This window comes from Poecile atricapillus, chromosome 5 (assembly GCF_030490865.1).
Source record: "Poecile atricapillus isolate bPoeAtr1 chromosome 5, bPoeAtr1.hap1, whole genome shotgun sequence".
Classification (NCBI taxonomy): domain Eukaryota; kingdom Metazoa; phylum Chordata; class Aves; order Passeriformes; family Paridae; genus Poecile; species Poecile atricapillus.
In genome coordinates, this window is record NC_081253.1 from 14,553,967 (window position 1) to 14,696,346 (window position 142,380).

Here is a 142,380-nt window from a genome sequence, read left to right on the forward strand (position 1 = left end):
TTTGGCAAGACATCAGCTTCAGACTTGGCACTGGGAGGAAAAATCTGAATTAATTTACCTTATCTCTGCTTTAAAAACTTCAAGATCTATCAGTTTATTGCCATCTTGGAAAGGACTGTGACATTTCTCTTATTGCTGAATACAATGTTCATGTTAAAAAGTGCCACTCATGTTGTTTTTTGACGTAGATGGATATAATCTACATCAAATCAAATACATTCCTTTCATTGATGTAATTAATGAGCAGAAGCCATGGGGCAATTATTAAATTGTTGAATACTGCAAATTAAGACCTTCAAGAACAACAAGGAATCCATGCCTATAATGGAAAGAGCAAAGACATGTCAATCTGGTTTAGTTACCTGGTTATAGGATTCAAGATCCTTTGCTGACAGTTTCAGAAAGAATGTGACAGGCTAAGAATATAAGAATACCAGATCCAGTAGCTTCTATTGAACCAAACCCATATGAACTCTCTCATCAGACATGCTTCTTATTTTCTTACATAAATTGTTTTCCTATTATGAAAACCAGTCCTTTTTGTGAAACTAAGCATTTCAACAGGGTACATGTCTCTCTGAGGACTTTGCCCATAGATTTTTCATGGGAAACTGACCAAATAATCCAACTCTGAGGTTATTTTCTTTTAAACCAAATTTATGGGCCTTTGCTGAAAACCCTGTAGGTTCTATTTCTTCATCTTAAACCTGAGAAACATATTAAAAAGAGATCAAGGATAATGACAATTTTTAGCAGCAAAAAGCAATATTTTAACAACCTTTCTTCGTGAACAGCTTGGCTGATTGATCATTATAATACTGTTTAAAGCCTTGAAGAGGAACAAAACCTCCATGCATCATCTCCATCTGTCCTGGGAGATGGGCAGGGAAACCACGAGGTGGTTTCATGGAGCAGGGACTGTACTGGACAGGCAGCAGGTTCTTGGCTGCTCTGTGCATCTTCCCTCCCACAGAAGGCACTGAAGGTCATCGTCATGCCCACTCCTCAAGGCTTGGTTTTCATTAAGTGCATGGGTTTGCTGTCTCTGGCTCTACACACAGGGCTTTTCCTGACCCCTGGACCAAAAAATTTCTGCAAAGAATAGTCCAGAAAAATACTGTGAAAAGGACTTTCCCCTTTCAGACATTGAAGGCAAAGCTCCATTTGGGCTTGTGGCCATCTTTAAATAGAGTTATGTCAAAAGATGAGTCCATCCCTTTATTTATCAAACAAAACAGCCTGATCTCTCTGTCGTTCAGGTCTTGCAGTAAAGCTCTACAAGTATTGGATGTGGCTGGCTGAGCCAAGTGTTGTGCCTGGCCTCACTGCTACCATGATGTTTTGTGGTTATCCTTGAAGAAGTGAGAACGTTGGATGCAGATGGATGCGCTCATGCCCAGGTAATTCCCACTCCAGCAATCACCACAGGCCGAGGGCCCCTGCTTCCGCCACAATTCTTCCACTGGGCTCAGAGGGATGGAAAGGGTAAAAGGCTGCAGCAAGCCAGGCATGGAGGCCAGCTGTCCCATGCACAAGTCTCCAGGGCCTTAACCTCCAGACCACAGCGCTCAGCTTCTTCTGAAAAAGGGCAAGGCTGTACAGCAGAACTGTGGAACTGGAAGGCTTGTGGGCTGAAATGAGTCCAAAAGACATATTAACAGGCATGAGAGGCCTGTGATGAAATAGCTAAGGTATTAATGCAGCCAGAAGCTGGTAATGAATACAGAAAATGCCCACATTTACCCAACAGGTCCCAAAGGTCTTTTGTCCAGAACATTGTGATCCTTAGAGAAATCTCTTAAGAAAGTTAAACCACGGGGTTAGGGCTCCAGGACAAAATCTGGGCTAGCATGGTCTCTCAGCTGTTCTGACCTCTTGTCTGATGAGACTTTATTTGCAGTTTTGTGCCTTTTGAGGAGCATGGGTGTCATCCTCTGGGACTTTTGCCCTGTCAGGTGAGTGTGCCCTCCTGCCCCAATGGGTGGTGTGAGTCTCCCACTGTGCCCTGTGGCTCTGCTGCAGAAACCAAAGCTTAATTTGTCTGGTTACAGATGAGATTGTGTCCCCTGGTGACAGGGGAAATCCTGAATGCTCAGGTGCTACCCATGATATACAAAATGCTCTTCTGATACTTACCTCTCCATCTCTCAGGAAACCTCTGAGGTGCAGAGCACAGATTAGTGCTGGATAAAGTGCCATCATCACAATCTGACCTTCACTACTTCTCCTTGTTTCTTTGGGCCATTCCTTCTTTAGTGCACGAAGAACCTGGAAATGGTCTCTTGGTGCCAAGCACAGCTGGGTTGCAAGGAGAAAATGGGACCTGGAGGCTGATGAAAGCAGAGTTGGATGGCTGAACATCCCTGGTGCTGGATGAAGTGCAAACATCACAGAAATGAGGAAACAAAAGCAGGTTTGATGGATCTTCCTCTAAAGTCAATTACAAACCAGTACCCATCTGACCTGTTTTTTGGAGTGGCTGAATCCACATTGTAGGACTCATGCACTGCAATCAGGACACCCTTCCAAAGGTGTGGCAGGCCTTGACTGTTCCCAAGGTTGTACCCACACTGCTCACCCTATGTCTGTGTGTCCTTTAGCCTCTCCATCCTTCAGAATTTTTTTTCTTTTGTAGGTATGGTTTCCCATTCAGAGTGCCCCAACGAGGAAGGGCAGCTGAGTGGAGGCCTTGCTGTATGGCACTGGCATGTCCCTTGGCATGAAAACACCACCAATGCTATGATTATTTTGTGCACCTGATGTGAGAGTCCCTACAGCCATTCTTTGCTTTGACCATTAACAAGGCCTGATTTTAGTCCAAAACAAGCTTTCTTGAAACAAAATAGTCATTTTCCAGTCTTCCTGTAGAAGCCAAAAGTATTTTAAGTTGGACTGGACTGGCCTAAACACAGGGTGGGGAGGGAGTCAGTAGGTTTGAGACATTTTAATAATGAAGAGAAGAATGTGAAAGGAAGGATTAAACGTGGTGTTTTATGTGTATTTATTGAGTCAATTTATAAGGTGCCTTTTGCAAAATATCTTGAGCACTGCATGGAAAACCACAATGCAAAATATTTGAAAAATCTGAACACGAAGCCAGCGTGTCCCAGCGTACAGCCAGGAAACAGAGGAGAAGCTGGCACTGGGAGCAGTTCTCTAATCACCAGGCCGCAGCAAAAGGAGATCTGTGTCTGCAGGACAAGGTGAGCCATCACGGGAAGCATCTGTTCCCTGTGCTCCAGACAGCCCCGGGTGGGTCCCTGTGGGCAGCCTGGAGGACAAATGGCTCAGCCCATCAGATCTCCTCCAAAGAGAGACCTGGGCTGACAGACCAGGTGGGGATTGGGTGACCCTGGCTGATCTGGGAAGCCTGAAGGCGGCCCATTGCAAGCACAACTGGTGAGCACATAGGAGCAGGACTGCCTGGACGGGAGCACTTTGGGGAATGCAGCCACTGCTCCATCTGTACTGCACAATCCTCAGGACTGCTGCCCCTGGACCGTTTTCAGGGAGAGGACAATTAGAAACTCATTTCACCTGTTCAAGGCAAGAGCACAGATGTTTGTGGCATGGTTTCTGTTCTGAGATTTTCTCACTTGGAACTGAAGCATGAGTTTTTGGCATGCTGGTGTGCTGATGGCTTTTTCTTGTGAGATGGCCAGAGCTGCCCTTCCAGCTGTGGGGCTCTGCTAAACCCTGTGGAGAGGCTGCCAAGTGCTCCCCAAAATCTTTGTGAAGTCAATGTGACACCTCTGTGGTGAGAAACACTATAAAGAATGCACTTAACAAGAGTGCATTGAAGTCATGGATACTGGAAAAATATTCCAGTGGAGTATTTAACTGAATTAAAGAACAGGTAAAGACCTCAAGGCAAAATTGCTGCACCTCTATTATACTTCTTCAATCATTTTTAAGGGTGGCAAGGAACTGAAAATGGGAAGAGTAAAAAAATGACCATGCTGGTTGCTTTGAGCCATACAAGATGCATTTTTTTAGCACCTGTAACACAGTTAATTTTCATTATACAGTATTTTTCCTGAAAAGAATTGTTATAATAAAAATTAATATCATGCCCATGGGACAGATATTAATCTGCAGTACACAAGGACATATCTTCAGGGGAGGAAGGATACCTACAAGAGGAGGTTTTGTTGCAGGAAATACTGCTCACCAAATTGCTGAGTTGTTAGCATACTTGAAGAGGTAACTTTGTTTTGCAAGTCTAACCTGTGCAGTTTCTGCTGTGGTAGAGGCTGGGAGAGATGGGTGAGATCAACAAACATTGTGAGTGGGGTGGCCTTCATCACTTCCTTCCCTACAGTCAACCACTTGCCTCTTCCAATGAGAAGAGTGAAATACTTAAATAAACCCAAAACAAAACGAGAAAACCAGCTCATAAGACTTCACCTGTTGGCAGTGAGGCCAAAGACAGGGCTTCAGTCTGGTTTTAGTTCATCTGACTGAAGGTCAATCCACAAAGTAGCCCTTTGGTTGGTTGGGACATTTACTACATATGTTAAGGCTCTGGGCAATCTATGTTGGGAAAGGTGTTTTAGTCAGGTGTCCCTTGAGAGTGGTCCAGGGTCTTTCATTTATGAGCTGCTTGTCCACCTGTCTGTCCCAGTGTTGGAAGAGAGGTGAGAACAAAAACTATGAAGGCCAAGCCTTCCATTTATATCCTGAATGAGAAGCATGGTCTAATGTACCTGCATCTTGGTGTGAGAAGGGAACATCACCTGGCTTTCTGTCACATGGTTTTCAGGTATAATCTGGACATTGCCCTTACCTGGAGTACTTTATCAGCTAGGAGCAGAACTGATTCATAGCCTGACATTCTTCAGAAATAAGAGTGTGCCTACAGCAGAGAGGTGTTTGTATGGATGATGTTAGAATAGGGACTGATACTTGGAAAAGTACAAAGATACAGCAAAGCATTGCTGGAGGAGCTGGTTTGCATGCAGGAGGATTTGACCTTGAACTTTCTCCTGCAGTTCGTATCAACACCCTCTACCCCCTAGGCCTGAAAAATGTTCCTCCCCCTTTCTTTAAAAATATATTTGTTATGTCTAATTTTTCTGGCCAGAGCACTGGTACAGACTTGTACCCACAGAGCTATGTGGGTCAGGGGTGGGACGTGATGTGACATGTGAGTGGCTTTAGCTAAGCCTACTGGAGTCCCCAGTGCAGTTGCACCAGCACAATTGTTCTCTTCTGGGGACAGTTTCCTGTCATCCCCAGGCATGGTGGCTTTATTGTCCCAGTGTGAAGTACAGCTCTGTGAGTCTTCCTGGGCTCACACACGCCTGTGGTAGCCACAAGCTCGCTGTGACATCCATGCTGCCAGTTCCAGAGCGGGTTTGAAAGCAGACACCCAAAGCTCTGACCTGCTCATGTTCAAGGGACCTGCCAAAGGGCTCTGGGTGTCTTGGAGCACTGTCTCTGATAACACAGAGCACGTGAGCTTGGATCTTGACTGCCAAGCTCCAGACCTTATGTGGGACATGTGGGTGTGTGAGTAATGTGGCTAGCAGAAGAGTCCCATTCTGGGGACAAGCTCAGGTAGAAGAATCATGTCCCCTGTGATCCACGAGTTAGGCACAGAACAGGACACGGATGGAAGCAGTGATGGAACAGGTTTGTGTGCTCCAGCCTTGGAGCTGCAGCCAGACTGCCTGATGCCCAGCCAGAACACCGCAGCACCCAGGCCCAGCTCCAGAGTGGTTCTCCCTGGGATCACACACAACTTCCTCCACTCCAGCTGCTGGGCAGAGTGGAGGTCACTGCCATGCTGCCAGGTGTGTGGGTGAGTCACGGAGCACAACCCCTGCCACCCCCAAGTCAGTCTAGACATGGGGAAGTCCAGCTGCCTGCAAACGCCCCATCCCATCAGCTTCCCAGACAGTGCTCTCCTGGCTGGCATGGGTAATTTGGAAGGTCTCCAGCAGAGGATTTGGCAGGCTGATCTCTCACAGTTCTTCCCAGTTCAGACCAATGTGGTGAGCTGGTTTACCAAACACTTCATACTGTTCACTCTGCTTTTGCCCTTTTTTGAGTAATGACTGTGTTTATTGGCACAATGTCAACATTCATGAAGTGACACCCCTTGTCTTCATGTGAGAGGTTACTGTCATGCTGGAGTGGAAGCATCTACTTGCTTTTGTGGGAGAAAAGTGAGTATAAAGGTCAACGTGGGGATTTTACAAGCAGCAGTGTTGAGTATAGGAAGCCACACGGTTGAGTCCCATCTCTGCCACACCAGAGTGAGCTTTCCAGTGAATTCCCAGCAGTGGGGGGCCTTCAAGGTGTCTTATGTAAGACTCTACGTGCTTGGGAGGATGCAGGCAATATCTCAATGGCATGTGGATCATGCTGAGCTTGCTATCAAACCTCTCGAGGTGCATTGAGTTTTTTGATGTAAATAGTTTGTGTAGAGAGGCTGACATTTTCCCACAGACCATGACTCAAACCTTGTGGGAGCTCATGTTCAGTCTGCTGGTGGTGTGGGTATACAGGAATCCTGGCTGGCTTCCATGCAGCTACCTGCTCTGACCTGTCCCATGAAATTAAGAGGTGCAAAAGTTATTTCCTAGGAGATCTTTTTTCCTTATGCTCTGCTGGGTCAGGCTGACCCACAAAAGGCATTGGGCTGGGTTATTTCTATAGTGGCTCAGTGGATGGAGGAGTTTGAAAACTGGACATCTTTTTATAACACCATCTGTTACCCCATCTCCTCTCCATGGGGCAGGGTAGTCCTGCCTGGAGAGAAGGATGGCTGTATCCTCCTGACAACCTCTTCTAGGCATATTGATGCAGCACAAGAAAGCAGTGGTAATGTCCTTCAGAGAGACAGAGGCACATCTTGAGAACCTGAGCTAGAAAAATCTTGTTTCATTGAGACATTGGGCAATTCAAAGAAACACAAGTGACAAGAGTTATATCCCTCTGTGATGTTACAATTTTTTATTTTCTTTTTTTTTTTACTCTCCCTCTATCACTTTCTGTATCCACTGCAGTTACTAGCTCTGTGTTCAGCTTTTTCCTGCCCACTCCCCTTGCATTCCCAGTGTATGCAGCCCTGCAGAAGTGCAGCACTGGACTGTAAAGAGCTGACTCTACCCGGGAGCTCCTGGCATCCGGCAGAGGGCAAGCGAGCTAAGACAGCGATCCTGTCCCTGCAATCCCCCCTGCAATGCTCACTACTCGGGAGATCTTTTGGGATTGTTCTGGGCTCTCAGCAGACAAGAACACACTAGACAACCCCCTTTTTATCCTCTTCACCTGTCTGCATCTTTCCATTTCTCCTGACCAGTATATTTTATTTTTTTCTATATTCCACACCATATTTCATTTTTTTCTACATTCATGTCTTGATTGGTACTGGCATGATCTTCTATTCAAAACTTTTAGCTATTTTTCAGTCTGACTAGATGCAGGAAGTATTTTTTAAATGTGTCCTTTTTTTTGTTTGTTTGTTTGCTTGTTTCCTGCGTTTATTTCCTGCCGTTTTGGGAGACATCTTCCTCTTTTTTGGGTCCATTTTGGATCACAGGCCCTGGGGTCTTGAAAGCTGATTCCCCAGAGAAGCTGTTTCTCCAGCCTGCTAAAAGCAAGGAGCATTTCTCTGCAATGTGTGCACAAACATTACTCAAATGGCTTCTGGTGCTCCTTTAGGGCTATAGTATATCCAGACAGTCACATTGTTACCTGTTCCAGCTGGCAGCTTCACAGTCCCATGTGCTGCAGGACAGAATCTTTCTAATCAAGTCCCCTCCTTTCTGGGAATGTGTACTGTTCACCCTTACACCTGGCTAAGATTTAAGATTTAATCAGCAAATTAAAAAATAAACAAAGCAAGTTTGAAGAGAAGCAGATATTCCTGTCCTTTATTTTGGGATGCCCTCTCTTTGTTCTCAGCACAAGTTAGTGTGTGTGCATCATCAAAGGGAATTAAAATGTGGTTCAACTCTCAAAAGACACTGCAGGAAACCAGCACCAGTTGCTGTGCATTTGCTTCCTGTAAAAGGTCAGCACTGGGCTGTACTTGCTGGGAGAGTTAAAAATGCTGAAGGAAATCATATACTCATTTCTCTTTGAATGCTTGTAGTGCAGAGGTTCCTTGTTCTCTTAGGTTCTCCTGGAAAAGCCCAGTAACAAAGGTAAGTAGGCTTTACTCCAGCTCACAGCTGTTCTGGTAGGTAAAAGAGTGAGTAACTGGTTTATTGCCTTAGACAAGGGTATGTTTGCTCCTGACTGCCCCCTGTTCCTCCCTGCAGCCACACCAGCAGTGCCCACTGGGACAGAGTGACAGGAGGGAGAGCTGGATGCTGTAGAAGGATGAATCCAGCATGGATCCAGAAAATGAATAAGGTTCTGATTAGGCGGATATCCCAAAATCCAGAGTATTGCATAGGGTTCGGGGGGAGGTAGATTTGGACCCTCCATTTTAGAGCTTGTGGGTGACAGAGGAGAACCTGTGCTTGAAGAAGGCTCATTAGAAAACAGCTCTCTCTGGTGGGGCAGGTTTCATCTGGAATCTGTGAGAGACAATAAACAGGATGTCCCACAATGACATTTTTATAGAGCTGCTTTGCAGAGTGCGACCGTGCTTAAAATCCAAATCTAGTTTATTTGAGTGGGAGCGTCCTCAGCTTTAATGTCTGCTTGCTTTCAAAGCAACATGATAGAGCTTGGCTCATGCAGCTGCCATGTCCAGGCAAACCCGTGATCTGGATCCCTCCTGCTATCTTCCTAAAAGCCCCCTGCCCTTCCATTGAGCTATGCTGGTGCTCATGCATTGAGATTTTAGCTGTAATGATTTTGTGAAGGGTTAATTAGCAAGCTGTGCTCTGCAGCAGAGATGACTTCATTTTAAGGTTTAAGCATCTTTGTACATCAGGCCAGTAAAATATTCTTGGAAATAGAAACAGAGCTATAAACCTAAAATCATGCTCTACTGCTGAGTGAGATACTAGAACCTTTAATAAAAGGTCTGGTTAATTACTAGCATGTGATGGCAAGTGATGAAGAGAGGCTGTGGGCTATGTTTGTTCAATGTGAAGAAGAGAGGACAAGAGCCAATCGCTGTATTTGACTCTCCAAAGGGAGGGTTCAGAGAGGATGGAACAGGTCTCAGAGAGGCACCACAAACAGGCAAGAAACAACATGGGCAAGCTGCTGTGAGGGAAGTTCTGTCTCAATAAAAAGAAAATCATTTCAGAGGGAGAGTGGTTTAGCCCAGACTGGCTGTGGATCTCCATCCCTGGAGATACTTAAAACTGGATCAGAACAGACACTGAGCAATCTTTTCCAGCTCTGAAGGGGAACTCTATGTTTCTAGCTGAATGCTCTGCTCTGCACAGCATCTGTTTGCTTTAGGTGGGGGATTCCTGGGGTAATTGGTTTGTGGGGTTACGGGGGCACCTTTTCTTGGGATGGAAGGAATATATAGCCTTGGGCAGTGGTGGCCCAACCTTCTTACTTTAATCATGCCTTTTCTTTGGCAGGGTGTCCACATCAGCAAAAAAGTGAAGAGTTTGTTAGTCCAGCTCCTCCTCTGCCACAGTGAGTGTCCAGAGAAACAAGCCAGAAACCAGCAGTGATGCTTGGAGAGAATGCTGCAGAAGGGGTCTTGCTTGTGGGCTGCACGTCAGTGCTTGTGTTCATAGGCTGGTACATATAAACATACTGAAGAAATGGAAAGACTCAGTGCTGTAGGAGTGTCTCAGGCTGCCTGGCTGTCTCAGCAGGGCTGCACCAGTGCAGGAGAGCTCATTGAGCTATGCTGGGATGAGATCATCCAGATGATCCCCTCCCACACCTGTCTTGACAGGTAGTGTGCTTTAAAGTATATGATTATACATGGTGAGTTGAGGCCCCATGCTTTTCTGCTGGCCCCTGGACACTTTTATACAGAGCTGGTTCCTCAGTCTTTCTCCTATGCTGCTGCTGAAGAGGGTAAGGGAGACAGAAGGGCAGTTGCCCCAAGGTCCCCTACAAGTGGTCTCTGCAACTGAGCAAGGTCAAAGGTGGAATAGAGCTTATCTAGATCCTGGGGAGCTGTAGGATAAGGACCTGTTCCTGCAAGATGCTCTGTCCCCTCAGCTCTTGGCTCCATCTTCCTCTTCCTTGGCCACATATCCAGAAACGAGTCAGTCCAGGAGAGGAGCAGACACAGGGCCAGGGAAACGGGACTGGAGAAATTCTTGTTTAAGAAGTTGGTAGGGGGTTAAAGGCACTTCAGTCCTGTGTGCTCCCTAGTCCTGGAGCAGCTCCTGTTTTTCAAGAGCCAGGGGACTTCTAGTGATGGGGTTTCCTTTGTGTTAGACATAAATATCAGTGTACCTTCGAACACTTCTCTTGCCCTAGGAGAGCTCTGTACTCTGAGTCAAGATCTGAATGGCCTGTCTTGCCCCAGCCAAAACACGACTGTTCCCTGTGTTTCTTCCAGTACTTGTTTTATTTGTCCCATGAGATGAATAAAGTTACTTCCCCGAGGAGGCTTTGACATAGGCAGCTAGAGACCAGCAGCTGGAGTCCTTTCTTAATATGTAGTCACACTACACTTTCCTTTCCTTCATCGTGTTCCATCCAAGCACTTTCTGTGGACTCATGTAAGCAATCCCTGCTCTCCCTGGGGCTGCAGCGCCTTTCCACTCCATTCCTGCATGCAATGTTGTTACTCAAAGCAGTATCCCAGCATGGTGCCTAGAAAAGAGCTGTTTTCTCTCCTGAGTAGGTTCTCCAAAGCTGTTATTACTTTTCCAACAGCAAATACAAAGCAAGTGGAAATGTTGGCTGATGCTGCTAACAAAATTCTTAAGCATCTATGTGTGCTTTGAAATGCTTTCATCCTGCTGCCCTGCTCAAGGGGTATCAGGCACCGAGGGAAGCCTGTCAATGCAAATGTCAAAGCAATCTTTGGGTTCTTGTATCTGTCCATTTGCTATTCCAGGGACTGGGAGGCTGTCCCAGCCCTCTCCAAGAAGCTGGACCCTTTAGCATCTGGATTCAGTGAAACAAAAGGATTTTTAATATTTTATCTTGGGATCTAAATCCCCATGGAAACCATGGATCATATTGGAAGACTCGGTAGGTGTATGGATTGTGGTGGCTCTTATGCCCAGGCACATGAGATTTTGGGAGCATTCCTATTACTGAAGGGAAATCATGGTTGAGTGATCTGGAGAGGGAAGGTCTCTGAGGCCAAAAGAACAGGTCCTCAGGTAAGAAGCAAAGGCTGTTAGTCACCAAATATGAACAGTACTAGTCCCCATTCCCTCTAAGTTACGGCTGGAATTTTGTGATGTCTGTAAGGCCACTGAGAATTTAGTATCTTCGTAAACAAGTCACCTGCTGATATCCTGAGAACTGCCACTGGGAAACTGTAATAAAGGAGCTGTGTACAGTACTAGGTCCTTTAGCCACCCAAGGCCCACTTCAAACAGAGATTTGTTTAAAGTAGGAGTATCTGCAAAGGTGCACTGCTATCTTGGCTCTTCCTTCCCCTCCCTCAGCTACATCTCCTTACCTGGTCCTCTTCCAAGAGTAATTAGCCCTGGTACCTGCAGAAATCAAGGACATTCCCCACATAAATCCTCTCTGCTTTTGTTTTATCATCCCTACAAGCCACGTCACTGTGCCTGATCAGCCTAGATCAATATAGAACCTTTTTTCCTCACCTCCTTCTGATCAGCTGCTTGGTTTCAAGCTCTTTTAACACCTGCAACAAATGAATGCATCTTTGAAGGAAGCTTAGGGATGAGTGAGGAGTGACTACTGGGGTGTCCAAGCGCACAAGCCTCTGCTATCTATGGCAACTGCAGACCAGCCAAACTTGTGACACCCTGCCCCTCTGCCCTGCACCCCTGCTGGAAAGCACTGGTGGCTGGGAGATGGGTAAGTGCTGAGCACCTGGCCCCTTAGCATGAGAATCACCATTGCTTTATGCCTTCCAGCTAATGGGTGGTTTTAGCTCTGCTAATCTCTAATCAGTGCTGGAGAAACCTAAACAAACTAGCCTGCACCATTCCTAAGCATTCATAATTACTGGATCAGGCTCAAAGATAATGCATTTAGGGCTGCTCTAAAAACATTTCAGATAGAGTGAATGTAAATAAAGTGGCCTGTAATTGACCCTTCTGCTGACATCTGAACTCTGGCTGATGCACCTGGCGAAAACAATATGAGGATGGAGAGGGGTGCCTGGGGCATCAGGCAGGTCCAGACCTACCTCTGAGTGTGACCTGTGGAGCAGAAGAGCTAAGGCTGTGGATCAGAGCTGTAGGAGCTTGTGGGCTACCTGAGCCCCTTGCACAGGAGCCAACAAGGCTCCAGAGAACAAGTGCTGATGGAAATGTAAAACATGCTGATGAGTTTTGGGGGGTGGAAGTACAAGAGGCTGACGTGCAACCACAGGTGTAACTCTGGCAGTGCAAGTAAGGCATGCAGTGAACCTCTGGGCACCTAACCCTGACATGATGCTGGGAACTCAGTTCTGGGCCATTTGTTTATTTCCTGGAAAGCTTGCTGTTTCCAGTGTGATTGCCTTGGGGAGCAGCTGTGGGCAGGATGAAACAAGAGGGTCTTGCCAGTGCCTCCCTTCTCCCTGAAGGGCTCTGCTGAGTTCACTTCCCCCACCCCAATTCAATGAGCAAAGCTACTGAACTGGGGTGGCTGAAAGCAGGTTAAGTTTCATGCATCGAGGCAGCATGGAGCTGGAGCATTGGGACCTACAGTCCTGGGGAGAGTGGAGGGAGGGACAGAGAGCCAACTCCCTGGCTGGATCCAATAGCCTGGATTTTAAGGCTTAGTGCTCCTTTTGAGGGGGAGTAAAAGTTCCCCCTGCTGGGGCACAGGACAGGGCAGAGCTCCTTCTGCCCCTGCTACCGACTCACCCTGGCCTTGGTCATGTTCCCCTGGCACCCCCTGGGAAGGGATGGGGATGAAGGAGGGAAGACCCCCTGCCACCCCACTCTGATGCGCTTCATTGTGAGCCAGAGGCAATGCCTAATTGCCTAACTAACTCCCAGTACCTTTTACTTATGGCCAAACTAAGCTGAATCTCCGGGGAGAAAGCAAAATTCTTTTATGGCTCTGTCCTTTGTCAAGGATGAATTAGGAAAAATAAACTCACAAACAGAAAGTGGAGGCCCAAATACATCAATCCCAACCTTCCTCCTCACAGCCTCCCTTCATCATCACCTGCCCCTCACCAAGCCAGCTCTGGGACTCGGGAGACTTTCTCCAGCACCCACCGTAAAGCAATTTGTGTCAGTCTACTGAAAAGAAGTCATTTAAAAATAATTAAAACACTGTTTTAATCTTCTTGACTCTTTTTTTTTTTTTTTTCCCCCTCCCCCATGGTCTATTACCCATGAAGAAAAAATGAGGGAAAGAAAAAGGCAGAAGGGCACTTTGTTTTCTCCCCCCACACACTCAGAGCTGTAAAATACTTCTTAATGATTGGGAGCAAGAGGATCTCCGTGCTGGGCCTCCACTTTTTGTTTGTGAGTTTATTTTTCCTAATTCATCCTTGACAAAGGACAGAGCCATAAAAGAATCAACCAGCACGTCTGTGGGAAAAAACTGCCCTGAAAAGGGTCGAAGGAATACTGTAGCATTTCCAAACAATTCCAAGGGCTAAAGCCTGTGTGAGATGCAGCTTCAGCTATAACTTGCCTTTCTAGGAACAAGCGTACATCTGTTTGGCAATGCCATATTTTGTAGGGTAAAATAAACCCTTGAGAACAAACAGGCCAGCTTATCCAGAGGGGTAAATGCCTGGGAACAGAGCTCACTTGTTAATCCTAAAACTGTCAGCAAAAACCCACTGGAGAAATTATAGCTGGCCACGGGCACTCAAGCTGTTTCCCTCTGCCTCCCCGCCTCCCCCCATCCCCACAACAGCTGTAAAATCTTCTTTATTGTTCTGCTGGAGTTGGAGAGCAGCACAGAAAGGTCTCCCAGCCCAGGGCTGGAGCAGCAGGGGCAGGGGGACCATCTGATCCATTGTATCTGCACCGGTGTTATTCCTTCAGTGGCAGACAAAGAAGATGACGGCAATAAAAGAAGGAGAACAACCCAAGCACCTACTAAAGAGGCATATGAACAGGAAATCCTGGCTCGTTCCCACATCTGAGCTGTGTACAGTTTCTTTCCCTACAGGATCATTATGTTTAATGTCCTTCTGCAATTCAGGCAGCTGAGCCAGCCGAGCCCCTTCCCTCCCCCTCCTCTCTACCTTCCCTTCTCTCATCAGATTTCGAGCCCTCCCTGTGGAAAAATGATTTGTGCACAAGCAGCCTACACAACGGTGCTTAGAAGGAATTTGCCCCTGCCAGGAGTTATTAATGGCACCCCTGTAAATGCCCCCAGCAAAATGGGCCGCTGCAAGCATCAAGTGCGTGTTGAAAAATCGGGTTTAAATCGTCCCTTGGGCAATGACCTATTGGCCACCTGAAAAACGCGGGATTGGTTTGCTGTATAATTAAGTTCAGGCCATCTCTTGTGCTTACACATGCAGAAACCCAGATGTCAGCTTGGTGCGAATCAAAGTTCTGGGCTCTTTTAAAGCACCAGAAGACAGACTGTGAGGGCATAACATTTGCCACTAGAAGAAAACCTACTTTGAATACTTGGAATATTTAACTGACTGCAACAGATAATTAGCCAAACCCTCTTACGCCTCCAAATATAGATTCATTAGTCATATGAAAATATCTCATTGGAACCAAATGTGAGTCATTAGTGAAGTCAACAGCAGATCATAAAAAAGGTACCTAGAGCCTCCTTCCCGCTATCCCCAAGAAGTTGTAAGAGTGCAGTGAAAATAATTTGCTCCATTTTCTGTTGAACATCTGCAGGGAAATCTGTCTAAAAGGGAGGCTTTTGAAGGGCTGCTGGTATGCAGAGCTGTGCATCCCATTTTCCCACTTCGAGATTTGTGGGAGTAACAGTTGCAAATCCTGTGCTGGGCTTTTTCACTACATTTATTTTTCTTTTTCTCTTCTGGAAGAGACTTTCTCAAGTTGCCTAGGCTAAAATTTGGGTTCTGTAATGTAAAAAGACATTTTGTAACATGAAGTTGAATAAAAATCTCTCCATTATTTGCTTCTAATTTCAGGGGAACATGTTTGTTGGCTTGGAATTTCAGAGTCCCCTGCACTCAGAGTGCTGTTGCCACAGGGACCCCAAAAGCAGCTAGATACTTTCCAAAGTGAAATGGGGCTGGTTAAAATTGGTGTCCAGCTTAAGTAAGGTGCAAACAAGCAATGGTGTGTTTTAAAAATTAAAGCAAGCGGGTAACTCCTCTATGGCAAGGTATCTGCAGCATGATGGGCAGACAGAGAAAGGGACCATGGTTGAGTAAACTCTTGTAAAACCTGAGTTTGGGAAGACTCAGGGGCTGGGATGGGACTGCGTGCTCAGTCTCAGGACGTATCACAGATTTCACAGAGCATGCTGAACGCTGCAGTCCATCAACCAAGCCTGCAGTCATCAATCTCACAAACAAACATGTTGTTGTATAACTCCAGAGCTGTGAGTAATCCTGTGCCAAAAGTTGTGTCGCGCAAGTTGTCAACAACAGCATTCTGCATTTTTCTTAATTTGAAAAAAACTAAAACCAGAGCAACAAAAAATTACACCAGCAAATTTTAAATGCTCCAAAGTTGTCATTTTTCCTGTGGCTGAGGGAACTCAGGCTGCCTCAGTGCCTGACTTTAACCATACACCCTGCAAAGATATTAACTGAGTTTTCCAGCTTCATTAGCTCAGCTGCATTCCCTTGACTTTGTTGTTGCTATTTTTTTATTACGGAAAAAAAAGTCATCTCAATGTAATACCCCTTGTAGTAAAAATCCTCTGTGTAGCCTGTGGCAGTCGGGCAGCAGAAGAAGGAGTGTGACAGGGTTTGAAATGGGTGTTTCATACCAAAACCCAAAAGCTCAGAGACCTCTGTCTCTGTGCCTCTGGTTGTACCGCACTTTTGGTCACCTTCATGAGGCAGCGGCAGAAGGGAGGTGCTGAGTCAGCTTCAGACAGCTTTCATCAAGGGGCAAAATATCCTGTGGGCAGCCAAGCTGGAGGCATGGAGCATCCCTATAGGCATGGAGCCCTGGGTCTCCAAGAGGTCTCACCCAGCCCCAGGGTCTTGTTCCCATGGAGGCACGGTGGCTCCCAGGATCAACATTTGGTGAGCCAGCTAGGTGTTGGTCCTCATGTCCGTGGTGGCACTCGTACTGAAATGTGGCTGCTTGTGTCAGGCCTGGCACTTTTGTGGCAGTGGGGTTTTGTTGCTTACCCCCCCCAGCTCCCCTCATTTTTGGGGGTGTGGAGATCACCCAGCTCCCCTTCTCGCAGCACTGGGTGTTGCTGTGAGACACGACCCCAGCTCTCTGGTGGAGTGGGATCTCCATCCCTCCCTGTCCAAGGTGTCTCCGTGAGGCGGGTCTTGACTCCCTCCGTGTTTGGCCCGGCGTATTCAGCGGTGCAGACCCCCATCCCCAGAGGGACACCTTGTCTCCCACTGCAGTAGGCCCTCGCCCCGCGTCGCTCACACTCCCGGTCTTGTGTGCGCCTGGCCCCAGCCCACTCTGGGTCTGATCCCCGCTCCCCACCGGGAGGGACAGCCCCGACCCCCGCGGGGGAACGGGGGCGGGCGCGGGGGCGGCTCTAGGACCCAGCGGCGGCGCGGCGCGCCCGGCCCCGCTCAGCTCCGCTCGGCTCCGCTCAGCCCGACTCCGCGCCGAGCCGAGCCGTGCAGTGCCGTGCCTCTCCCGGCCGTGCCGTACCGTGCCGTGCCTCTCCGGGCCGGGCCGTGCCTCGCCGGGCCGTGCCGTGCCACGCCGCCTGGTTCCGCTCCTCTGCTCCCCGCCCCGCGCCGCCCCGCCGGGGGGCCGAGCGGCGCGTCCACCTGCCGGCCCCGCCGCCCGTCAGTCCCGCCATGGCGCTCGGCGGGGTCGGGCGCGGCGCGGCGCGGGCCGCCTGGCCGCGGCTGCTGGTGGCGGCGGCGGCGGCGGCGCTGGCGCTGGCGGGGCCGGCGCTGCCCGAGGTGCTGTTCCGCTGCCCGCCCTGCACGGCGGAGCGCCTGGCCGCCTGCCCCCCGGCCGCCCGCCCGCCCTGCCCCGAGCTGGTGCGGGAGCCGGGCTGCGGCTGCTGCCCGGTGTGCGCCCGCCTGGAGGCCGAGGCGTGCGGTGTCTACACGCCGCGCTGCGCCGCCGGCTTGCGCTGCTACCCCGACCCCGGCGCCGAGCTGCCCCTGCAAGCCCTGGTGCAGGGACAGGGCACCTGCGCCCGCCGCCGCGACACGGCCGAGTACGGCGCCAGCGCCGAGCGCCCCGCAGGTGAGCAGCGCCCGGCCCCGGCCTCCGCGGGTCCGGCACGGCGCGCCCAGAGCCGCGCACCGGCGACGGGACCGAGCGCTCTGCTCGGCTCGCCGGGGACCGGGCACTGCGCGCCGGGGACCTGGGACCGGGGACCGCCGTCCGGGCTTCGGGCGCTGGGGACGGTGCACCGTGCATCGCTCACCGGGTGCCGGGCACGGGGGACAGGTGGGCGCTGGAACTGGCATTCGGGAACGCGTGCCGGGGCAGCGCCGGGGTGCCGGAACGTCCAGGGGACAAAGGAATCCTGAAGGGTGACCTCCGGGGGGGTCTTCCCGGGGCAGAGCGACCTCAAGGGAGGGCAGACAAGGGGTTCCCTGCGGGAGAGGAGCGAGAGTAAGTCCAGGGAAGCACAAAGAAGGAAGGCATGAGAGGGGCGCTGGAGGGGGGACAATGCATGAGCGCATCCCTGAGGTGGGCAAAATGGGATATTTGGGGGTGCAATTACTTTGGGGGTTAGAGAGGTTTCCTTGCTATGGGACAGGAGCCCCAGGGGTGGAATGTAACGAGGTGAGGGAGGGAGGTGGGTGGGAATCCAGGGGCTACTCCGGGGGACAAGCTGGAGGTTGGGGTCTTTTACGGAAAAAAACTCACGATGGGAACAGATGAGTGTGAACTTTGGGGAGATGCAACTGAGGGGTGGTGAAGGTCCTTTGGGGAGCAGAGAGAAGTCAATGTTCAGATTTGTGTTTGGTGAAGGAGTAAAACCACCCTGAAGGGTGATGGATGCCCCAAAGATAGGGAGAGAGGTAGTGTGGGAGGACCATGTGCTGCCTGGTGGGAAGGGGGAAGCGGAGGGACTGCGGGGGCCCTGCTATGTGAGGAACCTGTTCCCGATGGCCGCCCTTCCACAGCAGGGTCCACCTTGGCGATGAGGTGGCTTCTGCCGGCTCCCGTGGGGGTCCTGGCCCCCTCAGGCCCCCCTGCTCCGGGAGCTGGGTGCAGGGACAAGAGGAGCGTCTCCCGAGGGCACAGCCCCGGGCACAGGCACGCCAACAGGCTCCTGACCTGTTGCTGTGATTGCCGTGGGAGGGAGCGCTCTTCGGGCTGCCGATACAGCAGTGCTGGGTTTCATTAATGCCTCCTCTCCCATGCGATCAACTGCAAGCTCTTTCCTTTTCTGTGGCATGTTGAGAATTGACAAATCAGCTCTGGGAATAGAAACCAGCGCTTTCTCCTTTGTAATCGCCCGTCCTTGACTTCTGCTGCCTTGCTGGTTTTGCTCCCCTGGCTATGACTTGGGCTCTTGACCCTGTTTGCATAACTAGTTCAGCAGCACGACTTTGAATTCCCTCCCTTCCCTCTTGAGGCTTTATTTAAAAGTGCTCTGAACCGGGCTGTACCTCTTTGGCTTCCCTCTCTGTGAGGATGGGAATGCAACCAGGTACCTGTGCATGCTGCTCTGCTCGAGGAGGAGAGATGGAGAGAGCAGAGTAAAGAAGAAACAGCAGCACAGAGAACTTCGCACGTTTCAAGCTGCTGCTTCGCACAGCCAGGCTGCAACTGCTGTTCTTCCCACTCCTGTCCCCTCTCCTGTCCCTGCTTCCTTGCCCAGCTGTGAAGGGCTGTGGAGAGCTGGGACTCTGGAGAACAATGTTGATGCAAAATCTTCCTTGATTACAGAATATGAGTGTCAAGGGAATGAATTTTAGACTGTCCAGAAAGAAGCCAAGGGCATTTAGATTTAAGGAATTTGGTGCTGACTTCCAGGCTTATGCTTTTACAAAAAGCTGGGGTGGGTGGAGGGCATTGCAGTGATGGGTTGAGAGGTGATTTTCTGAGTTAGTGCTTATTTTTTTTTTCTTTTACAGAGTTTAATTCAGAACTATGTTAACTTCACTCAGTATTTTGATTGATTTGATTATCTTTATTCCTTTACAATGGGAGTGATTTATTTGATTGCATATCCGTGGGTAATACACACAGACATAAACAGCACAGTTTAAGAACCCTATTATGTATGTGGTGCTCTGTAATATCCATAGGGGGCGAATAATAAAAATACTGGCACATCCTTATCCAGCGTGATGTGAAACATGCAGCTGGAATATTCACAGTTGAACATGTCTTGGCAGAGGAGCTTGGACATCCAGAAAAGGGTTTGTGCTCTTCAGATTACAAAATTTTTAGCAGGTTGTTGTAGCCATTAGGAAGAAAAATCCCAACCAAACCAAAACAACCAAACCCACAACAAAAACAAAATCCAAATCTGCCACCTTCACTTGATACTCTTCTCTTCAGACTCATCTTTGATCCCATCTGCACTGTGCTTGCTAAACATATATAAGGGAGCTTAACATATATGAGGGAGCTGAGTTTGCTTTTCATTTTAAGCAGTCCCAGGGAAAGCACTTTGGCACCCAAAAGAGCAGAGTCTGGAATTTGCTTTCAAATGCTGATGTTGAGCCAGTTTCAAGAGTGCCCCAAGAGCAAGTTTTTGCCTGCAAAAAGCAGGTGTTGAGGGTTTTTTGGTGTGGTTGGTTTTGTGGTGCCTTTTTTTTTTTTTTATTTCTTTTTAAATGTGCTTAAAGGTATTTACCCTTTTTCCCCTTTCTAGCTTGAAAAGGCTCCTTTGGCTGATTCAGGACTGGAATGCAGAGCTCGTGCTATTCCTAAATTAAGAGGTTGGCAAGTTTTTTTGTCCCTGATGAGAGGCAGAAGGATTGCCCAAATGAAACAAGGAATAAAACTCTGCAAATTCTCCTGCTATGGCTCCAGCATTGTTTAGTCTTCCACTAAGGTCTGTAAAGCCAATCTTGAAATGGTTGTAGGCGGAAAGTAACATAAACCACCATGTAGCTAAGAAGCAAGGGATGTTGCTCATTGCACAAGAGGCTTTGCGTATTTTGGAGATGTTGGGAATGTTGGAACAAAATAGCAGCAGTCTGTGGAAATCAGTCTGAGAACTTCTACCTCTCCGGGGACGTGAGTGCATCAACCCCTGTGAGTGGTGGGACTGAGGTGGAGACTCAGCATCTACAGGCACCAGGGCCTTTTAGGTAGTTTTGATGCCTCTGGACCACATTCCATTGCAGTTTGTTTCAGGTCATGGTGTAACAGATTCCTGTACTTCTGACTGTACGCCTGACCTGGGACAGGATTGTTACTGTGTGTGCAGAGCTCCTGCTGGTCTTGAATGTGTTTATTCTCTCAGTACCTCGGCTAGATTATCGTGGTTTTGCAAATGCAGTAAATGATGTGCCCAAGGTCCTCCAGGACACAGGGAGCAGAGTGAGGACTGTCTTTTCATTGTGTTAGTATGTGTCCTGGCAGAAAATGTCTTGGTGCCTTCAGCCACCTTCTATTCAAAACAGGCCTAAGGTGGCCATATGGGTCTTGTAGACACAGTGTGATTTGAGAGGCATTTTAGGTACCACTAGGGTCTTTCAACCCCTCCAATCTCAGCCAGAGGGTGGGGATCCTGCCTTCTGTTTTAGCCATGATGAACTGGAATCAGAGGCTTGTGCGATGTTGTCCAGCTCTCAAGTCCCATGTCCTTTGCCTGCCCGTCTGCTGGGTTCAGCTCTCCGTTTATTCAGGCTGGGTCAGGAGATAGTCCTGCTGCAAGCCAGCCCTAGAAAACAAGTATCAGATCAACGACCTGAATTGGCTCAAGGTGCAGCAGGGTGCCCAGCAGGATGCCAAGTGCTGCTCCAGGGTGGGAATTTATGCTAAGAGGTGGAGCAGGGCAGATCTCAATGCTGTCAGCAAATACCCTAGATTGTCTTTCACAAGCTATGAGAATAGCTGAAGAACATATTTTCTCCTAATGGAGACAAGATCCTAGGAATAAAACTTGTTCCACACTGATAAAACGGTTCTTGAGCCACTGTTCAAAGCTGACAAGTTAAGAGAATTTTTTTTCCCTTTGCCAGTTCAGTTCAATTGTGTTTGTAGTATTACTTTGTTGTTGAGGTACTTGTACTAATTTAGTGGGATATGTCACAGAACCCACTGCTAGCTAATGAGTCCTGCTTTGGAATCTCACTTACTTACTAAAACAAATGTGTTTTTTCAGTCTATGTGAATGGAAAGTAACCTTTCCAAAGGGAAAGAGAACTGTGCAAAAGCAAACTTGAACTTGAAGGGCTGGAGTTGCCTTACTCACCTGACCAGGGTCTCCTCTTTGAACTGCCATGACACAAAAACAGTGTCAAAATAGTTAACTGTTAGAAACAGAGCTTGTTTTAGCATCCAACCAAAATCCTTATTTGGGTAGCTCCAAATGCCACACATCCTTCCTTACAGGTCAGATGTCAAAACCTTCATTTCCCCTTGGCAGGCAGCTGCTAAAAGACAGTTTAATGTATTGCTTGAAAACACAGAAGACTCTGAGGTTGAAGGTAGCATAATGTAACTGGAATTTTAACAGCAACTTGAAAACCATGCCAGTAATGCTATGAATGCATTTTTCAACTCTACTAAATTGCCAGGAAGACTTCTGCTTTTCTCCTGCTTTTATAAGGAAATGAAGCATCTGTCATGATCTGCATGTGCTTGTGTGTATCTGTCCTTGTGCCTCCACAACTTCTGACCAGGTCAGTCAGGTTGGTGGATCCAACCTGATGGAGCGGTGGATGTCCTGAAAGTACTAAAACCTGGGTGAGGAATAGAAAGAGAGCCAGGCTGTGAGTATCCCCCTCATCCTGTGCTGGAAGCACATGAACAGGAGGGAGGTTAGTTATGGGTGAAAGCCAGATTTCAGCCTGGCTTATGCAAGCTTGGACATTACCACATGCCAGGAAAGCTGGCTACCAGAACCAAATCCACAGAGTGTGTTAATATGCCCACAGCTACTACAGCGGCTCTGCCCAGGTTAAGCCAAATGTCTGCACAGCTCCTCGCCTTGGAAGAAATCATTAAAAGTCAAATGCAATTAGTAACAGCTGTAGGGATGATAGGTAAAGGAGAAAACCACACAGCTCATCTGTCCTCATTGCCTATAGGGCTTTACCAGTACGTGGCCCAGGTCTTCACATTCGTCTGCAGCAGCTGTGTCTGGTCAAGAGCAAACCTGGTCATCTTTTAAGTATTTAGACAATAAATAACACCTTTGTGAAGCAGCTTCTTGAAACTGCTACCCCCTGCCACAGTCCCACTGGAGTTTGCTGTGGTGAGAGTGCTGCTGGTGTGAAAATGGTGGTTTGGAAAGGAGAGGGAAGCCTGGGAAGATTTCAAGGCTCTGACCCAAAGCAGAAATGTGTTTTCATGCTGTCCCTTGGCGAATGATCTGTTTCCTTCTTGCCCTTTGCAGTTGTTTCCTTTTCTCTGGATTTCAGGCTTATACTCACTGAGTATGGTATTTGTCAAGGGAACACCAAGAAGCCCTGTCTGTGAGAAAGTCCATGTCGTTTGTTTTATCCACATCCAGGAATTGAGCTGAGATAAACATTTCAGGAGGCAAAGCAGTGAAAACTGGAATGTGAGAGGTGTCTTTGTGTATGATTCTGTACTAGACCTGGCTGCAGTATCATCTGGGTCTAATTTATCTGCCCAATGGGCAGCTGTTGCTGTTATCCACAAACACAACTGGATTTGTGAAGGCAGGGTTTCATCCCAGCAGCATTCCTGTACCTGCTTTTCCTGGTCATGTGTTATGAGCTATGGATCTAGGAGAAGCAGTAGTTTCCTTGGTGGATTTTTTGCATTTCTGTTTATATTGGACAATTCTAAGCTTTCTGAGCATGGTAACGTGCCTTTTCTTGCTGGGACTCCTTCAGGGATGATCTTTTGCTCTAAGCAGACAGAGTAACAGGAAGGCCAAGGTAGAATGTAAAGATGCATTTACATATACAAGAATGTATAAAGCATTTCTGTTACAGAAGGAAGGCTGAGCTTGCGAAGTACTGAATTTTCAGGCGTAAGAATTCCTGTTTTCTTTCATTGAATTGGGGTGAGATATGTAACTGTGACCAAGTGTCTGCTTAGCAGACCCTTTCTGTATTAGAGAGATGCAAATCTGATGCAGTTGCTTGCACTTCCACTATCGCATCCACCCATCTTCACCCCGGCTCTCCCTTGGGGAGGTGCTGCCGGAATCAGCGCCCCTGTGATGGTGTCCTTTAGCAGCATGTACTGAACACATTGTGCTTGGCTTTCCAGCTTGTCCTCTCTGACTGCTGGATCTGCCAAAAGGGGCAGGTTTGTCCTGAGGCCTGCATTAGTGCCCTGTATCATCCCGGGAGGAGGGAGCTGTAGTACATGTGTGCTGTGGGGACTGGGAGGCTGACCATGGTGCATGGTCCTGCTGTGACTTGTGAGAGAAGGAAAAATTCCTGCTAGGAGTTCTGACATACTGTGCAGATTATTCTGCTGAGCTGATGTTGTGGCAGCCATGTGCCACTTTCTTCCCTGTGCACATTCTCATGCTCTGTCATACAGGAATTGGTCTTTGTTTGGACCTGCAGAGCCATGATAAGAAGTTTACTTAACTGAATCTTCACTTTTCTGGAAGGATGAGTTTTCTGCCAATTTATCTAGTCTTATTATTCTTTCCACAAAGACAAACTACTTTCAGTAGACCACGTCTGACTGAAACATCTTCGCCTACTTTCAGCAGTCACTGCCAGCAAGCTGGAAGGTGTTTCTCATTCACAAACTGGCCAAGCATGACCTCATTAAACGTTGAGTTGACACCTAATTACAAGAACACCTGATGTGATGGCTATCCTAGGCAAAGGCTGAGGAGAAAAGGGTTAGTGCTCAGTTACTGGAGATTTGCTGCAGCCCAGCATTTGACAGCTCTTTGTAATTGCATTATTGATTGATTTCTGCTCAGTGTTTTGCCAGACACGTCATTTAGTGAGATACCAGTGGGAAGATGGAGTCTCTTGTTATGTCAGCTTATGGTAGAAATAAATTGTTTAAGAAAGGAAAGGATCAGGAATTACATGCCTTTGTTATGGACTGAAATACTGGGAGACATCAGGTCACTTTTATAAGCCTTGAACTGTCCTCTGACATTGCAGCTTTTATTCTGAAGAAAGCTGCATTGTGCCTCTTGGCTGGTAAGGGAGCAAGTTCACTGCCTGGTGCTCTCTGTAGTCAAAGATCCCATTAATTCTGCCGGCTGCAAGGAACAATTTCTTGGTATTTCATTCTGGACTGTAATTGAGAGTGACACAAAGCACTGGTGGGAATTGAACTGTGTAGAAATCCCTGCTTTTTCTTACATTTTTTTGCAGATAAACCAGTTCAGGTGGGATGAGGGTATTTCTAATGCTCTGCTCTTGAAATTTATAATGTTTTCAACACCTTACTGGCTGGAGGCAATTTTAGAGAGATGTCTTTGTGTCTCCTTGCAGCTTGTCCTTGTGATGCAGGATGTCTACAACATTGACACACAGGGCACTGCATTCACTTGCATAACAAGATGTGTGGGATTACATGTCCTGTAATATCATGAGAATTCATAAAGCTTTGCCCAGTATTTTTGCCCCAGACTCCAGCAAGATTTCCTGGTATGATGTTGCTGGTCAGAATTCAGCCAGAAGTCTGGTCTCAGCTCTCTTGGCTAGTTGTAGAAGACTTAGTCCAAGCTGATGAATTTCTCTTGGTTTGGCGAGGAGATTGAAGCCCTCCTTCCCTTGTTTTCTCCTTGCTGTTTTCTAACTAGGAAAGGGTGAATATCTGACATCCATTTCTTCAAGAGTGCTTGCTGCTCGGTCTGAGGTGACTGGTGAGTTGTTGGAAGTGTTTTTGTGGTTTTGTGTGTCCTTTAAGACCTTTTTGGTACCTTCAAAGATAGGTATGTGTCCTTAGTGTGACTAGATTCTTGTAGGGAGTGCCCTGTTTTAAGAATTCCTACATTTTGCTCCAGTGAAACTGAACAGAATCTGACATTTTTTTTGCTGCAGACTGAGCCGGGGAACGCTCCTCTCCCATTGCTTCCAGAGGGTCACCTCCCTCCAGCTCTCCAAAAACAAGCAGAAATGGGGAGGAAACCTCAGATTTAGCGAAGAGGAGTGGCATGAAGAGGAGAAGCAGGATGAGTGGCTAGCATGAGGCTCGATCTTCCCACTGTTGGAGCCTAGAGCTGGTGCTGGGGCTCTTCCTCATAGCCTTGACTGTGACTGTAGCTGCCAAGGCTGTGAATAATCTAGATCAGCTGGCTCAGAGGCTCCCAAGGGTGCCTGGTTTCTGTCCTCTGGGACATGGCTGCTGGGAGGGTTTGGTGTGGAGGCTAGAGCCACTATGGTGTTGCTGTTTGCATGAAGCTGACCCAACAACCCAGGGACTTTCCATGGCTGTTTTTAGTTCCTCCTCTCCCTCCTTACTCACTGTGAAGTGCCTGTGCTAAAAACAAATTCCAGTTGTATTGCTGAATCACATCTTGCTACTTGGGGACACCGCTCAGGGGTGCTGCAATCCACCCTTCCCTCAGTAGCTGCTTTGCTATTCTATCTTTGCAGCTGAACCAGTGTGAGGAAAATGCTGAGTGATGGCACTATAACGAGTCTTAACACTGCTTTCTGAAGGTTGGAAGAACTGCTCTGGGATCTGTCCCAGGCTCTGAAAAGGCATCCCTTAGTCCAGATGATCAATGACAATATTCCTTTTCTGGAACCTTTTCTCTCTGCACTACTGGGCTCCAACAGCCATTTTTCTAACATAGTACCCACCACTAACTAAGGACCACGATTTTGATATGGTCTGTTATGTGTAGAGGGTCTTTTCTTTTTGTCTGAACATCATCCAAGCTTGATAAATAGAATGACAGTGAAACCACTGTTGGACCATCTTGATCTGACTGTGGTGTGAATGAACAAATAATCTGCCAAGATGGAAACTGGGATAAGGAGGCCTAGAGCAAAGGCTGGCCATGGTAGGGTGCCTCTTCTGGTGCCTCTTATGCCTGGCCATAATGAACAGGACTGCTTCCGTGGATTCTGCAGGGGTGGTTTTGGTAGGATTTTGTTTAGGCAGAAAGCCAGGTTGTTACAGAGCATTGCAGAGATCATTTGGACCAGAAGACCTGGTTTTGTAGTGGTGTTTAGGGAGTACTGCCATTCCTGGGACAGGATGCTAGGTCAGGAGTACAGGTACTAATTAGAGGCTAACCCACCAATCCATCACTGAATTTAAAGAGCAGTCTGGAACTGGGAGAGAAAAGTGAGACTATGGCAAAATAGTGCCTTCTTACAGGTCAGCTCACTGTGGGAATTCTGAGTCATTTTGTTGTTGATTTTAGTAACTCAAATCAGTGTATTCTTTCCTTTTTTTCCTTGCCAGACCCCACAGATCCTGTCACCTCGAGCTTTCAGATTCCATTAATTCTTGTGCATTATTGAGGGATTTTGGTTGATTAGAGTCTTGCCTGGAATTTCTCTGTGGAGGAGCCCAGATTTCCAACTGCCTGCAGATGGGACCTGTAAAGATCAACTTCCTGGCACACTCGGCTGGGTGGTGGGAATACAACTTCAGATGTCTTCAGGACAGACTTGGTACCCTATTCCTTTCAGGGCTCCTGTTGTTGACAGCATGGCCAAGACTGGGCAGGTGGAAAGCAAGTGGTCTACGGAACTTTGAGTAAAGCCAAAATGTCTGTTTTGGGCTGACTTTGGAGGTCTAGGAAGGTCTGGACCTCTCTGCTCATAACTGAGGCATGGTTGGTCTGTGGGCATGGGGAGGAATTTGGCATGGAGCCTTCTGAAGCAACTATCTTGTCTAGTAAAACTCAGGCTGTGGGAGTCGGTGTGAGGAAATAACAACATCCACTTTGGTTTCTGCAGGCTCTGTCCTGGGGGCTGGTTGGGTGTTGCAGGAGGCCACAGGAATCTGGCTTGTGACCACAGCCAGATTAATGGCCACTTGGGCAGCTTTTCAGAAGTGAGGAATTTGTCCACTTTCACAATAGTGGCTAGAAATTCCACATGAATTAATTAGTTTTATTACAGGACTTGTCCTTCCTGCTCCTCCAGGGCTCCCTAAAACACTGAACTCATTACATGAAGAAATGGAAATAGTACTAAAAATAAAAACTAGTGTTCCAAGCCTTTGTGAGGAAACACACAGAGTATACTGACATCCTCCACCAGATGTGCTTCCCAAGCTGTGGCTTTTGGCCAGATGAGATCTAAATCTGAGTTTTAGATCAATTGCAGCCACTTAAACATCCCAGCCTGCTCCATGACACAGTCTTCTCTCAGCCTCTTATTTCCTGCTCAGTTTAGGCTGTTCATCTAGGCTTCGTAATTACTCCCACAATTTCAGTTTGATGCAGTGTTCACATCTGACCCTTGGATGTTGCACAGTGAAGGCCACACACTTTCAGCCTCCTCTCCCCAGTAGAATGGGTTTCTTACCTTGCAAGGACACTGTTGGCTTTTATGGTAGTGAAGTGCTTGGAAATACCCCTGTGAAAGGGTGCTCTGCATATGACTTATGGTAGCATGGGACTTTGGAAATGTTTGAGTGTGGTCAAAATAATGTTAGACTGAGTAAATATTTTGGGATCCCAGAGCTGATAACTTTCCCTTGCTTATGTTTGGGGGGGGCCAGCCTGCAGAAATTTACCACTTCTCGCATGGCTTTTAAACAAATGTTGTCCATGGACTCAGTGTGCTTTTATTTTAATCCCTTTTTAGACATGTTGATGTTTTCTTGAGATTTGCCCTGCTGGTAAGGGCAGGTGTACTGCTTGCTGTGGCCATTCTACTGTTTGCTTTATGAACATTGCTTCAGATACTTGTCATTGGACAGGGGTTCTCATTTTGAGTCTGCCCCCTCCTTTCTGCTGAGCCCCACCTTTGTGACCCAGGCTTGACTTGTTTGTTTTGGATGAAGTGAGTTCAACATGAGAAAGCTGACCAGTGAGGTGGTAAAGTTCCTGCAGGTCCCAAGGCACAGAGTGGTTTGGTTGCTGCTCAGCCCTCTTGAGAATTGTGACCCTCATCCTGGACTATGGCCAAATGAGCTAACAAGGACTGAAACACAGAATTTCCAGCATTAACAAAATGTGCCCTGTACAAAGAGTAATAAATGCAAATGCAGACATAGATTCTTCAAATCTCATATGGTTGGAAAGCTGCTGGTGTTCTAATAATGTTTGTTGTGGATTTCAGTTGCTGCTTTCCTCCATTTTTTTGTTTATTCTTTTTATCACTCTGGTTTCAAGGATTTGTTACCTTACTCCTAGCCATTAGGCTGGTCCTACACCTGCTGAAACTGGCCTTTGCAAATTCAGACCACACTGAAAGTGCTTGGGCAGTGCAGATATGATGGGGCAGTAGGTGAACCTGTCATATTCATAATCCAGCCTTAGCTAAGTGACAGCCAGCAGTGCACAAATTTGGAACTTATGATAAGAGTATGGAGTGAGCCTTGCGAGGTGGGAACAGTGCTATGGAAACCCATCATGCTGCTGATACCGCTCAGCCCATGATTTCAGGGATTTCCAAAGCACAGCCTGGTCTGCTGGCTGCTCACAGAGGTATCTTCTTTGTTTGGTGAGCTGACCTGACTCGAAGCAGTGGGGCTTCAAGTGCTGGGAGAAACAAACCCACAGTGATGTCTGTGTACATCAGTGTATTGAGGCTTCAGCTGTGGCGACAAGGGAGGTCCCATCCCTCGGGCTGTGCCCAGTGGAAGCACAGCCCTGCCCAGATCTGTTTTTATCCTTAGTTATGGGGTGTGCTAGGAGGGGTGAGCCTCTGGCTTGTCATGGTCAGCAGTATCCTGTCCCCTGGAGCTGATCTGCCCTAGCAGAACTAAAATGTCTCAGCTGACCTAAAAAACTGCTTGTGATTGAAATGCAGTGGCCCCCATAAATATTCAACCGAGTCTGTGTTTTGCTATGCATTTTTTTCCAGTTCCTCTCTTTTGCTTTTCCCTGCCTATGTGTGGATAGTCAACTGAATGCACAGCACCTCCATGGCATCCTCTGATGAATGGCATTTTTGGCAGTTAAATTATGCATTTTGCTTGTCTTCCATCATCATGACGTTTAAGACTGATACCAAGCTCAGTGCTGAGTATGTAAATGCTCCTGTGGGAATGTTTACACCCCACTATGGGCTGCCCACTGCCATACAAACCACATCCTGACAACACCTGTGTGCAGCCCGCAGTAAGATTTTGCAGCTCTGCTGCTGAAGCAGTGGACTCCCATCTGATGAGGGAAGGTACCAAAGTTTTGCCCAAGAAATAGCTGTGGAAGGCTGGGACTTTAGGTTGTGTGGCAGAAGGAGCCTGCAATGCAAGGCTGCAATTAGTGCAGTCAGACAGCGACAAAGGTATCTCTGTGAGCAGCCGGCACACTGGGCTGAGCTTTGGAAATCCCTGAAATCGTGACCTGAGCTGAGCTGACTGCCTGACACCAGTACCTGGGGCTTGTGCAAGGTGTGCAGCCTGCCCTGTACTGGAGTAACCCCAGCTGGGCTGCTCTCCTTGGTCTCCAAGTGTGGAAGCATGCCTGGAGGACACGTAGCCACAGCCTGGCAGGGACTAGGACAGTGCAGATCAGACTGCTCCCATGGTGGAGTTAGGCTGGGGGTGCTGCAAAGCCATCAGATAGGGTCACCCATCATCGCAGATCAACCTGGAGCAAATGTGATTTCCCCGCTGTGACAGTGGTCAATGGCTGCATTTCAGAGCTGGGAGGTGGTGTTGGCTCCCCTCTGCTCTGAACCCAGCTCAGGAGCCAACGCAGGACAGTGCTGCCATCCTGTCCTGGCTGACCTCTGAAGAGAATGGAGCTCTGCTGTTCTCGGTTGGGGTCGGACCTTGAGCAGCCTTGGGCCGGAATTGCAGGATTGCCCTTTTCCCAGACATACACATGCGTCTGTGTACGGCAGCCAAGGCACAGGGTGAGACTGAATCTCCCCAAAACCGCCCCCGTTTCCCAAGGACCTGAAGTGGGGGCCACAGGAGTGGGATTAGACAACAGAATTTGAGCACACATATGTTGCAATGCTGCCTGGAGGGTGCTTCTGTCCAGGGGCTTTCCTGTGGAGAGACATAGCTAGGAAGTAGAAATAGCAAGTGACTAAATGTCACGGTTACATTCCTGCCATCTGAAAAGAATTCCCTATTTTCTTTTGGCTGCAAAAATTAACTTCTCTTTTCTCCTCCCTGAGCGGGGTGAGCTGGCTCCCGGTGGCTGTGCCCTCGTGGCGGATGCACAGGACGGTCCAGGTCAGACTGAAAGGAAAACTCTCCTACTGGGGGCTTTTCACTGTTGTGCTCCTTTCTAAAGAAAATGTGCAGGGCTTTTCTTGGCCCTTGTGAAGGCCAAGATACAGGTCTGTAGCTGGAATAGGATAAGACTGGCCTCATTTTGGGAGCTCTTCTGGGTTTTGAGCTGCTTGCTTCCTTCTGCATCCTGCTGAGCTGTGTGGGGTGGGGGCTGGTGGCTGGCATCCGGCTTTTTGTTATTCATGTAATTGATCTCATTCCTCCTCGACTGTGGTTCTGCAGCCCCCAGGCACAGACTGGCTGTTTGGAGTCCGCTGCACAGTAAAAGCTCCACCTGGGAGTCAAGGAAACTGAGGCAGGTACAGCTGAGTGTGTTGTTCTTGGGTGTGCTTATCCTTTGGTCCTAGAAGATTCAGTAATGGGACTGTACCTTAGGGGAGTAAGTTCCTTAGACTGAGCAGCTTGCTAGTTGCTCCAGTAATGAGCACAACAAAAACGATGGCAGTGCCACGTGTTGCCTAGTTTGAAGATGCCAGGGTGGAGAAAACACTGAAAAGGCTCCAGTGCAAAATTCCATGGGATTTTTTAAAATTTCTTTTAATACTCTTTGCAATAGCAGAAGTCTGGATTTTTGTGGAATGAGAGCCTGATAGGTAAGGAATGACTCAGCAGCTGCTCCACCTGGGAGTAGTCAAGAGCTTGGTTCTTTGACTTGGAAAACGCTTTTGTGGGCCCTCTGGGATCCCCTTTAGCGCCAAAAAGAAAATATGCATCACCGTACCCATGCTGACCATGTGCATTCAGAGCAGCATGCTCATCCCAGTCTCGCCCTCTTCCTTTGCTGTTTTTTTTTTCTCTAGAACCCTGTACTTTTTTCCCCATTGCATTTTTTTTTGGTCAACAAGTTTATTATTTTCCTGCTACAAGGTGCTGTGCTTTCTTTATTTTTTTCTTCCTCTTGTGTTCTTGCTGCATTTCTGCCAGCTTCATCTCTTCTCTCCCTATGCTTGGTCCCATATTTACTTTGCATATTTTCAGCAGGGTGCTAGCAGGATTATTGTGACCTGTCTGGCTCAGTGAAGACCTGCTGAAACCTGCCATTGATTGATCCAGCCAGAAGAGCTGTCAAGGAGCGCTCCTGCCAGCTTGGGAGAGTCAGGGCAGAGCTCTGCACAAGCATGTCTGGGAGCTGTGGAGGTGACACTCTCTGGCTTTAGAGTATGATGGAATCCACGTGTTGGTTCCTGCTTGGGACTGATCCTTTTGGTTTGGCTGCCAAAGTATTTGAAAAAAACCAAAAGGTAAAACTAAGGTTTTATTTTGGTAACTTGGAAATACTGACATTTCTCCTTGGGAGCACAAAGGAACCTCAAAACAAGCTTGCAAAGATTTTTAGGGAGACCAGCAGCTAAAGAAGTTCACCACGTGAACATCTTTAAAGAAAGAAAAGGGAATGAACATCCACCCTCTCAAAAGCAATGCCAAAGAACACATGCTACCAGTGACCCAGGATGTGTGAAAAGTCACCCCAAGCTCTTCCTGTGCCTGACAGGTGAACCCAGGCTGTCTGGACTCCCACACTGTAACACATGGGTTTTGCAAAACTCTGACATTTCAGTTGGCATAAGCAGCTGGTGGTGTTTAGGGGAGAGCCTGGAGGAGCACAGTGATCCCTCTGGGCTCAACAAACCTCCTGAGCAGCAACTGCCCGAGCCGACGGGATTTCTGGCTCAGTGGGTGTGGAAGTTTTTAGTCCCAAGTGGCCAGGCTCCTGGTGCCTTGTGTTGTCATTGCTCTTCCAGTTCTTGCTGAAATTGGGCCATAAATGTACCTCCTTGGTGGAGCTGCTGGCACACAGGCTCCCTCCACCCAACTGGGCCCAGAACTGACCACAATCTTCTATTTCTTCTCCTTCTAAAAGGACCAAAAAGAAGCCTTGGGTTTGACCATAAGCCAGCCTTTTTGACTTGATTTCTATTACTGCTGCGATTAAACCCAAACCAAAACCTGGAATGTTTTCTGTATGTCCAGTTTTAGTTGCTTTTTTTCCAGGTCATCAGCCAAACCAAACAGCCCCAAACAGACCCCAGGTGTTTGCACTGTCCTGCTTTTCATGAAAATGCACAGTTTCTTTATAGAAATGTGTGCAAGAATTTGGGGTTTTCCTGTTCGCTCTCTTTTTTAAGGGCATTCTGAGAGACATCCTCTTCTTTGTTACAGCTGTACTGAGATGTTTTCATCCTGGCACTCTCTCTCCAAGGAGGGACAAGGAGAAGCCATCAAGAAGCTGTGAAAAGAGCAGTGTGACTGAGAACCAAAGTGTATTTTAAAGCACAGCCCTCCAATGAAGCTTTCCTGGGGGTGGTGTCGACCCTCTGGATGGGTTAAATGTCAGCACCTATTGCCATCCCGTTTCTCCCCTCCTGCAAACTGAACAGGACTTTGCTGGAATCCCATCCCAAACCTGGGGCTGGTGGCTTGTAAAGTGGTGCCAGTGCCTGGACTTCACTTGGACCAGTGCCCATGCACTTTCCAGAGGGTGGGGGAGACAAGTCCACAACGAAGGTTTTCCCAGGTTTTGGTGAGGCAAGTGACCATTATGGCATGTGGGCTGAGACTTGGCTCTTTTTCTCCAATTACCTGAGGTACTGTCTGTCATCTCAGTACGTAAATTCCCCTCTGTTTTGCATCATAACTCCAGCTGGTGCAGATCGCTCTCCTCCTCTGCTGGTATCTGTTCTCTGACTTAGCATTTCTGCTGCTGCTGAGTTCTGGCCTTCCCCCTTTGGGGGCTGGCACCCACCGAACCAGCTGAGAATGTGGCCCTTTGTGCTGGAGCTGCTTGCAGGAGCTGGGGAGCTTTGCCTTCCCTGCTGTGAGCCTTTTTGGCTGGAGAACGTGTGCCCTTTCCTGGTGGGGAGGGATTTAGGGTTGAGGGGGAGGTGAGAGCGCTCCTTGTGCTGGAAGAAAAATGATGAATGACTCTCTTGTGCTTCTGAACAAAACCAGGAAATGGGGGGGGGGGGAAGCAAAAAAAAAGAGGAAATGAGAAACAGTAAAGAGGCCTCCCCTGCCTTCATATAAGCAATCACTCCACAGCATCTGGAGCCCAGTAAAAGGGCTGTTCCCAGGAGACCTCACACTGGCCAGCCACACAGATCTCCTTTATTGCAGACTCCTGGGGATTGCACCCCCATCCACCTCCCCTGTGCTGGCCCTGCACCCCAAACCAGCCTAAGAAGGGCAAACGGAAGCTCAGTTTCCATGGCCATGAGCACCAGAGATGGTCGTGTGTGGCTCAGCTGGCAGGGCATGGCCTGGATCCATCCCAAGGATGTGGTTGTGATGCTGTTGAAGCAGCTGGAGCACCTGCATGCTGTTTGTGCTGGCATGCTGCCTGGCAGCACCAGGGCACAGACAATTGTGATACTCTTATCTGGTGTGAGATCTGCTGGAGTGGAGTCACCTCTCCTGCTCTCTCCCCTAAAGCTGTTTTGGATGCATTAGATGCAGTAGGGATGAGCAGAGTGGGTCACTGGCCACCATGGTGTCTAATTTTAAGCACCCTCCTTTGTTATTTGTTAAAAAACATATCTGGTAGGATACCTGGTAGGAACCTAAATATGTTAAGCTCTTTCTAACTGTAACCTTGCTGGTGTTACTGGTTTAGCCATTGTGGAAGGGGCTTTTTGGCAGCAGGAAAACTGTTCCTGAGTGCAGCTTTAAAATCTTAATGCAGGTTTCAGAAACAGAGACCCTGGAAGGGGAGTGGTTCCCACCCATTTCCAAATGGAGGTGATCACAACTGATCACTGAGCATCATCCCAGCCAAAACACTGAGTACTAATTTAGTTGTAGTTCTTTCTCCTCTGTTGTCTTCATCAAGTCCCAGTTGAATTTATTTTAGGTGGGAGAGGATTTGGTTGTTAGTTTCTCCTTCCTGAACTGAGAGGAGCTCTTCTTCTCCTGGATGTAAGTCAGTTAGCTGTTATCCTCCAGTCTGGAGATGGGGAATGTTTCTGATGTGGCATTTGGGTTTTGTTTGGGAGTTTTTGGTGTTCAGGGCTCTGTAGCAGAATTGTTTGTCACATAGGTAATGCAAATATTGGGAAACCTCTGTGGTGATGGATGTTTTTGTTTCTTGTATCCAGAGATTATACTTTCACCCAGGCTTTAGCTTAGTTCACCTGCTCGTGTAACCCCATTTTCATTCATACAAATCTGGAGGATTGAGTGCATTATCTGAAAAATACATTCCCTGTTTCTGTGGGCATGGGAAGAGAAAGTTTTCTCTTGTGACAAGTTAAATCACCACTTTGGATATTTGCAGCTGTTCTTGAAATCCCCTCTTATCCCCTTGTCAGCAGGATCCTTATCCTGTTTCACAAATGCAGTGTCCTCAATGCGTATCTCTGCTTGGCATGCTCCCAAAGGAGCTTCTTGAGGGGCTGAGGAGAGAGATGGCTGGGATCACACAGGTGCTCACACGGAGGAAAGGCAGAAATTGCAGAGGAGTCGCAGACACCCCGCTGTTTTGTGGAGAGATAGGAAATCAGGTTACATCCTTGCAAAATGGTGTCTTCTGGTTTTCCCTCTTAGTTAATGGTGAGGTTGGTGGCAATGCTATGGATTTACAGGACAGCCTCCCTGTAAATGGACTGGACTCAAGAGGAAAAGCAGTATTACTCTTGAGTGTTTAAAGCAGCTCCTGGGGTTGCTCAGCATCTAGAGGAGTTTGCTGAGAGGGACGGTACTGCAAAAATCCTCAGCTCTTCTGCCTAAAATCCACAGGGCAGTACCTTCCTGAACTTGATCTACCTTCACCCTTGTGTTCTGGGTTTTGGGTGCTTGAAAAGGCATGTGAGAAGCCAGGCAAGCCTCCACTCTTTGCACTGCTTGAACCCTGGGGTTAGCTTTGGAGTGACCCCTGAATTGCACAAATTTGGGGGCAGTGGTGAGAAGAGGCACTGTAAGCCCTGCCTGCAAGGTCTGAGCTGTGCTGCTGTGGGCTTAGCTGGAGAGCAGTGGTGTGTGTGGTAGGTAGCAAGGATAGATTTTGTGTTTGTGTCACAGAATGGTCAGGGACTGGCCTGGGAGCTGGTTATTTTTATGTAGCAGTTATGGGACCAGCCCTTAAAGGAGGGCAGTTTATGATTCACCTCATGCTTCCTTTTGCCTTTAATGAGCAATGGTTTTAGAGCAGGGTTCTTTGATGGCTGGGGAGGGGAGTGTGCTGAGTCAGCTGCTGCTGAATCAGACCCTGGTCAGGGGTGTGAAGTTTTGGGAATACCTCATGCCATTTCAGCCTTCTCTGCTGGCTGGCCCTTTGTGAAGGGGGGACCTTGTACTCTCATTAGTGCAAACCAGCAGCATTTGAGCCTGGTAAATTTAATTTCTCTGGAAGTCACTTGATTGGAAACCTTGGGTCAGTTGACTGGGTCACTGCTGTGTTTTGGTCCTGAGCCTTTCAAAGTTACGTGGGCCCACTCAAAGGGAGAGAAATCTTTGGAATTGTCTTCCTTGTGAAAAGCTCCTGAGGGAAGTCTGACTCCTCTGTGGTTTCCATAACACCATGCCGAGGTGTCTGCATGTCCTAATGTCTTACTAATTTGCCAGTGATGATTTTTTTTGAGTTATTTTAAACAGGCGCATTGTGCAACTAATGGGCTTTTTATTGGTGGTAAACAAGCTGAGCTAGACAGGAATGCTGCCGAGGCTGGACTGGCAGGCTTGCCTCTCAGTGCTGTAGAAATAACTTGTTCGGTTTTTTCCTTAAGGAGGGAGAGGGAACCTGTGGCTCTCCTGCAGCCTGATGCTCCTACCAGCTTCCCCGTGGATGCAGTGGCAGAGCAGCTGAGGTGCATGCTCTGCACCTCATGGCCCGATTTTTGGGTCTAAAACTGCTTTCTGGAGTTTGGTTTAAGGGACTGTAACTGTAACCTTTGCTGGGAAGGCAAACACAGCATAGCTGGGTGGTGCAGGGCCCAATCCTCTCCTGGCACAGAGAGGAGCTTCCTGCCAGGCAGTGCCTGGGATGCTCGGGGCTGAATGCATGGAGCTGGCGTTCATAGGCATTCATTGGCTTCGTAGGGGCTGGGGAAAACACCGTCTCTTATCACACCTCTTGCTTGATGAGGTCAAAAGTGTGGGCGCGGAGCATCCTCCTGGAGGGGAGTGAGGTTAGGTTGGAAGGATCTGCGGTCAGGGGAATGCAGGTCCTGCCACACAGCTGTGGGCAGCAGCAGGGCTGTGACTCCCAGCGAGCTCGGAGCCCTGTCTGCCCTCAGCCTCTGTCCCTGCAGAGTGTGTGCCACCACCGTCCGGGATAACCTCAAGTGAAAAGTATCAGACTTCAGTGGCCAAGAAAAGAGTGCTGACCTATTTTGGACACTTATTTATATTCAAGTTGCTTCTCTCTGTGAAGAAGCTGTTGTGACTCCAATACTTTTAAAAAGTTTTTCCCCTCCCTTAGCTTTTGTTTGTAACAGGATATGATCTAGGACTAACATCTGTATTTTCCAGTAACCAGAATAAATGTCTTATTATCTTTTATTTTTCTTGCTGAAACAACACTTTTGCAGAGCAAAGCCACTTTTGTAATACAGCTAAGCATTTTTTTGCATTGTGTCTCAATTTTTACAGGTTCTCCTTTTTATTAAAAGTCTTTACTACAATTCATAATTGTCAGACCAAAATGGAAAGAAGTTGGGAGTATGTTACTGCTGTTTCTGACTGTGAGCAACAAAAAGTCATCTTTTTGGAAAAATTATGGAAAACTATTTGGGATTTTCTTTTTTTTAGTAGTTTCCTTCTGTCATTTACTGGCTGTATCAATGTGCTATAATCTTGATCTTCTGAAAGATTTTACTGGTGAAAATGTTTTGGGTGTGGTTTTTTTGGTTTTTTTTTTTTTTCCTTGTTTTGACAGCTATTCACTAACTTGGGTGCTGCAGTTCACAGTTAATTCCTTATGTTCTTTAAAATTGAAACTGTAGTTTCTCTGAAAAAATTCTACCATTAGAATAATCACTAAATCTGAGCAGCTTGCTCAGGGTAGCTGTGGGCACTAACCCTAGGTGTATACTTGTCATCCTGTAGATTTTAGGACTTGCAATTCTGTCAACAGTAGGAATCTAAGTTAAATATTTAATCAACAAGGAAAAGGCAAATGCTATGAATATTCATCATCCATCCATATAAATGATGGTGGTATTAGTCCATTATATTCCATAATTTTTTCTGCTTTAATGTAGGAGGGTTTTATTGTGGGTTTTTTTTTTGTTTTTTTGTTTGTTTTTTTTTTTTTTTTTTGTTGGTGTTGTGGTTGGATTTTTATTTGTTGACTTTTTTTCCTTTTTGTGTGTGTCTTTAAGATCTGAAAGAGCGAGGGTGAAAAAACTTGCTTTATGGAAATTGCAAACCCTTTGGCTTCACTAGCTGAGCTTGCAGACTCACTGAACAGCACCAACCTTGCACTGAACTAGTTGTGCCCTGTGCAAGTGCACCTACATGAAGATCATATGCAGCTCCCAGAAGGCCAGTGGGAGCCTTCCCATAATCCTTGCCTGCAGCTGGATTTGACCCAAAGTTTATCTGAGAAGGGTCATGTTCTTTGTTGAACATAGTTTAGGCGGTTTTTGTGCTGTCACATCTGTGTTCTGTCTTTAGTGGCTGACGTGAAATTATGAGTTTGCATGCCCAGACAGACACACAGCCACTTGTACCTCCTTGTGGGCACTGAAATGTCTCTGTGCATCAGTGTAGCTGGATGGGATGACCCCATTGCACCATGGCAGAAGGGCTGTGCTAGCTCCCTGAGCTCCCAAGGCTGATGGCTCTGTGGCATCAAGTAAAGCTGCTCCTTGAGCATAGTCAGGCTGCAGTTGTTGCTGATGGTGAGGTTGGTCCTGTGCAGGATTTTGGAGAGAAGGACTGGAGTTTTATTTTGCCCTACACACTGTTGTAAGAAGCTTTTCTCCAGAGTGCCTCACTGTGCGGCCAAATGCAGCGATGAGTCTGGGGGTGCTCTTCATTCAGAGTCACCAGGGAGTGGAGAGCTGGAGGCAGGGCACTCATGATACATGGAAGAAGAATGTTTCAGCTTCTGTCAGTGAGACACATCAGCTGAGGTCTGAAGCCTCTGTTCAGGGCCTTGAGCTGAGAAGCTCAGCATTGCCCTTAGCAGGAGTGGGATATGGCATGGTCAAGTGAGACACCCCCCTGCCATGCTCCATACTGAAGTGTCAAATGCTCCTCAGCTTTCAGTGGTTCATTCATGCGTGTCTGACGTTGCTTCTGATCCTTGTTTGTTAAAAACATTTGTAAAGCTTATCTAAAAGGAAGTAGTTTCTGAAGGTGAAATTAGTTCCTACTGCTGCTGGGATCAAAGGAATATAGCTGCAGTGTCCACAGTGGTGTGTGGGTTGGGTTTGGTTCTTCAGACCTGGCCATGGAGAGACCAGACCAGACTATGACCCCTTCAGTGTAAAAGAAATATTTTAAAATATTTTATGTGTGTTCAGAAGGACAGCATTTCTTTGCTTTCAGAAGAGCTGTTCTGGGTGACAAATCACCCTAACAATGAACATAACAGTGAAATGGTGGGCTCCAGAATAGATGCTTATTTTGTCTCCTGAATACCTTCTGTAAGCTGCTGCAGTGGAGCAATGCTGTTGGTATCTCCTGGTGAAATCTGCTGGTGTGCTTTCACATCAGCAAGATAACCAGGAGCTTACTGAACTCATCTGGGATTTGCTGGATCAGGCATGATGAGAGGCTGCTGAGTCTGGAAGCTGAGGGACTCTCAGGAATTAATGATGTGTATATACTCTGGATTAGTTTTATCTATAGATGTTTCAATGCAAGACATTTGCTGGGAGTTGAAGTGCTCCTTGTTCAAAATGAGCAGCATTCTCCCTGCAAATGAGAAGGCAGACTTAAAGGAGGGATGCTCTATGTCGAGTTGGCATTCTGTGGTTTAGCTACTCTACTGTGAAAGTGAATTCAGATCAAGCTTCCTCTGTGTAAACAAGCCAGATGAGCAATTTTTTTTGTCATGAATTGTTACAGTAAAGCAGAAGCTGTAAAGGAATCTGCTGTGAGCAGAGGGAATGTCCCTGGAGCTGGCATCATTGGCAGAACTGGGGATGGGGAACACTTTGGGGAATGCATGGGACCCTCCACTTCAGTGCTGAGCCCTCTTACATCCTATACATGGTATATCAGTTATGAAACGACAGTTTTCCTATTCTAGACACACATGGAGATGACTGTTACATTTTCCTTGAATCCATCAAGGATCAGTCCCTCTGCGCTTTGGCTTAGTTATCTTCATGATTGCTGGTGGTCTTGTGCATGTGTGGCTTCACACCTTACACAGCAGAATGTCAGCAGGACAAATTTTTTATAAAGTTACTGGGGAGAACTTATGGTTCCATATTGTCAGTTTCTTGGAGACATTTGGATCTAAAGCTGAGGCTTGAGTGTTCTTTCCCTGTGTTGCCACCATTATTCATCTCTCAGCAGGAACACCGATTAAATTACAGTGCACCTCTGATAATGTGCACATATGGCAACTCTCTGAAGTTTCATATTAATTTTTATTTTTCATGTGGTGAATAATCATGCTCACACATCCAGAGGGTTGAGGAACGAACAGGACACAGTAATTGCTGGATATGAATTTCAAAATTCCCTGTGGAAGACTGTCTAATTAGATTTAATGAGCTGGCTGGCGAGCATGCGTGTGCGTGTGTGCTTTCACCACCGCTCTTGAGCCAGCTGGCTCAGAAGGGCTTATGTGTGTCCGAGGTGAATTGGAGGAGTATCTGGAAGAGATATTTTTGCACTTGGAGAGTGCAGGTTTGAAGCAGACTTCTACCTGTTTTTCTCATGTGTGTGCTGTAATGAGGGACTTCCACCATGGAGGTGAAGCATTTGATAATGCAGGTGATAAACTGGAAGTTAATTTGTTGTGGTTTCAGCTGCTTAGGTGAGGAGGGATGGGAGCAGAGTATCTGTATCTGGAGTTGGTATCCCTTCCTCTGTATGCACTCCTCACAGCTGCTGGTGCAGTGGGTAGCAGAGCTACAGCAGGTCACAGGATGTCTGCCACCGAGCTGCCAGGAGAAGGTTTTGAATTAGCTGGAGGCAAATGGTCAGTGAGGCTGGGATTTCTGTGAGTGAGGTGGATTACAGCCCTCAGGTTTGAACATTGCTGTGTCTCTGATATACTCTGCTGGCTCGTTTCCCACCCTTCCATCACTGGAGTGTGGACAGCCCTGAGTTGGTTGTGTGCAGTTTGGCTTTTTTGCAGGGGTCATTGCCATGGGTCAGTGCTCTGTTTCCAAGAAGGAAGAGTGTGAGTAGAGAGCTGTGCTGAGAGGGTGGCCATTTTTTTTTTCTTTTTCTTTCTTTCTTTCTTTCTTTCTTTTTTTTTTTTTTTTTTATATTAATTAACCTTTGTTTTCTGTCAAGAAAGTTGTCTTGAAGCATGACTTAGCAAGGCAAACGTGCCTGGACAAAGGAAGCATTAAGCCTGCACAGAGGGAGGGGAGAGGGTTACACCTCTAATTACTTTGTGTGCATGTAATTTTTTTTCCCCTCTGGTGACTGATGGGTCTTGAAAGGACTTGCCGGGGTTGGTGTGTGATTCACCAGGGCAGAGCATGTTCTGGGCCCAGGCTGCCGGCTGTCTGGCCCTGGATGCCAAGGGCAGGCGATGCCCTTGTGCTGGTGTTGCTCACGCCTGAGTCAGCACTTGTGAGCACAGCTGCTCCCCAGCTGGGGGCCAGGCATGGGATTTACTGCTCACACCCCAGCCCAGCTGGACAGGAGGATGCAGAGGCTTGGCTCTGCCACATGAGCAGTGTCTGGAGTGGGCTGGTGTAGGAGCATGTGGAGCAACATCTCCTGGAAGGAACGAGTGTGCTCAGAGCCATTCTGAGTGGGTGTGAAGCACTGAGCTGCCAAAGTGCTTATGCCAGTGAAGGGCTGGAGAAGGAGGCAATCCGGAACCCCTTTCACACACCCCTATCCCCAAACAGGGGAAAAAGGATGGGCCCTCTCCCACCCTCCCGATAAGCAGCAGCCTACAAACTACTCAGCCTGCCCCCTTGTCCTTTTCTCTGGTGTTCCTGCCTGGTCCTGGAGCTCTGGTTAGATACACAGGCACTCCTGAAGAAAATGGGACCTGAGGTTGGCTAGGTGGGGAGTTAGAGCTCATGATGTTCATGTGGGAAGCAAGAAGAGGGGAACTGAGGTGAAGTAGAAAAATGGGTAATCAGCAGATGTGGGAGTGGTGTTCAGGGAAGAGGAGGAGAAGCTGGGGCTGCACAGAAGAAAGGAGGAACTTGTGGAGTGGGCTGCAGTCCTGGCCTCAAAGCTGATGGATTAGGAGGGCTTGGCAGAGAGTTGGGGATCTGGTTTTAGGCAAATAGTGTAAAATATGTGGAATTCAAGGAGGGAGCTCCAAAGCCAGTGGGCTTGGCTCCTAAAGATCCCACAGGACAGAATGAATTTTAGTTGGTTTTCTATAAAGGTTTTCTCTTTCCCACTAGTTTTTGGATCCATTGACCAACTCCTTGCTGGTGGGGTGGTGCAGAGGTTTGACCAATGATTTTAATTTTCAAAGGTTGGTAAAAATCACTGACCAGATAGAGGAGGAAAGGCCCTGTTAGTGTCTATTTGGAGAGGAAAGCTGCAGCATGTGTTCAACTAGAATATTAGATATCGGGGCATCTGTGTGTGTGCTTAAAGGCCAAGATGCAACTCTTTGCTTCTGAGATGCCTGGCTGTCTTTGGGAAATGGTGCACTTTCTGCCCCAAAATCATGGAATCATTTAGGTTGGAAAAGGCCCTTGAGATCATTGAGTTCAACTGTAAACCCAGCACTGCCAAGTTCACCACTAAACCATGTCTTTAAGCACCATATCTTTTAAATACCTTCAGTGGCAATGCTACCACTTCCCTGGGCAGTCTATTCCAATGTTTCATAACCCTTTCCATGAAGAAATTTTTCCTGATATCCAATCTAAATCTCCCTTGCTACCACTTAAGGGTATTTTCTCTTGTCCTATTGCTTGTTACAGGAAGGACCAGAAGAGATTATTTGCAGAATTCAATTTGGCATATAGAAAAAGCCTAACCCTTCCTTGGCAGTTGGGAGATGCAGGGGATGGGGCCCTTCCTGAGCTAAGTGGTTCCAGATTTGATAGCTAGTTTTATAAATATATATATTTGAGATATAGTTTTATAGTTTTATACATGGGGTTTCCCTGCTTCTGGGCATGACACTCAGTAGTTTAAGTATATCTTACTGTTCGGACTTTTTCCAGTCCCTTTCTTCTTTTCACCGATTCCTCTTTCCTGGTGCTTTCATAAGTCTCAGTGGCTTAGAGAAAATATTTTTTCATATCTTCCTTCCCCCCAATGAGCATCTCTTCTGTTGTTTTCATGAATGAAAAATTGTCTCTAGCAGAAGAGACATTTTGAGTAAATTCTTGTCCTACCAGGGTAGGGAAATCTATCAGTGTCACCTGTTTGGTTGGTTCCACTAGCTCTTCTCTGCTGATAGAAGATCAGCTGCATCTTGCAATTGAGGTGTTTGTTTGTTTGTTTGTTTGTTGTGGTTTTTTTTTAGTTAAAACAAACCAGAAAACTCCACCAAAAAAAAAAACCCCAAATACCCAAACCACGCGCCAGGGAGTTCTTTCATTAAACGGAGCTGAGGGACTGCAGCAAGCTACCTCTTTTGCAGTAATCTCTTATGGCTTGAAAGGAATTATTCATGCAGTTACGCAATCCACAATGAATTTTCAATTTGTCACAGTTTTTCTCTGCCTCCTCCCTTTTGTCCACCAGCCCAACTAGGCTCCTGCTGAGTGTCTTCATTGACTTGATATGCTTTAGCAAGAGTTCTAATGTGTAGGTACACTCCATGAAGTGAGGGGCTGCAGTGCACAGTGAGGTTCTCCCCAAATTCTTCCCAGTTTAAGGTCACACTTTTTGAGAGGAAAAGCCATCATTTTTCATCACGAATTCTTTTCTGAGAGCCTGCGGTTGCTTGGTGTCTTGGCTTTCCTCCCTTCATCTGTGTGGGAAAGCCAAGTGGTTCACATTCCTTGCAGGAAGAAATCTTGGAAGAATAGGACTGTGTGATACTCTGCAGTCACAACCTGAAGTGTGACTGACGTGCACAGGTATTGGGGAAAATCTCAGGAGCCTTCACTGCATGAGTATCTGCTCAGATGGGTGGTAGCTGAGCTAATGTTGCATTTTTCTCAGAGTATTTCAGATGTGGGATGGAGGTGTTCACTGCTCATCCTGATGTAGGGAGCTCTGCCACCTGCAACAGGAACCTGAGCTGCTGCTGGTACTGGTTAAATTTTAAAGAGGAGCCTACGTGTGCTGCATATCTGTGGTGGGTTGGTTCTGGCTGGATGCCAGGTGCCCACTAAAGCTGCTCTGTAGCTCCCCTCAGTTGGATAGGGGAGACAAAATAGAGATAAAGGCTTGTGGTTTGAGATAAAAGGAGCAACCTTGTACCACTGCTGCTCTCAGGTCAGGGAATTCATGCATGTGCACCAGGTGGGATGGCAGGGAAGGCTCCTCCTGTCCACTCTCCCTGCAGAGCCTGGTGTTTGCAGAGGATCTATAAAGGAGTATGGGGATGGGGTTGTCCTGCAAAAATGCAAAAATGGTGAGTGTGGCTCCTGAAGTGTCGCTCACTGTCACCTGTTGCCCCCTCCCCTCTCCCCAGGGGAGAATGGGTCAGTGGGGTGGTCTTGCTCTGAAGGAGCTGTGCAGGGGGTGATGCCTGGGCAGCACCAGCATGTTTAGTGAGGCAAATGTTCGTGGGGTGTGGATTTTTATTTTACTCCTCCTGTTCAGTAAATACTCTGTTTGGATCAGTGGTAGGAATGTCAGCTGATAAAGCTAGCTTTTGCCATTAACAAAAGCATTTTCTTTCAAATCCCTAAGAGCTCCAGCAAAGAAAATAATAAAAATTCACTTGCTGTTCATGTTTCCAGGGTGTTTCATGCCTTGGAGATGCACCAAGATGGTGGAATAAGATCTAAGGGAGGGTATAAACTCTTGGGACCATGATCAAGAGTATGAAGATACAGTCCTGAGAACTATAAAACAAAATAGAAGAAACCCAAGCAACGCTTCCCTAAAGATGACTTCTGCTGCTCTCCCTTGTTGCAGCCCTGCATTGAACCTGACACCCCCATCCTTCTCTGTGCTGATTTCTGTTACTAATTTCTCTTGCTGCAACAAGTGTTAAATCCCAGCTGCTAAGCAGCAGGCCTGGGCTGTGTTTCAACCCCCTCCTCTTTCCTAGGAGCTGTTGATGTGCCTGTGCTTGCACCCTTCATGCTGTGTCCTCCATCCTGACACAGCTTTTTCCTTCCCTCTCTCTCACTTTTTGAAGGGTTCAGGCTGGGGGCGTGATGTGTGTGGTTGGGATTTTTTGGGCTATATCTGCCTTGACAATGTTCCTTGAAAGCTGTCCCAGCCCGAACAGAGCAGAAAACTTGTGGAATATTTGAATTAGTTATTACTTCAGCGGTCTCCTGGGTAATGGGGCACGGGGCAGATGTTACTACTGGCAGACACTGGAGTTGGAAGGAGTTCTTTGCTGCAGAAGGCACCCCTGAATTTCGCTGTTGTGGTGAGGCCAGCCCAGCCAGCCAGAAGGGTCCCCTGGGCCTGCTGTATTTCATTTGGGTCCTAAAATTACTGTAAATGAATTCAAACTTCATTTCTCCTGCTTGATCCAGCCCTCTCCCTGGGTTTCCTCCATATGTGATGTGCTGGAGTCATGGAGATGCGGGAACACCTCCAAGGCTGGATGGTGTCTGGAGCAGAACATCCCATTCCCGTGTGTGGGGCTGCTGTGGGTGCTGCACTGCGGGCACAGGGGCCGTGTCCCCTGGCTCCCCTTGTGCAGCAGCTGGAGGCGGGTGCTGAGCAAGCCTTGCCTTCAGGCTTTGTGAGGTGAGCAACTGGCTTTGTGCTTCCCTGCGGGCTGCTCCCCAGCGTGTCTGTCCCTGCTTGTTTGTGCCACCGCCTGAGCCCCGGGGATGGGGAGGGCAGGATCCCCTGTGCTGCTCCAGGACCTGGCACCGGGGCTCTCCACGTCCCCACTTGGTGCAGGCGAGTGCATGCATGTGTTTTACGAGGCTGAGTTCACTGTGCCCGTTCTTTTTCTCTCCCCCACGCCTTAAAACTTCCAAATCTTACTTTTTTTTTTTTTTAATCCCCATCATATGAATGTACACTTCATGCATCCAGAGCATCTGATGACAGTCAAAGTGCAGATCTTTCCCCTTTAACACCTCTACAGTGTGCCATGCTGTATTAACTCTGTTGAGAGGGCATCTGGGCAATTAAGTGCAAACATGGTCCTTGTTTGGCTCTTGCACTCAGTAAAGACTTCTCTTTCTTGTTTTAAAGCAATGCACTGGCTGTCCCATTTTGAGCCTGGCTTTCTTCCAAGAGAGCCTGTGTGTGGGCACGTGTGGATTATCTTTGTCTCTATGGCTACCCTGAAAACTTTTGAACCGGAAAATTCAGCGGAGGGATTGAGCTCTAAGATACTGGTTTCCTATGGCTTTTATGGACATAGTTGCTGGGTGGTAGGACTGTACCTTGTTCATGTCTCCTAAGGGGTTGAAGCCGAAACAGCCAGTATTAGACATCAGAGAAACAGCAATGTACTCAAAAGCACACTCTCAGGAAAGATACATAAAGCTCCTTAAAAAAATCAAGCTTTGTTAGTTATATCACTCAAGTGTATTAATATTAATTAGGTCATTTAACTAATTACCTGTTCATCTGTATGTAAGGGGCAATTGATAGCTTGCTGATGGGTCCCAGCTGGAAACTGTAGAGCATGAGAAACAGACCTTGAGAGTCATGTGTGGGCAAGAGGGGGTTGATTATCACTTTCAAGAGCTCTTGTTTGGTAGGGCTTTAAATCATTTTGGCAATTCCTGAGGTTTCATGTGGAATGGAGAAGTGCTGTCTCTGATGAGGGTTAAATACATGCTTTTTAAGAGAGAATTAGTGCATGTAAGCTATTCATGTGCTTGCTAAGAGCTGCTGTCAACATTTTGAGATGATAACAAGTAACAGCAGTTACAAATATCATCATCATCCTTATGTTTTGTCTCTTTTCAGGCACCTCCCCAGCTGGGGATTTAAAGATGTTTCTAATTAGTCACTGTTTCAGGATCTGGGAGATGAGAGTTGCTGAGGCTCTGTTGCAGAGGTGCCTGTGTTCTGTCCCTCCCTGGATCTTGTTCTGAGATGAGCATTGTCTGCTCCCCTCATGAAGGTCACACACTCTACAGTGAGTGTGAGGAGACAAAGCAGGGGATGCTGGAGGGGGAACCTTGTCTTTGATGTTTCTTTTGGGCTTTAGGTCTCTTAGAAGGGAGACAATCACTGAGGACTTACTGGCTTGTCCTGCACCATCATTAGGATGTGCCAAATGCTTTTTCTTCCTCTGCCTTGTCCAGCTGCAGTGGCACACAGATACTCTCTGGCACCAGTAGGTTTCCAGCCCAACTCTGTCTCTAGGTATTTCCATGCTAGGCTGGACAAGATTTGGTGGTGAGCAAATGTGTAGCCACTTGCCAGCCTCTCTAGCCTGACTGTGGGAGTTAGGTCCTACGGGTGATTTTTTCAGTCTGTTTTTTTAAATGTAAGTGGTGAGATTTCCCATGTTTCAGTCATCTCATGCCTGGTATAATAATCTTTGGAGCCATTCAAACTATTTATTACTCATTTAATGAAAACTGGCAGAGATGCTATAATTTTTGTACTTAAAATACTACAAATTTGATGTTGGAAAACCAAATGGAAATAATTCATCCATGCCAGCCCCCTGAACAGACAACCTCCTTGTTCTGCTCCCTGGAGAACCCTCCAGTCCATTGTCATTTTGGGCAGAAGATATGTTAAAACTGGCCTCATCCTCCCCCAGTTCAAGAGTATTTTGGTCTAAATCTTGCCATTTTAATGCAATTATTCCTTTTCTGGCTTGTCACGCCTTTTCTGTCCTATTGTTTGCAACCTCCTGAAAGTTGTTGCTTACATCCCTGCTGATGGCAGGTTGACATCTATCAGACTTTCCTGATTCCTTCCTCAGCTCCTTGAACCCAGTTTCCTTTCTCCAGGTGTTGCTTGATAATGCAGCACAACACAATCCTCAGGTTCAGACTAAACTGCCACAGAAAGCGCAGTCCCCAGAGGTTCCACGAGGGAATTTTGATGGTGGAATGGGTTTAAACTACTGTTTTTTTTCCATCAGAATGTAAGGAAGAACAGGGTTGGTCACAAGTTAATGTTGCTCTCAGAAGATACAGTGAAGGCTTGGTCTGAGATGGGGAAACAAAGAGGGGAAGTGTGTCCTTACCTGAAACAAGAGCTGCTGTTGCTCAAAGCCAGGAGTGAAATAACATTAAATATACTTGATGATGTGGCATAAGTGGTGGAGACAAGGCAAGGAGCTGGCTGCCTCTGGACATCTGCACATGAACAAACAGCTGTCTCGGGAAGAAATTCATTTGCCCTGGAAAGAAACTACTCTGGATGGGAACTGGTTAGGGCAGGTTTACTTCAGCACAAGGTTGCATCATGCAGCTTTTTTTCCCTCCCCTTAGGCCATCTGGGGATTTCCTGGCTGATCCTGTTCATGCTGCTTTTTCTGGGTGCTTGAGAGATCTCTAATAGGTGCTTGTGAACAGCTGTGCAGGACAAGCATCAGGCTGGCCTAGCTCATTAAAGGAAAATGGGTTCAGAGCAGCTAAGGTGAACTGGAGGCAGTAATTGGTGGAAGAGGAGGACAGGGTTTTTCTTTTCATCGCAGCAGCCTTCTGAAGGCATGCTGGGATCTGGGGACATAGGTAAATGGCAGCTGTATTCATGCAAGCACTGAAATAAGATTCTCACTGCTCTTAGCAAGGGTCCTTTACCCTGCTGTGTTGCCTCAGCAAGGCACACTCATCTTCCAGTCATTAGTCATTTGCTTGTTACTTCATTTTGTGGAGGAGATTATAACCAGCTGAGCTGATATGGCAACGTGAGAGACCAGGCTTCTGTCTCAAACCACTGTATTTTCCCTTTGTCTTTGCTTTGTCCTCCTTCCAAAACCCATGGCAATCCAGACCATACAATGGAGAAGCAGGCAAGAGCATTCCTTGGGGTGGGAGGAGCAGACAGTTTGGATTTCTGCAAGTCAAGTTGCCCAACACTGGAGTTATGTTATTCACTGTGGAACAAGGGCTAAGCATTGTATGGTGCAGTGTTGATTTCAGAGAATTTATAAACCGTGATGATTTTATGGAGAGCAAAGGCTCAGGGCTGGGGGACTTCATCATGTGGCTGCTTATTGCAGCCTTTGAATCAGCCAGGCCTCAGGAGGTTCAGCAGGGGCAGGTGGATTTGAGGGAGCTCAGCTCTACTTTCTGAACCTGAAGATCCGTATTACCTAATCCAGTCATGAAGCAGTGAGATTAGGGGTGTTCACCCCTTTCGTTTGGAGCCTGAGTATTGTTCTTTGATGGAAAAGTCTTTAGGATACAAGATTATCTCTAAATTAGCCTGTTGAGCATATTGTATACTGGGAGTCTGTGGTCCTGGAGGGACCTCTGGTCAATAAACTGATTTAAAGTGGTAACAGTAGCATTTGATCAAGTGTCTGAGGTGAGGAGTTGGATTTATCACTTCTGGGGGTCTGACCTTTGCTCCCAGGGTCTTACAGTTCCTTCAGGATCAAATCTTGGCCCATCTGAAGCTGTTCGCTGACTGGGAGCAGCATTCTCCCTATGAATGAATACCTTATTACTGCCTGACGTTTCTCAAGGGCAAGTTGGAGACTACTGTTGCTTCTTACATGCCTAGGCTCACATGTGTTTTGGCACGTACACTTCTTTGATATGAAAAATTACTGGGTTGAGAAAATGCAAATCACTTCTGCAAAATTGCTGATTCCTGTTGTGTGAGGGAGGAAGGGGGAAAAGAAAAGATGCACCCAAATCTTTCCTGAAATTTCCAAGTTTAAGATGTGTCCAACCTCTGCCAGGCTTGGTAATCACAGTGCCTGATGCCAAGCAAGAACAGGAATTTTTCAGCAGGTAGGAAGGTAACAGGGAGGTGAATTGTGTTCAGTGCTGTGGGGAAACACCTGTGTTCCCCCAGCCCATGCTGCTGTGTGGTCCAGAGTGGGGGCTGTGTCAGGGTAAGTATTCAGAGGCAGTTGTCTGTATCTCCTGGGTTTCTGCATGGGGTCTGTTTTGCTTAATCTGCATAGCCTGAGGAAAAAAATCAAGTAAAATGTACAGCTCAGGATTATTGTCTGGGGTTGTCTTAGTTTCGGCAGCTGCAGTGCATGAGGTTTTTTTGTGAAGAGGCAATTTTTGGAGCAAGGCAGGTGAGGTAATTACCACAATCCTTTTTTGGATTTTGCTGAACGCCTACAGCCTTTGCAGGGCTAAAGAGAGAAAGAAATCGGAGTTTCCCCCAATCCCTTGCTCCTTTTTACTTTAACCTGTATGTTCAATGATAATGGCATGACAAAACAAAGGGAAATTATTTATGTGGCATTAAAAGCACAGTCAGTGTCAGAGCAAGGGACCTGCACCTGGATATCTGTTCACTTTATCTATGTGGCTGTCCTTGCCATAGTTATGAGGATTTTTTTCTGTCTGCTGGCTTGATGCTAACAGTCAATCTGTCAAGGATGGGATTTTTATGGTCCCTTTTTTATAGATGTGTACTGCTGGATAGGGTGATAAAATTATTTCCTCAAGGTCTCTTAAGGGTTGAGAAGCAGGGTAGGAGGGCTCAAATCCAATTCTCTTGAATCCTGGTTCACGAACTTGGCTCTTAGACTGTTTATGGGACCTTCCTGGTGTCATTATTGACTTCCCTAAGTCAGCTGTATTGTACCATCATAAATTACCTTAAGCAGATTATGGCCAGGGCCACATTGGTTGCTTTCAAGGACTTCACTGTGAAACAGAGCACACAAAAACTTAAGTGGGATCAGGAAGAAAGAAAGTACTGGGAACAAAACTCTTTGGTCCTGCAGTCAGTAACAGAATGGGCACTGAGACTTTCTTAGTCTACCAGAATCCATTTTTGTCTTAGTCTAATTCATCCTCTTTCATTTGCATTTCCCCTTTTTTTGGCTAACATTGGTTTTGATGAAGAAATGTGCCAGGCCCTGTGACATCCATGACAAGTCCATTCACAGTCCCTCATGTTGAGCCAGCACTACTGACTCCATCTCAAACAGACCAAAGATGAGGCCACAATTAGTGGACTTAAATGTTCTGCAGTGACAGGGTTTTGTGGAGGTGTTTTTCTGTGATGGTGTGTTTCCTTTGATAGCATCCTCAGAAAGGAGGAAGGTCTGGGTGGTTGTGATCAGAAGTCAAGGACCCGGAATTGGCGATACCAGAAGCACTGGTATGGAGCCTATATGGACTGGAAGTGAAAGCAGTGTAAAGATGAGAAAGGCAACCTTTGTGGGGAAGGTGGAATTAAAAATGAAAATGAAGGAAATTCTATGGGGTGGCAGGGGTCGTGTGGATAAATGTCTCTGTAATGTAATTGGAAAGATAAAAGTTTCCAAAATAATATTGCTGTGGGAACTTAGGAACGTATCTGAATATCTAGGAATACACATCGACAAACATGTTTTATTAATAAGGTAAAACACAGATATGCCTGGATGTGGTAGTCCAGATTTTTTTCATTAAATAGAGCACCAGCAAATGGAGGTGCTATTTTGGGTTTTGTTTTGGTAACTAATGTTGATGTTAAGGGGGCCTGATTCTACAGAGGAATCTTGGACCTAGTGTTCATAAAATGGATTCCTTTTAAATTAAATAAACCTAAACAAAAGTAGGTCTGGAGCTAGGATACTTGTCTTTGAAAGGGCAAACTTTGAAAAATGAAAAAACCTGGTGGGTGAAGTCATCTGGGCAGAGAATGGTGAATGCAGAGGATACAGAGCCTCTAATTCAGAGGTGGAGAAACTATCTGGACCAGGGGTCCTAAACAGACGAGGAAAACAGGACAGGAAAGTCTCCTTGCTGAAAGCTGGTGAATAGCCACCTTAAAAAGCATAGTTGGGATTAAATAGAGTCTGTAAGGAATGGAAAAAAAGACTAATTGGCAAAAAAGCAATGTCTTAGAGGTCAGGAAGGGTAGGGATAAAATGAGAATTGCCAAAAGTCATGCTGCGTTAGGTTTGGCAAAATAAATTTAAACAAATAGCAACAGGTTTCTCAGCTACATAAATAACATTATACTTGAAGCTGCTGTGCAGCAAGGAACAACTGGAAGATTAAAGATGATGTAGGTATGGATCCAGTATTAATCAAATTTTGATTCATTGTTAAATACAGTTGGAGGGGGTGAGGACATGGAGATACTGGAAAGTGAGAGTAAGAACTAAAAGTCAAAGAATCAAATTGATTGAAATCAGTCAGAGGACAGGAGCACCATCCCTGGTGGAAACTGTAGGTGTGAAGATGTTGAATACTTGTTGCACTGTTAGGCTCATTGCTATTAAGAGAGAAAGCCCAGAATAACTCTTGAGGATAAATGATGTGGATGGTTGAGAGGGTCAGGAGTGGGATAAAGGTGAATGGAACAGAGTGCTGGGATGGGCAGTGAAAGACCAGGCTGAAGATTTTGATGAATGGGGCTTTTGCTAGTGAAACCTGCCATTGGACAGCTGAGATGTGTGTGTGTGTTAATTGATCCCAGGGTGAGGGGGGACCTCTGTCCTGCTTTGAGGAACCACCGAGGCTCACTCTGTAGCCACAGAGAAGTGTCCCATGGGGAGGGAAGCGTTAACCCCCTGGAAAGCAGCTGGCAAGCCCTCAGCAGTCACGAGCCTGAAAAATGGATGTAGGCAGGCACAGGTGCAGGGAAGAGCTCCAGTACCACAGGGAGGACTTGGCTGCTCTGACGAGTTACAGGAGGAAAACAAAGACAGGGAGGGGAAAGAGCACTGTGAGTGAGAAAATAGTATTGGCGTGAGGATGTCATACCATAACTCAGCCCTAATAATATCCTGTCTAGAAAATATGCATCTTCTGCTGGCTGGAGCACTGTCTTTCTAGGATGACATCTCCAGGTGATACCTCAGGGGCAGGGCAGATACTTTTCTGCTCCCAGGGAGGCTGCTGTGATGTGGCTCATGGCAAGTCTCATGTCCAGTGGTTCAGGAGGCCCTTGCACTAATCCCAGGGAGGATTTTTTCCTTAAAAAAAGGATTTTCTAAAGTGTTTTAGTTCTCCTCATGAGCCCAGCTGGTTTTGTCAACACACAGGACGTAGTGCTGACCCTACCATGCTAATGCTCCTTCAGCTTGGCAGAAGGCAGGTTTTGTCATGGTAGAGTGATTGTTAAAGATCAGTGTGACCAAATGATGATCAAGACCAAATTCAAAATAAAATTGTGCTCAAAAGAGTTTGAGGTTTCATTCACAGTACAGTTGGGTTGAGGCTAAAGCAGTATTCCTGTTTCACAAAAAGTTTTACTTTGCTGAATTTTCAAAGGGAAAGGAGAGATGGTTTTGCCTGTTGTTGTTAATACTGTTTTTCAGGTGTGGGTCCCTGGTCTGCCTGTTTTTTAAACTGATTTTATTTAAAATTGTAGCGAACCAAGTGGCATGACATTCTCTGACCTAAAGTGAGTTTCCATCTATTTATTTATTTACTGAGATTTTATTGCTCAGCATTTCAGAGTAGCAGAAGTGTCCTATGTGTTTGTTTTCTTTAGGCTCTAGAGTTTACTCTGCACCCAAGCTAAATTACTCAAGTTTTGGGGGGAGCTGAAATGAGGCAATCTGTACTTTGTGACCTGAAACTTTAAATGAAAGGAGATTTGGGAAATGGAGCAAGTGATCAGAAAGTGAGTATTTGCAATGGGTAAGCAGGGGAAGGCTTTAAAACAAAACTTATACAATGGCAATGACTAGATAATGTGGTAAAGTTGGGAACAGAGATAGAGAATTGGTTGCTCAAGAGGAGGTATCAGGTATATTGTCTGAGGCCAACAGCTCGGACAGGAACAGGGAAAAGGATAGCTGGCAGCTCTGATACTTTAATTGCAAATGAAACAAAAGCTGGTAGGGGAGAAACTGAGAAGTGTCACATGCCTTTAAGGCCTCCAAAAGGCTCTTCCCCAGTTTACAGTGGGCCTTTCTAGACTGATTTATTCCTGTGACTCAGTGAGAGTTAGATTTTAAGCATTTGCTTCTTTCCACTTCCAAACTCCCCCAGCATGGCCATGCTGCCTTTGGGGCAAAGGAGCAAGATGCACTTCAGACTATTTATGGCTCGTTCTACAGTTTCATTCTGGGAACATCGCGGGGAGGCTGATGGCTGTTTTGATGCCAAATATTCATCAGCCTTCTGCCATTTTCCAAGTTAATTTGTCTGGATGACTTCTCAAATTTTCCACCAGCTGATGCTCTATTAAGAGTTTGTTCCTTTGTCTGTCTCTGGGGCTGTTTCGTGGGTTCATGGGCTGTATGGGGGCTTCTCCATTTTCTGTCCAGTTTAAGGATTCAGACTGATCTTGTCAATTGTGGCAACTGATGGAGGCCACTTTTTGTAAGGAATCATCATCTGGAGACCTCCATCCCAGCTCCTCTGCAGTAGGCGTAATTGGAGCACTGCCCTTTTCTTTGGTGGAGGTTCTTGGTTTAGGGATCATTCCACATGGTGTCAGGTCATCTCTTAGGGCATCTATCTCTGATGCTCCCAGGTTACTTTTTCACAGCTTTACAGCCAGAAGGACAGTGTCTTATTCTTCAGCCTGCTTCCTTGTCTAGTTCAGACCACAGATTTTTGATGTGTGAACGGCTGTTTTGACTAGATTACTACAAACATTTGGTCTTGACTTTAAAATCACTCATAACATGATACACTATCACAACCCTTTTGTAAACTATACCAGTGCATAGTTATTTTGATTGTCCATGTTTGCCTAACCCAGGAGTTTTCAGCTCAGTAAAAGCTGTGTATTTATAAGAGTTGTTAATTCCTTTTGGTCTTCCGAGACTTAGCTATAGGTGTAGTCAAATTTTCCCTGTTGCCCTTTTCCTGTCTAGTATCATATCTGACCAATCTGTCCTACTTTCTTCTGTGGTGCTCCATTATCTATTTTAGGAACAAGCTTGTGTGGAATTACCTCCACAGGTTTTATTCAGTTTTGCTTTTCATTATTGATAAGCAGTTTCCGCTCTCCTCTTACACCTCCTTAATAATATTTATGTTGCCCTGTCAATTTACATAGTATTCTACAGACCTCAAAAGAGGCAAAGTCCTGTCCCACTGATTTCTTGTCTTTCCATGCATCTTCAGTCTGCTGTGAGGGCACTGGGAGCTGAGATGATACAGCTTTGCAGGGAAGAACTCATGTACTGCAGAGGCGTGGGTGTATTTTGCTCCTTTTTTGCTCCTTTGGAGCTCACTGGGAATGGAAGACCTTCCTAATTCCCTTTCAAAGAGGGGATGGCATAGCAGCTGGTGATATTTACACCATGTGGAAGTGCCCTGAAACTGGACATGCCCTTTCTTCCTCCTCTGGTCCTGTACCAAATCCTGTCTTTGAATGCAAAATTTACATTACCCCTCCTGTGAGGTGTTCAATGTCACCAGTAACTTTTCTCTGCTGTCTAAAAACCCTTCCCTCCAGCAGTATCTGTTTGCTGCTCCTCCAGGCACACTTTCTAAGTGATACAGGAGGGAGTAGTAGTGAAACGAGTTGTTAACTCAGCTCTTGCAGTGCTAGGGATATCTCTAGTCTGGAGGAACTTGATGAAGAGATCTGTGGCTGTGTAGAGATCAGCCCAAGGCTTTTCTTACCCTGGTATTCTTCCTGCTGGTATTCAGTAGGAAGACTCAAATGTAAATATGATGATTGCAAGCACATGTGGCTGTGGCTGTCCATCTTAAGACCTGTTCAGTGAAAACTGGATTTATCTGTTTGCCAAGATCAACATGCTTTTCCCTTTAACCCTCAGGAAGCCTTTCAGCTTTAGTCTGGCTGACACCATCATGGTTTATTTAGCAAGGCAAAGCATGGTGAGGCTGAGGGAGTGGTGTGAGAGGCCACAGCTGGGCTTTGTGAGAGACAGGAATGGGGCAGGGGAGAAAACAATTAGGAAATAGCAAGTGTTCTGGTGCAGAACACTGTCAGAGCAGGGTCTTGTAATGTTCAGTGGTAAATAGCTGGTTAATCAATGCCAGATTGTCTCTTGGAAGTAGTCTTAATTACTTTAGCCTGTGCCAGACACTGATATCCTTGAAACCTGAAAAATCCCATTAGAAGGTGCTTTCATTGGTCCTCAGCCAACATGTTTCACTGTGTGACAAGAGCAAGTGCGGATGGGCTGGGGCCATCGGGGCAGCACTGGGGGTGGCACTGGAGGGCTCTCTGTGTCAGGGCACCCTGTGCAGCTCGTCAGGAGCTTGCAGTGAGTTTCTTCCTCTAGGGTGGTGTCCCAGCTCTCCACATATGCAGCAGTAAGAACTGCTGCTGCTGTTTTCCATGTGCTTTGGCTTTGTTCCTGTGCCCCTAGCTCATGCCAAAGCCTTCTGTAGTTGCGAAAAGGCTGGGCATTTTTATTTCTTTTTAAAGAAGAGGTGTCCTGGCTCCCAGCCCTTCACCAGGGCTGTGGTTGATTTTGGAGGCATGCATGGCACACAGCAGGTGCACTTAGCATTCTGAAGGTCACCCCTTGGCTAAGGGGTCTTCAAAACCTGTCTCAACGGGGTATAAAGGCCAGCACTGTGATGTTTAGGTCTTTCTGCTTACTTGTTCCTGTGGGCTGAGGGAAAGCTGTGAAGCAGGAACAAGAAGATCACTATTTTTCAGTTTCATTTGGCATTCCATGAAAAGATCAAGCAGGGCACAGAACTGAGCTATGTAAGTTCAGTAAGAACTGTAAGAAGCTGGAAATTGCCTTGATATATAAATGGCATCTAAAAGGAAGTATAGAAAATCACAGATGTGTGGCTGGCTAAGAAATGTGATGATCCATGTGCAGCCTCTGGCTTGGAAAGTCCCTATGTCATTGGTTTCTAGGAGCAGAGAAGATGATCAGTCTGATATCAGCTGCTGGTCCCAGAGGAGCAGCTCATTCCCTGCCTGCTCCCAGTTTCTCTGGGAAGCAATGCTGCAGAAGCCATCTGCTGTCCCTTCTCTGTCTTGGTCAAAGCAGGGGTGTCAGTGTGGGTTGCACAGCAGTACCTAAGTTCTCTGCCTTCCCTAACTTTGGAAGATGGGGTATCCTTTTGAAAATAACTCAAACTGGTGTTCCCACAGGTAGAGTCCAGCTGGATTCAACTTAAAGCCTCAAGAGGGATTTTTTTTCATAGGAAAGATGTCTCTGCTTTGTGCATATGAACTGTGCTGGAGGGAGAGGTTTAGAGACTGTAATTTGCTAACTGCTTTCCTTCCAAGGAATCCAGGAGTTTGTCTTCTTAAAGACAGGTCTGTTTTCCTCTCTAGTGAAACAAGATTCCCTGAGTAATTGTCACAAACACAGAACATCCATTACCAGTTTGGGATAGGAAGTGCAGAGTTTAATTACATTTTGACTCTTTCACTTCACTATTCAGATATTTCTTTTCTTTGGTTTGAAGTCTTGTTTGACTGGGACAGGAAGGACCAGGGGAGCTCATTCGGCTGCTGCTAGAATGCCTTGCTTTTTGCTTGCTTCAAGGGTGCCTTTTGTGTTTAGACATTGAAGAAAAGATACCAGGCAGCAGGGACAAAGGATGTTTGGACTCAGCCCTGCAGCATGAAATCAAACTGGAGCACAGCACTGGGAGAGCTGACAGTGCTGTGAATATCTTATTCTCATAGAAGAGGGTCAGGCAAGACTTTGATGCCTGCTTCCATTGGAAGAGTTGAAAGCCACAAACTTCCGAAGGTGTGACACTGGTTGAAGAGGATTCTCTTGTACTTGGCAGGAAGGAGAACAAGGAGCTGTGGTCAGGGCAGGACACTTGGGAGATGGCTGGTGGGGGGGGGGGAGCGTACCTGGTGAGCATGAAAAGCAAGTGGTGGTGTAACTGAGGAGCTTCCTTCTGGGTGCCTGAAACAGATTGTGGGGATTGCTGCATCACAGACATGGCAAGTGGTGGTGTGATGAAACATAACTTCAGCCAGTTACCCTGAAGCTGCAGTAGTCCTGATTTCAGCAAGTCATCCTGCTTTTAGCAGGTACAGAGCTCCTGGGCTGCTTGCGTGGATTGCAGTCTGTGTTAGTGTTAAGCAGTATAATGTATTTATGTGCATTTGGTGCTCAATGACAGTCACGTGGCCAGCTGAGTGGTCTCTGAGTGAAAGAAATACTGTCTGGGATAGTGCCCATCCCATATCATGGCCTGAAAGCTGTGGAAAGATGCTGGGACATGGGCCCCTGTGAGGATGCCACAGGCCAGCAATGGTGCCCAAACTCCTTGCCCCAGGAGGCACCAATCCTGTTCTCCCAGTGGCTGCAAAGTACTTGGGGTGGCTTAGTGGGAAAGCAGCCAACTTTACAGTCAGTGCTCCTCTACATTCCCAGCTACTGTGTGCCTGGCTTCTGGTTTCACAGGGAAACAGGCATATAGGAGCAGGCAAAGAGCATTTCAGGTAACCTCTCCTCAGTCTGGGGGTATGAAGAACCCTTGTACTTCCTGGAAGGGATTCAAGCACTGCGTGCATCAAGTGCAGGCTTCCTGAGCTGGGCTTTTTTGTTGTTCAGACCACCTGGAAGGATGTGCCAGAGGAGTCTCACAGTGTGATTGTTTGTGAGTGATAGCTGGCACCAGTACAGCCTGCACTGGGTGGTTGGAGGGGGACATGGGGGCTGTGTTTTGATTCTGCTTTTCCTGTTTGTTGTAACTTGGCAGAGGCAAAGTTTCAGAGACAGCAGGGGCAGCAAGATCCTTTTTCTTTTCTTTCTTCCTGACATGTACTACACCACCTTCTGCCACTAATTCTGTTTTTTTTTTTTGCTGGACAAACAGAGTGGGAAGGGAGGGTTGGTGGGGTTGAAGTCTGCAGCTCTGAAGCACATAAACCAGAATATTTAGCACGGGGTTTATTGTCTAGAGAGGAGACTTTGCTGAAAGCAGCCCCAGAGATTGTGAGCAGCTGTCACAGTGGCTTTTGTTCCTGCTTCAGGTGGAATTTCAGTGAAAGAAAAATTCAAAAAGGAAGAATAAAAAAAGAAGCAAACTTCAGCCACACAAAGCCCTCTCCCCAAGGCCTGTTTAGAAAATGGAGATAAAGCAGCAATAAAGTCAAGTGCTCAATTAAGCCAGATGTATGTGGTTTAAAACACTAACAGATGTGGCAACAGTGGCTCTAATGAAGTGGGGCTTTATGGACCAAGTGTGGTGGTGGTTGGTGCTGGTACCCATTGCTTCCTGATGGGGAATAGTGCAGCAGTGCTATTGTTCTGGGGTTTGATAAAAAGGGGTATGTAGCTGCTGAGGGCTGCTGTTCCCCGCTGTTGCTTTGGCTCCTGCTCCCTTGCCTCTGGGATGGCTGTGGTTACAGTGCTTTCCAGCTGTGGTGGTCTGTCTGAGAGCAGTGTGAGTTACAGCACTCCAGGGCAATCTACCTCTGACAGCCTCCCACCTAAGGGCTCCTGGGACGGTTTAGTGTCCCCCTTGATGAGCTCCTTCTCCAGACCCTGTGCTTGGGGACTTACATGCCCTTAAATGACTGCTGCATTTTGCTCTGAAAATTTGGTGCTTCCAAAATGCCATAGATAAAGACCAGGTAAAACCTGTTGCCTGCTGTACAACATGAGCAGAGTGCAGTGTGAGCTGTACTTGCTGCAGAGCAGCTGTCTGGGCTGTGGCTGGGGAGGCTGACCCACGCCACGTATACACTGTATTCTGGGTTGGTTTGGAGGAAGACATAAACATCCGTATGCCACAAGCCAGCTTATGGTGTTTGGCATTTTGGGGTGAATTCAGTGGGAGCATCAGTCCTTCTTGAAGCCAGGGGATTCCGTGCACTTCGTTGCAGAAGCTCAGTGTTTCACTATTTGAGTTGCTTACAAAGGCAGGGGTGGTTTTCTTTAGCTTGGGGGCCATCTCACACCATGTATCATCAGATCCCCTTTTTCAAATGCTCTTTCCCACATGCCTCTTCCAAGGCTTTAACTAGTATCCAGATCATCTGGCCAAGAAAGGGGTGCTGTGGAGATCAGATGTAAAGCAAACACACCAGGGTGCTTGGTGCTGAGCATGCTGCCTGGCTGTACACAAAATGCTTTCTGGAGCTGTTTGAATGGAAAGCTGACTGATGTGTGCCCCAGCTTCCGTTCCAGTGGTTCAGCTGGGTTATCATGTTTGTCTCCATCACTGTGTTCTGTGGTGGTCTGTTTCTAAAGCTTTGCAATGCCTCCATTCTCCTTGGGAATGCAGCTACTGATGTTCCTGTCTTTTCTTCTTTCCTCTACCACAGTTTTATGACTGTCTTCCTGCATTTGCTCAGCAGGAGTCTGCAAACTCCTGAGGTTTGAATTTGGGCAACTTCATGGGTGGCCCAAAATAGAGAGTAATTTTCAAACAGAATGAGATACAGCCCTTTTTTCTATAAAGGCAAGAGACCAAAGCAACAACATCAGAGTGAAGCAGCAGGCTGCCTGGCACTGCTTCCCTCACACCTGTGGGGAGGAAAATTCCCCTTCTGAAGGCCAAGTGGCATGGATGTGGCCATGCTGTAGGCTCTGGAGGTTGGAAGTCACTGAGGGACCATAAAAGGTACCTTGCATTACTTGGGTATGCGTGGCCCTTGTATGCCACAAGCAGTTATTACAGATCAAATTACTGCCTTCTAGTAGAGTGTCCATGAGTTTGAATGTTTCATTGTGTTCCTGCATGTGTCAGTCAGCAGTGGGATGAATCTGCAAAGTCTTAATTTTGTCAAAGCTCCCAGTTATTTCAGTAGCAGTGTTGTATCAGTGAAGACTTTATCCTTAGAGAGTGGCATTTGCCTTGTTTCAGTAAATGCACATACTAAGATAAATAGTAAATGTGAATAACAAATACATGTGCAAGACCTGGTTCAGTCCCTTCTCATGGAGTACTTCAACACAAGGGTTCATTCAGCTCTGCCTCTAGCTGTAAGAAGGATAAAACAAGGGTTAAAGAAATTGAGCAAAGTGACTGCAAAACTGAGTGAAATACTGCCCCAAGAACAGATCACCGAAGTGTTTTGACATAACCTGAAACAATTGTGATGTTGCTTAGCTTGGATGTCAAATGAGAAAAAAACACAATTCAGGAACAGCTCAATTTGTGGCTTAAATGTGGGCTGTAGTGACTAAGTAGCAGCCCTCATGAGGAGGGAAGATAATGACTGTGAGTGCTGGAGGCAGCTGGGAGATGCTCGAGGGCAGAAAAGGCTCAACTAAATTACAGTAGATACTCCCTCTTTGTACCTACGGTTCAGTGCTCTGGTTTTATTTGGAGGCACCTGTGCTTTGTGCCTGGGGAATGCAAGCTTCTGGGGGAAAAAGCATACAGTGTTGGCTTTAAGGGCTGGTGCATGGTTCAGGGGCTGCATGAGGACAGTGAGTCCAGCAGACCTTAAGGTGACACTGATGGTATTGGCTGTTGGGCTCTGGCAGAGTTTCTGACAAGGTAGGAAGAAATTACTGTAATAATAGTGTGTTTTGAAAAAGGCAGACTGAGGAAATGTGCAATGAGATTTGGATGGGTGGTGAGGGGAGTCCTGGCCTGAGCTGCCGTCTGGAAAATTGACTTTGGAAAAGTGAGATGTTATTTAAAAATTAGTAATATAAATGACTGAAGTTAATTCCATTTATATGCATAATAACTGGAGAAGCCAATGTGGCTGAGAGGGGAACAGAGCAATACCAGAGATAGTTGAGAGATGGCTCTTATAGGCAGGATGAAGCAACTTTTTGCATTTTAAGTGTATTTTATTTGTGGGCTGTTTTTGGTTTGACTGGTTTTTTTTTATTGCTAGTGTTGAGGCTTTTTCACCTTTCTTGAGGGTACAAGGTCAGACTTCTGGCTGTGCTGCATATAGCCTTCCTAGATGGTGCAGTACTCTGCTGCAGGCTCTTCTGGTCATGCCATGTCCAGAGCCACTTCCCCACCAGCCATTGATCCTGATAGGGGTTATGAACAGGCACCAAATGTTTACTCACAAATCAGTGAATTGCGGTTGGGCTTCCAGAGCCAGAGGACATCTTTTTGGTGAGCTTCTGTCTGTCCTTGAAGAGCTGGAACAGGCAGAGGGCAATGTCAGGGACTTTCTCCCTTAGCTTCTCCCCATATGATAGAACCCACAAAATTTCCCTCAGCCACCTCTCCTTGAAGCAAGGTGTCTTGTATTTGGCTAAAGCACCCTGTCCAGGAGACATGGACAGATGTGAATGCTTCCTCTAGTAGTCCATCTCTTGTTTGTGCAGGTTCAAACTGATCTTTGGCAGTCTGTCTCCAGCAAGCATGGTGTTTGCTTGTTGTGGCCTGCACTGATGAAGGTAATAATTTAAAAATAGGAGAATAGTCTGAAAAGGTCCTGTATACTACAGTTTTTCCCAAAATGCGTGAGGGAAGCAGAAACATTTAGTGTGATTTTGAAGAGTTTCTTTGTTTTGTATATTGTGCGTCCATCAGATCGTAAGTCCTTCATTAGTCCTTCCTGGCAGGCTGCAGAGTGTCATACCTGAGAATTGGCCTTGCTGAGATTCACAGCTTCTGTAATTCTGGCAGCATCTGGCTCTCCTGCAGGAAAGTGAGGTGCAGCAGTCTAATGCCAAAGATAATGTAGATAGTAATGAACATGCAGGCACCCTCGTGGAGGCTGCGATAAGGAAAACTCTCCTGTGCTTGTGCTCCAGTACTCTGGACTGTGGGATGCAAAAACCCTGACAGACTCGGGGTTAGAGGTGGGCCCATGTTTCCATTGTGGAAATACAGGTAATTCAAACACAGCAATTAAACCTATAGGAAATTAATAAGGTGGTTTTGTGGTTCACTTTTATTCTGGAAATTCATAGGAACCAAAGAAGGCACTGATCTTATACTAGAAGTTGGTTCAGGCTTTTTGGATGCCTGAAGACCACACAGATGCATGTGAGTGAGCAGGGAAGGAGAGCAGAGACTTGGCTTGGTAGGATTAATGGCTTGTTTCATTCAGGCAGAAGCCCCTAATGACTAAGCAGTAACTGCTCTGGAGATTTTACAGACAGGGTCAATGTCAAATCGGGAAGCTGCAGTGCAATTAATTTAAGCTGGGAAGTGTTTTCAAGTTAATTCATTTGGTTCTGCTGGGAAGGTTGGAGCTTTGCAGAGGGCTAATTGTCGAACTGTGTTGAAAAGGCTGAGATACGGTTCACTAACAAGGGGGAATGCTTTTATGGTGGCAGGAGCTCAGAGAGCCTCACTCAGCAAAACCTTCCAAATGCGTTGAAGGTCTTTCCCCTGAGCATGCTGCCTTCACACATGTGGAGGTTAAGTACATGCACAAAAACGCTGTCATCAGCCATGAGATGAGACCTTCTGGCTCCTCAGCCTCAGCTTTTAGGTAAGTCCAGAGTGTCTCTGCTGTAGGTGTGCACTGGGATGCACAGCAGCTCCACGCCTGGGAGAAGTGGTGAAAGAAAAGCAGCACTCTAAGTGGAAGCTTGGTAAATGAAGGGACTTCAAGTATTTTGCATTTTTGAGGGTCCTGAACAGCATTCTTACTTACCATTCTTGGCACACAGTGAACAGCTGGTGCGGGAGAGAGCAGGATGTTGCAAACAATACATGCAGGCTCACTGCTGGCAGCAGGAGAGCTGGAGCAGACCTTCCCCAGCGGTGCTTTGTGCTTTGCTGGGTCTGCACAGAGTGGACTGGTAATGTGCTACACGGCCCTTCAGTCAAATAATTTGGAAAGAAAGCTAACAAAACAAACCCTGCTATTTTGTCTCTCTTCAGCCTGGTTGCACATTTCCATGAAATGGTGGAAACTTACTATTTTTGCGAATTGTGTTCCTGTTTGAGATGCAGTTGGCATTTGCTGACGTGTTTGTAGATATATTGGGAGGTGGAGGGGGAGGAGAGCTAATAGAGAGACAGGCAGTCATACAAACATACGCACATGCAGAAACACATAGAGGCAGGCTGTGTAATTGCTCAAGTCCCGTATCCTTGGGAAACCAGTCTACAAACATGGTTAAATAAAAGTAAAAAAAAGACTGTTTGAAGTAAAGCCCGGGGGAAGGGATATCTCAGTCCCTTTTCTATCCTCACCTGACATCAGCTTCATGTCAGTATTGCTTCTCCCTCAGTGCTGGAGGGCTTTGTGTGCAGAGGTGCACAGGTGTGCTATAGGGCACTGTGCAGTGGTAAGAGGTGGATGGAGGAGGGAAGGTTGAGCTCTCCAACCACTAGGAATAGCCAGAGAAAAGAGAGCAAAGCAGGCTGCTTTGCTGTGCTGCCCAGAGTCAGTGTCCCTGGCACTTTGGAGGAGCATAAAGCATTTCCTGTAGGATGCCTGAGTCAAAGAAAAGCACTGGGTGCCCCTTGGATCACCCCTCGATGCCAGCTGCTCAGGGCAGGGAGAGGAGCTTGCTAAGCAACCCCTGACCAGAACATGCTGTTCCCTCCCCAGTCCTGCCTTCCCTGCTAGTAGAGATGGGCTGAAAAGATCTCATGGCAAAAAAAAAAAAAAAAAGGATGTTTGCAGAGTCCTAGGGCTTTTGGCCCCTGGAGATCTGAGAGTGCTTTGTGGACAGCTTATCACAGAGGTAAAGCAAGCTCTTGGAGACCAGTGCAGGAATTTTCTGGCTGTGGTGTGCAATTCCTTACTGATGCTGAGCAAGTTGGTGTGATGAAATAACCCTGGGAATGCCAGCAGGCAGAGTCCCGCAGAGCTTTCCAGCAGATGGAGAGATGCTCTGAAGTGATCGGTATCCCTTGGCAGCCAGTGTTTTTGAGAGACTGGGATGACTGGTCTTCAGGCCAGTCCTCCCAAAAGCTGGGTGGCACAGATACCTCTGGACTTGTAAGTCCTTTGCAACCAAATCAACAGCTTAAACATGGCATGTTCTCCATGCAGAACTGGATGAGGCTAAGAAGAACAGGCTGCTGGCTGAGGAGAGGGGATAGGAAGCAATATGGGGGTGTCCCTGTACTTGAATCCAGAGGGGTCATGCACAGCTTTTCCCTCTTTAGGTCTGTCAATGGCTGTTAAACCCAGTCTAGATGAAATAGCTTTGGTTTCTGACCTGCTGATGTCCAGGAGGAGAGCAGAGGAAGAATTGCTCTGTGACGGTCTTCTCTTCTGCCCCTCCCCTGAGCATCTATGGTTGCCCTCTGTGAGAGATGCTGTTGCATGGCAGGTGATGCTTCTCTAATGTGTGTCCTTCTCCCATTGCCCCCTCTCCTACACAGTCCATTGCTTATGCACTCTCTGTGGCATTTCCAGATGTGCTTTTATGCAAAGTGAAGAGTGAAACTTGAGTGGGTGCTTTGGTTTCATTTGTCTCTGGACAGCTGCATCCAGACTGGCTTGATGATGCTTGGGGCCAGACCATGTACCAGTGCTCCCACATTTTCTCACTGCTGCTAGCTGAGTGTGGATAGATGCTGTGCCACAGCTCGGTGCTTTACAGGTTGGCAGAGCTAATCAGCAAACCCTAGGTTCTTTTTGGGGTAGGGTGTGGGCCAAAGGTCCTGGGCTTAGGGGTGGGGTTTGTTCTTGGCAGCTCCTGCTGTGAGGCAATTGCAATGCCAGTATAATCCTTGTGGTCAAAGTTTTTCTGAGGTTTCTGAGTTCCAGGTCATAGCACACACAACAGAGCTGTTGCGCCTTTACCCAGGGCTCTTCTAGAAGTACTTTGCAGACTGATGAGGCAGAAGTCACTGGGGCTGTAGCTGGGGTTTGTCTGCTCCTTCCCTACCTTCCTACAAGTAATTCTTCCGCTGGAGCTGTTGTGCATATGAAAGGTCAGGCTTAAAGGCTCTCTGTCTGCTCTCAGGCTGCACAGGACAAGCACTGACTTCCTGGCAGCCTGGGACAGGCAGCTTTGCTCCTTAAAATAAAAAGTGGCAAGCAATAAAGCATTTAAATTATCCTTAAATGGTAGAACTTGCAGACACAAAAAGCTAAAAGAGTTGGAGGCATAAAAGCCCCCAAAACTAGATAAAATGGATGACGCTGCTTAAGGTAAAAAAAATCTTCATGGATGCTGCATTCCTGCAACTCCAAGTATGCTCACTCCTGTACATGGTGCAGTGCCAGGTCAGGTCTTAGGCTTCTGGATTTGCCTATATATTCCCGGCATGGCTTTGGGCAGCACTCTCAAATATTTCTGTGCCTTTTTTTTGTTTTTCTTTAATCACGTGTAATTCAGGATGAACGTCTTTCTGTCTTCAGGATAATTAATGAACTGCACAGTCCTTAGATGTCTTCAGAAGGAAAATACTGGCCAGTGGAGGCTATGATTGCTGTGGGAGGGAGATATAAGCCCTATCCAGCCCAGGACACAGCCAGAACCCCCAGTTAGTGTGGTTTCAGGCAGGGTGTCGAATGCCACTTGGGTGAAACTTTCTGTGGGTCTGGGACCTTAATCAGCATTTAAACACTGTACAAACACCCCGGGCAGATAAGCAAATGCATGTGAAACCCTCTGGGCAAGCTGTTGATGAAGGAAAGCAAGTGCAGAGAGAGCAGGAGCAGCACTGGTGAGGGCGGCTGCAGACCTTGGCATGGTGTGTGCTCTCCGTGATAGAGCCTGGCCCTCCTGTGCTAAGTGAGTGCTACTGGCTCCATCTCATTCTGTGGCTCAGATACGCTTCAGGGCTCTTCAAAGGGATAAAAATATATTTTTAACCTGAGGCAGCTGCCTTTTTTTGTGTGGTACATTTTTTCTCATAGCTCTGGAAGTGACAAGTTGTTTTTCAGCCCCTCTGTTTCTCCGCTGTCTCAGCAGAGGTGCCTAGAGGTCTCAAACCAGATTCCCGAAAACTTTAGCCCTGGAAATTGGTAGTCGCTTTTGAAAATGTTGGCAAGACGGTGCAGCTTCCTACAAATGTTAACTGATGGCCATTTGAACAGGCTTTTTCCTCAGCCAAGTCCTCGCCCCATTGAAGTGAATGTGAATTTTCTTTGAAAAAGGCCATAAAGAAATTGTTTTCTTGGCAAGTAGAGAGGTGTTTCATGGACTCTGCATCAGCATTCAGGAGAACTTCAGCTATCTGCTTAGTTGAATAGCCACACATGTCCCACCCTGCACAAAGCTCTCTACCTTTTGATCCAAAATAACACAGGAGATGTTTTCCACATGCCATAAGAAAGAGCTATAAAACAATTGTTTTGGAGTTTAGCACCACTCCCTTACAGATATATTTAGTGTGAATTGAAACTGGTCAGCAAAAAGGTGTTGGCCAGGATGACAGATTAGGGCTCTGTGTCTTGAGGCTATTACATACCTGCCCATCCCATGCTAGTAGGGGTGGTAGGTGGCTTCATAAGTTCATGGATTGTAATAAATAAACATGACTTGCTGCTTTTGGGGCAGCATTAAAAAGCATTATCTGGATGTAAGAGGGGTTTTGGCTTGTGGCACGCTCTGTGCTGTCCTGACCTTGAGTCTTTTATCTCTCTACTCTTCTTGTTGCTCCCCAGCCCTTTTGCTCTTTCAAATGTGGCCCATCACACCTGGTGCTCAGCCTTCTCCTGTGCATGCAGCTTGTCCTGAAAGAAATGCTGGTGCTCTGCACTTGGGGCCAACATCTTCTGTCTCATCTCTCTTCCCCTGTGATGAAGCCACCCCTGGAAGCTCCAAGTCAGGATAGCTGCTTCTAAGAGCAGCACCAGATTTGGGAGAGGGAAAAGCTGTGATGGGGCTCTGCCATCAGCCCCAGGTAGGCCAGTCCAGCTTGGCAGCAGGGTCAGAGGCATGGCTCACCATAGCTGACTTGGCCTTAGAGAGGAGAGCTTACAGTCAATAGCAGCTAGACCTTCCTGGCTGCTGATCCAGTCTTGCTCCTGTGATGGTGCCTGGGGAGCCAAGACCAATCTCTCCTGTCCCTGGGTGTGTTCATGCACATTGGCTTGCACACTCCACTCCCATCGGTGGTTTTCTTTGGGCTGGTATTTGTTAGCATTGGAAAGTGAGAAAAATGAGCAAAAATATTATCAGAAGCAGGTTTTGTGAATGAATCAGCCGACAAGAGGCTTACCAGCTCGCCTGCATTTACTAGCACAGTGCTTATTTGGGCAGATGTCTATATATTTTAGTTGGAGTCAGGAAGGAGTGAAAATGGATGGGGGAAGACATCACTTCCAGTTTGCTGCTTTTCTGTTAGTTTGTACCATCTTTTTCTGAATTAAGCAGGGGACTGTGGTGTGTCTGAGAAGCTGCCCTGCTGCTGCCCTTGTTCTGCTGTTGTTGACAACTTGGGGGGCACCAAGGAGAGGAGCACAAAGGAGGTCAGAAGGCTAAAACTCTCCTAAGCAGCTTGTTGGGGATCAGGGCCTGGCCAGCCTTGCCCATCTCTTCATGGTGCTTTTTTATTTGATCTTCTCTAAAGGCAGCCTCATGGCCTTCTCTCCTCTCACTATGTGTTTCTAATTAATGGGAAGACTGGCGTATAAACAGAATATTCCTGCTCAAAATATTGCTTGTCTGACTCCTAGGATGATGGCCAGATGGCAATCACCAGACAGCAGCCTAGACTCTGAGCTCGCCCATCTGGCTATCAAATCTGGTCTCAGTTCTCATCTGGAACCAGAACTGAGGAAAGTAATGGACTTTGCTGGATTGGTTTTGCCCCATGTTTACTTTTCATCTGCTACCTAAGCAGCTAAAAACCTGCAGACCAAATGCATTTAGTATTTTTGGAAATTGTGAAGAAGTTCAAAAAGACACTGGACAAATCCACTGAGAGATGGGTCTTTTGGTGGCTTTTGAATCCCGTGGGTCATATGCAGTGTTCAGGCATGAAAGTGCTTTTACTGCTGGTCTGCAGCACAGATTAGGAATGGTCCTGCTCTCAAGCAGCTGCTGATGGTCTCATGAATAGCTGGCTAGGTAGCGCCTTGATCCAGCCCACCTGGGCCATCTTGACATCAGGCAGCTGCATGTTTGCTGATTCAGTTCAGACAAAACTCTTCTCATAGTTTCTCCTTTGTGAGCTTGGGGCTGTAATACCTGAAAAGAGCTTAGAAAGCTGTTGCAGAAATAAGACACTTTCTATTATGATTTTTCACTCTGTTGTGACAGTAGGGCTATGCCCTGAAAAAACATTGTCATGCAGATTCTGAAAAAAGGAACTGTTAACATCTGTAAATGCTCTGTATGCTTGGTTCTCAGAAGCAGAAGCGATCCATAAATTAAGCACTGTTAGGTGAGCTAGAGCATTGCTTGTCCTGCGTCATGCACAGTTTGATATGATTTCTTTACCTCTAGATAAGTGCCTGAGTTCCATAATGTTGGAAAGCTGAAACTGGAGGTGCCAGAGAGAATTGTGATGCTGGGAAGTTGGGTGCTACAGTTCTTCCTTGGCAATACTGAAAGACGCTTCCTGTTTGTCACCACCACCAGAACAGCCTGGTCTGTCCCCTGGTGTGATACCTATGAAGTTGCTGAAGAGGTCTTATATAGAGAAATATATACAGAGACATATAAAGCCTGGCCTGGGTTATTGCACTGAGAGGTGATGTGCATATGTGGGTTCAATCCTAATTTGGGCTGGAAGGGACCTCTGGAGGTCTTGCTTCAAGTCCCAGCTTAATTCAGGGTCAGCTTCAATATTATATTCAGCTATAGTATTAGATGTGCTTGCTCAGCCAGATCAGAGCAGGCAACAAGGAGTGATCAGCTGTCACCTCCTGGGCATTTGAAGCAAACAGGAGGAATTGGGATCTGTCCTCTTTGCCACTGCAAAGTCCAAAGAGACTGGTGCCTCCAGCATTGTGAGCATCGTGTCCTGCTGTGGCAAGGTTTGCTCTCACAAATTCCTGGTGAATTGGAAAAATGCATGAAGCACAGAGCAGGAGATGGAAAAAGTCCAGAAATCCCCAGATTTCTGCTAACTGATTTTGAAATGGCTGAACTAGCTGGGATCTTGTGGCTTTCAGCAGTGGCAGAGTTGTGACTGTTCCTCTGTCAGCAGAAGTGGCCAAATGCAGAAGTAGGTAGAAGCTAAATGAGTAACAGTGTATGACAAACAATGGGAAAGATGGTATGGCAAGGATGATGATCACTGAAATGGCAGGAACTCCAAAGGATGTTAGGGTGGCCACATGGCCACAGAACAGAGGTGAGGTATTTTTGAAAGTAGGCCTGAGAATTTATTTTAGCACATGAATATTGAGTAAGTATTCCTGGAGATACTCTGAGGGATGATAGATGGACTCAAGGTATTGTTGCTAATCGCTGTGGTTTTAAGTGTTGGAACTGAGGTACACTTGGCATCTCTAATGCAACTGGACTTCTGATGGGAAAATTGCATTCTTGGGAAGTAATTTAGAAGGTCACAGAAAAGCCAGAAAGAACTTCTCCAGCAGCGATTTCCCCTGCTCTCTAAACTGTCTTTTAAGAGTGGTAATAACTCCAGAATGAAAGGATCTATTCTCACCTTCCAGATGAAAGGGCTAATGCAATTTAACATTTTTGTATGCAAAGATTTTATGGCTTGGTAACCAGCCACGTCTGAAAATGATCTAGGGCAGGATGAACACGTGAGGCAGCGCCTGACTGAGCTGGACGCTTTCCTTGTCTGCCCCGTCTCCTGCAGATAATGGTGATGACCGGTCTGAGAGCATTCTTGCTGAGAACCACGTGGATGGCACCGTGGGGATCCTGAGTGGAGCTGGAGGGAGGAAGCCCATGAAGACGGGCATGAAGGAGCTGGCAGTGATGAGGGAGAAGGTGAACGAGCAGCAGCGGCAGATGGGCAAAGTCAGCAAGGCCCATCACAACCACGAGGACTCCAAAAAGTCACGGCTGTCAACAGGCAGGGTGAGAGGGCAGGGCTGTGGGGAGCTAAGGGGGGAAGCTGTGTGCTCACTGGGAAATGCTGAATGCAAAGCCTAAGTGTCATCTGTAATAACTGTCTAAAAAACAAAAAAAATAAGCTGAAAGAAAAAAGTGGGGAGAAGCAAAAGAGGAAAAGCAAACATTTTTGGCCTGATGCTGAGGCTGGACACACCATTTGATGAACTTTTGGTATGCTGGTCAGGAGGCATTATTTTCATTGCAGCTTCACCTCCTGAAGAGGGGCTTCTGCTGATTCAGCACCCACCTCTGCAGGGGTGCAGGCATGCCCTTTGCCCATGGACTGGCTTTCTCACACCCTTTTTCACTAAGCAGGTGTGGCCCAAGGGGATTTAAGGGGCCAGAAGCAGGGCTGTCTGCCTGCTGCAGGCAGCCCCAGTCCAGGTTAAAGGAGGCCACAAGCCCCAAGGATGACCTGTGTGATTGTCCTGTAGCAGGGAGAATGATCTAACACCTCCCAGTCTCCTTGCCTGTCCCTGTCTGTTATCCAGTTCTTGGCCGTGGCTTCCCTCTAGTGGGAAGCTTGATCAAGGCAACTAGATGGGATAGGAATGGGGATGGAGATGGAAACCCACCCCAAAGGGTCCGCAATATACATCCCTGTAAACATACAGAGTTATTATTATCTGGGAAGCACAGGGACAGAAAGGAGCTCTAAAAGAGTCCTCATGCCTTCCAAGAACTAGGCAAAACAGAAGTTCGAGATAAAATGTAGGCACCATCAACTCTGAGAGCTCACACACTGCTGCTGCTCCTTTGCAAAAAAACCCCAAAACCTCATCCACTGCAAAAGCAGAGAGGTGTGGACTCAGTTTGGCTCACATCAGGCATATTGCAACCATACTGCCTTGGCTGGAAGCCCTGTCTGGGAGCTGCTATGGAGAAACAAGGATACCTCCAGAGGCTGGTTTTGGGTACTTTCATTCCCAGTTCTTCCTCTCCACTCCCATGGAATCTCACGTGCTTTTGAGTTGCGCTTCTGGGCCAAAACTGCATCTCAGGTGTGTGCTCTGGGCTATGGTTATGGAAACCCTCCTCGTCTGTCTGGACTAGCCCTGCTTCATGTCACTTGTCACCACCAGTGGGAGCCGTGGTGGCCTCTCTGAGGTTTCTCCTCTGTATCCAGGACCTGGGACCTGGTATTATGTTGGCTCTTGGCCACGTACATGGGAGACATCCATGTCTCTGCATGACTCTGATTTTGGGTACCTGGAGGTGAAGTCTGCAACAGGACCCAGTGGCGAGCCTGTGTCTTAAGGGATGCACATGTGTTCATCCCTACTGGTGTTCCCATTGTCCAGAGTGTTGATGCTGAATGGTACCATTGTCCTAATATATATATATTTATTTATTTATTTGTTTATTTATTTTTCTGCTTTCTGTGCCGTTTTTAGACCCCTTGTCAGCAGGAGCTGGATCAGGTCCTGGAACGCATATCTACCATGCGGTTGCCAGATGAGCGAGGGCCCCTGGAGCATCTCTACTCCCTTCACATCCCCAACTGTGACAAGCATGGCTTGTACAATCTCAAACAGGTAAGCGGGAAGAGTGGGAGCTCTGGGGCTTCCTTTACTCACTGTCTGTCCCCACCATGTACTGACACAGAACTTGCATAGTTCAAGGCTGGGCTGATATCATGTGAGGTAAAAAGCAAATGGTGCATGTGGCATGGACAGGTTTAGTTACACCCAGGTGCATCTGCAGCCACAGGTTTGCACAAGTGGAGATGAAATCCACATCCACACATGGTTGTGGGGCAGTCCAGAGACGGAGAATCAATTTAGTTCTTCTTCCCCACAAGAGCTGCTTATCTGTCCAGGTCTATTTTCTTGAACTTTGAGCCAGGCCTTGTCCTGTCTGGGCCCTGCTGCAGACAGAGAGAGAAAAGCAGAGAGGGACTGAACAGCCTTGTAGACAAAGGAGAAGGCACTTCTGGGAGTCAGGAAGGTTTCTGCTGCACTTCACTGGTTTTCCTCCACAAGTCAAGGCTGGTCCCACAGCTCCAGGAGGGATTCCTTCCAGGCAGGGTGGGGATTGGGGTGCAGCATACTTCTGAAGGTATTTATGGGACCCAGAAAAACTCAGAAAACTTGTGTGTCTGAATTCTGACTTCTGGCTTCATCCATGCAAATCCACCAGGTGACAGTGGGTGAGCAACGGGGAAAAAACTGCCAGGAAAAACAGCAGAACAGCAGCTGGTGCAGGGTTGACTAGAGTCACCTGTGAATAGTACCTGGATATGAGGATCCCTTATAACTGAGCCTTTGGAGGGGACCCATGCTGTTTACATGGCTAGGCCTTTTACTTAGAGCTACTTCTACCTCTTGATCAGAAGCATTAAAAAAAATAGGATGCTCTGAGAGAATCTCCCTCTGTCTGTTCTCCTGTCTCTGTCCCACTTGGACCCTCACCCGTCTACCTCTGAAGAGCCCCATGGGCTGGCTGGATCCCCCAGCATGAGCACACTTGGAAGGGCTGGATGGAGCAGAGCTGGCAAATTGCCTGTAAGATGAGCCATGTCTGGGGAATGAGGCTGGACACTGCAGTGATGCTTTGTGTGCTACAGAAGAAAAAAACCAGTCTCTGCTGCTCCTTGTACCTGGGGAACAAGTCAGCCTACACTGGCCTGCTTGGAGTAACCTCTGCATGTCCCACTACACCCTGTTCAGAAATGTATCTGCTGGGGCTGAAGGGATGAACATCGGGTTCAAAGTACCTGCAGCACTGAAGGGCAGGAGTAGGACAATAACTTTTAGACCAAGAAAATTTTCTCTAACAAGACTGGGAGGAGAGACTCCAGGTCCAGATGCACCATGGTTCCCACTTCTGTTCTGGGATGAGTGAATCTATGTTTGGTCTGGCTGTTGGGGCCTTGATCTGATGTTTGTTTACCGTAATCTGCAGATGAGAAGAATCTTACATAGCTCCTTTGTCAGTCCGTCTCGTCCCCCTTTGCCAAGGGATCTTTGTCTTGTTGGATGCTTTCATCAACAGTTGGCAAAGGGTGATGCATTTCAGGGACACTTAAAATTGGCTTCTTGGTCCCTGGCACAGCCCCTGGGGAAACAGGTTTAGCCCTCATCCTGTACTGCTGGAGTAACACTGCTGTGAAGCATTCGGCCCTGGGGGATTTGAGTACAGCATCCCATGGATTTTGCCTGAATCTAAACTAGTGCCAGATCACCAGAGAAACCCCAGCTCTGCCAGTGCTGGGGCTTTGGGCTGGGTGACCTGGAAGTGGATTGTTTTGTCCTTCTCTTGACTCTGACACCTGTCCTGTTCCTCTCCATGCAGTGCAAGATGTCGGTGAACGGGCAGCGTGGCGAGTGCTGGTGCGTGGACCCCATCCATGGGAAGGTGATCCAGGGTGCACCCACCATCCGTGGGGACCCCGAGTGCCACCTCTTCTACACAGCCCATGAGCAGGAGGACCGGGGAGCACACGCCCTGCGGAGCCAGTAGACAGATGTGATCTTGCTGGCTGGAGGTGGCTCACTGTGGCCACAGTGCTGGATTTTACATGAGTTTCAGCATGTCTCTTTAAGCTCTGGAAGAGACTGGGTGCTGCCCTCCTTCCTCAGCTGCCTGGTTCCTGGGGAGGGGAGGGATAATGGGAGGGGAAGGCAGTGGGGGTTTTGCAAGGAGAAGGGACTGCTTTCTTAGTCTTTCACCCAACATAAGCCAGAAAACTGGTCTTTGCTCCTCACCCTGCAGCCCTGCCCTCCCTGCTGCTTCGCGGCATCTTTCTGCACCCTCCAGCACAGAGTGCCATGTGCTCCCTGACCCTTCACAGGGGACAAAACCCCTTGCTATGAGTGGGAGAGGGTAAAAACCTGAAAGAGCCCAGCCTTTCCCCCTCTTTTTCTCTCTTCCCCAAGACCAAAGACTGTAAATACTGTCACCTGCCTCTTGTGTCCTGCCAGTCAGTCTCTTGTGCCTCAGCCCAGCCGTCAGTCCTGGCATGGGATGTGGTGTGGGAGGGGGGGAAGGAAGAAAGACCCCGGATTCCCAGCTGGAACATAACACCACAGTTGGGATGTGTTCCCCAAGGATGCAGCAGTGAGGGAAAGGGCTAAAGATGAGACAGCTGCCACTTTGCCCCCTAACAACACTCTTGGGTGCTTCCTTTGCTCATGCTGGGGCACACCACAGGAACCTGGCTTTAACCACTGGTCTGGGAGCATGGGGCCTTTGGGTGATAGCAAAGCTAAATGCTTGTTTTTCCAAGGGATTTGAAGGGCTTTTGCACAGTATTTCTTAGGATCAGCTTATGCCGAGGGAGCTAAAATGAACTTGCTGAGGCTGGGTGGAAGGATGCGTGTGTAGATTTAGGATAACAAGCCAGGGGATGTCTGTCTCTCATTCATTTTTTCTTTATTTCTAGATAGGAAAAAACAAAACATCTAAAACCTGCGTTCCCAAGCAGCTGCCCTTGTCCCTCCATTTTTGCTTGGGACTGAAGTGAGCATCTGTTATTCAGCACATAACTTTTTCTTTTTGTAAGTAAATTACAGTATATATCCTGCTTTGTAAAGGCCCTCACACACACACAACACACACACACTCACTCCTCTGCCCACATACACATTTGTATAGATGAAATCCAAGTGATTCCAGGTGCTCTGAAAGGTTTTGTGCTGGACATACTGAGGAGAGATGTGTCTCTGCTGTTAATTCACCTGTTGATTTCTTTCTGTACAGAACACACTGATGCTGAGAATAAATAACTTCCCCATTGCCTAAGCAAGGAGGTTTTATTATTTTCTTCTTTTTTTTTTTTTTTTTTTTTTTAATATGGATTGTCCTTATTAGAGCAATTGAAAAAACCCTCTCCTTGGAGTAAACATCTCGGCTTTTCTTAAATGGTTTGTTGTTTCTTGTTCCCCTTCTTGGACCCACATTTCAGATCTGAAGTGTGAAGGGCACAGGGGTGGGCTCTGGAAATTAGGGCCTTCATGCCTTTGCAGGGGTTTGGACGTGGCAGTGGAGGAGACGGGAAGGACCCCCTTTGGAAAGTTGGGGATGGGTATATGTAGATGTGTATGAATGGGAGCACATGAAAGAAGAAAACACACCATGCAAAACCAAGTAACTGTAAAAATGATGCGACCTGTTTTCTGTTAACATCTGAGGGTGTTCTGCTTTTTCACATAAAACTTGCACATGCTGGCTCTCATCTGCAGTTTGTACTTTGTTTTGTTTAGGAATAGGGAACTTTTCTTATGTGTTTGCCTTCTTCCCTTTTAAGAAAGCTGAGCTACGTAAAGATGGAATAAATTAAATAGGATGCCAGAAAACTGTTGTCCTTCCCCTCCACAGTGCTTGCAGCAAATATTTCTTTGCCTGATTCATCACATGCAGATTTGTCCCTGACCATCCTTTGTCCATGACTGACAAGCAGTAATGGGAGCTGAGCTTTTCATTGTTACTGGCCCCCGTTATGTGAGCAGGGAGAAACTGGTGTCACTCCTCCTTTGCTTGGCTATATTCCTACCATAAACGAGTCCTTGTGAATCTGTTGGGAAAGTGCAGGGAGGTACAGGCTCTGTGTGTGACCAGAGTTTGGCTGAGCTGCTCTACTCACAGGGCTGTGTAGAGATGTCCTGCACCTTCTCCCAAAGTGAGAAGTGCTACCAAAGGGAGTGTAACAGCAGAGCTTGGTGTTTGGGCATCACCGAGAGGCAAATAATGAAAAAAAGCAACCCCACACTACATTCAATTAAAATGGCAGCATTGAAGGAGAGGCTCTTTGTTGGCCCCAACATCCTGCATCCAGCTGCCTGTGGTTTCCCTTTGGACTCGCCAAGGGGAGGCAAAACTACTGGGCTTCTTCTGCTTCCTTCTACTCCCTGCCACGAGTTTCAGACTGACACGTTGAGTGGCTTGCCAGGGGTGAGGAGCACCAGGAAACTGTATGGGGACAGGAGGCAGTGAGTGCATGGGACTGCAGGGGAGGGGAAAGAGGACAGGTGTAATGGGGTGTGGGGTGTAAGCTGAAGAAGATGGGAAAAGTAGCAAAATTAATAGCCTGTTCTGTGCCTCTGGGGCAAGCTGGAGGTGGCTCAGGTGATACCATGGGGAGGAATGCTGAGTAGCAGGATGGGGCACAGGGGTGCTCCAAGCCAGGTGCTGCCCAGAGGGCTGGAGGTGACGGAGATGCCCAAGCCAAAGCCCAGCAGTGCCTGGGGGCCACCCTCCTGTTCAAGGGCTGGAGGGGAACAAACACAAGCTGTGACACCTGCCACTAGACCAGGCTGCTCCAAGCCCCATCCCACCTGGCCTTGCACGCTCCTATGGCTGGGGTATCCACAACTTCTCTGGGAAACCTGTTCCTATGCCTCATCGTCCTCACAGTGAAGAATTTATTCCTAATATTTTTTGTATAAAAACCTGCACAATAGTATGATATAAACGATGTTATTTAATACAAAGGACATCAGTATTGTGAAAATATATGACCGTATCTGTGTGCAGCTGTAGCTACTTATACAGGTGTATACAGCTCCAGCTATCCTTAGGGATGTGATTTATTAGCCCGTAGCTGAAGGCAGCACTGACTTTTTGGGTGGAAAGTCCAATTTCAGGACCTCTGCGGCCGGAAGCGGCAACACCGCGGCCCTGCCCGGCCGGCCCGGCCCTGAGGGTAAGGCGGGCGGGGCATGACGCCCCCTGGTGGCGGCTGCGGCGCCGCGCGGCTCCCGCCTCCCGTGCAGCCCGAGGGCTCGGCCGTGAGGGGTGTCCGGGGGGGCCGGCGTGTCCATCGGGGACAGGGTGTCCATCGGGGACAGAGTGGCTGTACCAGCTTCGTGTGCTGCAAGATGGCTGCGAAATGCATTGTTGGCACAGCCCTGGCAACCCCCGGTCCTCAGTGTAGGGACAGAGGTAATGATTTCGCCTCCCGCCCTGCTCTGGGCGCATGGGGTGATGCTGGCAGGTGAATTGAGGGGAAGAGGGGCACAGGAGGAGGGAGATCGGGGGGTTAGTGGGAGGATGAAGGGTGATGGCTGCCTGGACGGTGGGGCAGGCTCAGATCCAGCACTGGGGAGGGCAGTGGGATGAGCCACCGAGAGCTACCACAGAGTGTTTGAGGACAACAGCCTGGCTGGGCTGAGCAGCTCCAGGGACGTTACGGACATTGGGGCAAATCTTCCAGCGGCCCCGAAAGGTTTGAGACTCAAATAGCACGTCTGCTCCCAAGCTGTAGAGCTCAGTTTGAGCTAGATAGTATTTAGGGGCTTAACGTCACAGGCTGCTAGGTACTTTACCCTGGTAAGCTGGTTGAACGTGTGTGCTGTGCCCCACTGCCACATCCACACAAAGACAATTCTAAAAAAAAAACCAAACCAACAAATTGTAGCTCTGCTTTCAGGAAGCCGTAAAATTAAGCTTGCAACTTTTACCAGTCACCTAGTAGATTGCTCTAGTATCAAAAACCCCCCTAAAAAACATTGCCACCATTTTACCCCATGCCCTGTACCTCCCTGAGCACCCTTGTGGAGCTGGCTGAGCCCCCAAGGGACCCAACACAGGCGGCCGTGGGATGCTTGGGGCTGGAGCAGCTCACTGGCAGGCCCTGGCACACAGATGCTCCATGAGGGTCAGGCACGAGCTAACTGAATGCATAACTTTATTAAATAAATGCTTTGTCATGAGAAAAGACAAAGATCAAAGAGTAACATAAATTATAAGTTGAATAAATAGTATACAGCAATCTTCACTTTTTAATAAAATGTGAGATTTTTTTTTTTTTAAGTACAAAATGCTAAACAGAGCATTAAGCTCTTCTTCCATTGTCAGTTTTTCACAAACTGCTTTTTTTTTTTTTTCCCACCAGTAAGATTATGAGTATTTCTTGTTTACTGGAAAACAAAACAAAACAACAAAACCAAAACGAAACAACAGAGCTACCGTATGTATGTAAAGCTATAAAAAGCTACCGTAAAATGTGTAGTGAGTATTGCTTAAAGATAAAAACCAGGCAGGAAACTCGGAATCTGGTGTGTTTTAACAACTGTGTTACAACGGTGGGTAACGTGCTTGGTGACGTCTGTCCCGATGGCAGTGGCGGTGGCTGGTGGGGCTGGGGAGGGGGCCACAGCAGGCAGGGCTCCTAGCCAGGGCCAGGACAGCGGTCAGGAAGCGAGGTGAACTGACAGTTCTTTAAATATATAATGCTCCATTCAGGGGGAAAAAAATCAACAACAACAACAAAACAAAACAGAAAAAAAAAATCTAAACCAACAGCAACGAATTTTCATGGGGAAGGTGGAGAAAAGGGGAAGGGGGGAGAGAGCGGAGAAATAGTGCAAAATGCTCTTGTACTAGTGGTTTTCAAAGTCCACTGCAGTACAGACAAGGGGTAGCCCAGCCACTGAGTGCCGCTCCCCGGGCAGATACGGTGGAAGGGCTGTCCTGAGCCATCCTTGTCCTCTCCTTCCCAGCTCACATCCTAGATACCAACGTGGGCTCGGTGCAAATAACATAGCCAGAGACCCCTGAGCCTCACAACCCCTGATGCACAAATTGCCAGCATCTCCTGGTGTGCCTCAACCCTCCCCAGCTTCCAAATCTGCCTCTTCTGGTTCTCTCCTAAATGCGAAGGGGTGCTGCTGGGTGCTGAGAATGGGAGCACCTCATCACTGCCAACCCCGAGGGTGACCAAGCCCTCCTAAAGTTACTCTCATTCCCAGCACAACCCAGGCTCCAACCCCGGTCCTAAATATTAGTGCAGCCTGTAAACAGCCTCGTCCTGCCAGGTATCCTTAAGGGAGTGGGCAACTGGGGTGGGGAGGGAGAGGGTGTCACTTTGTGCCCCATCCTGGGAAGGTGATCTGGGAGGTGAGGGTGGTGCAACCCAAATGTCCATCATCCTCCCCCCCAAGGTTCATGGGGACAGGACAGGCAATGCCATCCCAGTATGGGGTAAGCAGGTGTGAGGGAGGCTGTGTGGGATGGATTTTGGTACTCCGAGCTCCCAGAGCTATGTAGACTTGCTTTGTAGGGAGAGGACGGAGCATTGCCCTGTGTCCCCTTCCTGGTGTCTGTGGTGGCTTCATTGACACACCACCATGGGGCCCTGTGAGCTAACCCTCATCCTGCAAAAGCATCTTCCCCAAAAGGCAAGGTCTCTAGGGATCTGCTGCCCTCTGCCTTCTCCCATCCCACCTCATAGGCATGTCTCCTTTCTCTGCAGCCAAAGGCTTTCAAGTTTTGGGAAATCAAACAACAAAACAAATAAACAAAACAAAACAAAACAAAAAAAAAGCAAGGAAGGGGAAGAGAGAAGGAAGGAAGGGTCCTGGGAAAGGTGGTACTGGCCTATGACAGTCAGGCGGTTTTGCACAGGGATCAGCAAGAGGACAGTGTCAACAATGGTGTCCAATGGCCCTTGGGGTTAGCACAAGCTCTTCCTTCTCCTGCTATCTTCACCCCATTCTTCACTCAACTTGCATCCCAGCATTAACCCACCACTCTGGTTAAACCAACCCTGCTCCATCAGCTCTGCAGAGCCAGGGTCCCTCTCTCGGCCCCCACCATGCTCCCCTCCAACAACACAGTTACCCCACTCCAACAGGCTTTTTTGGGGGCAGATCTACATTTGGTGGCACACTTCCTTCCAAAGCATGGGAAGGTGCTTTGTCCCCAGGCTGAAATGTGTTCTGCTGGGTTTCCACGGAAGTCCATAGGCAAAACTTGCCCCCAGCTGTCACTTGGAGGGAAATAACTGCAGGTGTCCAGTCCTGCCCTCCATCAGGATAACGTCCTGGTGGGAGGCCCACAGGGTGCTTAGGGGAGTAATGTCATCTTATGGGAGGCTATGAAGGCTCCCAACCTGTGATGGCAAGAAGCCTTCATCAGAACCCCTTAGTGTTGAATCCCCCTTGTCCCATCCCCTCTGGTGGGGCCCAGTGGTGCTGTGGACCTCCATTTTCCTCTGCCCAGGTCCAGGAAGCTCAAAAGGATTTGGGAGTTCAGGAACCTTCCACCTGAGATCAGCTGTGTCCTTTGGCCAGTGCTGGCTGCCAGCTCCAGCTGTGGCAGTAGGATGTGGTTCCCAATGGGTGTTTCCCCACCATAGCACCCAGACCCCACAGTTCCCTTTCCTTCCTTCCGTTCGCTGCAGGATCTCCTCCCAGCACCAAAATCGTGGAGACCCTTGTCATGGATAAACAAGAGGCAAGAGTCCCAAAATCAAATGCAAACGTTGAAAACAACAAATGAGTCAGGAAGGCAGCCAAGGGCTGTCCCAGCATGCCCAAGGCAGTGGGTCTCCATGGTGCGGTGGTTGCTCTCACTCAACAAGGAACTGGGTCCCAGCTGAAGGCAGGGGCCCATCACAGGATCTTACTGCAGTGTGGTGGGAATCAGCCGTGGCAACATGAGCAGTATCCTCAATGCAAAAGGATGGAGACTGGTGCTTCCCTACCCACAGGGAAAGCTATAAACCAGCCTTAACTAAAACCACGATGAAACAAGTGGAGGTTTGGGGTTTTTTCCCCCTGGAGCAAACCACATTTTTGGCTGTAAAAAAAAAAAGAAAAGAAAAGAAAAAAAATCTCCATAGTTGGTCGTCTTTGTGGTGGCAAAGGGTGGTGAAGAGTTTTGGCCCTGATTCCCCTGTCCCCATGTAGGGATACTTCAGTCTGAACAGTGATGCAGTCCTCAGTGTTGATGAGCCCTGATTCCACAGGCACCGATGCTCCTCTGTAACTTCTGTGCTTAATCCAGCAGGTTATTTGTTTTTGTGAGGGGCAGCATATCCCCCAATTGCATATTACATTGAAACCTCCAGATTTCAAGGTGAAGTGCTGCAAGGAGGGAAAGCCACGTCAATGCACACGGGCATGCAGGTGATGAGCACTTTCACACAAACAGAATCCTGTTTGTCCAAGAAAATTTCTGACCTTCCAATCAAGATGAACTGGACAGGGAATACTGTATTTCCTTTTGTGATGACTTTTTTTGAAGTCCACAGATACTCTCCAGGGGTATTTGTGTGTTTCCCTCCCCATCTTATCTCCAGACAACGGTCCCACATCTCCTCCCTTGCTGAAATCTGCCTGGATTGAGGGCAGTCATTTGAAATGGTAATCAACTCAAGTGAGTCCCAGCAACATGGGGAGGACACACTGGAGGACTGCAAGGGGAATGCTTGTGGCCACAAGATTTTCTCTCAAGACCCTTCAGAAATCAACTAGCTAACACAAAAAAAAAAAAAAAAAAAAAAGAACCTGCCCAAAACCCATACTGGAAAATCACCAACTTGGAGAGCTTCCTGCATCAGGGTGACCTCTGCTTGTGGCAGAGGGGTGTAGGCAGCGTTGGGGAGAAGTGCAGGATGGCAGAGCGGCCATGGCTGATTTGTCTCTGGCTCTATCCTTTCCTTGCTGAGTCCTTGTTGTCAAAAGGCTGTTGTAGATTCCGAGTCCTCAGTTTCTTCAGCGTTTATTTTTCTCTCTTCTCTTTTTTTCCTTTTCTCTTCTTTCTTTTCTCTTTTCTTCTTTTTTTCATTTTCTCTTTTTCTTTCCTCTTTTTTCTTTCTTTTCTCTCTTTTTACTTTTCCTTTCTTTACTTCTCTCCTTTCTTTCTTTCTCTTCCTTTCTGTTTTTTTTTTTAATTTTCCTTCCTTTCTCTTTTTTTCTTTTCCTTTCTTTTTTCGTCTTACATGAGATGAAAGGAATCGGAGTCCCGGGGCGTGGGGAGGTGCGGAGGGGAGGGCGGAAGGGAGTCTGGGTAGATAGTGATGGGGCGGAGGGAGGGGATGCGGCTTCACTCCACATTGCTGCTGTCGAACGCGTGGCACTGCAGGTCTCCGCTCAGGAAGTCAGTCCCCGGCAGCTTCATGCCATACTTGTCCACACACCAACACAACCCACGCTTCCGGCCCCGGGAGGGCTTGCACTGGGGAGACACCCAAGGGCAGAGATCAGTAGCTGGCCACCAGACGCTGTGGCTCCCTCCCTGGGGATCAGGCCTCGCCCCTTTCACACCAGGGATGCAATCCCCCACGGTAGGATCTAGCTCCTGCTGTTTTCAGCACGTCCCTCTCCCTGCTTCTACCCCAGCCCAGGGTTCTCTGACCTTTTCCCCTCCCTCACCAGCTCCGTCAGGGTGCTTGCTTCAAGCCAGATGGTACTTGGAGCCATCAGCAAGGCCACCCACCACCAAAATGTATCTGGAGATGCTTGCAGCAGCACCCCATCTGACCCAGCAAAGGAAAAACCTCCATCCTTCACGCTTGTGGCAGCAGCAGAGAAAATCCTTCCTGGATGGGGAGCATCCTACCTGCTTCCTCTTGTAGAAGCCCTTGCGGTCACAGTTGGGGAGGTGGACAGCACGGGGGACCATCCGCTGGCTACTCTTCAGCTCCTGCAGGGACGCCTCCATGTGCCTGCGGCACGGGCCCTGCACAGACGGAGATCAAATGTGAGAACGGGAACACCTGACAGAGCCTTCCAGCTGCAAAAGCCCCCAGGTGCCCCCATTAGTACCCATTTCCCAGCAGTAAAAGCCCTCCCACAGTCACCTTCCCATGGGAGCCTCGTGGAGCAAAGGTGAAGGCACCCACCAGTTCAAACTCCTGCCGGAGCTCGGGAATGACCACACGAGGGTGAGCTGTGTTCTCAGCCATGCCCACAAACTTGGCAAGGGTCAACTTCTTCCGGCGGTCCTTCTTCAGGGCTTCAGCTTTGAGCTCAGAGAGGCGCCCATGCTTGGGCCGGTAGGCCTTGGGCGGGTAGGTCTCCTCTGTCATCTCCGATGTGGTTGGCTCCTCATGCTCCCGGGACTCCCGTTCTGCAAGGGAAGGGGTACCAAACTGTCATGTCTCCATGAGATGAGTGGGGCTTGCTTTTGCACAGAGAGCCTCTTTCCCAACCCCAGAGGAGATCTTTGCACCAGGCAGGATGAAACAAATAACCAAAGGAACCCCTTTCCCAGCTGCTGCCTACATCCCTGGTTTTATCCCACTGTGTGGGACTTCACAAGGTATTTGCGTGACCTCTGAGCTCGGGACAGGAAGGTGTCTAGAGAGCATGGAGGAGTCAGAGGTCTAGGATGCACTTGTACATACAAGGGCCATCATTGTTTTTGTGGAAAAAGACCAGTGTGAGGGTAATCCTATCTCCAGGAAGGGCCAGATGACACATAAATGAGGCAGAGAAGCCCCTGTTTTATGCATGCTGAGAGGATTAAGTGACGAATTCAAACTTCACCCTGCCTTGAGAACACAAGCCAGAAATGCTTGAAAATGAGACAATTTCAAAGCCAAGGTAAATCACACAGCACAGCCACCATGTGGCTGGGCAGGCACTTCAGCAGCGATACCAAAGATGTGGCTGACAAGTGCTGGGATCTTTGGGGTCCTCAGCTTGCAGCCCTACTCATAGGATCAAACCAGCTCCCCCCCTCTGCTGGCACACACCAAGCAGCCAGCAAAGCCAAGGGTAACACTGCCAAGTAATGCTGCCTAACTGCCACTGATGGTACTGACAGCAAACAGGGACCATGTTTAGGTTCTGTCCATCTTAGGGTACCCATCTTCCTGCAGACCTCCCAGCATGACCTCTGCTGGATGGCAGAAGGCAGTCAGGAGCCCTGAGCAGTTATATATAGGAGCAAGGTGGTAACAGTCTAAACTTAGATGACTTGTGACATTTAGTACAACCACCAGAGTGAAAAAGGGTTATTTCTCAACTAAATATGAATACAGTTTAAAGCTCCTGAGGTTTCCAGTCTCCTAACCCCTGGGTCTCCAGCCATCCGGCACTGATGACAAGTCTGTGCTGGGACCAGCAAGTGACCATGAGGAAACTCACTGCAGCAGAAGGAAAGCATCAGAGTAGCTGAAATCTGTTCCTGAACAGGATCTTTTGCAATTTCTATGCCAGTGAACCCAGCTCATCCCCTCCTACAGAAAGGAAAAAGGCTCAGGATTAAAATAAAAGCAGATATACGCCCCCAACAAGGCAAACAGGATTCTTTCTGTATACCAGCTGCTTCCTGTTGCCCAGATGCAGCACCAGGAGGGAGAAAGGTGAAGATGATGCCACTGCTGCCCAGGGATGCCTGAGGATGCCCAGCAGGGGGGACAGACAAGATGCTCAGTGGCAGATGGTTGTGCCAGACTGTCACACACCTCAGTTGGGGGTGTTTGGAGGTGACTGAGCAGATAGGCTGGTCACTGGGTGCCCAGGCCAACCAAAAGTCTCCTGTTCCTCCTTGCCAAAGTGACCTTGCACTCTCCCAGCAAAAAAATTAAAGTTTCCCATGGCTACTTATTTATTAAAGTGGCCCTTTGTTTTTTCTGTTTCCAGAAGAACAGCACTGGATCAGTATCCTAAGCTCTACACCCTCCTAACTGCCAAGAGCAACATAAACAACCCCCTGCACCATCCTCAGGACTCATGTGGCTCCCCAGGACAGGATCATTTTTGCCCCATTTATGCTCATATGCTTGGGGTTTTATTCCTTGCTGGAAGACTCAACTGCTTGTACAGATCAGAGCTCCTCTACTCTAAGAGGATGACAGACAGGGGATAGAGAAGAAATTGAGTAAGCTGGGAATTACTTCCCAGAGAATGAAACAATATGAAGTGCAGCTGAAGTGCATCCTTTGCCTCAAAAGATATTCTGGAAACTCAAGGTCCGAAAGAAGAACTGAGGCATCTGCAGTGACTATGCTGGTTCTTGTGGCAGTGAAACACACTGTGTTCTGTCCCAGGAATCCCTTCTGGCACCCATCTCCAGGGCTGGATAAGGTGCTGCCAGAGTATCTCCCTGGGCTGCCACAGAGTAATAAGGGGAGGGAAGTTTCACATCGGTGCTGGCAACCCCCCAGTAACACAGGAGGGGCACAGCTCATTACCTCTGCATTAACAAATAAGTGAGGCACAGCTTCTTAGCGCAATCCTAATAAAAACAAATAACAAATAAAGGATACAAAGCAGTGAGGATTCAGTCAGAAAAACAGTACAAGGTGTCCAGTCCCCAAGACTCACCATGCAATGGGTGTTTGCAGCAGCTTAGACTGTTCACATGCTCAGCACCTTTACCCTTTTGCAAGCACCTTATCCCTCCTCTCCCTGTAAGCTACCAGCAAGCCAGAGTGACCTGGGGACTAATGTGGAGAGCCCTTTCAGCAAGGATAGATGGGAGCCTGTGCTCTTGCAGACAACTGATGTGCACTAAAAGCTGCCCAGATCCCAACCCGAGTCCGGTACTTTCTGCATGGCTGAAAAAGCACCTGGAACTGACCCCCTTCACTCCCCCCGGCATTCATGTGTTCCCCCTCAAGCGGGAACATATGCTTGGGATGTCATACAACAAAGGACAGAAGTGATGGGACTCCTTCATCTGTGACTCAGCAATGGTATCTTATTTGGGTCTTTATATCCCAGTGATAACTCCATGGATGCCTTGAAGGGATCACTTTCCTCTATCCTCTTAGGTTTTTTATAGCCAAGTTTCCTTCAACAACAAGGCTGATGCAACCTCTTCTAACAAGCCAATTTTGACAAACTGAAGGGCAGAGGTCTCTGACAGAAACTCTTGACAAGCTCTGGGCAGCTGGTAAGGGGCCTTCCCAGTGCCAAGAGGAGAGTGAAAGGCAGAGCTGGGGCATGCAGCACTCATACAGCCCTTCCCTTCTCTTCCTGGCTGGCCCATCCACCTCAACCTGCAGCTGCCCACTGCCACCAGACCAGACACTCACATCAGCATCTCCCGAGCTCCTGCAACTTCCTTCCCATTCTCACCCACCAGCTCATTCATTAACCTCTCATAACCTCAGGCTGGCTCATGGCAGGCAGCATTTGGCACTGCTGTGCCTCCCTGACTGAGGAGATGCTAGCAAGGAGCAATGCTGTGTTTCCCCAAATGAGCCCTACTTGTGTTGAAGACTCTGGAAGGAGTTCAGGCTGGAGTTCCTCCTCCCTCACAGTCAGGTTCTGGCCTGCCACACAGCCCCTTCCCACTTACTCCCACATGCCTGGTGGCCACCTGCAGAGGCAGAGCTGCCTCTCTAGGGGCACAAGGCATGAGCGAAGCACGCTGCATCTCTGTGGGCTTAGGGCATGGGCAGGAAGGCCCTGCTCATGGTCTCCCTAGATGAGGGACAGTGGGAAGCAGGAGGTGGGTGACTTGCACAGCTCTCTGCCTTCTCCTCACAACTCAGGAGAGGATCACCTCCCAGTACAGGTCCCAAGCTTACTGGCACAGAAAAATGACACAAAAGAATGATCCTGCTAGTCAAGCTGAGGATGCCTGGCTAGCTTGGAGGTGGCATATGGGTTGTAGCCACTTCAAAGGGATGTTGACCCTACAGCCAAGGCAGGAGACTGAACTCAACTCAGAGCCACGCCATGGCTTCCTGTCTAGTCTGATCCACTGTTTCTCAGGGAAAGAGGGGCAAGCATCTGGAAAGCCTCTTGACCCAGGCCAGGCCAAAAGGACAGTACTGTTGAAGTCTTAATCCATCTGGGAGGCAAAAAATACCCACGACAGAGCATGGGCTGTCCTATGCCCTGTGCTGAGGAATAGTGTCTTCTTCCCCACTCCAGGCTAGCCAGAAGAAGCTCCCTAACAGGAACCATTTCCAGCCATTCCCTGCAGAAGGGAAAGGGAGTAGCAAAATCGCAGACACTGTTTCTGGAAAGCCACAATTTGCTCCTGTCTGGCTGCCTGCTGTCCTTAAGAGGTACCACTCAGAGCAGACTACACATCATCCTGCCCTGCCTCAAAACCCAGCCTAGTGCTCCTGGGCTTCAGATGCTTTGGACCCATGGTGAGGTCCCTATATGGTGGTGGGTGCACTTAGAAGGGGGAGTGGAGTGTGTGGGAGCACAGCATCCCTGCCTGCTGACATTACAGAGTGAAGCATGAAACTTTTTCCAAATGGCTGGGAGGCTCGAATTTTTTTAACACATTTTCACTGGTTTCTGGCAGAAAGGATCTATTGACCGCTGCTCCTAATGAACCGTGCTTGTTACAGCCACAGCCCACTGCTAGAGGACTTGCTGTCCTGTTCAACACCAACACCAAAAGCCACATGCACCTAAGAAGTACATGTACAACCACAGCACAACCCCGATAAACAGCCCTCCTGATTATTATCATGATCATTATTATTTACAGCATAGGCACTAACATTATACACCACTTAAGCAGGAAGGTGTTGGAGAAAGGTTTAATGGGGATCTCAGTTAAACCTCTAGCACAGGAACAACACAAATGTCACTCATGGACACTGAGAATTTGCCCAGTCCTCTGCCCCAAACTCAGCCATCTCTGTTTAGAGGTGCTCATTGCATATGGGGCTTAAGCAGGAATCCCATTCTTAAGTACCTGGCTGAGTATTTTCCCCAGCTGCCCTTCCCATTTGTTGCCACTCTAGAAGAGGAGACACGCTTGACCTACACCAAAACTTCCTGGTATGGGCAAGCAAATTCCTCCCTGACCTGGGCTTGCACTTGTGGCCATGATGGAAAAATAAAAATTCCTCCCTCCTTGTCAGCACACAGAGACAGCTACTGTGTTTGCATGCTCAAGATGCAGGCAGAGAAGGGATGCAAAGAGAGGAGAGTCATCTCATCTCGCACCCTTTGGCAGCTGGAGAGTGCAACTGAGCAAAAGCATTCCTGAGCTCCCCAGAGGCCACCAGACTCTGCTCAGGCAGAAGCCCAGGAGCTTTCACCCGCTTAATGAAGAACAGCTCGCTTACATTCCTGTCCCAGGCACAGCCCCCAGCACAGTGGTGACCAGCCCCCATCTCTGCTGGGGTGGTCAGTGGAGCGGCCCAGGCGCTGTGCCTGGGCTGGGGTCACTGCTGAGACCACCGCCCTGGTGAGGTCAGGCAGTGAGCTCAGGCAGCCGCCCAGCCCGAGGCCATCTGGCACCCACTGGAGGTGGAGCAGCCAGGGCTGAGGATGGAGGCTCCAGCCAGTCCCTCCACTAGCCCAGGGTGTTGTCTGCCAGAGAGCCAGCTGCAATGTGCCTTGGACTTTGAATGAACTTTTGTGCTTTGGTGGGGTCTTGGCATCAGGCCAGTGCAGTCTATCTGGTAGGGACTGGTGAGGGAGTATGCTGGTAATGCTTGCAGGTGATGAGAGGCTCAGAGGAGACACCACACACCGAGAATAACAGCAGCCCTGCTGGGACTGCCACACCACCTCCCACAAGTCTCAGCAACGTGCAACAGACACTTAAAACAAATCTATGTCACACATAACACCCAAATGCTAACACTGAAGTGTTCTGGATGGCCAAACTCCATGTGTAAGTCATTGCAGAGATGCTGCACCCTCCAAATTGTGACTAGCCCTGTCATTTGGCTTGGGTGATGATTTTAGGGTGGAACGAAGGTCCAGTCTCCTCTCCTGTTACTTCAGTGATCACAATTAGGCCTCCAAAGGTCTGAAGTTAGGAAAGGTAACTCCCACCACCTCTGCAGTCTTGGTCCCCTTGCAGCCTGTGATGTAGTTCCCATGGGCCAAGCTGTTTTGCAGACACAGAAGCAGTAGTAAGAAAACACAGACCCTATTTATTTCCTTCCTTGGGATTAGGAACCTCAACAGCTGCCAAAGGCAGCAAAAAACTTTTGTGTTTTGCAGAGTATGGAAGGAAGTCTTCAGCAAAGCACTGTGAAGTGCTCTCAAAAACACCCACTCTGCTCCACCACACCCACTCACCTATCAAAGGCAGATGATCAGAATCCAATCAGTCCATGGCTCAAAAGCTACACAAGCTTTTGGAAGAGGGGCTCCAGGGTATTCCAGTATCTCACACCCCTGTGACAACATGCTGGAAGTTGGTGAGACCTCACTCCCTTTCCATTGAGACACCTTTTAAGGGAGGGATATGGATCAGTAAGGCCAACCTCGGAAAAGAGATGGAAAAGCATCCAGAGAGTTGGCTTGGAAGGCTAGGACTTACCTCCATTTTATTAAGCTAAGACCCAGGAGGATGCTTGGGAACAGCTCAGGAATACCTGAAGGGCCTCAGAGAACAGGCACTGATGGCAGAGGGATGTGCTATTATGTGGCTGTTTTTTAATTTCTATTTTTAAATTATTATTTGGGCTCTGCTGAACTAGCCTGGAAGACCAGCTCTTTCTCTGGTGATTAATGTCTTCTCAGCAGAAATCTGCAGGTGCAGATTCTGCTGTATCAGCCACGGCTCACCTGCAGAGCATGATTATCAGGTGCTTGTGCTGCCCCCAGGTTCACACAGGATTCATGGGAAAGGGAGATCATCATCCTGATGACCTCCGTGTCCTCATACAGAGCTGGATAGGGGAGAAATGCAGCTCAGCATGTGGGAAAGGAGCTCTCAAGGGAACCAGCTCATGTTTTGGTCTGGAAGTGCAGGACCTATCTGCAGGAGTGAATCTCTGGGTTGGCATGACTTTGCAGTGCCAGCAAATGCTATAGAGGTGGGAGCAGTACAGCTATGGGAACTGGAAGCCTAAGGAAGGATCTGTGTTGCTATGTGCCAGATGGTACTTTCCTGAGTTGCCCTTCCTTACAGGAGAGCAACTCTGTAGGGCAAGGAGAAAAGCAGGTTTGGCTATGGGGGGGCTTCATAATAGGAGCTCCTTCCCTAAACACTGCTAGCTGTTAGTTCAGCAGTCTCCAAGCACCCATGCTGTGCTGGAAGAGCCAAGCTTGGGCACCAGCTGGTGGGCTAGACTGGTGCTGCCTTGAGATGTAAAAATAAAGACTGTGGCTGAACAGGAGGTGTTGTCTTTGTCTCTTTCCAAGGACCTCCCAAATCTGTTTACAATCAGTTCTCCATGCAGGTGTGGAAGTTTGCAATGCACATACAAGACACACCAAGACCAGGTGACAGTCAACAGGCAGCATAGCCTCTGGATTCGCATGACAATGACTCTGTCCAAGAGAGAACCCAAAATCTCTAACCATTAAAAGAACTGGGAAACTTTCCAGAGTTTCACCCTCTGGTAAGATGATTAGCAAACATCCATCCATTTCAATTAAATGATGCTGATGTGCACCATCTTGCAAAACTGCAGGAACTCTGTTGCTAGATAGAGTTCCTGCATATATCAGCCTGACATTTCCTGAACAAAGTTATCTTCCAAGTGGAGGGGAAGGAACTATTGCAGGACTAGATTTATATCAAGAAGCTCCTGTTGCTGATGCGCCGATGATAGGGAGATAAAACATATTTCCTTCACATCATCTGGAGACTGCAGATGTTCCCCATTCCATATGCTGAAACTGCAGAAGAAGCTGAGAGCTGAATTATGACCCACAGAAATCTAAATAAATCATCTTTCAATATTAGAGTGACCAAGACATATTCTTCCTTCCTGGAAAGGATGAAGTAACTCAGCTTTTCTTAAGTCTTGCATCTTTTCCAATAAATCCACCCTAGTGGCAGATTTCATTGGTTGCAATAAAGGAGGCAAAACCCATACCAAGCTGCCAAGAAACCAAAAGCAGAAAAAATTAAAAAAGGAAAACTCAGAGAAAACTGTATGTCAGTCTGCCTAACTGACAGTAAGGGTGAGGAAAATCTGGATTAGCTCCTGAAAGGCATCACTGAATTGTTTACCAGCAGTTTCTCCATGGGGCTTATTTGTGACAAAAATACGAGAACACATGCTTTAAGGTTTTCTGAATGAAAACGAAAGGTTTTTTGATCATCTGGCCACCAGAGATGACTTGGAAAAAATAATCCTGTGCCTGCAGAAATGAAGGAGGTGTGATGGGTTGGAACCTTAAAAGTGTCCATCAACTGCCATTATTGCATGAAAAAGAAGCAGGCAGGGGGACTTTCTGGATGCAGGCAGCTCAACATCAGCAGTGGAGGAAGTGTAATTAGGGAGAAGTAGTAAGTAATTTGCCTCTGTGGACTTTGTGGGGCTTGTCTTTAAAACTCAGGTGAAAAGTGGTATCAATATACATGAAACATCAAGAAAACTGGACTTAAAAACAGCTGCTGCCAGGATGCTGATGCTTTTTTGGTTTCTGAAACCCAAGTAATACAAAGCATAGTAGAGTCAGGTGCTAAGAAGGCTTTAGAAGACCCATAACCAAAAGAGTGCTGCTGGTGGCTATGAAGAGCTGGGATATCAGTGTGGATATTGTAGCTTTTTACCTTAGGAACAGTATGAAATTAAGAGGAAAATCCTGTATTAAAGGATAGGATCCTGAGAAAAGGCTGTCCTACCAAAAATGCAGTCACTACAGGTTATCTAAGCTCTCAGGCCTGTTTACAGGTGAAGGTGGCTTTTGCCTTTTAGACAGGGTTTTTGATCTCATTTTTTTTCATGTTGAGCAGAAGTTTTAACAGGTGTCCTACTGGAACTGAATCCAGGAAACGCTGCTCCTGTCTGAAGCTGGTGGTCTCCATTCCAAGATCTGTCCCCACAGATGGTTATGGAGGGTCTTTGTTGACTTCAACAGCAGTCAGGAACTGGAAGGGCCAAGAAAGCCAAACCACTTGCTCACCACAAAGGGAGAGGAAAAGGCCCATCAAGGTGGAGATGCACCTCAGTCAGGCGTTGGACAAGAACTGTTACAACACCGAAAGTCTTTCAGGTGTGCAGCTGTGATTGCAAACTCCAGCCTAGCCTGGATTAACTTATAGGCCTTCAGCCTCACTTTCACAGTTTTGCCTTAAACCAGATGGAAAAGCTGTTTAAGATCATCCATTGCTCATCCCTGTGTCAGCACCAGATGACACATCATCACATGTACTGTCCATCCTGACTATTACCACCTCTCAGGGATGAAATTTCCAACTTCTGCCCTCAGGACTCCTTTCTTAATGGCTCCTTCTCTCATAAACCTTATGTCTGCAGCAGGCCCAGACGGATGTTATGTAGTCTCTCAGCCCACCTAAGTAGTACCACTAAAAAGTACCAGAAGCCTGACATTCACACGTGGACAATATTGATACAGAGAAATTTTCTCAAGCTTGATCCTAATGGATGACTCTTGCCCCTCCTAACCGTTTTCCACCCTGTACCACTGCATACATTAGCAATTTATTTTGGTCCAACACAATGCAAAGATGCTTTTGAATGTTTAAAAATCCCCATGGGTCTCTTGACGGACAAAAAGGTATAGACCTCCATTTTGGGATCTGAAATTCCATGAAAAGATAACTGATGACTCCTTGCCACAGGTCTGGAGCCTTTTTAGAATGCTAAAACCCTGTTGCACTTTGTTGTTTCTCCTGCAACCTCAGGCTACTGCTGCTTCTACAAAACCAAGTAACTGGCTACTGAAATGGTTACGAAATGATACAGTAAAATTTCACCCACATCTACTATTTCATCAGGAAAGAAGGATGCACAAATATGAACAACGACTATATGTCACTTTGTACTTAGATAAAATATCTTAATACATATACATAACTGTGGCAGCAGCATAATTGACTGCTGGGCAGGTGTAAGACATGCAATTCTTCCCTGGTAAAACTTTTCTTCTTTTCCAGCATCTCCTTTAAATTAGTAAGTGAAAGACAGGTTCCATAGTTTTCACTGGCTTATTTAATTACAGATTTTCATCATTAGTCTAACACATAACATCTGATTTCTTAAGCATGAATAATAATTGCTCTGTTGATTTTATTGTCCTCTGATGAATCCCATCTGTATTAGAAAAAATAAAATATTTCTACTGTTTATCTACAAAAAAGAATTATCAAGATTGGCCAACTTTGCCCCCAAGTTAGTTAACTTTAAGAAACATTCCTTCTTCTGTTTAGCCAGGCAATGATTTTGCTAAGTATCTGTTAGAATTACTTACTTGCCCTTAAATAGCAACCAGACAAGTCATCTTCATCAACATAACAATTATCTCCATCATCAAGCCAGCTGTGTCCATCCAACAAGCAAACAAACCAAACAGCAACAACAGCCCTCGAGGCTCAAAGCTGCAAAGAGCTCTCCAACTCTACCAGAGCCAACAGCCTTTGCTTTAGCCCCACAGTCCTTCGAGGACTGAGGCAGCTGGTTCCCACTGAGAGGAGAGGTGCCCGAAAGCGTTTGCTTCTCTGGCTCTGGAGGAAAGGTGCTCAGCATCCTGCAGGATCAAGGCCTGCCAGGCTCACAGGGAACAGTGCGCCAGTTTGGTGTGGGAGATATCGACCCCCCATTCCCACATTCTGCATGGAAGAGACAGCACCACCGGGGTGGAGTTGCAATGAAAAATGATGTCAATGTCAGAGGCGTCTGGAGAATAACAACAATAGTGAGAGCAAGGCCTGGTCCACATGCACACAAGAAATGCCTACTGACTTCACAAGTATAAATTTAACATGCCTCCTCAAAATTTAATCTGTTGACCAGAGTCTCTCTCTCACACTTTTCCTGGAAACATCATAGACAGAAGACTTACCAAAACATGCTGAGAAATGGATTCCTTGAGAGCAAATTTGCTCACATCAAATCACCCAGAGTCCCAAATTTCTGCAAACACATTATGCTGGCTTCTGCTGGTATTAACTTCAAGCAGTGCACTGACATGAACACTAAAGGGTCCCTGCATATCACTAGCACCAAAGAGTCACCTCAAAAGCAACATCTTGCTGGGAGTTGCCTTGGCTACACAGCTGAAGGAACATAGCGTCTTGTGGGAATTGAGTGGTCAGGGGATGGAGCGTGTCACCAGTTATGACGGAACCCTTCCAGGATGACCTGAGGCATGAATCATGAACTGTGCCCAGTCATCTTAAATAGGCAGCCCTGGGATCCAGGAGTGCTGGCACAACTGCTGCCCCACTCCATGTCCTTGCCCCATGTATCGCCCTGGGGAGACCCAGTATGGAGGTTCACACTCACTAGACCCAGGTCTTAGGGGATTCCAGCATGGGAGGGGGCAGACATCCCTCTCCTTCTCACCAGCAGAGCCTCCTCATACTTTCTGGCTATTCCTGTCCTGATGATAAACAGATAATATCTACTTCTTCCCTGTAAAAAAACTCCTTATAAATGACTAAGTGGTTATCAGGCTGGTTGCCAGTGAATTCACACAGGCCAAAGATGACCTTTGGATCATCTCTGGCCTCTGCATGCATCATGTCTTTGGGTCCTGTAGCTTCCTCTGCTCAGTGCTGGAGGCTGTTTTTCCTGCCCTCAGCTGCCACATTTCAGCAAAGGGGCCATCTTTTCCCAATTCAGTTCTTCTTTCACACCTTCCTGGAAGCCAGCTGCTGCTGCCTGGGCATGGAGAAGTTTGCAGGATCCCAGAGACCTCAGTGCCCCTGGCACCGTCTCCTTCCACCTACGACACCAGATACCACTGCCTTGGCAGGTGGATTGGCTCTCCTTTGCAAGTCACAACTTCACACCTTCACTGTGGAGAATTTGCTTGTTTGACATGGGAAAATTTGCCCTCAAGAAATCTCTCAGTATATTATCTTAGTCTAGCCTGAACACACAAGCCACCTCCAAACACAGGGGGTGAGTTTGGATCCACACAGCTGGCTGAGAGGAGGATAGATCTTGCATCTATCTCCTTCCTCACCTCCCATTATTAGATATGCTCACCTGGTGCATCTCATTTCTGAGCCCCCAGTGGGAGGACAGGGTAGGCTGATCTGTACGCCAGTATCTGATCTTCATGGCAAAATGCGATGTGCCAGTCATGACCAGAACCTCTGCATCTAGGAGAGGTTTGTGCGCACTGCCTAGAAACCATTCTGCCTCCAGAGACAAGAATGCTCCGTGTGTGTGCTTGCACACATTGAATGTTTATGCAGGGATGTGTGGGCGTGTGAACACGGGTACATGTGTGCATATGCTCACACGCGTATCTTCCCTGTGCATATTAATCCTGCTGTTCCGCATCCCACATCGAGGGGCAGGTGTGTTCCAGCCAAATTCTCCACTTACGTCTGGCCTTGAATTTGCACTACTAAGTGCTTGGGTTAAAAGAGAAAAACAAAAGGGAGGGGGTAGGATTTGTTGTGCCACGGTGACTTTTGTCTGCCCTGTGAGTTAGCACAGAGAAATGAGCTACAACTATTCTTAGCAGCTCACCCAGCTGAGAGGAGCACGGCAAGCTCCGGAGGGGCTGAGGTTCCACCACCCTTCCCAGGCTTCTCCAGGATTTTCAGTTTTCATCAGGAGTTTTGGGAAACGCTGCTGCTGCTGCTGCTGCTGCTGCAGCTCCCGCAGCTGCTCCTGTATCTGCGGCTGAGAGCAGAGCTGCCGGCTGCGGTCGTTAGGAGGAGGCAGAGCACCGCGCTCCGTGCGCGGCTGCCGCCTCTGCTCGTCCCCCCTGCCCTGACACGTGTGGCCAGCTAAGCGACAGAAGACACTGCGGGATGTCCTGAAGCTGACACAGAAGGTATCCCGTCTTTCCTACCCCTTTTTTGTCAAGCCTGAGGAGACACCTCACAGTGAAGCAAACGTTCTCAGTCGCACATGACTGTGCTCATGTCACTGACGTGCCAAAGCAGCGACGATCATCTGGGCTCAGGATGCTGCTGCTTAAGTATGACACAAGGAGGCACAATGGCCTCCTCCAGCATCCCTCAAGTTTGCAGAGGCTCCTGTCTGAGAGCAGTCCTTGCTCTCCGCTGTGGTGGTGCAAGCTCTGGAGGGCTCCCTGCACTGACCTGGAGCGGGTCCAGGGCTGCGTGGAAGCTCGGGGCCAGCTCTATCACTCATGCACGCACGCACGCACAGAGCCACGTCTTTTCTCCGGTGAACTCTGCTGGCACTCGGCAGGAATTTCATTTGGATCAACTACTTAATATTCTCCCTCCTTCCTTAGAAACCAGGCTGCCGAAAAATCCTTCCAGCCAAGGCCCCTCCTTTCCTGTTTGAACCACCCCATCCCTTCCTCCCCCGTACACACACACACACCGCAGAAACCCAGCTCTCTTGCTGGCACCTGATGGATATTTAATTCGCTTTTTCTTTTTTTTTTTTTTTTTTTTTTTTTAAAGTATATTGTTATTGAAACTCCAGATCAAAAGAAAAATGGAGATTTTCCTGTTTTGTGTCTGAGGTTTTCCAGGCCTGTTGATACTAGCTTTCACCTTGACAGCTCGGAGCTGCTTTGCACAATGGACCTGCCGCTCGCAGCAGCCGGGTCCCTCCCAGAGTGACATGTGCACAAGCCAGCGCATCCCGAGCGACCTGCTCCCATGACCCCTGCCCTAACCCTCACCCCGGACCTCGGCATGGAGCTGCCCACCTGCCTCGCCACATTCCCTTTGCTCACCCCTGAAACCCAGCATCCCCAAATGTAGAGCAGGCGAGTACAGGAAGGGGGAATGGGGTGGGGGGAAATATGTTGGGGAGCAATAAAGGACAGCACCAAACACAAGCTGCAGAAAATTTGGGCTCGGCAGCACTCCTCCTCCTCCACCTTTCTGCTGACACAGCAAAGATGGTTTTCTTAGGGCTAATTCTGCACACCCTCCTCCCGCCCTTTCCCCTCCTGGTTATCGTTGGCTCACGGTTTCATGAGGAAACTTGCCAAGTCTTGCTCGCTTTCTAGAAAGAGAGCAGGAATGAGAGAGAAGGAAATATTTGACAACCTTTGTTTTTCCATGAGCCTTTTTAGGGCAGCAGGCTCCAATCTGTACCCTCCACTCCCTGGTTGCTCAGCCTGACCTTGCTGTCTCAGCAGGAGGAAGTCTGGCAGGAGCACAGGGGAGAAAAATGGAAAGACGGGGTATATTTCAAAGGAAACCTAAACAAAACAGAGAAAACCCAGAATCCTGCAGCCTGTGCCATAAATGAAGCTCATTCATGTTTTTTTTACCAGGAACAGTCAATTGTAGACGTGATGTTTGGCTTTTAGTAAAGGACGGTGTCTGACTGTTGTGGGAGGAAGGACTACAGGGACCATCCTGTCAGTACCTACATACCCATCTACTTAAAGCAAGTCCTACTAGGGCTCTTTAATCCCTCACTTGCTTTCATTTCAGACCTCTGAACATACCAGGAGGACATTCGGCTCATTACTTCTAGCATTGCTCAGTACCACCGTGACCAGCATACATGTGAGGAAACTGAGGTATGGTACCTGGAGCATCTTGCCCCCGGGCAAGATATCTGCTCTACAGGAGAGCTAAGCCTGGCCGCCCAGACTCTGGCTCTTGCAGTGCTGCTCAATGCATTTCTACCTTGTCCATAAGGAGGAAAGCATCTGCAATTTTAAACTTGGCCAGCATAAGGGCAGAAATAGATAGAAATGCAGTTTGATCTAGTCCTCACCACTGTCACATAGTTTATTTTGCCAAGTGCTGATTTTTTCTTAGCAATTTGCAGCTCAGGGCCAATTTTGGTCATTAATAAATGGGAGGGCCAGGCCAGCTTCCCCAGTGCATGGTCCCTGTACTCCTGGCCAAACTGGCAGAGGCCAGAAAGTTCAAGTCAAACTTCATTTCTTTTCTTGCCCTGTTGCTTAGAAACATGCCTATGAAAATATACTTTGTTCTCACACGCTACCAGTCAAATGCCAAGTGACTTTTTTCCCCCCCTCTCCCATCCTCAGGAATTCCTGATTTATTTTTTATTTATTTTTTGCAATTGCATAAATCTCAAGAGGAGCCTGCTGGTCTCCTGTGGCTTCTTGCAGCAGCCTTTCCAATCCAGGCTCATCTGCTGTTTGCAAACAAAACTTGTTGAAAAGAGGCCCCCGCAGCACTTAGGGAGTCCAAGCTGGAAGTGCAGGTAGTGCTAGGGGGTTGGTTTGCACGACAAACCTGCCACCGCTTTCCTGTCCCTTTCCTTGTTCATTCAACAGGCGTTCCCCATCCCAAGAAAATCAGAAGCAATGGAATGACAAGGGACCTAGCTAAAGTTTTCACACAAAGCACCTGCTGCTGCTGAAGGACCAGTTTCCTTGGGAAGTGCGAGGCAGGTGAAACGGAAGGACATTCATGCTGGGAGCCAAGTGCCAAAGCTTTTTCAGGTGTCTGTATGGGGCACCCTCAGCACAGGCGCAGGGATGGGCCCTGCTCTCCTGCTGGGTTTCAGCCGCATGGCTTTGCATTCCCGACCACACTGCCTGCCCCCGGCCACGCACACACACGTGCAGAGTAAATAAACACCAGGATGACGAGCTCTGGGATACTTTGCCTATCTCTGCTGACAGTGGTTACTGCCCAGCTTCCTGGGCTCCACAGCAGGAACGTGGCTCCCGGCCTCACCTCTGCTCCCTGTGCAGATCAGCTCCCAACCCTCATCCTTTACAGCTGCCCTTCAGAAAACCAAGCTCAGCTCTGCTGTTTCTGGCTGATTAAAGGGAGTTTGGACATCTGATGTCATTCGAGGGAACGGGGAAGTTATTACACACAGAATTCGGTTTTGCTCTGAAGGATGGTGCGTAGCAACGCAGCCACTGCCTGCAAGCAGCAAAGGGGAAAAATAATAAAAGCATCAGGATTTATTAGGTGCTAGAAAGGAGAAACGGATTCCCGTTGCAAGGGTATAAGCAGACGCTCACTAACAACTAGAAATGACTGTTTCATGGACAAAAAAAGTGAGTGTTTCTGGTTTTTTGGGTTTTTTTTTGCCAAGTGGCTCCCCCAGACATACAGACACCCTCCTTACCTCCCCTTCACAATGTGGCAGAAATACAGATGTATTTGGAGGAACATAGGGAATCTGTCCTCATACGAGCTACAGGATCCAGAAATGGGAGTGAAATGACTGTCAAAATGAAGGAGTGCTTTCTTTCATGCTCTTGTCACGTGCAAGGTGCAAACATTTCAAAAGCTTGGCCTTGTACTGGTGCTGCTGTGCTTGCCTTCATGCTTGCTTTTAACCTGTTCTTGCCCATTATTAGCCACACCATCATTATTTTTTGCAAACACATATCCTGTCTCTAATGCACCTGCTCTCTACATCTCCCCGAGCTAAAGCCCAACAAAGATGTCCAGCAGCTGGCAGACAGAAAGAGCAGGCTGTAGTGATTCCAAGGAGGAAGTGTGAGGCAGAGCAACAAACCTGGGGGTGGCTGAGGATTTTGGGAATGGGGCTGCTGGCTTTAAGGAGATGCCCTGCTCTCCTCCGTACTTCAATCTGCAGAGATCAGCTTGGACCCCAGAGCAAGGTGGGGCATATGGTGATAGGAAGTTGTCAGGGAGAGGGCTGAAGACAGGGATGCAGAAAAGATGTAAAGGATGCAATTGAGGAAGGACTGGGATGCAGCTGTGACTAAAAGGGTGCATCTGGGAAGTGGGGAAAGAAAACCCTTTCACTGGAGATGGGACAATCAAGAGGCGATGATGGAAGGCAGGGTAGGGGGAGGCAGTGAGATGATGCAACAGGAGGTTTGACCAGAGCACAGAAGGAAAGAAGGATGGGAGAAAGTTGCAGGGGGCATGGAAGAACAGTTAGGGGGGTGGAAAAGTACCCACAAAGATGGAAAAGCAACTGTGGGTGTGGGTGTAAGAACAGCTAGAAAGATGTAAAAGTAGCTGGAAAGGTGGAAAAGCAATAGGGGGGGTGAAAGCAGCTAGGGAAGTCGTGGTGGTGGTGGTGGTGGTGCAGAAGCAGACAGAGAAGATGGAAAAGCAACCGGGGGCTTGGAAAAGTTGCTTGTGGAGGGGGTGGGGAGAAGAGAGAATGGGAAAATAGCTAGAAAGATGAACAGCAGCCGGAGTGTGTAATTGTGTGAGAGAAAGAGAAAAGTCAGGCAGAAAGACAGAAAAGTAGCCACAAAGCTGGAAAAGCAGCTGGTGGTGGTGCAGGGGAATGGAGGAGCCGGGAAGGCGAAAAAGCACACGGCGGGAACAGGGGGGGAGGGGGGAGTATGGAAAACCGGGCGGAAAGATGAAAAAGTAGACGGGAAGGCGGCAAAGCAAGTGGGGGCATGGAACAGCACCTGGGAAGATGGAAAAGCAGCCGGCGGGATAGGAAAGCAGCGGCAAGGGCAGGGAAGAGCAGCCAGTGGGAGGGAGCAGAAAAGCAAGCGGAAAGATGGAAAGGGAGCCGGAAAGACGGAAAAGCAAGCGGAGGGTCATGGAAGAGCACCCGGAACGAGGGAAAAAGCAGCCGGGAGCTGGCGGTGGGGTGGAAAAAGCAGGCGGAAAGATGGAAAAGAGCCGGCAAGGCGGTTAAGCATCCGGGAGAGCTGCGGATGGAGGATCGGGGTCACTCACCGGCCTTGGCTTGCTCGCGGTAGCTCTTCTCGCTGAGGCAGACGGCGGTGCCGTGGAGCAGGGCGTGCAGCGGCTTCTCCTCGCCCTGGCGCGGGAGGCAGCGCAGCCCGCGGGCGCAGCGCTCGGTGTAGACGCCGCAGGGCTGCCCGGCGGGCAGGGCGCAGGTGAGGCAGCAGCCGCAGCCCGGCTCCTTCACCAGCTCGCAGCCCAGCGGCGGCGGCGGGCAGAGCGACAGCGCCTTGGCATCGCAGGGCTCGCACTGCACGAAGGAGCCCAGGCACCGCGACAGCCCCGGGCAGGCGCCCAGCAGCACCAGGAGCCGCAGCAGCATCGCGGCGGGGATGCTGCGGGACGGGGCGCGGGGGGCTGCCGGGAGCGGGCGGCGCTGGCTTTCCGCTTGCCCCTTCGGGGGTCAAAAAAAAAAAAAAAAGAAAAAAAAGAAAAAAATATAAAAAAATTAAAGAACTAAAAAGAAAATAAAATTCGAAAAGGAAAGCGCAGCCCCTGTTTGCAGGCGCCCCACTCTGGGGGTTATTCTCGGGGTGCGAGACTCTCCTGCTTTTCTTTTGGCGTTGGGAGAGGGGCGACGTCTAGATTTTCTCTTTTTGTCTTTTTTTGTTTTTTCCCCCCGTTTCTCCTTTCAGCTTTTTCTCGCTTCGGAAGGGGGAATTCGCACCGCGATCCGCGGGAGCGCAAAAAAGAGGGAGGGAAGGAGGGGGGAAAGGGAGCTAAGCCTGCGGGGGTTGCAGAGCCTACAGGTTGCAGGGGGAGGCGTGGGGGAGCAGGGGTGTTTGGGGAGGTGGGACGGCAATTTCGCACACTCACTCAGGCACACACACTCTCTCTCTTCCCAAAGGGCTGGGAGGGGGCAGGTTGGGAAGGGAGCAAAGTTCCTTGAAAACCAGTGTCCTGCTAATAATGCATCAAAGCAGTCAAGAGGAGAAGAAAAGAAAAAGAAAACGCAGGAGAAGGAAGAGGGGATGCAAAAGCTCCCCTCCCCTCCCTCTTCTTCTGCAGGAGGAAAAGTCTCTCCCGACGCAGCGAGCTGCTGGGAAGCTTGGTATGAAGCAAAGTTGTGTTTCGATCGGCTCTGTTCAACTCTCCCGCTTTCCTCTTCCAAGATATGCAAAGAAAAAAAAAAAGACCAAAAGAGTAAAAAAAAAAGTTTTCTGCAAAGTTGGAGTGTTTTGTTGCAAAGTCGGCAGAGGAGCGGTAAAAAATCAGGGGGAAGGGAAAAAGAGAGGAAAAAAAAAATCCACTTTGTAGATCTCCCAACACTTTTCCCCTGGAGAAGTTTCTAAAGAGACTGAATACTGCAGAACAGGCTGTCTTTTAAATAGACTGCCTCTGGCTGCCTGCCAGCCCCTCGCTGCAATTTGAGATCCCAATGACACCTCAGCTTGACTAGGTGCCAGCAGCGAGGGCCCTATCAGTGCGCGCTCGGGCCGTGGGGGTGGGGTGCGCAGCTCCTGACTTCTGGGCTTCAAACCCCGGGCAGTGATCAAGGATAATATTATGAGGAGAGACAAGGGGAGGAGGAGGGGGAAGGGGAAGCCGAGGACCGGAGGGGTGGGGGGGGGGGTGGGGGGGGGGGAAGTTCAGATCCTCACGGTTTAAGGAAGAAAAAAAAAAAAAGGCAGCAAAGTGGTTGTCGTTGGGTTGCAGGGCAGCCTGGGCTGCGGGGAGCCTGGATGGGAGAGGTCAGGGCTCTGAGTTTGGGGAGGAAGCGGGAAGATTGAGTTAGCAGGGCCTGACCTTAGGGGCTGTGCCGTGTGCTGTGGGTGTGGACCCCCATGTGGTGGCCGGGCAGCGGGCGGGCTGCGAGCCCTGGCACCCGTGCGCTCCAAAGGTGAGCGCAGCAGGGGATGGCTGGCTGCCTGCCAGAGAGCTGCTGTCGCCCGCCCGGGCCCGGGAAGGGGCCTTTGTGTGTGCAGGGTGCCCTGCCCTCCTCTCCTGTCCCTCTGCCCCTGGGCGAGGTTTAAAACTGCAGTGATTCTTTGCCTTGTGCCGGGGTGCACCTCTGACACCCCTAAACAGCAAGGGTTAACACGGCCGGACAGTGAGCAGGGGGAGGGCTGGGCTGCCTGTAAGGACTGTGTTAGATTCCTCTTTGGAAAAGTTCGCTGTTGCTTAGGGCATGCCAGAAAAGAAGGGGAATTTTGCCATGTGAAGTCCAATTTGCACGTTTTAGCTCATTCTTCTGCCTCTTGCCCCGCACAAAATGGGGAGGGACAAGAAAGAAAAAAAAAAAAAGAAAAAAATAAAGCGCTTTGCAGTGCTCATCCTCTGTCCTGGGTAGCTTTGGGTTTGTTGTCTTTTGTTCCACCGCTGCATTCCTCAGAGTTACAGTTGTCCCGGCCCTGGTCCTTCTCACTTGCCTCCCTTAGTTCTCATTCATCTCTAGGAGCAGGGAAGGTGGAAGCGTAGGGGAGGGAATCTCCAAAACTTGGGTGTGCAGCCCCCACAGCTGTTCTCAGGGGTTACACCTAGAGCAGGGGGGTGAGCAGAACCAAGGGTGGGAGTCTGCTCAGAAGCTCAAGCACTGGAGCATCTAGCAGGGCAGTGGGAAATTCAAAGGGATCAGCTAATTCTGAGTGAGGTTTATGTGCGATTCAAGTCAACCCCCCTTCCACACAGGCACACACTCCTCCAAAGCTTCATATTCCCCAGGTTTCTTTTTAGATCAGTCATCTGTGCAGCTGCATTGCATGGATTTTGCCACTAGAATGCACCCTTATCTATGGTAAGAGGACGGATGGTTGCTTAAAAGCATTTAACTCCTTCTTCTCCAAAATTTTCAGCTTAAGGCTTTCTTTGCACCTCTCAGGTGTTCCTTGTTTTACTGCCTTTCTACCCCGTGTGGACTCAGTAGTAAAGATCAAATTCCTCCTGTTCTTACCCCTTGCCCTTCAAAAAAGAAAACAACATTTCTAGCGTGGTTGGGGTTTTTTTGCTTTTCTTTTTACCAAGAGTTTTCCCTGAGATTTTATTTATTACTACCTGAATCTCTGCTTAGATCACAGTTAACTGAAAAAAAAATAGGCACCTTTAAGGTAAGAAAAGCACTCCCCAGGGGTTTTATCTTGAAGTGCTTTAAAATGGTTTCTCCAGTTGACACTTAGGGCTTTTACAGCATATTAATTGCATCCTGCTGCTGTTTTTTATGAGGATCTGCCACTGGTCTGAATGGGTGCTTTGCAGAAAATAGCACCAGGCAGAGAGTGAGCACTGTTCACCTGGAGATCTGGAAGCACTTTGTGAGAGGGCTTAGGGCAGGAGAAAAAATGGCTTTCCTCGTTCTCTCATCCACCCTGTAAGAAACAGAGTGCCCCGTATTAATACCTGGTACAGAGACAGTGAGAGTATCTGAGGGGTGGAGGAGAGGTTTCACTCCCACTCCTACCTGCGAGACACAAAATGGTGAGGCATGTAGAGAACTGCCTCCATCAAGCCCAGCTGCAAGCCCTGGCATGGGAGGCTTGGGCACGGCTGGATTGCCACGGGGCAGAGATCCTGCAAGGGATCCCAGGGGAAGCTGCTCTGACTTAGGGCTCTCCGGGAAATTTCTCTTGGGCCAAAACCCAGGTCATGTGAAGTTGTCTTGCAGCCACCCTCGCTTCACTCCTGTGCTGTGCTGCGAGGACACTCACCCACAAAGGCTTGCCTGGAAACTGAGTCATATCCTCAGCCAGAAAATGACAATATTTTAGCCATGAGAGATGCCTCTTGGCAGGTTTCCCCTTGTTTTATGAAAGTAGTCTCAGCCATGGGGATCTTAGGGCTGCCACCTGTACTGAACCACCGAGGCCAGCAGTTGGGATGGAGTTGCAGATGACCCCCTGGTCTGTGCTCTCTCCATGTTCTTCACAAGGTCTGTCTTTATGGCATCTTCTGCTGACACCAAAAAACCCCCACTACCCTGGCAACATAAGACAGCCACAGGAGAGCGTGCAGTGTATGGCTGGCCATGAGCTGTAGGAGAGCCTGCAGCTAACAAAGATCACATTTCTCTTGGCTTGTGCTCTTCCAGGGGAGATCACAATCATGTTTTATGTTTATAAGACATGCTCTCTTATTTCGAGGGAGTGAACAGAGAGTGTTCAGAGGAAACCAATGTTTCTGTTAGTGTCTTCTAATGCATTTCATTGCTATAGGCTCTATGTGTTACATATTGCTCTGCTGCAAAAAGAGAAATAATTATTTGTAAAGCAGTTACTGTTCCTAACGTATCAGATATGTTACACCTCATTATGATAGTCCCAGTAATATGCAAAAGGATGACTTTGCTGGATATGATAAAGAGGATGGAACACATACTTTAATCAGTTTGGGCTAATCTTTGTGTTTTGGAAGCATTTAGAACATAAAAAAAGTTCAGACAATCTAGAAAGATTAAGAGCTGAATGACAGATACAAAAGTAAGATACTTATTTCTTCTCCCTCCAAAACCACTGTCCATTTTTTTGTAGATCTGAAACTCATTAGCAAAATAATGCTTATACAGGAAAATGTATAATTTTTTTTCTCATGAGCAAGCATTAAAAAACACTAAATAGTTGTGAAATCAGGTGCCCGAAGCATTGTTCTGAAAAAAAAAGAAAAAGCCAATACTTCTACAATCCTTGGAGGCAAAAATGACAAGCAACAGAAGTAGAACTGATGGGACAAGTCTGAGACAGAAGTGCAGAAAGGAGAGATGAACACCAGCAGGAGGTGCAGATATCGACACAGTATTTCACTTTGCATGGAGACTGCGTTGAGTGTCAAAAGTAAAATGTGATTTCTTCCCAAGATACTTGTTCTTCCCTTGGACAGTGCCTTCTTGCTTGTGATGATAACCCCAACAAGTGTTTGCAGCTTTGCGCTGGGAGCCCCTTTCCAGCAGGATCCCACAGCCCATCCCGCAGCAGTGGATGTAGTAGAGCTAGCGAGGGCTAGGTGGCATACTGGATACGTTGGAGTCACCTCCAAGGACTTCCTTCCACATCCAGCAAGGGTTAGGCTGAATGAAATTATCTCTTTGCAAGCAGCTTTCTGTGTCATTAAAAAAACAAAGCAACCGATGCTTCCAGTGAAGACAGCATCAATGTTTTGCTTTCTAACATGCCTCATGGGGGTATCAATTTTAAACCACATGTAGAAATGGAGTCCCCCCCACCAGATCAGCGCCTGGGTGTTCTGCAGGGCTGTGTTGGCTCTGTTTCACATTATCAGGGCTCAGCTGCCAAGATTTCCAGTGGTGACGGGTGACTGGGGTGCCTCCACCTCCCAGTGGCCCACACGAGTCAGCTTGGGGTGCAAAGTGGGGGGATTCAGTAAGCGAGGGACATCAGATCTTGGGTATCAGGAGGTCCTTCCTTAGAGACTTTCACAAGGACTGAAGCATAAAGGCAGTTCTGGATGTTTAAATGATAGAAGCAGAAATAGCTCAGGGGACAAATTCCTCTTGCCTGAGCACAGACAAAATTAATTTCTTCTGCTAACGGGGAAAAGACAGATGTTTCATCATGAGCAGACAACAGAGGCTCCCCTTTGCACCTCTCCTGGAGTGGAGAGCAGAGGTCATTGTGTTGCTGGTGGCTCTCAAGGACCTGAGTGTGGGGTGAGCAGTTCAGTGCCCCTCCCAGCACCGTGCATGGCCCAGCAGCAATAGGGCATGCATGCCATGGCCATGGGACAAGGTATGTTCCTGCTTCCCTAGGGCATTGGAAAGGTGCAGTCTGCCTCTGGGGAGGGATGCTTGATGACTCGGGATGAGTTGCAAAAGAAGCTTAAATTCCCCTTATCTGTGCAACAGGACTGCTGAGGCTTTTGTGTCTTTGAGGGGACAGGGTGGACTTAAAGGGCTGTCTTTGTAAGTGGCTGGAGATCTTGTCAAGGTGCTCTGCAAGCTGGAAATATCCATGTGATTCACTCGCTTTCCACCTCCACCTTCCCCCGCTTCATGCTGCCCACATTGTTTTTTTGTTATTAATTGTTTTAGATTCAGACAATGCCTCTCCTTTGGCCTCAGGCAGACACACTGGCTGAATCACTAAAGCACTTTAACACACATCTGCTGAGGCAGCAAAACTCAGTATCTCCTTCTCTCTTTTTCTACTTTTCCAGTATCACAGTCAAAAGGTGACTGAGACAAAAAGTAGATCTGAAATTGGCTGAAAAGGGAAAGTGCTCCCAGCTGAAGTGCAGAAAACACCTGCATCTAATAAAAACAAATGAGAAACATCATCAATAACCAGGAGAAAAAGTAGTGTAAATAAAGAAAGAGTATAAATTCAGATGGTCTCTGGGAAATTTGAACAGATGCCCTAGCCTGCTGTCTTCTGGAGGTATTGGCTAATTATTTACCTTGTAGTGCAGTAAAACTACAAGGGGTTGCCGAGTCCCTCTAGCATAGACTCAGGTGCTCTAGAAAGGTGCTGTGCATGTGGGTGCCATGGTGATAGGTGACACAGAAATACCATAGCTTGTTGCTGTGGCAGGAGAGGGGCATCTCCTAGCAGAAGGAGCAAAGAAATCCTAAGAAGGATACTCCTTTCTGCCTGTGTGAGGTTTTACATGTTCTGAGTACTTGGATAATGATTTAAGGTAGAAAATAGGTTTGGAGTTGACTGAGAATCTTGAAGTCCCTTACAGGGTGTGTTGGGTGGAGGTGGGGTGTCCTTTGCCTCTGTGGTCATGTAGCTGCTGCTGGCCCCACTAACAGCAGAGAGGAGTACTTTACCTTGAGGAGATGACTCCTGGCTGTGACCTCCCTCCAAGCCTGCTCTGTGCACGTTCATTCCTGAACCTTTGCATAGTGCCTGAGGAGCTGGCATGAAAATACCCTCTTGGAGCCCTGCTGATTTCATTTTTTCTTTTTTCATCTTTCAACCACTCTGGATTCCCTTCTGCTCTGTGCATAAGCCAAGATGGATATAGGCTTTTCATCTCTTTTTGTGATGCCATGTGCCTGAAAATATTCTTGTATGAATCAGTGTTACCACCAGGAACACACCAAAACCCCTGTCTGAAGGGCAGGGAGGTGTAATTGTCATGGAGAGTCTCGTGAGTGGGTGTCTGGCTTCACCATTGACAGGAGTGGGTATGGGTGGTTTGGAGGCTTTCTAGGGATGAGGAAACATAATCCCTATAGCTTGATTCTGAAGAGCTCTCAGAAACCAGCCTGTCTTCTGCTGAGGTGCTGCAGAAGTTCCCATGGACAAACTATTCTGGGATCTGTGGATAGCAAGTTCTGGCTGTTACTATTTATAGTCCTTTTAAATAGGGAGAACTCTCCTGCCTGTAACTATCACACCTTGATTTCTTGCAAAGCTTTCTGCTGGTGGGATGCCTCTGTGCAGCTGCCTTCATTAAATACTCACAGTGAGCATTTGTATTGTTCAAAGGACAATTAAAGTCCTCACCAAATTAATCCAGGCTGCAACTTACAGCCTCAGCTTCCCTGATGTGAAAGGAAAATATCCTGTCTCTGTCCCATCCCTGACACATGCATGAAGCCTCATCCCTGAAGGTCTGCAGAGTGCTGTAAGATCAGAAATGCATGAAGCATTTTGGGGTCCTGCTGAGACTCCAGGAACAGCAGGTTCTGTGATGGTCGTGCTGGCTCATGCAAGACTGGATGGAGATGGACCCAAACAAGAGGGGCCCTCAAACCCTGCTTGGATACATCCTCTTCTCAGCCACCAGTAACTGGCCTGGATGTGGGCTCACGATTATATCCCTGAAGTAATTCCCTGGACTTCTCCTTACCCCCACTTATAGTTATTTTCTAATGGCTGTCCTACCACTTGTTTTCTTTCTGGCTTTCTTTTTCTTCCGAGTAATGAAAACACATCAATGGCCTTTCTCCAAGAACAGTTATTAAAGCCATCACCCCTGCCTATCCCCCCTCCCCTCGTTTAAAGCCTATCAAGCTCCACTGGATTTGTGGCCAGAGTTTGCATCGAATTACTATTTTAGGGTTGCCAAAATAAGCACAACCAGAAAGTTTGGAAGGGGGGCGGGGAGGGAGAAAGAAGAATAGGGAGAGAAAGTTATAATCTTCCCAGATCACTATTAATTACATTTATAATAATTATACTTTTCCAGACGGTTACACTGCTGACAAGTAGGAGGATCAGCTCTTGCAGGGCAACCTGTGTGTATATTTTGGCCTTTGCTTTTTCTCTACAACAAATCCTTTGTGACTTGCAGCTGCTGCTGGGACACCTCTGTCCCCAGCGTGATGGAGAGGACAATGTGCATGTACAGGGGGGACGGGTGGCTTCACTCCCCCGATGACAGGGCTTGCTCCCACAAACAGGTCCCAGCTTGGCTTGCCAATTTGCCACCTCCTCTGAGGCTGAATTTCAGAGCCTTATTTTGTTAACCCAGTCCATGATAGTCTGGAGCACAGCAGAGGTGGGGTGCAGAATGCAGGACTGGGGGTAATTGTCTAAAGCTGTTGCTCAAGGCAAAGAAGTATTAAGGGCTGCTCTCTTCTGGATCTGGACTGAGATGTGCCTCCTCCTGATCTCTTGGGAGCATGCTCTTGCACGGGTGGATCTAGTGGATGAACAGAGCAATTCGGGGTAGATCTCACAAGTCAGAATGTTCCTCATTGGTCAGAGGATATTTATTTAAAGGTGTGTAGCAATTAGGGAAGAGAACAGAGATGTCAAAAGGCGCTTGGCTTTTCTCCAACTAGCTCCTTCTTCTGGTGCCTCTTTCTGAGGCCACTGTCCTCCCCAGTCTCCTGCAGCTCTTAAATCCCTGACAAGTGTCTCCCTTGCACTGCAGCTGAAGTTATTCTCTCTCCTCATTGCCTTTGCTTGACAATTCCTGCTTGACTCCCCCTCTCCTATCCTAAGTCAGAGGGATGAGGACCCAAATACTCATCAGAAGCAAAACCTCAAAGGCATTAAAATAACACATTTTGTCATTGACCCAGTTATCTCCATTTTCAGAGCTGTCTTACTTCAGACACATCAAAACTTTGGATCCCACATATTCTCACCTGTAATGTGATATATTTTTTGTGTTCTACCAAATGCCCTCCCTAAAACTGTGTATTACACAAGCCCCTCAGTGAAGAATAGAAACACCCTCTTACTAGTGGGGAAATGTTTTTATACAACATCTACTTTGTCTCCAGCCTGTGCATCCTGATCCTCAAGGGTAAACTAAAATAATACCGACTCTTGAACTAAAATTCATAACTCTCCTGCCTGTGTCAAATCACAGCCTCAACTAGAGATATTAATTTTATGGCATATTACAGCTTCCTCTGCAATTTACTTGTCCCCCAGGATTCTAAAAGCAATAATTATCTGTCTGTCTGTCCATCTAGGACCAACAGTTTTTTTACCTCCCCTTTTCCATCTTCCTCCTCTGCTTTCCAGTTGCTGGCTCCCTTGACAGGCATGGCCATCACAGCAGAAACACAGGTGGTGTTTGTGAGCCAGGGGCAGATCTCCCTGGCACTCCTGACAGATGGCTTGCACCAGTGGTCCCTATTCTCTCACTTGTGCAGTAATTGCAAAAGTACACAGAGCAAGAGCTGAAGGGCCTCACTGCCAGTCTGCCACCCTAGCTCCCTTACCTCTTTGGTGAGGGGAGGCATTTTCGCCCTTTGAACAGCACATCCTTTCCCCTTGTTTTCCCTAGGAAGTATCCTGACTCCCTTCTCTGCCCTACTAGTCACCTGGCAGAGCAGAGCATTGCTCGTGGACGCCCCAGCAAGAGTCCTTGCCGCCATCTGATGAACAGCCGTGGGACACACTGATCCATAGAGTTGAGGCTGACCCTGAGGATTGTTTCACTCAATGTTAAAGGAAATAATAAGTGGTATTACCCTAGATGCATAAAAAGTAGTATTAAAGCACATGCCTAAAAATGGCAGTTGAAATAAGAGCAGATGCAACAATCCAGGAAGGAGTTGAGGGAAAACAGAGTCTGTGCCCAGTACAGAAATAGTGAGGCCTTCAATGTACAAGTGTCTCTTGGGCTCCCAGACTCAGCACACACATCAAAGGCCTGAACTTGGTCCAAACCATCATTTCTTTTCCCCCCTGCCCTCCTCCCTTTTTCTTTTCTTGAGGAAGGAATCTCCACAGCCTCTTGTGAACCAAGTTTCACAACCTGGGGCCTGTGGCTCTCTCTGCAGTCTTCCTATTTTCTGTTCACAGCCGTGCTGTGGTAGGCTGAGAGAGGAAGAGGGAAAGTCAGAGCCACATGCCATGCCTTGGTCCTAATTCCTCAGAAGAATCACTGGGAGGTTGAATGAAGCACGTGGGTCTCACAGCAGGAGCCAGCACCCTCACGGGTCTTTGCTGGAAACATATTGAGCATATGACTCCTGTGCTTTTGCAGACCGGGGAGATGTAGTGGCTCAACACACTTATGCCAGTGGGTGACATCTTTGTGTTGGGATGCATGTTTTGGCATCAGGAATTAATTCAGTATTCGCCCTGCATATCAGGCTGACAGGAACTCGCTCAGACCCAAGGCGTCCTCCGGCACACGTGGCGTCACGTCTTTGAGGGTCCTTCTCGCAATGGTCCCGGGAAAATGCCAGCCAGCTGTGTGCTGTTTGGCAAGAGGATGGTAATGGCAACAGGGCAAGAAAGCACAGCCCTCCTGCAAAAGAAAATTCCAGGAGAGCTGCTCTGTAGCTGTGGGCTGCAAATTCCACTGGGATCCATGGACCTTTGGTCACCCTCCCTCTGTCTGAAAAGTCTGGTGTAAATGATGCCTTAAAATATTTGGCTTCCTCTAGGGCAGTTAATTTTCACATTTCAGATGGGAGCCTGAGATTGAACCAGTGAGTGCAAAATGGGCAACAGATGATTGAGGCTCAAGGTAAATACGGACCAGCTTGACAGGGTAGACTCAGCAGACAGTGCCATGAAGAGGAGGCAATTTATAATAGGAAAAGGAGCAGGGATCTCCCTCTCCTGTTGCATAAGGAAGTTGGAGAACCCTTTCTTGGTCACATTTGGAAGGACCACAATTAACAAGCATTCTGGCAATGATGCCATCTCTGCTAGCATTCATATGGATTATTCCTCAGTGATGAATTATTCCTCAGGACAAGAACTTTATCTGTGAACAAAAGTCTCTGCATAAGTTTCGGCCAAAGGAAAAAAATCATTCCTCCCACGTGCCTTCATTTTTATGGCCCATTTGCACTCTTTTTCCGGAGTTTTCAGCAGCCTCTTCAATCTTCCTGCAGAAATCCCTGAGGACAGTCTGATCCAACATAAACTTTACTATAGCAGCTTTCCCAGGTGACTGGCTCCTGTAACTATTCTCTGTGCTCTAGCTCTGCCTGAAGTCACTACTTGTTGCCAGATCCTTGATGCTTTTCTGAGGTCTCCAAGTCTGTGAATAGCACATTGCCTGATTTCCCATCCCTTCCTTGATGTCCTTCTTGTCTGCCTCTTAAAATTCCATCTTTCCAAAGCACGGACAGAGTTTTCAGATCTTGTAGGTCACACTCTCCACTGAAACCTTCCAAAATCTGAACATATTTCAAGTGTAATGGTGCAAGATTTTGGAGGAGATCACAGTTAGAGTCATATAAGACCTTCACCTCATCTTCAACTGACACTCATAGAATCATAGCACAATAAAATTGTTGGGGTCAAAAGAGGCATTTAAGGTTGTCTCATTCCAATGCCCTGCCATGTGCAGGGATACCTTCTGCTAGACCAGATTGCTCAGACCCCTGTCCTGGCCTTGAGAACTTCCAGGGATGAGGTAGCCACCACTTCTCTGGGAAACCTGTTTCAGTGCCTTACCACACTAGTAGTGAAGAAATGAAAACAACTCTTCCAAATGAATGTAATAGCCTATCTTTCTAGACTCCGTCCCATCTCTCCTTATAGCTTTAAAAGTTGGTTGTCTGATTGAAAGTAGTTGTGGAACTATTTTGTGGTTAAAGTTAGGTGTGGAAGATCTGAGATGCTCCAAATCTGACAGAGTTTTGGTGGATGTTGAGAAATCCTGTCCTTTCCATGGTCAGGTGACTGCTTCAGTGTTTGCAGTGTTGCTCCAAAACAACCTGGCTTTTGTGCCTTGGAGTCCACTGCTTTTCTAGCAGGCTTGTGAGCCCTTTGGCTGATGGCTGCTCAGCTTCCAGGGCCCAGGCCTGGTGGCTGCAGTCACCCTGCTACAGCTGCAGCCTGCGCGGGATGTCTTAGGCTCAGTCATGCCTGCATCCGTTCCACTCTGGTGGGTGAGCCAGAAGGGCCACTTCTGGCTGAAGAGTGGCCTTAGATAAAGTTTGGGCTTGGGAATTCTGTTCTGGAGCTGCCTGGCTACTGTTTTAACCAAGCATGGTGTGTGGCTGCTGAGTTACTATCTCCGCCATAACCAGTTTCCATAAGCACTGAAAGGCAAGATCTACAAAAAAACTCAACAAAACGAACCACCCAAAGAAAGCAAACCAAAAATACCTCTGTTGAGGGAAAAGATTAGTTAAGTGACTACATTTCCTCTACATCAAATGGCTGAAGACATGCAGGTTTCCCAGTTTCCAGGGCACCGTACAATCAAACACAATAGGAAGGGGGAATGAGATTAATGGAAAAAGTGTCATGGTCTGTTCTCAGCCAGAGCAGTCTCACCAAAAGTGATGGGACTGTGCCAGTGAAGGCATGAGCAGGATTTAGCCCTGCATCTGTTAAATGAGGACATTAGCAGAGTACCAGATTACACAACCTTGTTCTCTGAAACCAGTTCTGCTAAAGTAGAAAAGATTTGTTAGAAGGCTGCAAGGTCAGGAAAGCAAGATTATTGGTTTAGTAGCCTTATGCTGTGCTGGGGACCCCAGGCTATGGCAAGCACAGCTCTGCCCAGTGTTTTACATCTATTACTTTGTCATTTGAAGACTTGTAAAAAGGACAACAAGACATTCTCCTTGCTTTCTCTTCAATATTTGCACAGTTGGAGTAATTCTTACTCTGTGCTTTTTTTTTTTCTCCTCAGAAAACAAGTGCTTCAATGCCCTTATTTTCTAAATAAACCGAACATGCCCACACAAGTGCACCCACGAATATGAGCAGCCCAGAGCGCATGACCACAACAACGAACCATTCTGTAGCACAGTTTTCATGAATATCCTGTTCAGACCAGCCGAGCCCCCTGTTCATAAACAGCTCTATAGTTCCTATTAACCAGCAGCCCTCCAGTAATGATCCGTTCTGTTCAGCCCTGTACCCTTTGGTGACCTCCCAATAAAAGACCCTACTATTGCTGCGCAGCTTGGCCACAATTAATCAGCGTAGCTCTGGGCTCGCAAATTACTTTCACCCTTGCCAGCCATTACTTTCGAGTGACCCTACAATAACAAATCGAGATCCACTGCTGGGCAAAATAGTCAAGGTTGGCTTTTTTTTTTTTTCCCCCCAAATACCTCAAAACAGCTCTCTAAATAATTTTTCCCTATCCATTTCAGAAATTAAAAGGTTTAAGCTGAGCACAGAGAAATAGTAATTTGGAGGAAAAGGCAAAGATCAATTTAATAGATTAATTGTCCAGTCAGGAAAAAGAAGGAACACTCAATGACAGTCTGGAGGATCCAAGTCACAAATCACATCTGTGGAGCTGCTGTGTGTGTGTGTGTCCCTATCCCAGAAGAGGAGGATGTCATCATCTTGTGCCTGGGCCTGTCTCTGGCCTGAGATCCCTACCTGAGGCTTAGGAGATGCTGTGACAGCTGTGCTGATTAGTGTACTCGCAGTTCCATAACACAGCCACTGCTGGTACTTGAGCCCTCTTTAGCTACCCTGTGCAAGTGCAGTCACAAACCTCTGGTTTGTGCCCACTCCACCCTCCCTGCTTTGTCTGGGATGGTTTGCTGGTGGCCAGTGCTGCAAATGAGTCACTTTTTCCTATAGCAGGTAGTTAATTTCCAGCTCTCTTCTTTATCTGGTTGTCAGTTTTCAGGAAAACTGTAGAATTGTTGCATCTTGGAGCATCCTGCAGTGCTGTCTGATTGGGTTGAAATGGGCCAGTGGGTTGAAAAGCTACTGTAAAGTTGTGGGGACATGGAAATGCCCATACCCTTAAGCATAAATATGACTGAGCACCGTTCAGTCTGTGGTGTCTGGTGTCACAGCATTGTGGTGGCATTTTCACTGTGTCCTTCATAAGCTTCTGCCAAAGTCAGAGTCTGGAATTTGTCCTGTTTCACCTTGTTTTAGCACCTGGGGTTGAAATGAATTTTAAAAGCAGAGGGAAGCACAAAGAGCTGGCACACAGTGGGGTCCTGGCTCTGATCTCTCCAGAGCCACTGACTCACTCTGTGATCTTCAGCAAAGCTGTTGACCTGCTCATGCTTTGTGCTACACAGCTGGAAAATTGAGTATTAAAAAAAAAAAAAAAAAAAAAAAAAAAAAAAAATAGGCAATGGGAACTTCACTCAAAAGAGCAGATGCACAAATTTTCTAGATCAACAAATCACCCAAGCCCGGCCACTCCAGTGTCCCCAATCCTCCTTTCTTCTTTGCTCCTTATAGTTAAAGCAACAAGAAGTTTAAAGTGGAAAATCTGGGGCTGTGTTTTCTTACACGTTCTGGATCCTCCTTTAACTGTGAAAATGTTCAAAGTGAAAACTTGACCTGGCAACAGTTTCTGAATGACCTCCTCTGGCTGTGAAATCCACTTCAGCTTTGCAGGAGCAAATTTTTACAGTCTTCTCTGGTGGAGGAACAAAAAGATTTTTATTATTATTATTATTTTTCTTCAAGAGGAAACTTTATACAGACTGTGTGTTATGTTTTCTCCCAGCACTCAAGGTCAAATCAGCAGTTCTGGTCTCATTGTTCCCCACTCACTTTATATCACCCAAAAAAAATAAACCCCTTCCTTGCTCTCACTGTAGATACCCCACAGCAGCAGAGGGGAAGGACAGAAGCACAAGCAAACAACGTGACATTTCTGCCATTGCAGCCACACACAGTAAGGACACTGGGAAATGTGATCATGTAACTGGAAGTTGCAAATTGCTACCTCCTAATGCAAAGGAGTAGTGGCTCACAGGAGCCCTGATCTATCTGGCCTCCCAGATCCAAGTTCCTCAGCCTACAAGCCATAGCACTGAAGATAAAGGCCTCCAGTGCATTAACTTCAAGCCGTAACCCAAAAGTGGTCAAAGACACCATTGGTGAAGATTTGATATCAACTTCTCTCCAGCTTGATAGTGAGTGCAGGATCAGAAGCTGTGGCTGAATGTCTGGGGCTGAGCTGGAGCCAGCCTGATCCTCCTCAAGCACCCTGTGCCAGATGCCCTCTGCGGAACGCTGCAGTGATTTTTTACTGGTTATTTTTGCCAGGGCACTGTATGCAGCACCAGCCATGCACTGGTTGAGAAAGAACATTTATGTTCCTTGGAAAGGCTTCCCTGTGCGTGATGGTGGCTGTTTGCATGTGCAGCCAACATGCCTCACGCCTCATCAAGACTCACAAGTGCACACAGCACAGGACATCATTATTTATGTGCCTGCATGCTCTTACAAAGCTGAGCCTTAGGTGACAACTAATTCTGAATGATGTGCTAAAAAAAGCGACAGGTATGTAATAAGGACTAATCCTAACTTGAAAAAATACTTCTTTTTATCTCCTGGCATGGTCCCTGGACAGGAAAACCTAGTCTCTGACACTGACTTTCCCCACAGTCATAGGCAAATCTTAGCTTCAGACACTTAGCTTTAGGCACTAGGCATAATAAACATGTCCTTTTAGTTGGCCAGCTCATACCTGTGTTTCTGAAGCTTGGCCTGGGGAACAGCATGTCTCGTTGCCAGTAAGGATTGTGGAGGTGACTACCACAGGATGGAGGAGGGAAGAGAATTTAATTATAAGCCAAGCTGAACTGACTTGTGCCAGGCAGACTCCAGAGTATGGTCCTTGATCATTTAGTTACAAGGATATATATGGCCTGCATTTCCAGAATTGTAAATGAGACATCACATCATCAGGGTTGAGAGAGTAACACACTGAGGAAAGGGAGTCAGGCCAAGGACATATTACAGTATTATCTTATTATTCCTTCACACTTTCCTTCTGTGTTCCCTGTCCAGCATTTTACACATGATTATAGGCTCTCTGGGGGCAGAGGCCATCTCCTAGCTGCATTTGTGTAGCTGCTGAAACAATGAGGTCATGTTCTTGACAAGGAAGAATTTCTGCACACCAGGGATGCTGATGATGCCAGGATGCTCGTGGGAAGGGCAAAGGAACACTCCCCTGCTGAGATGCTACTCCACAGCAGAGTTGAAGGTCTGTTTGCTTGTCTCACTTATTCCAAGTCGGCAGGGGTTTGGTCATGGCCATCTAAGGAATATGTGCGTGAGATATTGCAATACCAGACAGTTAACTCCTCTGCCCACAGAGGTGTTTCCACATTGGAAAATGCCTCACCTGCATAAGAATTGGCCCTGCCACCAGAAATAACTAAACATGTAAATAAAATGTGAGGTCTAAGGAATATTGTCAGAAGTCTCTTTAAGGTAATTTTTATTAGGTGTTGGATGTCCTAGCTGAGGGTTATTTTCCTTCTTAAAGGCTAACGTAGGAAAGAATCACACCATCAGCTCAGCCCTCCCATGAACTGCCGGCAGACTGTGCTCCCAAGGGGAATGGAGGCAGTGGGATGAGCCATGCTAGATTACAGAGTGTGACCAGATGTGCTGAGGGGTTTGTGAAGCCTGTTCTTTGCTGCGAGGTTAATGTGCATGAGGAGATTGCTCATCCTGTAGCTGGTCCTCTTGTGGAGCTGGAGCTTGATGTTGCTTTGAAATCATCTCCTCCCATCTCCATTGCTGTGGGAGGCACTGCTCCATCACTTTGACACTGATGGCTTTTGAGGCACTCTCTTGGCTCTCCCCACACTTCCAAAAAAGCTTTTCTAGTGCAACATCTTCAGTGTCCACTCTTGTCTTTCTGTCTGTCCATCTAGACAGTGTCCTATAGGTTTTCCTGCTGCCCACTGTTTGCCTCATCTCTGTGGCTGAGGCTACCTCAACCACAGAGGCCAAGTGGGGGAGGGGGGGGAAGCAGAGCAGTGAGACAGAAGTTGTAGTGGCTTGGAAAGGCTGTTCAAAGGCACCCAGAAGGGATCTCATCTCATCTCATCTCATCTCATCTCATCTCTGTGTGCACCATTCTGGCCCATGCTCTACAGCCACAGGCAGGCAGTGATGGAGAAAGTGCCTATATGGAGGCATAAGCTGCTCTGAGCTGAACTTCTCCTGTGTATCATCCCCAGCAGAGCAGAGTGGTGCCACTCTGAGAAGTGGGTGATAAAAATGGCTCATTATGCACTGGCTCATGTCATGTGCTGAGCTTATTCACCCCCTGTACTCAGGGACTTGACAGAGGCGGTGAGCTGCTAGGAGAAACAGCCATCCCTACTCTAAATCCACTTTCATCCTTGTCCTGGGGATTGGAGACTTGGGTCACATTTCTGTACATTCTACTTAGCCCTGCTGCCCGGTGTAAATAGGACAAGATCCTTGAAGAGCAATGGGTGTGTTTGCACAGCTGCAGATCACCCTGCAGGCCATGTAAATTTGTGAAAACCTCATCCACCGTCAGTTCTGCCTGGTAACTTCTTACAAAACCCTCTGAAAGCAAAAAGGAAGGAGTCAGGCAGCCCCTGCCCAGGACAAGCCCCAGTGACCAGATGAAAAGGAACAATCCCTAATTAGCAGCCGGTGCAGAGCCATCTGTGCTTATACATAATCTGCTAGATATGGGCCACATGAGGAGAGGAGAGCCTGGTGTCAGCTTCTTGTGAAACCTACTGTGATGGCAGGACAGCAGGATAAACTTTTGGGATGCTTATGGCAGGGTGAGAGCAGACAGCATCATGTGGGTGACATCACGTCCAGCAAAAGAGCTGGGAAAGGACACAGTGGGGAAATTTAAAAGATGTATTGGTGGGGATATGGTTGTGTCTGCAATATTTTCTCAGCTGAGACCTGGAGAAGCTGTCACAGTTGTTACATCACAGGTGACAAGAATGGGAGACAGGAGAATGGGAAGTCCATTGAAACTATAGAAGACAGTAACTTGCAGGGTTTTGTCCAGGAGGGAGCAGGTGGAAGCAATCTCTGTTGAGAACAGTCTCACTGTTCATTTTCTCTCTTTTCCTCCCCCTGGAGAAAAGAAAACATGCTTGAAGGGGTCTTCTATTTTGAGAGAGTTGGGCATTTCACCTGCTTTATCTAAACCAGTCTGCATTTTGCAGCATCTCAACCTGTAGCAACATTTCCACATCACTAATCACAGTTTTGTTTTGTTTTTTGTTGTTGTTGCACAGATCTGGACTTCCCAGAGGGAGCAATACATGACAAAGAGGTGAGGTTTACACTGCATCCAGATGTGCCTGGTAGACAGTTGTTCAGTGTGTTATGTTTCTGCCTTGCATTATCTCTCAGGTTTTGGCTTCAGTGGAGCAGAGCTCCTCAACAAGCACCACACTTAGACGGAGGGCCAGGGAGAGAGAGCTGCAGCCTTGGAAAATGGTGCTTTGCCCACTAGGTGCTGGCTGATTGCATGAGAGAACCCCAGATTTTGATACTTTTAGTTTCCAGTCTCTCTCTCTCAGGAGTTTTGGCCCATCGCACCCATTTGCACTCACTGATTTTGGTGCTCTCTCCAGGTCTTCCAGCAGTCAGATTCCCTCATGCCTGAGGTCATGCTCAAGCCCAAGTGATAATACCACATTCACATGTTTGTCAAAGGCTGGGTCAAGCTATAGAGGTGACTGAACCTAGGAACAAACGTCCTGTTGTGCACAGAAACAGCCTTGCGCTGATTTTTGATACACCCACTTAGTGCAGCCGGGGTGCTGGCAGGCTGTCCCTGTTTGGTTGGTGCTTTATGGGACTGCAGCAGGGAGCACAAAGCTGGGGGAGGTTGGGCTCTCTTGCTGAGAGCACTGTTTGCGATTAAAGCCCATAAAGCGACCACAGGTTGTCACCTCTCTTTGGCATGAGATACACAACTAGCCGGGAAAAGGTAGTAACTGCTGACTTTGCCATTTTGCTAGTCTGTTTGCAGTCTTCCAGCTGGCTGTGAGCTCTCACAGTCATGTTGTTCTCCAAGCTGAGCTGTATTAATTGTCTCGAGAGACCCAGCATCAGCTGCTTTATTGTGGCTCAAACTTGTGACAAGTAATTCGTTTTCTCTTGCTGTAATTGCCGGTAGTAAAACATTATTTCCACTCATCAGAAGGTCACAGGGCAAGAGGCAGGCAGTCTTTGTAGCAGTTGTGGCAACCCATCAGAGAGGAACATAGTGTTTGAGATTCAAGCACCCGTGGATTTGAGGGTGCTAAAACCAGCACAATAACAAAGAAAGATGAGAGTTGACATCTCTCTAGCAAAGACTTTTAAGGAAATGGGCCATGGCTCCTACCTGAGGCAGTTTGGAATAGATTTCTAGCTGTACAGGGGTCAGCTCCCCCCAGACTGTCAGTTCTCTTTTCATATCCCACCTGACATCCATTCCTGTGGGGTTCCTCTCCTGTGCTTAGGTTTGGTGGGTTCCCTCAATAATGTGCAGTTGAGTGATTTAGCAGCATGTTCATGTGGTTTGTAGTTTTTAAGCTGCAAGATTTGTATGCTATTATAAACAGAAAGGCCCAGCCAAATCTTGCTGCCTGACTGAGCTATCAGCATCCCTAGATGTGTAGGAGAGGCCATCCTTCCCTTGTGTTTATTTGTAACACAAGGGAAAAGAGGGAAGCAGAGTAAAGCCTAGTACCACATAATTTACTGAAGAGTGACAGCTAATTTGCATTTTAGCTAAGACATCCAGCAGAAAAATGCAATCACTTTCACACACGCTCCAGGATTCCTACTACATGATCTTGGACACATGGATTTGATGGGACAGTGAGTTTTGCTGAAGCCCATTACAAATAAGGAAGAAATGTGACAAGGCTCCAAGGAAGTTTTGAGTGTTTGTGTGAGAAGGTTTGCATTACTAAAGACTCCTGTAAAAGGTATCCTCATGTGAGCTCAGTATTCCTCCACTGAAAGGTCTGTCTGTGCCTCTCCTGTGAGGTGGCTAGCTGAACAGTTCTGTAGGTGGGTGCTGAGAGGTGGACAGGAGGAAGCTTTCTGAGAAAAAGACTCCTAAAGGAAGGACTTGACTGTGGGATGAAGGATCAGGCAGTTGGGACTCTGCTCATTTTACTCAGATATCCTCACTTAACAATTTTCCACACTCTGGTCATTTTAAATTTCACAAGTCAAACATGAAGGTTTTAAAATATGTATTTCCATACTGTCTAGAGAAGCCAGTGTAGTACTGTGTGCTTTTTATTTTTTTCTGAGGATGAAGAAGTATCCTGAAAGGGAGACCTATTTTTTGTGTGTTATCAGACAAGTACGACAGTGGAAATCTCTGTGTTGCATTATCTACTTTAGTCTCTGCTGCAAGGAGCAGAGTCTGATCTGAGTGTGCTCCTGCCAGACCAGGGGTCTCAGTACCTCTGGTTGCTGGTAGCCAGCGTGACACCCAACCATTACTCATGACAGATCCCTGGGCTGAGGTTCAGGCTCAAAATCCTTCTGCTGGAAAAGTGCCCTGCATCTCACTCCAAAGAGCAACACTTCATTTTCCTCACCATCAGCTAGCTAAAAAAAAAAAATAAAAAAAAGATCCTCATGTTTTGTTCCTCTGGGCTCTTTTGAGTGCTGGGTGTGCAGCTCTGTGCCACCTCTCTGAAACTGCTCCAGCAGGGACACAGCCTGCCTTTCTTTCCCAAGTCTGAAAGCCGAGCCCTGCTCCTTCTCTTTCACTGGTTAATATGGAGCAAAGTCCGGACTCACACAGCTCCTGCAGGGCCATAGTGTCTCCTTTCAGCTGCCATTCCTGGGGGCTGTGTGTGTCCAGGATGTCTGTCCTGGCTGGAGGTGGAGGCACACCCTGCTGAAGACACGATAGAACCAACCAACCGCACCTGGGACCATAACTCGTCACAGTTGGATGGGTTCCTGCTTTCAGACCAGCCTGCTCCAGCCAGCTACACACATCCTCCAGGCAATTTTAATGTTCCTGGAAAGTCCTCCCAAAAACAATCACATCATCCAGATCAGCTGAACATGTGGCCCACTGAACAGCTGCCAAAATCAAATCTATTCGCCTTTGAGAGGTGCTAGGGGAATTGCAGAGACCAAAAGGCATCATGTTAAACTCAGAGAGCGAGACACGCTGTCTTTGGACAAGTTTCTCGATGAGTCTGCCCTTGGCAGAAGCCACTGAGCCCATTTGGAGAGGAGCACTGCTCTGTGGTGCAGGCAAGTGCCTTGGGCAACTCCTCTGCCTGCTGGTTTTTCCTTCTGTCTTCACTTCTAGTACTGAGCCACTCAGGGAAATGTTGGCCACTCAAGTCCAGTCTCCCCATAAGAGCACAAGCTCTGCTGAGACCACCCAGTGGAGGGGCTGGGTGTGATGGAGCCCCTCTCCTGCTGGGTTTGGTTACCAGAGCCCGTCTCGTCCTCGTTCTGTTAATACAGTGCTGAGAACAATGGGACCTCAGTCCCTGCTTTGGGTCTTGAAGTAATGAATAACAGCATCTTCAGCTGAGGCAGTTGAGCCATATTTGGGGAGGATGCACTCTTTTCTTCCAGGAAGTGAGTCTGTGGAGCAGGTCAGCCCCTGTCAGCACTCTGATTGTGAAACCTGTGTGACAGTAGTTTGTTGAAGACCTTCATCCTTCCTCTGCACTGCACGCCCTGCATTTGCCTTTGACACTTGTGAGAGGTTTTTTAATAACCAAGAACATCAGTGACCCTCAAGGATATTTTGGAGGATGTGACATTCCTACCTTCTTATGAACAAAACCCCTAAACCCAGGGTTTTTCCTAGCTCCTTTTCCAGTCAGGTTTTTCCTTGCTGATTCCTGGGAAATGTGCTTGTATGTTGCCATTGAAGTCTTAAAAGAAATGCAAAACTGTGTCCTTACAAAGAATTTACCTGATAACAATCTTCTCCCATCTCTGGTTTGTCAGACTTATAAGCCAAAGGAATGTTAGCAAAGGGGAGAAGGGACAAGATGTCAAATCTCCCCCTGCCAACCTTCCTTTCCACCTAACATCTGCCAACACAGGGCTGGATGCAGAAAAAATAAAGGCTACGCCTGCCAGATGGCTGATGGATAATGGTACCATTGTAAAAATTGGCCAGAGCAGCTCAGACAGCAGCCCTGCCACCCTTCACAGCATGGGAGAAGGGCTCAGATGGCTGTCATTCACCTCCAGCCATAAAGTGGGATCCCCCTTCCAAGACTGAAAGTCCTCATCCTGCCAGGTGCAAAGCTCTCTGCAGTCTCCTGATATAAGTGGGAGGGCTCCTTGGCATCATTCTGGAAAAAGCATTAATCTTTTGGATTTGTTGTTGTGGGGATTTCAGGAAAGGCATGGCTCTGACTCTGCTGGGGCAAGCTGTTGCAGAGAGAGGGTGCTGAGATACCTTCTGTAGGACCTTCTCTGGCGCGTCAGGCCTGATACATTGTTAGCCTTCTTATTTCTTTCCATCTCTTCTGCTCATTTGTGCTTTCTTCGATTGCTTGGATTATATTCATTGAATTTATACTGCAGTGACTCAGCACTGGGCTCAACCAGAAACTCAGTCACCCTGAGGAGATATGGATGGAGGAAACGGTTGTGTGTGTAAGTATTTGTTGGCAGGGGACAAGTTCTTCCCCAGCCTCAGCTATTCACACACTTTTGATTTAGGAAAGCCTGAAGAAAGCTTTCTTACTTCCTCCTTACTGGTGCCGAGCAGAGGCAGGACCAGACGTCATGCTCCAACACGCTGAGCCGTCTCCTTCCTTCATGCTCAGTGGCTTTTCTCCTGGTGCACTCGAGGAGAGCTCAGGGAACAGCACTCCCTGAACTCTCCTGTTCCCTGGCAAACAGCCAGTTTGCCACTTAGAAATCAGCTGATTGCTATCTTGTCTCAAATGCCTGTCTGGTACAGACCATGTGTGGAGTATTAATTCTGCAAAAGAGGTGCTGGAGCACAGGAGCAGGATGGACAAGGAGCTGAACTTTGACTCTTTCACTGCACAGGTCCCTGCTCACTGGTCACAGCTACCATATGTGAGCAGAACTGGTGCAGGGGGATGCAGAGCCATCCATGAGGATGCAGCAGGACAGACACTTGTGAGGTGCACACCAAATGGAGCTGAGAGTGCCATGTCAGAATCAAAGTAGGCAGTTCCTCCTGTGGCATGTAGTTATCTTTCAGATGGATATAGATGGAGGTAAGCTTCCAGGGAACTCTGCATGAGTTAATGAAGAAAAAATTTCCTAGGGATTAATACATTTGAAGAGGGTAACACGTTTAGATAACATGGGGGAAACAGTATATTTACTTATCCAGTTCTTTCTTTCCCCAGGTTGCAGGGCCAGATGTGCATGTGTTCAGACCCAGCTCAGCTGCCAAATGTTCTCATACAATCTTCTAGCTCCTTGGCAGCTGCCTTAAGCTGAACAGTGCCTGGGGTAGGCCACAGACCTTAAGTATGCCCTTCTTGGAACTACCATGAGTGTTCATGGAGAATACCAAATATTTCCCTCTTGGTTGCCATTAACAGAATGAGGGGGAGAAATGTTGCTCAGTGATAAGCCAAGATGTTGTCCACAAAACATTGTTTCTTAAACACACTGGGGGAAGTTTCCACGCTAACCATGGCAGCTAAATGCTCTCTCTTGGTTCCTCACATGCAAAGTGTGTACAGTAAAGGCTGTTTCCTGCTGTAGGCTGCCTGGCACTGCCTGACTGTACAGCCTCAGTACCTTTTTTGGTACTTTGCTCCCACCAGACTAGATGTGCCCATTGTCCAGACAGCTGTGTCTAATCCAGAGCCTCCTACTTCACAGTAGGTGTGGAGCAAGACACAAAATAATAAGCTTACCCTAGCTCATTTATTGGACCTGTCACTGCCATGCAGAGGCACTGCTGGGATTGCCAAAGGTACAGGGAGAACAGCTGGGGCACACAGCAGGGATTTTAGGTGTTGGATAGTGGCAACTGTGACCTGCACCAAGCAAAGGTCAGGAGCCCCTCATCTGTGATGTTATTGGAGTGGCAGCTAGAAGAGACTGCTGGCAGTATCTCCAGGCATACCCTGGCTCTTAGCTCGGAACTTGGTACTAAAATGATCTCCTTTTAGTACTTTCAGGCATTTCTGAGGAACTTTCTCTTGTTCCAGGATCCTGCTCAAATTTAAAATATGTTTTTACTTGGAAATATAGAGGCCAAAGCCCATGTCTAGTGCACCCTGAAAGAGAAAATTGGTATTTCTGTTTCCACAGAAGACCTTTGTATTTGCCTTGTTCTGGAGGAAACCCACAAAGTTGAACCTTATGCAATATATTTGGCAAACAAGGCTGTGGTAGGGTTGTGGCTTTATGACCAGATGAAGTGACACAGGACAGGAAAGCCCCCAGAACTCAGAGTGCAAAAGGGACAGATGTAAAAAGGGAAGAAGACTGCTGTTGTGGTGACATGCAACAACAAGATCTATCAACACAGTGATAGGCTGGCAAAATCCCTCTGCTGTCCCATAAGTGTCTGGCACAGCTTACCAGAGAGAGAACGACCCAGAAGGTTAAAGAAACAGGATAAAATGAAGGAGATCATCCAGTGAGTGGTCTGGTTAATGCTATATTGGAGGGCAGTCTCAATATGTGGTTTATCTCCTCTAGATTTAAACTGTCTAGTGTTTAGGTATTTGCTATGGCACACTGTATAGATCCCAGTTTAGGCAGGGGGGAGAGACATATATCTCTAAGGAATCCCAGCCTGTCCCAAATATGGAGGATATTTCTGCTTGAAAATGTGTACCTTTCTTCACGAACAGAATAATCTAGATAGCTATTTAAGTTAACCACCTAATTTACAAATGGCTAAAGTTGGTGGAATGAACATCATTGTAGATAAGAATGAGCCCTTCCAGCCTTCTCCATCTGATTCATTACATAAATATTCTTCTGTACTGCATTAAAGAAGGTACAAAAATTGTTTTCTACCATGTGAGTAACAGTAAGTACTTGACAAGACTTCAGAGGACAGCCAGGCTTTTGTGCTGTATTGTTGACAAAAGAATTACCAATGTGGACTTTTTCTTCTTTCATTTGCAGCTAACAGAAGACAAAACAGTTTTCCAAGAATTCTGGTTTTAATGTAAATGTGTCAGTATTTTTTTTGGAGATGACAAAGCCTTTTATGAAACGAAGATTTTTAAAGGCAACTTCGGTATACAAATATCTCACCACAAATGGCTTTTGTATAAGTTCTACAGCAAATATCAGCTTCTTCTGAATAAAAGCTCTCATTTTCTCTGGAAATGTTCATGTCAGTGATGGGGACCACTGTGGGGTTTGGAGTGACTGAGGGCTGTTTAGTTTGATTAATGTAGTGCAGCTAGAGAGAACTTCATTCTTTGTCTAAAGTGCTCTTGAGAGAAGGACAGAGAGGTATCCCCAGCATACATGAGCTGGATCCAATGTCACAGAGATTGAATTAATCTGAAGGAATAACAGTCTCTGGTTTGAACTAACTATGGCTCCAAGAATGAAGGTAGGATGAGATTGGATATTGCAACAGCTGCTTTGCTCTCCACAGAGCCCCACTGCCATGAACGGGGCAGTCCTGTCCCCTTGCAGTCCTTCACACTGGGAATTGACTCAGGAACATCCTAAGGCAGGATGCCAAAATTTAAACCTTATGAGTAATCCAAGGTGTTCACATGAATATGTGACAAGAGCAGCTTGTATATTTCAAGCTAGACATGTGCTTCAAGAGGAGGTGAAAATCCCTCATTCTAGGAGTGTGATGAGGGCATTAGATACATTTCAGTCACAGTTTTATATTCATTTATTGTATTTTATTTGTCAGTGATCTAAATCAGAGGGTTTCTTTCTAAATATTTTCTATGAGGAAATCCTTCCATGTTTCTGCTCTAGATCTTTCTTGTTTGTGTTATACATCTTTTGAGAGCTGGTGATTCAAACTATGTTTGAGGTCAGGGAGAGCGGCTGCATACACAATGGCATTTTAGCACTTTCAGTTATGTTTTCTAGCCTCTTCCTAAGAGTGATGTAGTCTCAGTTGGACAGCAAGACCTTGAGGCTACAAAGGAATTTGGCACAAGACTCGGGGAACAACTCTCTGAATTTCCCTTTAGAGGTGTTCTTTTCTCAGCACACCTCATTTCTGTCTCACTGAGAAGCCAGTTTGCTTTCACCGAGGTCTGTTGAACTTTTTACAGTTTCCTTAGGGATTTACATATATAATATACAAAAAACCACAGCTATAGCTAGGACAGAAGGTGGTACAGGACAATACTACTTAAGTATTTCTGGTGTGGAAAGAAGGATGCTCTGTCAATCTCAAACCACAAAAGGGATTCAGGAAGAAGAATGCAATTTCTCCACAGTAACTCAGCCAGACAACCAAGGCTAATGAGATTTTTCCTATTAAATACAGACTGGAATCCTTCACTGTCACAGACTGATGTGGTCTTCACTTAAGCCCTTAGTCCTTGGGGTGCCATCAGACAGAGGCAGGGTGCTGTCTTCCTAGCACTTCATGAAAAAGTAGGGTAGATAGAGGAGTATTTTATCATGTTCACTACTTCTCATGGCATCTGATCACTGTTTGACTGTCTCTATTTCAGGTTAGCCAAAGGAATTCAAGAAGACTGATTCTTCCAGTAGAATACTCAAACACTTTTAGTCCTCACACATGGAAGAATCTCCTGTGACTTTCTGACAGATGTAGATGTCTTAGGATCAAACTTAGAATTGCACAGTAAAAAAGGAGGCTCCTGATTATGTCCTATCCCAGGACGTTATGGTTTCAAAGAGGTCCATTGCTCTGTGCAGGATGGAGTAGCACTCTGGAGGCATGGAACAGCCTCTTTTTCTCACTTGGTGTTTGCAGGGCTATATGCACCTCTTAGGAGCCCTGTGTTCAGAATCAGTCAGATGAAGTGGTGGTGTCTCTGGTGACCTGTGGCGTGGTATCATCAGGGACAGAAGATCCTGATGAAGAATATTTTAAATGCAATCAATCTCAATGACTTAAGACAAAAAGCGCCATTCACACTCAGACACATCCAACTGACAGGGCCTGCCAATACCCATGCAAGAGCCCATCCAGATGGATCCTTTTGCAAAGACTGAAAACATACTAAGAAGAAAATAATTTCAGTTCTTCTGTTAGCCTGAAAACACATGAGCTTTTAGACGAACTATTAGTATTCTGAACATATGGCAACTCCCTGCATTGCCTGGGGAAGCTCTTGGCTTTCCAGTAGAAAAGCTGTTAAACCAGTAATGGGGGACTGGGTGTATCAAGTGTTTATGAGTCTCCCATCTGTAGGCCAGACAGAAACATCCCATACTGGGTGTTTTGCAGTATCATCAACCCATCTGCAGAACTGTCTGTTTGACCCCGGGTATGTGACGGACTTGGCAAGAAGCAAGAAAGAAACAGGGGTGATGGGGGGAGAGTGAGAGGTGAAGAAAGGAAGATAGGTGCAAGAGGAAAAGATATAAGGTGAGGAATATAAATAAGCCTGTTTAAATATCACAGAAGTGACATCATGGTATTTCTTCACCCAAGTCCTTCACTCTCAAACTCATAAACTAATTAGAGAGGTGCGTTTTACAATTCCCTTGCCCTCCTACATTAAAATCCATTTTTTTCAGCTGGTCTGGCCAAAGAAGAGCACTCCAATCACATGTTTGTGGGGGAAGATGTTAGTGCATGGGATGGTCAGCTATGTATCCGGAGGGACCCAGTTTTCACTGGTGAAGGAAGCAGCAAAGTAATTTTTGTTTTTATTTTTTAAAATTTTCTTCTTTTTGGCTTTGGGCAGTGTTGAACTTCCCACCCTCTGCAATGCTGTCAGCGTGAACCATACGGACATCTGGCATGCAAACAAATTACAGCCAAGGCAAATGCTGTCTTCTAGTTAAGTTTGTCAGTCTCTCCATCTTGCTTCTGCTTCCTTTCTTCCTTTCTTCCTTTCTTCCTTTCTGCCTTTCTTCCTTTCTTCCTTTCTGCCTTTCTTCCTTTCTTCCTTTCTTCCTTTCTTCCTTTCCTCCTTTCTTCCTTTCTTTCTTGCTTTGTGGCCTTCTTTTCTGTTGCTCCAGCACCTGTCTTTGTTATTAGTGGTCCAGTCGCCTTCGATTCATTCCAGAGGGAAAGAACTGGAAGGCTACAGTGTGATGACACCCCCAAGGCTAACAGCTAGGCTCATAAAACATGTTATCAATAAAGCATTTCAGTTCGTATGATGGAAACCAATCTCTCACAGTCAGCCATGGTGTCTTAAATGCAATTTAATTTCTACTAAAATGGCACTGACTGTGACAGTATGCGGTCAATATATTCTCAACACACTTTTTATATATATATATAATGTATATTATAGATATGATATATATTATACATAAATGTTATATATATATTCTCAACACATTTTTCAACATGCTTTAAGTGGCAGGGATGTTTACAACAGCTCATGAAATCACTGACAGCTGTAAATACCACACAACCATCCTCACTCTTTTCTGATTACTGAAACAATGATTCTGGGAAAGAGAGAGAAGATCCAATGTATTTTAGAAGTTATACAGCAGGAAGAGGACAGCTCAGAGTCTTTCAGATTTTATTTTCTTTTATGGTTTATATGTGCGACACAATTCTAAAAAAAAAGAGAGGTGATGTGGGCAAAGGCCTCCTTTTATTGAACTGTAGCATCACTGCTAACACTAGTGCCTTTTAGAGGCCATTTCCAGGAAAGAGGGAATCACTTGTAGCTGTTTCCCAGCCTGATCTGCCCATCTTAATTTAAAAGACATTTTCCCAGCCTTAGCTTTTCCACAGAATGGATCTTCTGTCCTTGAAAGTGAGACAGAGAATAAATGCATCACGTTTAAAATGGATGGGTTTATTTATACTAATTGGTGTTCATGAAGTTCTTTCATAAACCAATGTTAGATTATTCAGTGAACTTCATAAGCAAAAAGATAACCCTTGTAAAGAGAAGGGACAGAAAAAATGAATAGAGATACTGAGCAGTGAGAGCTACAAAATGTAGCTATCAGTAGCCTCAGGATTTCAGAGATCTAACAAGTGCTGAGACTGCCTTCCATGTTATAAAGAAGGGAAGCTTCTTTATAACTTCTTTTTTGTGATGTTATCAAGGAGGATAACATCACAAATTTGTATATTCATAGTGGACTCCTTAAATGTATGTGGGATCAAACTATGAAAGGAGATGGCTGAAAATGTGAAAAATCTTTATACAGCAGTTGATCCTCTTTCATAATTTATTTAAATTTTTTTTTTTTTTAAATTTTAATTATTTGAAGCCATGATTGCTGCCAGGCTCACTGCTGGCCCTCACATGTACCCAATGCATCCTGGCAGTCTTGGCTTGGCTGTGAATTCCAGCTGAGCTGGGGAATGGCAAGAACTGAGCAGTATGCATAAGGCAGCCAGGAGAAATATGGATTCATATTGGCCTTCCAGATCTTCAAAGTACTGGATAGACTGAGGTTGATGCTGGTGATTAGTTTTGAAGCAAATCTGATTCATTGCTGGCAGAGTTTCTGTCTGGAACCAAGGAAAGTTGGTGAAATGTGAGTTTTTGGCTGATTGTTAATGGAAGAAGTAGAATAGATGACATTAAGAGATACTTCAGGATCTTGGGATGACTGGTTAAGAGATCAGGAGTGCAACTTGTGCTCTTTGTCCTTCCAGTTGGAGGGAATGATGAGGAAAGAATAATTTAAATTGCATGAAGAGCACAAAGAGCCAGCAGATCAATACCTGGCTCTGAGCCTGGTGTCACCAGCAGAATTTTGGGGTTTTTGGTTATGGGTCAGTTTACATGGCATCAGACCTGCTGGCAACACCCAAGGTACCTGTCTCAAAGGGGTAGAAGGATCTTTGCACAGGATTCAGCAGGGATCTAAAACTCTTTTTAACTGAAATTATTCTATGATTCTGTGATTTAATCCAAAGAGGGTAAGCAAGACTTGCCCAGATCTGCCTTTTCTTCACAGCTGCCACTTTTATGTATTGCAACAGCAGAAGAGCTAACTTCTAGTCATGGAGAGTGAACTTAATTTGCTTCTTTTTGCTGAGGTTCCAAGATGAAGTCTTATTTCCAGTGGGTGGAGTGGTGATACATATATTGCATCTACTGTGTCTAAGCAAGAATCTTCATTTTCAGGGCTGTCAACTGAACCTTCTTCACACTATGGAGAGCACTTAATAAATGCAAAAAAAAAAAAAAAAAAAAAAAAGTGAAATGTGATCTTGCTGGAATGGGGAGGCATCCAGAAGGACTGTGCTTTGGGTTCACAAGCCTTCACAAGGAGTCAGAACAAATATCCAGACTTCAATGTGAGACCAAACAGAGTTGTTCAGTCCCTATGGAGATGAGATGTAGAACTGGAGAATGTAAACAGATGTGGAGACATTGTGATGCATTTTTGAAAAGACAAATGACTTTCATACTACTATGTTTTAGAGTTCACTCCATCTCCTTATCAAAAATATGATACAAAAAGCAATAGTCACTTCATTTCCATTTCTCAATCTGTCTGGAGAGCAAAAGGCACAGTCATCTTGTAGATCAGTTACCAATGGTGTCTGGCAACTGTTGGGAAAGACTTGGAGAGATTGAGACACTGAAGAAAAAGGAAAGAACTATCAAGAAAGTAAGGGTCTGAAGGAAAGCACCATGATAGATTGAGATCTCGAAATAGCATGTGTTTATATATTATTGCAGGTGGGTTGATTAGCACATGAGAGATTCCAGCACAGCCTCATCCATCTGGAAAAGAGAATGCAAATGGTGAGTATCCAACTAACCCCATATGGATATAAACATTCCATTGAAACAAAAAACTATAGGATACAAAATTGGTGGAATTTCAGCATCATAATCTCATCATCCTTTTTTTTTTTTTCCCCCCCCCAGGGATATTCACTCCATGGAAAGGGCAAGGCTCACATACTAAAATGCTGGAATATTCTCAGCATCCTTGGAGCTGATTTCTGTGGGTGAGCACAGGGTGCCAACAGCCAAGACTGTCTCTGTAGCTATGAATACGATGGGAAGGCCCCTTGTTCAAGGATATCTCAACCAGTTTCAACTAACCAGTGTGGTCTGTTCAGGTCAATATTATGGACAGCAATAAACAAGAGGACACTGTGTCTCATCAGTCTCATGGATATAACTTTCTGCTTACAGCTGTATTTGGCAAAGGCCTGTAGGTGGTTATGGACTTTGAGTCAGTGGCTGGGCTTGGATGGGAGCCTTCTGGCTTGCAGTCCTGCACTCTTAACCATCTAATCTCTCAGCCCAGAGGAAATTGCGGTGTCCCTTTGGGCCCTTGGTAAGACACCACAGCTTTGTTTGTTGAGTGCTTAGCTTTTGATGGGGATATTTGAAGGTTTCACAGATGGCAGTCAGTGGCTCTCTGGCCTTTTTCTACCTGGAGGCTGCCAAAGGATGGCAGCAAAGAGGCAGGTGTTGGAGGGACATTGGGATATGAAAAGAGGGGGTATGTGCAGTGGAAAAAAAATGCTGAATTTGCTTTTTCTGTGAAGGAAAGACATACTGTCTTGGAAGAAAAAAATCTGGAATACAGTATTTTCTGCAGTTTGGTGCTGCTAAAAAATGCTGCACTGGCATCTCTGCAACACGATACCCCAAAGCAAGAATATGGTTTGTTATTACATGTGTGGCCAGGAGGACTTCGTGGTGGAGGAGACGTCCTCAGCTATGGCTGAATATTTAGTTTCCATGTCCCTTCTGTCCTAGGATAGCAGTCAGCAGTAATTACTTTAGTGGTTTCTACCCTGCAATTCATAACCTCTGGGGACTATACTCAGCTCCACAAATTTGTTCCATGCAGGCCCCTTGTAGCAGGATGACGACTTCTACTCTCTGCTGAGCTTGGTGTCGATTCACATGGGAAAGCTAGAGAAGAAATGTCAGTCCACTGGAGTGGCACTGAAAGTGCCAGGCCAGCTTTCAGTAATGAGCCTCCAACATTTGGAAACAATCCTGAAGTGACAGAGAACCAAATATAATGATCGATCTGAGACGTATGATTTGAAGGACTACCAACCACCAGATCTAGACAGGAGAGGAAAACTGATCACTGATAACAACTGTTATTGACAGGAGTGTTAAGAATATCTCCTGATGACACAAGAAGACAGCCAGTTCTTTAAATCTGTTGCAAATTCCTATTATCTAAGTGTGATTTTCTTTAGAACAAGAAAAGAGGCACTTTCTTTTTGTTTTCTTGTTTAACAGAGCTCCTGTGCCTGACATAATCTTTACACTTGCCTCCCCAGTTAAGTATCTTCTTTCTTTTCCTTCCCTGGTGTTTGCATGAACTTGGTGAACCCTCATCACGTGTGGCAGTGTTTATATTTGCACAGGCTGTTCTGCGTGTCTCTGTTTGTGTTGCCACCACATCTATATGGCTTGGCAGCAGCCCCACGGCTGTGTTTCAACTGCATATAAATCAGCTTCCCTCCATCCCCCGGTGTTTCCATCTGTCTGTCTTCCCTGATTGCTCTGAAATGTTACAGGGCATGGAGGTTAACCCATGGCTGAACCCTTCAAATAGAGGTGGGACAAAATAAAACCTGAACTTCTCTTCCACAAACTCAACTCATCAGGTTATGAAGGTGTGGGTTGTTTGTGTTTTTGACGGGAGAGGAAGCACATTAAAATAGGGACTAACCCTGCTAATATAGTGTAGTTTTCAAGTCTGTTATTTTGGAGGAAAGTTGTTGCAGAAGCTCTGAGGTCGCCTCTGGTCTGTGGAGCTGATCATCCCTTAGATCTTCATTACATGAAGTTGCCCCTGCCTCATGCAGATTTAATTTCTACTCTTTCATTAAGTATCACCTCTGGTTTCTTTAGTTATAGTATCATTAGTTCACTTTTGTTAGGGAAAGAGATATGAAAAGGGTCCAAAGACTGATGGCATGAGGAGCTGGAGGTACCTGGCCATCCAGGAAAAAGGGTGCCAGGCAGAAACTGTAGACATTGATACTTTCCATGTAAAAAAACATTTCTCCAGGGATCTTCTCCCAGACAGTTCACAGCACAGCTGACTGAATTGCTGTGAACCCCAGAAATAAAACTCTAGCCTGCTCAGAGAGTCCATGGTTTTCTCTTGGTCAGGTCTCTTCTCTTGGAGAATGGATATCTCAAGGGAACAGAAATTGAGCATATCCTTTTGTCCACTGGCTCTACATGGCCAATTCAGTAGAGATTAAAAGAACTAAATGGGGAGTCTGTACTGCTCTCAAATATTGCAATTGCCCATTCCAAGAAACTGAGAAACACTGATAGTAAAAAAGACCTGGTAAAGGAACAAAATCCCCCTGGTGTGCTTCAGTTGGGTGTCAGATGTAAAAAGCAACATTTTTTTTTTTACCATCTTTGAATTTGTTTGGTACTCTGCCTTCTGAGCATAGAACTGAAACCTGGATCTTCCCTTCTACGTGTAAGTGCTAGGAGGTCTGTGCGTGGATACCCTAGCTCTTGAAAGAAGAAAGTACCAACAATCTAATCTCAGAAACATTGTAGACTAAATAAGAAAAATGGTGGATAAACTTGAATTGTCCTCACAAGTCACTCAGAGTGACTTTCCTTCACAAAGGAAACAATGTCCTTACCTAGGAAAAACTGATTAAAAATCATGTGTGACTGTGGGTTCCTGCCTCTTTCCAGCCTTCTCTCAAACTGGGAGGTGTTTGGGCTTTGTGCTCTAGTTTTTCTTAGCTCTCTGGCTCCAAACTTGAAATTTTCATAAATTATGTCAAGTTGGATCTAATGCCTAATTTTAATAGATTCCAGAGAATAATGGGTAATGCCTGTTTTGGTACACAGATAAATCCTTAGTAATAAGGATTTGTCCTATTACTACATCTGTCTAACAGTTCTTCGTTACTAAACCTTTGTTGGAGAGTGGGGGTGGCTGTGATTTAATTTTTGATGGGAGTAACTGATTTAGAAATTCAGGAAGGGCAGATATCCCTGTGACATAAACGTCCCCTCCCATTGCACTTCTATCTGAAAGAGAGAATCCTAGATTGTTTTTTAATATTGCTGATATCCCAGATGCATCTCTGAGTAGATGTCATTAAAAATCAGACTTGCAAGAAACCTTGGACAGTATCTATCCACAGAAATCTCATAGAAGCAGTGAGGTGTTGATATTAACCAGAATATTACCATGGAAGTTCCTAGGAGGCCACAGAAAGCATGGGCTGACCACTGCAAACAGATATGAGACAAGTGCTTGACACCATTTTTTAAACATTTTTTTAATAGAAAAAGTATTAAGGAACCAACTGAGACCTATACTGACATATTTATATTTACTTCTTTTTTTTTTTTCTTTTTTTTTTTTAATGCTGGATTATAAATTTTAAGTCAGTGTAGTACACTCTGTGAAACAGTGCAAGAACAGGACATGACTGGCAGTACAGGGCTAGATCCATTGGGATTCAGCATTTAGAAAGTGGAAGAGAAGCAATCAGGTGTCAAAAGACAACAGTAGGTTAGATCACAATGAGGAGACATCCTTCCCACCCACTGGGGACTTCTCTGCTTCTCAGAATGAGTTGCAGCTGTTCAGGCCTTAGGACAGAAAAAAAAAGTGCAAGAAAAGATTGATCTGGACACAAATCCCTGGCAGGGACTGGTGAGGATAGAAACCTGGAGAGTAAGAGTGCTGTGTTATAGCCAAGTTGGGGGTTGGGAGAAACATTCCCTGCAGAAGGGATACAAAGATTGCTACTGAGATGCTGAGATTGAAGATTTTGCCAGGGGTGGAAATAAAAATGGTTTGTGCCCCTCAGACTAACTCCAGAAGCTTCACTCATGCCTGAGAGTATTGGTCTGTGTGCTGAGTTTTTTCAGATGGATATGCATTTACAGCTTTGTCTTTTTCACATTTGTGCACTTTGTAAAGCCATGATCATATTTTATTGGGCTTTTGTAAAAAAGACTCTGAAGTCTAACAAAATTCCAGCAGAATTGAAGAGGCTGAGATAGAGAGACATGCAATAAGGCAGAGACAAGAGGAGGAACTCAAGAGGAGGGTAAAGCAGGAGTAAGTCCTGATAGAAAACTTCTTGGGCAAAGCTGAAGACAAGGCAGAACTGTGCCAGAGCAAGTATTGATTTATACACTTTAAACTAACCCATGAACTAATGGCAAATGTACAGCTTAATTAACACTCTCCACTCCCTTCCTCCAAATCATACTCAGCTAGCCCCTGCTTGAACCTGGAGCAGAGTGTAATACCAATTCACTATGCCAGGCATCCCACCAGAGGCATCCTGTTAGCATTGCTGTGGATGAGAAATGAAGGGGAGGTGCAATGCAATTAAAGGTGACAGAGAAGGAAATATGTTTCCCTTTCTGTCCAACCTAGGGAATTCAGTACTGCAGATAATTACTGAAATACCTTCCAGAACAGGAGAGGCTATAACAGGAGAGGCCATTCCTCTGCATTCAGATATAACCAGTGGTATAGGTAGTGTCCCTAAGTGGGATATGCTGTCATAGGGGAGGGAGTAAACATTAATTTCCACTATGCTTAGAAGGGAGTTTCCCTCTCCTGCAGAGTTTGGCAGCAGATGTTAGATTCCTTCTCCCTCATTTTGAGATACTACAGTCCAAGTTTAGAGGAGCAGGGCAGTGCTCTAAAAGGCTCCTTCTAGTCTGCAGTGAGTTTGTAAGTATCCTTCAGCTCATACTGAGATTGCTGGTGGGTCATGGGTGCAGCCACGGCACCAGGAGGTGACCTCATTCCCAGGGAGAGGAACAACAGAGCAGCTGGGTCACCGAAGCCAAATACTGCAAAACTAGATTTGCTCTCATAGTCCATACAGCACCCACACATTTGCATACACCCACCCTGAACCCAAGTCCCTGGAACTCTTTTGGAAAAGAAGAAACAAACAAAAAAGTGAAAAAGCCTAAAAGGTACAACTTGCAACGTGTCAAAACCCAGGAAATATCTGGCATGTAATGTTTGTCTCATGTCCTTCCTATAGCAAGAAATGTTAGAAAAATGTTTTGGTCCTCCAAAGAAGTGGGCTGTGTGCTCTGTGCAGCATGGAAAGACAGCCCCTCCAACCCCCTCATGATCCCCAAGCCTTCAGTGCTGGGATCAGCACAAGGAGGGATGCCAGAAAAAAAGTATGAGATTACCTCTCAGCAAAGCCCTTTGGCCTGAATCACTGACATCTTTGATTTAAACAGTAATTTAAAACACGCATGATGAGAAGTCAGGGAAGGGATCCAGGAAGGCCTGGGGTCCAGCCAACCTGGTGTATCTGCCAATTTGCTATTCAGAAAGTAGGTTTGCTAGGAAGGGGCAGGATCATGGCTGAAACCTGTCATTGCCTCAGCTAAGCCACAAGACCCTTATTCAGAAATGACCAGAGATTGCCTGGCTGAGCCAGCACTGCCTTGCTGGATGCTGCTGCTCTGCTCTGCTGCTCAGCTGCTCTAAAGCACTGTATAAAAGGATGTGGGGAAAATCCTGCCATGCTCCCTCCAGCTGATCAGGAAGCCCTGATGATGTGTGCCCTGTGGATTCTTCTCTGGACCACCAAGCCAATGGTTCAGTGATGAAGCTTCAGTGTGAGGATGGCAGGCAGAGGCAGCAGGAAAACTGCTGAGGGAACAGAAAAAATCTGGATTAAGGGAAACACAAAAGGAGCACACATACAAAGAACATGTATCTCAGGCAGTTTTTTCCACTCTTATGTCTCTCCCAGATCAGTGGCTTTCCTGAGTGATGCTGGTGGCACCTGCCTCTTGACTTGCAGAGACAGAAGAGAGCAGGGTAAATCCATTCTTAACTGACACATACTAATTGCTTGATCTCAAGGAAAGAAGTATATGGCTCTAGATGAAGGTTTCCCAGGTTGAACACTACTGCAAAACTGACACAGGCCCGCCGCTAGTGGGGGTCCAGATATAGAATAATAAAGATATATCTCTTCAGTGAAGGAAGAGGTGAGTTCTGATCCAGCTCTGAGTCCACACTCTGGCTCCGGTCCACCATGAATACCACCGGTGGGTAATTGCCTGTTGGGTTTAGATGCCAGTATGTTATTCTCACACAAATTATCTTTTTCCCTGGCAGGCAATTTCAGATTCTGCCCTGATACTGGTTGTGTCATTTTTCCTCTCCTGGGTCAGGTTCAGGTTGGCAACTTATTTCTTCAAGAGGGCAGACAGAAGAAGAGGTCTCTGACTTTGAATCAAATTCTGTATGATCATGACTCAATGATCATAAATCCTTCAGGGCCTGAAACCTAGCAAGGGAATAAAGGAAGAAGCTCTGTCTCTCTTGGATCAAAGGGAGGAAAAAAAGATGTGAAGGAGACAAAAGGTGCTGCAGGGTATGTGAAAATCAGAGCTCCCATACATCTTGCTGAAGGCTGCCAAAGTAGAGCTCTCCACAGCCATCCCATATCTACGCAAGACAGTGATGGGAGCGATTTTAGATAAGATCAGGCCTAGAGAGAGCATGCCCGGCTCTGTTTCTTCCAGCAGAGCAATATGGAAACCCAGGGCTGGGAAACCGTTTTTCCGTGCCAGTAAGGAGTCAGGGAGTTGTGTGCAACCATTCAGGAGCCTCCGCTCCCACGCATCCTCCTGCTCCCTCCCTGAAACCCTGCCAGGACAGCAAAGGAGGAATTGATTTACGTGCAGTAAGCCAAATAAATAGATAAATACATAAATAGATACAATAAATTACACCCTTCCTACCTTGCTCATCTAAAGAAAGAGAGAGGGATGGGAATCAAATTCAGGAGGAAGTCATCTGCAGGTGTGCAAAGCTGGGCACTGGGTGCTGACAGCTCTGGTAAACATGATATTTATTCCCTAGGAGAGAATTTCAAACTGCTCTTTGTGAGACCTGTCACTCACTGTCTCCTGTTCTCAGTAGTGAAATCTCTCTACTGCGAGCTCATCGGGGTCAGACAGCAGTGGAGGAGTCCAGCTTGAGCTTCCCCAGTGTTTTAGTTCTCATTTTGATGAATTTGTTTCTGAAAGAACACTGCAGAAAAGTGTCCCCTTGGCTGAGTATAATCCCCTGACAGTCATTTTGCTTCCCCATTTGCCTGTGTCGGTGGCAAGCCAGTGAGTTCCCAAGCATTTTGTCAAATGTCCACCCAGCTGAGCAGGCTCGTCTTCCGTGGTCAGTGGCAAATTGCCTGGAGAAAGAATATAATAAAGTTACAGTGCTAACCATCCTGTGGCTGGGATTCCTATTCCTATTCCAAATTCTTATTAATGAGCTTCTTAAAGCACTAGCTGAGAAGGCTGCCCTATAGACCTTGGTATTTGATAGGCACCAGCCTCAGTGAATCATCCTCTACCCTGCTTCTGGCATCCTCATCATTCAGTGTCAAAAGCACTTCTCATGGGAAGTGTATACAATACAAAAAATTTCAAGCAGCTCCTTTGAGATTCCCCAGTCTGACTCTGTTGTTTGAGATCTGGTCTCCCACAGCCATGCACTATTCCTTCCTCCTTTGTCCTGTCCTTAGTTGCCCACACACCTGCAAAAATGCCAAGAACAGGTCTGTAATCCATGGATTGTTCTCATGAATTCTCTCAATAAAATAATCAGAGATCTGGTGACTACATTGGTCTATCTACTCCTTGGAATTCGGGAGGGAGCTCAGTGTTCAGAATTGCCTGGGGACCTAAACAAAAAACAGAAAAGAGTGTTTTTCTTTTCCTGCTCTTTCCAGGTATTCAGCTCCCACTCTGTTCAAATATAAGTACCCTTTCCTCTGTGCACCATCAGCAGCAGAACTAAACCATCTAAATGAGCAGTTCTTTTTCACTTTATCATATAAATTGTTGAAGTGATGTTACAACAGAACTAAATTCACCTTTGCCCTGATACTTAACTCCCACAGAAGGTAATACAAGGGCTGGGAATGGAGAAGATTTTGGAAAAGAACAAACAAACAAACAAAAAAGTGAAAAAGCCTAAAAGCTACAACTTTCAATGTGTCAAAACCCAGGAAGTATCTGGCATGTAATGTTTTTCTCATGTCCTTCCTATAGCAAGAAATGTTAGAAAAATGTTTTGGTCCTTCAAAGAAGTGGGCTGTGTGCTCAGGTCAAGATATTTCCATGTACCACTTGATTCAATTTAAAACAATGACCAATAGCAAACTGCAACTGGGATAAAACTGAGGGTAGTTCTAGTTGTTTTAACACCTCTTGTGGGGTCCATCCATATCTATTGGATACTAAAACTGGAGAGAAAAACTATGGATTTCACAGAGACACACATTTTCATCTACCTGTACCTCTGTCTCACACTGTTACCTTGGCCCCTCTCTCTTCATTAACATATCTTCCCCTTGTCCCTCAAGGCTGATTGCTCTTTCCTCAAATTGCCTAAACATCTGACATGGAGATGGTAAGTGAAGAACAAGTGTTTCCCACCTGTATGCAGCAAAAAATGGTGCACTCTCATTCCAGACCCCAAGAAAGGCCACTGAGCCCCAAAGCTGATTTGTTTTTCTTAGTCTCCTAGTCAGTCTGAGGAGAGATATTCCCTCTCTTTGAAAAACCCACTTCTAATAACAATAATTCATTCCACTTCTGAGTGAAACCTCAAAATGTCCAAATTCGCTGGAAGTGGGTTTCTGACCTTTCGACGTGAAAGATGAGCTGGCACATTTCCCTGGGAAACCTTGCTTTCAGGCAAATGGTTTGACAAAGTCAACCTGTTTGCAGAACCTCTCCAATCTGGCCAGTGGTATTTCCAGCCAAATCCCCCCTCCTGCTCCACTCCAGCCCTCTCTGTTACAGCTGGAGAAAAAAGCATTAGTGAAACACAAGGATCCCTTCTTGCTTTCAGAGTGGAAATGAAACCAACATTAGCCTGTTTACAGAGGATCTTCATGTGAAGGCTCAGGCCAAGAGCAAATGCCAAACAGGCCTGGGGTTAGCCTTTCCAAGCAGCAAAAAAAGCTAGAAATGTGGCATTAAAAGAAAAAAAGAAAAGAGAAAGGAAAAAAAAAAAAAAAGAAAAACATAGAGAGAGAGAGGAAGAAAAGAAGGCAGATTAAAAAAAAAAGAAAGAAAAAAAGAAAAAAAAAAAGGCAGGTGCTATTTCAGCAGAGTTCCCTGCTCAGCAGTTTTCTTTCAAAGCTTTCCAGTCCCACTGTTTGCTGAGTTGCTCCAGGCTCAGCTGCAAGGCAGGCCAGAAAGTACATGCACGGGCCATTATTGCTGGGCTGGCTCGGCGTGGCTCCTAACCATGTGCGGATGCTGTTGCATTGTCTGAGCCTCCTGGCAGGCTCCCAAGGGGGCTTCTTGTTTGCACTGCCACATCTGTTTGAAATTCTGGCACATCTCAGCCTGAGAAATATGGTTTGTGGTGTCATAGCAACCACTTTTTCTTGATCTGACAGGCAAGGCAACGTTACGGAGGCCTGGAAGTGTTCCTTGCAGATCTGGTTGCAATGGATAGAAAGCTCCTGAGGCTACTGATCACATGTATAACCTGTGGTGGTTTTTTTCCTTCTCTTGTTTGCTGTCTCCCACTGTGCCTTAAGTCACCGTACTTGTGCCAGTGGGTTAGTTCAGAAGTTTGAATGAGACCATCAAACCTATTCTTGAAACTTCAAAGATGTCCAGCTTGGACCTCTGTTGCCCAGCTGCAAAAGGCAAAGACATCATAGGTCCACAAACCAAGACCATCTTGGTAGTAGGGGATATGGGACAGAAATTTGCCTTTCTGTTCCCATTGTAAGAACATTAAGCTGCCTAGGGGGGACTTGCTGAGCATGTCTGTCCCTTTTCCTGAGGAGGGATGTGAGGTGGAAAGTGTTGAGTGTGTTTCTGCAGCAACCCTGTCTTGGAGCAGCATGGACAGAGCCACTAAATATATCCTCCACCACTGGAGTCTGAGGTGAAGGAAAGATCCTGAAGCTCCAGCCAGAAAATTGATGGGAAATTTAGTTAATCACTACCACTGTAAGTGAGTCAAAGCATCCTCTACCTTTGTCTGGGCAGTGTTGCTAATTAGCACACAGTCATCAGTAGAAAATGTGTTTTCTGGGTCTCCCAGTGAAAGCCATGTGAATTTATCCTTCCTTGGCTGCTCTATGCCCAGTGCCATGTAACTATAGCCAGGGTGCAGAGGCCGTGGCCTCCTGCCAGTGCTCCCTCCTGTCACACCGTGGTGTCAGCAGGAAGGCAAATGTTTGGCAAAGGGAACAAAGCCACCTGAATCTTTTCACCCTGGAAAGGAGCCTGGCAGGAACCACAGGAATGTTCCTCGAAGCAGACAGGTACCGGAGAAACTGAAAAGGATGAAATCCTTGACACCAGTGCCTGGCTCTGGGCTCGAGGCGCTGCAGAAAAGGCTTTGTGTGGAGGCATGAAAGGAAAGCTGAGCCCCAGCAAGAGCCATCTCTGAATGCAGGTACTGTTGGGGTGGATGGGTGGGTGATCTCCCTCCAGGGAAGCGCCTTGTCTTCCTGGAGAGACCAGCTGCCAGGTGTGACTTTCCTCTGCTCTCCTGCACGTGTTCAAATGGTGGCTGAATGGTATGGACTTGAACA

At 47.1% G+C, this 142,380-nt stretch overlaps 2 protein-coding genes across 2 annotated transcripts; one reads left to right on the top strand and one right to left on the bottom strand.

Annotated features, from left to right (window-relative positions):
• The first annotated feature begins 16,759 nt into the window (after positions 1-16,759).
• On the top strand, positions 16,760-75,334 carry IGFBP2 (insulin like growth factor binding protein 2). Its single transcript, XM_058839648.1, has 4 exons — positions 16,760-17,342; positions 70,328-70,551; positions 71,982-72,122; positions 73,882-75,334. Exons 1-4 carry the CDS (start codon positions 16,943-16,945, stop codon positions 74,047-74,049), a joined length of 933 nt encoding a protein of 310 aa, XP_058695631.1. The 5' UTR covers positions 16,760-16,942; the 3' UTR covers positions 74,050-75,334.
• Positions 75,335-82,115: 6,781 nt separating this feature from the next.
• IGFBP5 (insulin like growth factor binding protein 5) lies at positions 82,116-101,989 on the bottom strand. The gene is made up of 4 exons (XM_058839649.1): positions 100,690-101,989; positions 83,156-83,382; positions 82,873-82,992; positions 82,116-82,488 (listed from the first exon to the last, which is right to left on the bottom strand). The coding sequence occupies exons 1-4, from the start codon at positions 101,018-101,020 to the stop codon at positions 82,357-82,359; spliced, it is 810 nt and encodes a 269-aa protein (XP_058695632.1). The 5' UTR covers positions 101,021-101,989; the 3' UTR covers positions 82,116-82,356.
• Positions 101,990-142,380: the final 40,391 nt, after the last annotated feature.

Coding starts and splice junctions, on each gene's coding strand:
- IGFBP2 (XM_058839648.1), top strand. CDS start 16,943: ATGGCGCTCGGCGGGGTCGGGCGCGGCGCGGCGCGGGCCGCCTGGCCG. Junction 17,343..70,327: donor CAGCGCCGAGCGCCCCGCAG/GTGAGCAGCGCC, acceptor CGTCTCCTGCAG/ATAATGGTGATGACCGGTCT. Junction 70,552..71,981: donor CACGGCTGTCAACAGGCAGG/GTGAGAGGGCAG, acceptor TGCCGTTTTTAG/ACCCCTTGTCAGCAGGAGCT.
- IGFBP5 (XM_058839649.1), bottom strand. CDS start 101,020: ATGCTGCTGCGGCTCCTGGTGCTGCTGGGCGCCTGCCCGGGGCTGTCG. Junction 83,383..100,689: donor CCGCGAGCAAGCCAAGGCCG/GTGAGTGACCCC, acceptor CTTCCCTTGCAG/AACGGGAGTCCCGGGAGCAT. Junction 82,489..82,872: donor GCTTCTACAAGAGGAAGCAG/GTAGGATGCTCC, acceptor GTGTCTCCCCAG/TGCAAGCCCTCCCGGGGCCG.